The 144,179-nt window shown below is 40.7% G+C and overlaps 5 protein-coding genes and 1 long non-coding RNA gene across 13 annotated transcripts in view; 3 read left to right on the top strand and 3 right to left on the bottom strand.

Annotated features, from left to right (window-relative positions):
- Positions 1-41,524, bottom strand: part of myo1ea (myosin IEa) — a 68,108-nt gene extending 26,584 nt beyond the window's left edge. Inside the window, exons 1-12 of one of the 2 annotated variants that reach the window (XM_033625550.2) lie at positions 41,205-41,524; positions 21,509-21,652; positions 20,386-20,475; positions 18,390-18,484; positions 12,914-13,001; positions 10,040-10,129; positions 7,355-7,486; positions 6,900-7,034; positions 6,489-6,621; positions 673-869; positions 477-557; positions 1-66 (exon numbers count right to left, since the gene is read on the bottom strand). The exon at positions 1-66 is cut by the window's left edge and continues 21 nt beyond it. In XM_033625550.2, the coding sequence (XP_033481441.1) occupies positions 1-66; positions 477-557; positions 673-869; positions 6,489-6,621; positions 6,900-7,034; positions 7,355-7,486; positions 10,040-10,129; positions 12,914-13,001; positions 18,390-18,484; positions 20,386-20,475; positions 21,509-21,652; positions 41,205-41,207 (1,254 nt within the window). In that variant the 5' untranslated portion in view covers positions 41,208-41,524. The remainder of the gene's footprint in view (positions 67-476; positions 558-672; positions 870-6,488; positions 6,622-6,899; positions 7,035-7,354; positions 7,487-10,039; positions 10,130-12,913; positions 13,002-18,389; positions 18,485-20,385; positions 20,476-21,508; positions 21,653-41,204) is intronic. The other variant, XM_033625559.2, reaches the window with a different exon arrangement.
- Positions 41,525-46,300: 4,776 nt separating this feature from the next.
- On the top strand, positions 46,301-67,235 carry mtmr10 (myotubularin related protein 10). 2 transcript variants are annotated; one of them, XM_033626481.2, is made up of 16 exons: positions 46,301-46,836; positions 48,572-48,632; positions 50,489-50,625; positions 51,386-51,458; positions 52,723-52,865; positions 57,437-57,530; positions 58,136-58,283; positions 59,032-59,119; positions 59,349-59,437; positions 59,731-59,861; positions 60,034-60,103; positions 60,633-60,703; positions 60,983-61,155; positions 61,252-61,422; positions 61,858-62,040; positions 64,068-67,235. In XM_033626481.2, the coding sequence occupies exons 1-16, from the start codon at positions 46,780-46,782 to the stop codon at positions 64,677-64,679; spliced, it is 2,301 nt and encodes a 766-aa protein (XP_033482372.1). In that variant the 5' UTR covers positions 46,301-46,779; the 3' UTR covers positions 64,680-67,235. The 2 variants fall into 2 exon arrangements, with proteins under 2 accessions (XP_033482372.1, XP_033482366.1); XM_033626475.2 differs by having other exon boundaries at positions 64,065-67,235.
- Positions 67,236-70,218: 2,983 nt separating this feature from the next.
- On the bottom strand, positions 70,219-73,225 carry LOC144467317 (uncharacterized). Its single transcript, XR_013493586.1, has 2 exons — positions 73,050-73,225; positions 70,219-71,940 (listed from the first exon to the last, which is right to left on the bottom strand). It is a non-coding gene; the product is annotated as an uncharacterized LOC144467317 (long non-coding RNA).
- Positions 73,226-74,204: 979 nt separating this feature from the next.
- Positions 74,205-82,607, top strand: atxn1l (ataxin 1-like). Its single transcript, XM_033632626.2, has 3 exons — positions 74,205-74,328; positions 77,079-78,265; positions 81,106-82,607. Exons 2-3 carry the CDS (start codon positions 77,201-77,203, stop codon positions 82,552-82,554), a joined length of 2,514 nt encoding a protein of 837 aa, XP_033488517.2. The 5' UTR covers positions 74,205-74,328; positions 77,079-77,200; the 3' UTR covers positions 82,555-82,607.
- An 11,535-nt stretch (positions 82,608-94,142) lies between these two features.
- On the bottom strand, positions 94,143-118,307 carry znf821 (zinc finger protein 821). Of its 6 annotated transcripts, none has more exons than XM_033628434.2 (6): positions 118,166-118,307; positions 107,512-107,643; positions 107,250-107,368; positions 98,548-98,643; positions 97,283-97,449; positions 94,143-95,234 (listed from the first exon to the last, which is right to left on the bottom strand). In XM_033628434.2, the coding sequence occupies exons 1-6, from the start codon at positions 118,167-118,169 to the stop codon at positions 94,283-94,285; spliced, it is 1,470 nt and encodes a 489-aa protein (XP_033484325.1). In that variant the 5' UTR covers positions 118,170-118,307; the 3' UTR covers positions 94,143-94,282. The 6 variants fall into 6 exon arrangements, with proteins under 6 accessions (XP_033484325.1, XP_033484300.1, XP_033484307.1 ...); XM_033628409.2 differs by lacking the exon at positions 118,166-118,307 and adding an exon at positions 114,508-114,680; XM_033628416.2 differs by lacking the exon at positions 118,166-118,307 and adding an exon at positions 114,508-114,680 and having other exon boundaries at positions 98,548-98,640.
- Positions 118,308-118,326: 19 nt separating this feature from the next.
- On the top strand, positions 118,327-139,680 carry ap1g1 (adaptor related protein complex 1 subunit gamma 1). The gene is made up of 23 exons (XM_078175720.1): positions 118,327-118,463; positions 124,945-125,148; positions 125,258-125,382; positions 125,726-125,867; positions 126,035-126,131; positions 128,017-128,093; positions 129,718-129,813; positions 130,807-130,887; positions 130,975-131,073; positions 131,157-131,212; positions 131,315-131,428; positions 132,716-132,856; positions 133,307-133,361; positions 133,593-133,715; positions 133,862-133,951; positions 134,981-135,105; positions 135,240-135,344; positions 135,489-135,630; positions 136,402-136,525; positions 136,732-136,836; positions 136,981-137,141; positions 138,446-138,544; positions 139,242-139,680. The coding sequence occupies exons 2-23, from the start codon at positions 124,948-124,950 to the stop codon at positions 139,341-139,343; spliced, it is 2,460 nt and encodes an 819-aa protein (XP_078031846.1). The 5' UTR covers positions 118,327-118,463; positions 124,945-124,947; the 3' UTR covers positions 139,344-139,680.
- Positions 139,681-144,179: the final 4,499 nt, after the last annotated feature.

Here is a 144,179-nt window from a genome sequence, read left to right as displayed (position 1 = left end):
CTCGATGAATATCTGCTGCAGTTTCTCATTCACAAAGTTGATGCAGAACTGTTCGAATCCATTTTTCTGATGAAGAGACGACGTGGTTAATGAACTTAAATTAAATTAACTGAGTGAGCTGAGTGTGAGTACAGATATCCTCTAATTACCTGTACTTGATATTGGGAATCTAGAGCTGTTGCAAACCAAAATCAAACAAAAACACTTCCATTTAGTTTGTCCGATCCTATCAACAAGTCCTGGACTTCTCATTAAGCAAACTGAACAAACAAGTAATCAGATTAGAAAAGCATGTTGAGGTCTGCTGTCTCAATCAGGAGATAGAACTTAATCCACATACTTTATAACTTCTTATCCATTGTGTTTAATCTGTTTAAATGCTCAAAGTTAATACATGTTAATCTAATTTATGTGTCGCTGCAAAGTAAATTTCCAGCAGCCATGTGTCAGCCTGAGAAAAGACCATAAACACTTACTTGGAAAATTTCAAATCCATAAATGTCCAAAACTCCGATGTTTAACTCCTGATGATCTTTCACCATGGCTTTGTTGATGGACTGAAATCAAAGGATTGTGTTACACAAAATAAAGCGTCATGACAAATTATCACAGATTTGTTACTTATGACAATTTAATACTGAACTCCAAAACTGTATGAACGTGCAATCATACCTCGACCAGGAAGTCAAACACTCGTGAATGCAGGGCTTTGGAGAGGGCGTCTCGTGTGTAACACGCCTGCTCCACATTCAGCGTTACATCGATGGACTCCAACGCACTTCCCCACTTGCTGTCCATCTTCCGGCTCGTCAGTTTCTCCTTCAGACGGTTCTGGTCAATTCCGAGCAGAAATGCTGGAAAGGCAAGAACTGTGAAGAGACAGAAGAGAAAGGTGAGGAGAGTCTGTATTTAAGAATCTGTATTTGTCTTTTTTTTCAGGCTGCACGGATAAGAAAAATGTTAAAAAGTGGAATAACTGCATGTTACAGGACAGAATCGTCATTATATTTCTGAATTAAAGGAACAATGTGTAAGATTTAGGGGGAGTTACTGCCACCTAGTGGTGAGAAATGTAGATTGCAAACAGCTGAAACTTCTCCCGATTAGAATTCACTTAGTGTTCATTGTTCAGGCAGAGGAAGATCAGCTCTGCACTGAATGGAAAAACGCGGTAACACGAAAATGCAAATGGTGCCATAATGGAGCTATTTAGTTCGTCCATTCTGGGCTACTGTAGAAACATAGTGGTGCAACATGATAATCTCTGAAGATGAGGAGCCACTCCCTATGTAGATGTAAAAATCTCAGTCTAAAGTACCAAAAACACAACAATTCTTATTTGCAGGTGATTATACACTTAAGAATCGGTTACTATATATAGCTGTAATAATATAATAATCACCCACAATCATTTATGTTGAAGAACCAGTTTTGCTATTTCAACATGTCTAAAGGTACATTATAATGTTGCTGTTCACTTATGAGAAACTGAGAAATAAAGCAGCATTTCAGTGGTGGGTCCTGCTCTAAAACAGCAAGGACATATTTCTCTGAAAACCAGTTTGCAAAACAACGTGCAGGGTTTCATTCATATGAAAGGCAGCCTTATGTAATGTTTGCATAGCAGAGAGAATCACTGCACAAACCAGTGCTCCCGTATACCTTCTGCACTGCATGCACTCTTATCAATCTGTGATAAAGTCTGAAAATCAGAAAAGCTTCTACTGATAGTCACCGTGCACACATTTGTGGTGTAAAGCCACAAATTGAGGCAATTCTGTGGCTAAACCGCTGACATGTAACATCCTCTGGAGAAAGTTCAGGGCAGAGGAGGTTTGAATTATAGCTGAATGCAAAATAGAAGAATAGCATTGGGCTAACCCTTATAAAAAAAAAAAAAAAAAAAGAGCGTTGAGAACACCACAGATCATTTGTCCCGACCTGGCGTTGATATTCTCCCCTGAGAGCCCCTCCCTGCCTTATTACAGTGACTCACTTCCCCAAAAAGGAAATGGCTCTCAGGCCTGCAGACTCACTGCGTCTGGGAATGCATTAGACCACTGCAGTAGCTCCCCTTATGGGACATAAGGGTGTGACTGACCATACGCCTGCTTATATCAGGAGGGAAAAGTCATTCTTTGTGTTAGGCAGGAAAGTATGGATTATATACAAAGGCGCTTACAAAGGCTGTGTACTGTATGTGGATTTTGGAAACAATGCTCGTATAAGCAGAAGTTCCCCTGCAGGAAATTTGTTAGTCAAAGTAGTAGTGGATGATGAAAGGAACAGTGGGAGTGTGTCACATCCCATAAGAGGTGACACATACAACGATGCTGTCACTTAATACTTCATTTCTACAGTATTGACTTGGCCTCACTCAGAAGGTGGTGTTGCAAAGAGCTAAAAGAAACCTTTCACAGCTTGTTAAGAGTTTAATCTGCAGCGAGTTGTAAAATGATCCTGTCATATTTTCTGAGCTTGGGTGCCCCACATGTTTCTAAAGGAGTAGTTCAACATTTTGGGAAATTATTTGCTTTCTTGCCAAAAGTTAGATGAGAAGCTTGATACCAGTCTCATAGGCATTAAATATACATCTAACAGCCAGCAGCTGGTTAGCGTAGCTTAGCATAAAGACTGGATACACCCACCTTGCTCTGTCCAAAGGTAAAGAAATCCACCTACCAGCACCTCTAAACGCTCATTAATTAATACATTACATCTTGTGAGTCTGAGGCCATGATTCTCTACCGGACAACAGGGGACTGCTCCTTCTGGGTTGAGGGAGAGTTACTGTCCCAAGTGAAGGAGTTCAAACTTGTGGTCTTCTTCACAAGTTAGGGTAAAATGGAGCATGAGATGGGCATGCTGTTTGGCACAGCGTCTGCAGTTATGCATCAGACTGTTGTTGATTTACTGGTCCATCTACTCTCTAACCCTCATCTATGGTTGTAAGCTTTGGGTAGTGACTGAAAGAATAAGATCGCGAATACAAGCGGCTGAAATGAGTTTCTTCCACAGGGTGGCTGGGCTCAGCCTTATAGAGATAGGGTGAGAAGCACGGACATCAAGAGAGAGCTTGGAGTTAGGGTTGCAGAGATATAACCAGTTTTGAGGCATACCGTGAAATAAAAATTGACGGTTATCATGCTGTGTACATTTCCTTATCTACGTTAAATCACCCCTTTCTTTGGGGGGAGACTTTTTACACATACTTCCACAAACAAAATGGTTTTAAGTTTCACTTACAGTAATAAAACCTTTGTTGAACCATCAGTAACTCTTCCGTTTTCATTCCCTTAAAAGGTTCATTCCAACTGGTTCTAATATAAATTCTGTAATACCGTGATGGTTATCGTACCTTGACAGTCTCATACCGTTGCAACCCTACTCGGAGTAGAGCTGCTGCTCCTTTGCGTCCAAAGGAGCCAGTTGAGATGGTTTGGGCATCTGATCAGGATGCCTCCTGGGCACCTTCTGTTAGAGGTTTTCAGGCCCCAGCGGCCTGGGGCAGACCCAGATCACACTGTGGGGTTGATATATCTCAACTGGCCTGGAAACTCCTCCAGGAGGAGCTGGAAAGCATAGCTGGGAGAGAAACATCTTGAAAACCTTGCTCAGCCTGCTGCCCCTGTGACCTGGCATCGAATAAGCGGATGAAAATGAAGGGATAGATCTTGCTTGTTTAATCTGTACAAAAACCAAAGAGTAAAAACTTTTTTGGGGGGGTTGTGTGTGAGCCTATTTTGCAACTGGCACAATGACCTCTTTGTGCGGCAGCCTTTATGTTAAGCTACAGGTTAGCATAACACCAAAGGTATGTGTTGAAAGGTGCATGTTAAATGATGCAGCCATAAAAAATGTAATCTTGGATTTGTACATTTTACTCAATCTACAACTTTGAGGAGGCCCTGTACTAGCAGATACAGAGTCTATATGCTGTGTTGTGATGTAAGCGGTCAAGTGAAGTCTCAAAACCTTCTTGCTGACAATGCATACCGCCAAAAAATAGCTCTCCTTTTGGAAAGCACAAGATCCTAAGATTGTCATTTTTTACAACAGCTCGTCACCGTCAAGATCAAGTTACTTTTTAACTAAACAAATTCCCAGCCAGCCAAAATAATGTCCAAATTATTTGCACAAGTAGTCTTAACATTTCTTTCAACAACAGATGACGCACTGACTCTTGTTGCTGAGTCCAAGTCGATGTGGACTTGGCTGGTGAAGTTTCATATGTGCAGCACACTGCAGTTAAAGCGCACAGTGAGTGGGGCTGGAGGAAACAGGAAAGGCAGAGATTATGGAGTGCTGCTGTTACGTCTGCACAAAACAGACCAAGGCTTTGTACACTGGCAACTGCACTCTCATCTGCATCATACAGACACAGCATGAGGAGGAAGGAGAAAGCAAAAGAAAAAAGAAAAGCACAGAAGAATAAAATGAAGCAGGACAAGGCAAAAGGGAAGGAGGACAGAAGGAGAAGTGTTTTTCCAAGTAATTTTAGTCTCAGGCAAAATATGTCCAGACCTTCAATAATAGCGTTTTATTCTCTGGTAATCTAGCATGGCCTGGATTACTCCAGACAGTTGGCTGCAGCCCTGCATTAACACAATAAAACTTTAGGGAGTGAAAGTGGTGAGAGAGAAATATTCCACAAAACCAAGCAGAGAAGGGCAGCTCAGGACACTGCGGAGAGGCGAGACATTCAGAGAGGCAAGAACGCAATGAGGAGAAGAAATTTACCACAAGCCAGTCTCAACCTGAACATCAGCACCATTGTCTTAAGCCTCAGACATAACCAGAGAACTGTCTTCTTAGCCACACTAGATGTGACTTGTAAATGGCAATGTTGGTCTACCTCTTTTGTCTAGACTGAAGTATTTACAACTATTACATAGATTGCCATGATTCTTTTACATTCATGCTCCCCTGAGGATGAATCCCTCTGGCTGTGATCCCCTGCCTTAGCCTAGTTTTCCTCTCGTCACCAGCATGTCAATATTTTTATTTTCTAGATAACTAGCTTTTGGATGGATTAGCACAAAATTTGGTACAGACATTCATGATCCACAGAGGATGAATTACACAAACTGATGATTCCCTGACTTTTCATTTAGCAACATTTGTAGGTCAGTGTTAACATTTGTCTAAATACTTTTGTTAATCGGCAGATACGTACAAAACTAATGACATTCCCATCAGCTTCACCTGTAGTTTGTGGTTAGTACTAATAAGAGTTAGAGACACACGGTAAACATTACACCTACATGTTAGCATGCAGACGTTAGCATTTAGTTCAAAGCACTACGGAGCCTCACAGAGCCACTAGCATGACTTTAGACTCTAAGTCTTGTACACAATACAGCGGCGGCTATAACCCATAATTTATTATCTATATTTTCAACTGTACTGTTTCAACTGCAAAACTGTACAATATGCATTGCTGACTTGAAGTCCTCTAAATTATTTGTGCAATAATAATTCAACTGTGAGATATTTCAGCACTTTTTTATTTATGTATTCTTGCATTTATATCTAGCACACTTGTAGTATGATGCACATATTTGTCCATATTTTTTATTTTTCTTCAACAACATAACTCTTTTTTCTTATGTTTTTATATTACTACGTATATATTGTGTTTTATACTGTGGCATAATGCATATTTTTCTTCCCTACTACTCATTTTCATTTCTATTTTCGTATAATCTGTCCATACCTTTAAACCGTATAACTGTGACATGTAACATGTCCCAAGTCCCCCCCTGGGGATCAATACAGTATTTCTGATTTCTGATACATGTTAGCCAGCTAGTGTTAGTTTTTATCTTAATGCACACCTGTGCCCAAGTACAGCTTCATCTTGCAGTCGTTACCATGGCTGTAAATTCAATTTTTACACCTTATATTCCTTAAAAATTGCTACCCATCTTAAACTTGTATAAGCTGTTTCTCTCAATGTCTGATCAGGCTGAGCAGCTACATGCAGGCCAGATCACTGCTTTGGGGTTGGTGAAACATTGGAGGAGCAATGAACATTAAACAGAAATTGAGGTTTCTACCATTTTTTCCCAATTAAAGAGTTTTTTGGGGGAGTTTTTCCATACCTGCTGTGAGGGTCCAAGGACAGAGGGATGTTGTATGCTGTAAAGTCCTCTGAGGCAAATTGTGATTTGTGATATTGGGCTTTATAAATAAAACTGAACTGAATTGAACAGCTCTTTTATCTGTGCACACACGCACCACTAACTGATCTTCTGTTTGTGCATTTGCAAGAGGAAATAACTATGTACTGCCAAACAAATTAAACTGTGCAAGGATTAAACTAGAAGATCTATTTTTATCCCTCCCTCCCATGTAAATGTTAAACAGCAGACTAAAAATATCCTGAGTTTATTTTTATGTAAGATTTAACGTGCGCTTTAGTTGTTGCCACTTGTGTTAGAGTGAACCACATCAAGTACAAAAGGTTCTGGTGTGAGCCTACTTACACTCTTCACTCTCCACAGCAGCGTAGTTGCCTGCTTCCTTGAAGCTGATATTTCCCAGGTGCAGGACTCCAGCCACGATCTGAAGCACCATGGAGCGGTCCTCCGGTGAGATGCCAATCACATCCATGGCATGCTGGGGAGAGCACAAGGAAGAAGAAGATGCTAAATCAGGGCTGCAGTGTGGGTTACTCTCTCCTGTGGTACCTAGCTCATGTCCTCTAATTACTCCTGTTGCGGTCTCACTTGTAAACAAAAACAGGAGGAGATGGTTGGAAAAGAAAACAAAAGAGGAGTGGTAAGGAGAGGAAGGAATGTAGAGAGGAGGCTGTGAGCCGTATGAACGCTGGTATGAGCTTCACAGACAGAGGGTGTTAAATTATTGCCCGTTAAACAGGAGGGATCTGACCGTACCATCGTCTCCTGGAAGTCGCTCTTGTCGTTGATGTCGTCAACTTTGTAGGAACCGGACTGGTTGAGGTAAGAGTAGTAATCCAGGCTTGTGATTCCCAGGCTGTTCTTCTGCTCTCCACTGGCTCCTTCTATTAACTGTAGAGCAGAAAATAATACTGTATTGTAGCTGTAACAGACATGTTTTTGCCTGTAGTCTGTGTGTGGTGTCATTTTTTTTAATTCATTTTCAGGCTTGTAATTATAAACTGTGCTCCACTTTGCAAAGAAAACTGCACCCTGGTTAGGCTTAAGTGTCTCTTCCAGGGACCTCGAGCCATCCACAGTGAAAACAGATTGATGCTCTTCCTGCAGCCAAATGGCACGTCTAACCCAGTGTGTCCTGAAATTCCCTCACAGACCCTCTTCAAGAGCCATATGTGTCCCGTTAACTCCTCAACTCGAGAAATAAACCTCACCTGATAGAATATATGGAAACTCCTCTCTCCAGGATTCCTCATGACGACACGTGACTTCTCCAGAAGGAAGTTGGAGATTTTCCCTCCGTCTGGTTCTCCACCGGAGCTGAACTGGATCTCAAAGTATTTCCCCTGATGGATCAAAGCAGGGTTTCTTTTTCAATATTAGAGTGGGCTGCAATAGAGCTAAAAAAGAGCTATAAGATCTGGAATACTGGCATCTGGCTGTTCTATGGTTGCTAGTGGAGTGTGTGTGTGCATATATAAAACTCTGATCCTGCTTTTTGTCTTCCCCTCTTCTTCAGACAAGCCTGTAACATAATATCTGTTCCAGACACAGAAGTGAACAGAGACACTATTTATTCAAAGACAGTACCTCAAAAGTAGTGATCTCAGGCCATTAGTGCCAAACCAACCTCGTTTCTCCAAAACTGCCTCTAAAAATATCCTGACTCCTGAGACAATACTGCTTTGTGTGCTAACCTGAACACTTAACCAATAAACGTTTTCTAAAATGTGCTTCATTTAGAGCCCTTGTTGACTGAGTTCCTTTGTAAGCAGAGGAGGATGTGCCTCAGTGGTTCTGCATGTATGTCTGCATGTGCAATACATCCCTACAGCACAGCTCTGGTTAACCAGGACACCCATGAGGTCTGCTTTCTCATACCGTAAAACAGGAAAGCTGCAAATCTTTGTTTTCAAAGGTTTCAGCTTGGATCCAAAAGGTGCGCCACAAAAAAGTTGAGACCTCAAATTATTCTGGAGTAAGTAGTACCTACTGCATGTATTTATCTCTGAGCAACACAATTTAGGATTTGCAACGTGAGTGGGTTTTTCTAATTTTGTCTGTGTTTCCTGGAGTCGTACGAGAGACTGTCCTTGAAAGGAGATTTAAAAATTCACTTTTTAATACACTACAGGAGCTTTCAATTTTGCCGTATACTCTCTAAGAAATAAAGGTTCCAAAAGGGTTCCTCCTGAAGGGATCTACCAAGAGCCATTTGCTTTGGAAGAACCCTTTTTTAAAGGAAGGGAACTTCAAGTACTCTTAGTGAGACAAGAGCTCCCATTAAGAACCCTTTTTCATCCAAAAGAAACCATTTTTGTAGTTCTTCAATGATTGTTGAAAGCATGGGTGTTAAAAGATCCTCACCCTCAAATATGCAAATGTTTATTCATATTTCAGACAGTATTATTAAATGTACTCTGCAACTCCTAATCCTATAAGAGTTGAGATCTACTTTGCCATTGAAATAGTAAAAGCTGTACTGAAAATATTTTCACAAAATCTCTGTCCCTAAAGATGTGACTGTGAACCATGAGTGTTTTGGGTTGCACTGGACCAAATCAGCCTCACAAGAGAGCCTTACAATGCCCATGGCTGCTGAACAAGGGTCCCATGGCCCCATGCTAACCTGTTAAACTATAATCATGATTAGTTTCTGGCTCAAACCAACAAAATATTTTCATTGCTGATTAATCTGCGATTTACTTTTGTGTAGGGTTGCAAAGGTATGAGATTTTCATGGTAAAATCACTGTCTCAGAAAATACCGCGATTTCATGGTATCACTACAATATCCATTAAAGTTATATTAAGACAAAATGACAAATAAAGTAATAAAAAGAGAAGGGCTATTTTTGGTTGAACAAATGTTTTCTAACTACAATTGAAACTTGAAACCATTTTTTAATGGAAGTATGTGTAAAAAGTAAAATAAGGTTGAGATTGACTGCTGCAACTGCACTTTTTTTTTATATGGAAGTTTGTGTAAAAAAGTCCCCCTTTGGAAAATAACTACAATTAAGTTGAGATTCTTTGTCTAGCTGCATTTTTTCAATATTGTAGATAAGCGAAAGTACATGATATGATAACTGCCAATTTTCATATCACAGTATACCTTGAAACCAATATACCACTGCAACCCTATTTTCATGATTATCCAATTAATAGTTTAGTCTACAAAATGTCAAAAAATTTGTGAAAAATGCAATCACAAGTTGCAGCAGCTCAAAATGACATATTCAAATTGCCTCTATTGTCCAACCAACAGTCCAAAAACCAAGGACCTCCTCATTTACTATCATAACTGACAAAGAAAGGCTATAAATCTTCACATTTAAGGAGCTGACGATTAATTCTGATTAACTGATTAATCATTGCAGATCTAGACTAGCTAAATCTAGAAGGGTTCTCGGTGGAAAGCCCTGGGTGGCTTCTAGATGAAACTCATGGAGTACAAAAGGATTCATGGTAGAACCTCATGGTAGAAATATTGTAGGTAGAAGGGTTTTTGGTTGAACCTCCTGGGTGGATCCTTGTCAGCACCCTTAAGAGGTGGAAAGATTCTGGATTTAATCCCCAGAGATGGTTCTGGATGAAGCTATTTCACCATATAAAGGTTCACTATTGAGTGTCTTACAGAAAGTTTGAGGTTAAATCTTTCACTGATGGATCTAGATATAACAATTAATGTTAGGTTATAGCTAGCGCCCTCTGGAAGGGTTTATAAAAGGTTCTACCAGGGACTAAAAAGGTTCTCTTATGGGGACAAGTTGAAAAACCCTACATGGATCTAGTTATCACCTTTATTTCTGAGAGTGTAGGTTTACAGTCCTAGAAATGGACTGATGTTAGGAACCTTAATTCACAAAAAGTGGAAAAACTCAGAAATGAAATCCTTACGAATCTGCTGGAGTTGTTGTTCCTCACAGTCTTGGCGTTGCCGAAGGCCTCTAGCAGCGGGTTGGACTGCAGGATGATGTCTTTGACATGCTGCGAGGAGACAGATGCAATGAGCTGTTAGCTACGTCACAGACAGACCGTACGGCAGGTAGGATACCACACACTTAACACCCTTGCTGACCGGTTGGTGCGTACGTCTCTGGAACTTTCCATTCGAGTACGAGCACGCACACACACACACACACACACACACACACACACACACACATACACACACACACACACACACGAACAGTCTGGAGGACATTATCTTTCCCGTGAGCCATCTGCATGTCAGAAACACATGAGTTTTAAATCAGTACAGCAGACAGAGCTACTCCCTCTTCCATTATTGTACACAGAAGTTGAATGGAAGTTATATCTTGGAATCTTTTTGCATTTCTAAATTTAGTCCCGTACGAAAGGAAAAATAAACACTGCCCTTCATGATCGAGGCTATTTATAGAGAACCATACAGTTATTACTTCGCGACTTTATCATATTTTAGGCAGAGGAGGTTCTTCCCGCGCTAATATGACTCAGTTTTGACTTGATTTGTTTATGGAGCTTTAAAACCCAATAAATCAAAAGGGACAAGAGCTTGAAGTGAGAACACATTTCCAACATGGTCTCAAGATGTTAAAATAAATATTCTATATCCATAACTCTTCTTATTAATTATGTATGAATACTGATAGATGTGATTGTGAAGATGACAATGCTCAGACAGACGAACAGTTATGTTACTGACAGGGAGCTTTTATCTCTGCCAAACTATTCTCACACACATGTGAGCACACACTGTAAACACATTGCATAAGAATGCATGTGCTGTACTGAGCAAACCGCACAATGTGTTCAAAGCTGAAGGGAGCCATGTGAAAGGGAAGCGATGCTGAACAGGAGCTGGAAGAGGTGGAGACAACGTGCAAAGTGTGAGTCTGTATGGGTGTGTGTGGGTGTGTGTCCACTGTAACGGCCACATTTGTCTGAACAAACAATACGAAGAGTTATTTTGATAACTAGCTTTAGATGTGTGCATGTATATTGTGACCTGCTGTGAACACCCATAACAATAATAACGCTACATAACTACAACACACAGGATTTAGTCAGACGACGAGCTCCACTGTTAAATTTGAGGCCTGAAGATGATTGTTAACGTTGCCTGGGTGGAAGCAGCTCTGGGTGGATTAAATATAAAAATCCCACTGCCATCATGGTGAAGGCATTTCCTCATCAAACTTTAGATCTTTATCGAGCTTAGGAACTGGACATCTGCTGGTTTGGGGGACTGCCAGATGGCTGAAGGGGTCTGGGTGAATAAGAGGCTGCTGATGGGCTGATAATGGGGTATAAGGACGAGGATGATAAGAGAAGGATTTGGGTCTGAGGAGAGGAATAAGTGCAGGAATGAAGCAGCAACAGGTTGTTTGGTTTCATACAAGGTTTTCAGATCTTTTACTTAAGTAAAATAGAAATACTAAAGTGCATAAATACTCTGTTATATGTGAAAATCCCTGCATTCAAAATGTTAGTTTAGTATACGTACAAAAGTACTAGTATCAAAATATACTTAAAGTCCCAAAAGTAAAAGTACTCATTGTACAAAATGATCCCTTTCAGAATAATATATATCAGTGGTTCCCAACTGTTCCAGGGGTCCAGATTTCTCCTTAGTAATTAGCTCAAGGTCCACACAGTTTATTTCATCGAGCATCATGCTTGTGTTTGGCCATGTCCTCAAGCTAGTTTGCTGTCTCTATCAAATAGCTGTCCCTTAGCCACTCTATAGCAGGAAACGGCACTTCAAAATAAAAACTCTGTGCCGGAAATTCACTGTACTTAAACATAAAATTTGTTTTTTACAAGTGAGCCACTTGTAGTCCATTCAGAATTGACCCGCGACCCACCAGTTGGGAACCACTGCTATATATTATATTACTGGATTATAGTTACAAATACATTCATGTGTGCATTACTTTAATGTTGAAGCAGGCAAAGGTGGAGCTAATTTGAATTACTTCACATACTGCTGGAGAGATTACCTTATATTAAATCATTGTCTATTGTTGATTTATTTTTTGGTATAAATAATGTGAATCTGTAAAGTAACTTAAGCTGTCAAGTTAATGCAGTGTAGTAAAAAGTACATTTCCCCCTGAAATGTAGTGGAGTAGAGGTGTAAAATAGAGTACAAGTACCTCAAAACTATACTTAAGTAGGCTACAGTGCAAAAGTAAACGTACTTAGTTACTTTTTAGTTATTTTTTTAATGATTTTATGAGCAGGACAGGTAAAATACAATCTTAGAAATGGTCATGATATTAATGTAGATACCCATTGATTTAAAAATGTTAATCAATTTTATTGCCACTCAATTTGATAGTGATAGTACCATAATGACGGAAAAAGTATCCGTACACTCCAGCTTTCTTCAACTCAAGAACTGTCATAAATGTTTGTGACTATGAATAATCACTGCGCCTGTGTGTGTGGATGCTTTCCCAACATTTTACATCCAGTTTCAGCTCCAACACGTCCAACAAGCCTTCACTTTGTGAGCAGTGATCTTCATATGTTTTCATTTTCAACTTGTATCACACCCATGGGATCTTCAGACTAAATCTTAATGAGACTTTAAGACTTAAGGATTTGCACTTTTATTTAAAATCCAGACCATAAAATCATGCAGTAAAAAAGACCATCATAAAAATGAGTTATTGCCATGTCATCCTTCCATCTATGCAGCTCAGCATCTCAAAAATCCCAAACGCCTCATGCATCCATGACATTATCATCCTTAAAAAAAAAAAGAGAAGAAGCTCTGCTCACCTGTACTTTGGGTCCGCCCCCTGACACTCTGGAGATGTAGCTCATGATATATTTGGCTGCCACAGTCTTCCCTGCTCCACTCTCTCCACTGAAAAACAGATACATATTTAAGCACGTATTTTTGTATACATGCAACCTGAACTTCTGAGTCAAATTTAAAACCACTTAATACAATAACTAATGGCATGTGACACCTGACTTTGTGCTCAGATGACGTGATTCATGCATACCTGGGTGGTTGTTTGGTATTTTCACCGCTGGGTATGGAGAACCAGTGAGTTATGTGCTTTGAGTGACAGTGCCTACATGTTTATGGTGCCATTATTTTCAGTCTATTTTCAGTTTAGGCAGCACGCTTGTTGTTACTCTTAAAGAAACTTGAAAAAATCTTCTAAGAAATATATTGAAAATCTTTGAAGTGGTACAAGACGAAGACATTTCAACATGCGGATGGCAATAGAACCTGTGTTTCTCAATAGACCTTCATTTTTTTCAAGGTGTAACCTTTCACTTGAGAACAGCATCTGCTAATAGCAGTAGCTGTGTGCTCAAATGGAAGTGTGGGTTAATAACTGTGAAACTAGTGAATTAGTTATGAGCAAGACCTCACTTTAAGATAGGGAACATAACCAGAGTTATAAAGACTTTATTTAGAGTTATTTTGACATCATTCACACTTGGAGTTTTGTGTTTTGTTACATAAGAATAGACTGTATTTATGACGTGCTATTAAAAGAGAATAACTTGTGGTATTACCACCGTGTAAGGCCAATACTGAGCTATGCACATGAGGATCATAATTAATGTACAACAACTTTTCTTACTGACCATCAGCAAGCAGTAATTAGGAGTTTTTTGAGGGAAAACCTTACAGACCAAGACATTAATAAGTGCTTCATAATGACTAATAAACAGGCTACCAATATGCTACTAGTATGCACGCTAATACGCAACTCGTTAATAGTGAATATGTGTATGTAATGTAATATCACTCTGCAGTTACAACTCTAAAAATCTAGTCAGCATTGCGGTTTCTGTTAAGTTTAGCAGATTCAAAACACACCAAAAACACACATCAGACATGGCTTATTAGTGACAATTTCAATTACAAGCACACCAATCGGCTTCACTATAACTCACAGGATTCACGGACAAAACACTTGTCTTTTGCTGGACACATTTTCTCCACAAATACCACATGCTAACGTTATTAGCACAAGCCTATGGCATTTTACATTGTATAAAGTAGCCTAGCGGCTAGCAGAGATTTCCTCTACTCATATGAAGCCAGGGACAACAGCAACATTTAACAAAGGTACTGTTACAAATTTCGGCTCACAAGGTTCACCACCAAAACAACACGTTTTCCAAACAAATACAACATGACAGTGTTATTAGCACAAGCCTATGGCATTTTACATTGTATAAATTAGCCTAGCGGCGAGCAGAGATTTCCTCTACCCATATGAAGCCAGGATAAATCACACACAAGACTTTAAATGCTATTTTGGGGGGCTTTATTGTCTTCTCAATTTATTGTTTCTTATCTGTGAAATCAAAGTTAAAAAAAAAAGCTGGGGCGTCGGTGGCTTAGTGGTAGAGCAGGCGCCCCATGTACAAGGCTGTTGCCGCAGCGGCCCGGGTTCGACTCCAGCCTGTGGCCCTTTGCTGCATGTCACCCCCCCTCTCTCCCCCCCTTTCACACTTGTCTGTCCTATCAATTAAAGGCTAAAATGCCCAAAAACATTTCTTAAAAAAAAAAAAAAAAAAAAAGCTTTGTTTCCACTGACGGAAATGGTTTTCAGCTTAGAAACCTAGACAGGAGGTCTGCATCACCTTGATGTGTAGTTACATTTCTGGAGAGTTGCACATCAGGCTATGGCACACGTTACTCAGAAGTATGAATCCTGTTTTAAGAGTAACTTCCATTTACCAGTTTGCAGGTTTATGTGTGGGTTGGTGTGCATGTCTGCATTTTTGCAACCAAGTAGTGATGACCTACAATGCATCAGTTATACTGAACCTGCTGAATAAACAGGTGACCCCCCGTCTCCTGCTTTCATGTGTACACACTCCGTTGACAGTGCAAACCAAAATGTGTTTTTTGCAACTAGAGGCAAATTTTAGCCCCGTGGCTAAATGTGTGTTAGGCCGCAGCACATCTGGCCAGATGAATGTTGCAGCAACAGGAACATTAATTCTGTTTTGTCACATTCACAGATTTTTCCCTCATTTCTGCCCCCCAGCCCCCCCTCACTGTACACTTGTCTATTTTCCTCCTTGCCTTTCACTTTGCCAGTGTCATACTTATTTTGACACATGTGGTTTGGCAGTGGATGACAGTGGAGTCTGTTTTATTTCTTTCTGTGCCTTAAAGTAGAGTCAGGTTGGTAATGCCTCTGTGAGAAACACAGCTGCAGACTGTTAGAGGCTGCCAGAGGAAGTCATGGGAGCCACTCTATTACACAGCAGTCTCTATATGGTTGTTACCCTCCCCCTATATACCTCCCTGTTCCTTCCAAATCCTTTAGCATTGTCTTGGGGACCTCACTGTGCACTTACTGCTCAAGTAAGAACAAGAAACTGATATGCTGGGGTTTTCTTTTCATGTCAGAGAAACCTCCAGAGCTCCATCTGACAGCATTGTTTCTCCCCATCAAAGTTATTCTCTGAAAAGTTATTTTCAACACAAACTGCGGCAGGAGTGGAGTCCCAGTCTGAGCCCCCAGTATGGGCGGGTCTCATTGTTGTGGCGCTGAAATGCTGAGAGCATTGTTAACTTCCGCAGAGATTATTAACCAAACAAGGGCATAAGTTAAACAATGCAACACAGAGACAGAGGTTTAACCATTAACTTTCATAAATAATTTCTGACATCAGCTATGACAAGGATGCACATTTACCACTGAGGGTTTTAAATCTAACATGACACACTGCACTCCCACTGAACCAGTTAAATGTACAGTATGTTCAAGTAGATTCCTTGAATTTCTTCTGTGATAATACAAGAGCATTGTTTTCCTAGAGTTGTAAAAACATCACCCTCTTTTTGTGTTCAAGCTGCAGGAGGCCGCATTCATCAGCCCCAATTTAACAATCCAAAATAGGAGGAAGGAGTTGAGACACTGGACATCTTTTTCAATTTCAAAATGATGAAGAAAATTTGATATGAGAAACACACAACTGTTCAAATGTGTTCTTGATAACTGACTTCCTTTAATGCTATAATTGTGGTTGGATTATTAAAGCAATTTTTATTAAAGCAGATTTTATCAGTCCCTCCAGGATGCTGCGGGCTGTCTTTGGGATTGTTGCGACCCAGCTTTTCTAAAGAAGACTTTTTTGCAATGAAATTGCTGAAGCAAAAGAAAAAAAAGTTGCATTATTATATTTTATAACTCACTGACGGGATACTTTGCTGATTTTCAACCATGTCTGTGTCACAGCAATGGAAACTGAGCAAAAATCCATCATCATGCAAATTGTGGCCTTTGCACTGTTTATCTCCACACACTCCTCACACCACAGTGACACACAAAGTATCCCTTTTAAAAACTGAAGGCAACTTGAACTGATGAGAATAAAACCACATTGTTTTAGAAACCTTACCGAACCATTCACACCATTACTTTCAGTGACTTTCACTATAACGGTGACCGCAGTGTAAAACAGTCTAACCCTGCTTTCATGCAGAAAATCAGGGAACTGCCTTGCACAGTCTTTAAAGGTAATTTTTGTTGGTAAATGTTGGACGTTTATGTCTTCATGTCTGCATCTTCACAACATGAGACAAGAGTTTGTTTGGTGCCTTGAAAGAAATTCCAAAAGTTGTCTGGAGGCACAGAAATGTGCGTCAAACCAGCAACAGTAAGATGTCTGACTGCCCTTACAACACTGTCTGCACTGTTAAGCAGGCCACTTCAAAGCAGCATGATTGATCGACCATTTATAGCCTAAAATAATTAATCTGCTGCCTTGGGTTCCTTGAAGAGGAAGGAGGAAAACACTAGAGTGGTGTATGACCTCATGCGCAACAGCTGTGGGGAACACTACATCGGTGAATCAGCAAGGACTCTGGACAAAACACTGCAAGTAGACAACGCCAGCTGTGAACACCAAAACAAGCCACAGCATCAACCGAGGTAGAATCAAAGCCATTGACACAGAGACTTGTGAATGGTCATTTAAAAAAAGGTTATAATCCTGGTAATAATCCAGCTGACCAAAACTAAACCAGAGGTGTTGTTTAGGTGACATGTTGACTGAAACACTGAAATTTAAGCCTGTTTAGAGGTATAGAAAATCATGGCTCTCTGTTGAAGCTACTGAGAGTTTGATGGAGAGGGCCAAACTGATAACACCAACCTGCTCCAGTTCACCCCCGTCATATCTGATCCAGATGCTGAGGGATCAGTCACATGCTGCAGTAAGCAGATGGCAGGTAGATAAACATTAATCGGGGAAAAGTTGCAGTTTTCCAACAAGAGTAGTCAAAATTGCTCCACCACCTCATCCTGAATTCCCCTCACGGTTAATTCACACATTTCCTTAGTAAATGTGGGAAAGCGCTAACGCAGGCCGATGCTGACCACACACTGCCTGGCCAGCAGTTCACACAGCAGCCTTTGTTTGCTGAGACCTGGTTCATCATAAAACCACTTCCACGCTTTTGTTTGCTGATTTAGTCGATCACAAAATCCACCTCAGTGCCTTTATGTGGGAAACTGAACTAGCAACTGCTGGCTGTCCAAACAACGGCTGAAAGTGCTGAAGCAGGGGTCATTCATCATGAGGTAAGCACTATAGCAACCGCGCTGCTCAGGTGACTGGGCCAATGGGATAAAGCCGCAATCATGACACCACACTTTTCTCTCCGCAGCTGTGTAGCTCCAAAACATTCACAGACAAATTCAAACAGGCTGTGAAAGTACCTTAAAAGTCCCTAAATCCAGGGGAAACGCGACTCCGGGTCAAGGACCACGCAGGTGTTCTTCCTGTTTAGTTTTCTTTTTTTCTTTAAACCAGGAAGTTCTTTAAAAATAGACGCAATATCTGCTGCTTTGTTTCCATCTTACATCCTGCACTGAGGCTAGATCCAGTCGTTAACTCTGCATTGTTTTCACATTTGGATATTGACGCATTTTCTCCCTTTATTTGCATTTCACTGAGACCACGAGTGATATGATGGAAAAACACCAAACACGTCATCCTCAGTCAATCAGCTGTACCCAGTGATGTGGTGGAACCTGTTCTGTTCCGTTCCCCTCCCAGACATTATCTCGAGCTGCAGAGGCTGTCATAACACCTCACAGATCACATTGTACAGATTACTATCTCCAGGCCTCGTGTCACTCTCTCTCTCATCCTGGCGATGAGGTAACAAAATGAGCACACAGTCAGTTTTGGTTTGTCACGTGCCATTAGTTCAGGGTGTGTAAAGAAGGTGGAGAATGATATGTGAATATAGTTTCCTTACCTGATGATGACACACTGGTTCTCATTGTCAATCATCATGTTTCTGTACATGTTATCTGCCAGAGCGTAGATGTGAGGAGGGTTCTCATACTGAGCCTGAGAGTTGACAAGAGAATTTAATTAAAATCAGTGGTCAAACAGCATTTGGAAAACTTTGTAGAGGTTGTTCATCCAGAACCAAAGCCAGGAACACTTTCAAGGATACATACTATATATTTTTCATATTGTTAACGAATCCAACAAAAAGACCAAAACCAACAAGTCAAAGTAGTTTATGTAGTCAAAGTCTAATGCATCTTATTAGTCTTTATTATTGTTGTCAAAAAATATAAAATAATTCACTTAGCCACACTGTTATACATATTTTGGCATTATGATGAACATGGACACTGTACTTTATTTTCACAAAATCCAACATACAGAATCCTGCTGCCTTAAATACTCACTAGAGCACAAAATATGTATCAATCCACTGCTCATAATAGTCCTCAACAAATTCACTACTTACTCCTGCTAAAAACTACAGTGCCCAGTGTCTTAGGAAATTACCTAACACAGACAGGTAGAGAAGTTGGGATGTATTCAGAGATGTATTAATATATGGTCAGTTTTGGTCTTTTTGTTGGATTTATTGATAATCAAAAAAGAATAACGTATATATGAATCCCACTTTGGCCATGACGACTTATTTCTAAGTCTGTGAAAAGTCCGAACTGATTTGTACAAAACAGGACAGGTTATGAATGCCAAATCTGTTACCCGCCAACTGAGTGTCCAAGTCTGTATCTTTCTGATTGTTTTAAAAAATTCTAAACAAATCTTAAAGTCTGGGTAAAGCAAAAATAAATGTGTGTTCTGAGTTTGTCACACCAAAGAAAAATATGTTATTGGCCCCCAGCCAAGTTTGAATGACTGACGAAAAAATCGTGAAGGCGCTGAGCCAAAGAGCGAGCCACTGCGGAGCAAGAGACTCCTGTTAGCAGGACTGACCTAGTAGCACAAACAGTGGTTAGTAAATCACACACTCCCAGAGTCAAAAAAGGATTGCCACCACTCGGTGATGACCCCTTGATCAGCAGCTAACAGCACCTAACATTAGCACAGAGCACACACCCACGGCAGTGGGCAGTAACTGCTGGCAGGCCAGGAAGCTGATTCAGGTTCAAAGACTTAAGTGACAGTTTTTTTTTTGCTTATGTATATATGATTGTTGCATTTAACAGAGTTGTTGATTTGTGGGTTTATTAGACTGAAAGAGCTAAGAGAGCTTGTGGACTGAAACGACACTGATGTGCTTTAACATTAGCAGTATCTTAGGTTTTATATAGTGGGGGAGGGGATGTTAAGGATGGCTCCAGCGCATCATCAAGCCATGATATCAGGCCCGCCAAAAAGTCATGGACACGGAAATGGTGAAAAACAGTTTAACAGTGTGACTCCACATTTCAGTACTACACAGTTTTCAGTGTTTTCACATCTTCAACAAGTACTTCCCAACAAGTATAATGTGTTCATAAAGATTTTGCTTTACCCATACTTTAACTTTCCCCTGTAGTCTGAGCTGATAACAACCTGAACCCTGTGCACCTAACTACGATCTGCCAAACAGTTAAATCTGGCATGTGTGATGCTGAGTGTTTCCACAGTCAGTTAGGATATTAGGAGTCTTTCAGTGTGGCTTAAGGAGACAAGCCCACTCTCGGCAGGCAGGCCAAGAGAGGAGGCAGACTCGAACAGGCTGTTCTGTGAAGGTACTGCCAAGCCTTCTCAATGCTTGAGTCAAGTTTCTGACAGCAACATCTGTGCCAGCCCGCTGGAAACTTCGCACTGCAGCTAACCCAGTTCATTTCAACTCCTTTGTCCTTCAGACTGTTGCCATCTCAAACCCCCAGACACATCAGTACTTTTACAGCATGAAGTCAGTTTTCCGGTCTGAATCTTTCAGACAACAGAAGCCATTTAAAATGTGTTCGTAGGTCACGTAGTATTCTACTTACTGCGCCCTGATACATCTCAACTTCTTTTTCCCCAAAGTAAGGCATCTGCTTGAAAGGGTTGACGGAGATGAGCACAGGACCAATATATGTCTGACAGGGTTATATGTTAAAGATCATACAGGGAAGAAATCAGCAAAAAACAAACACCAAATTAAAATCACCTCTTATTTGAAGTGCAAAAGTTGTGTATAAAATCTAAAATGTCCCCCTTTAACATTTGTATTACATTACATACATTGCAAGGAAAGAACTGACTAAGCTGCCATGACGTCAAGAGAGTGCAACAGTGCAGCAGTGGAGTATTTGGTGATCAGGCCTGAGGCAAAAGAAGTATCCAGTGCTTACGAATGACAGAGAATAGATCGGCCATGTAATACTGTGAGGTTTTATGCCCTGAAGCCAAAATGCTGCTCGAGGCAAATAAAGCTGTTATTGTGGGTGGCCTACAGTGACCCACAGGCTTGGCAAGGAGACCTCACAGTTAGGGCTATTTATTGACCCAAATCAAAGGCCTGACTCAGAGATGTCGAAACTAAAAGTGCCAGCCTTTACTAAACTTCATAATCCTGAGCACTGCCAGAGCGTGGACCAAGTTTATGTAATAAGCTGCAAAGCGTTGCTCGTGAAAGGGCTTATTCATCCATTCATCAACTCATTTCACGTCATGAGCAGCTTATATGTGTGCGTGGCCACAGCTGCACTTTAGAAACCTAAACCTAGCATTTGTGCGATGCACTGAATGAAAATGACTGCTCACCATTTTTAAATCACCACCACAATCAGGAATTACGGATGCTCAAAAAAGATAGCAGCAATGCTCTGATTCAAAAGTAGATTTCAGCCATATTTTGTTCACATTTTGCACTACAGTGAGATAAAAGATTTTGGTGAAGGAGCAGGAAGGAGTTGGAGATTTGGGTGGAGGTACGCAACAGAGAGGCCCTCTGCCCCCTGCACCCGGCAGAGTCTCCGGGGGAAGGCGTTACCTCCCAGCACTGACCTATTACTCACTGCTACAATAACACTGTGAATGACCATTCAGCTATTCTGGGAAAAGCAGGGATGAGACGGTGCTCAGCTATTTCTCGCCGGGATGTGAACTGCGATGGTGAGCAAAGGATACAAAGATGTAGTCATCCATGTATCTCTTCTTGAGGTTGTCCACGATGGCGTCCTCATTGATCTTGCTGAGCAGCACCATGTCGTCCACTCCGCTGAGTTTGACATTGTGGCTCTGCCAGTGGTACCGGTAGTGCCCCCGGCTCCCCTGCAACAAAACACACACACAATGTACATTGTTAGTTCGCTCAGAAAGACACAATGAGATGGCATGGACTAATCGAGAGTCTGACATCAAGGTGACACAGACGCACTGCTGCATGAATGGACTGAGGCTCTACAGCACACTGAGGCTGAGGTAGTGTGGTTTTATCACACAAATGAAAGCTGAGGGAAAAATGGTTATTATCACAGCAACAAAAAGTCAAGTGTGCACATTTTCTGATCCTGACAGCACGATGAGCTGTGTTTACTTGGAAATAGTACAAGGTCAGATTCCCAGAAGTGCTTTGTGTTATTTGTCCAAGTGTTAAAGATGCACTGACCCAACTTTTATCCACATCCTAACGATCTGGTTTCTCCCTACATTCCTGTTTTTGTTTTAGCTGAGTGAGTCTCCGGAGAACTGAGGTCATTCATCATGCGCTATGAGTCAGTGCTGTCTGGCTACTGTGGACGAGGGTCACAATGTGCTGCGAGGAGTGAGTCTCTTTCTCCTGGACGGAGAACCACTCAAACCCGCAGAGAGCATCCAGAACATTAGTCAACACACAAGTTAACTCTTGACTTCCTCCCTTTTTAGTGAGGAAGTGTGGGGAGAGGAAGGAGCAGAGTGGCAATCTAAACAATAACGTCTTAAAAAAAGGACTTAAAAAAACAGGATTTTGTCAGCCACACTTCAACAGCAAGATACTGTACTGTGTGTAGCAGAGGTGTATGGATAATATACTCTTTTAATAACAAATATGTATCTGTATTTTTAGCCATGCAAGAAAAATGGCTCTTTGGATGGCAACATCAGTCTGTCAGCCAGCCACCACTTTGGTCCAGGCTGAAATAGGCTACCTCAGCTAGGGATGTCAGTTTCGGTCAATTTTGCTTTTGATAGCCTGTCAAACATTAACCTTTAACTTAAAAAAAAAACACACAAAATGACATTAAATACAAGAGGCCTATCCTTTAAGTCTGTGCTCAACTGACTCAGTGAGAGCTTTGGCACTGCATTTCAGCGTGTTGTTGTGTACATTTCTTGCCATTTAATTCATTTTTTGTTGGCTTTGCTGAAAGACAGCCAGTTAGCCACGTTAATATACCGAAAAGTAGATCCAACAACCAATTCTCCTTTCTCCACTGATTAGCTAATGTTAGCCTTGGTCACGCTGTACTGTGCATCTCCAGGGTTGCAAATTTGAGAATTCTAGGATAGTGAAGGAATACTCCACCCTACACTCCCTATGATTGGCTAGTACTTGTTGCCTTTATTGGTTGGATTGGTAAGGTTTAGGCAAGAGGGGTGTCAGGGTAAGCCAATCAGAGGCAGAGTAAGGCAGAGTAAAGCAGGCCATCGCTATCCTAGGATTCACAAATTTGTACCTGAGTCAGGTGGGAGGAAGCCAGTAACCCCGCTCATTCTGTTCAATTACCACTGGTTGCTGTGGAAATGTGGTTGCAACCCTCCTGTCTTTCTCCAGGTACCTGCGGCAAGTAAGCACCTTCATTTTAGGCAACTCTAGCATTGTTAATTATGGTAGCACCCCTAATCATGCTGACGCTGCTAATTGTGCTAACAAAGCTAAAAGTGAGAACATAGTTAACAATGCTAGGGTGGTTTTACTGCTCAAAATTGAGCTGCTAACTCACTGTGGCGAGCTGAGGGGAGACCAGAAGATGGGCACAATGTCTCCACAGCAACGGTGTCAGGTCAGGATGGCATTACTAGCAGTAATCACTGCATGAGCAGTGCCGCTACCTAACCCCCACCTGACCTAGTTGGCGCAGTAAACTGAGGAGTAGCAGAACTGACCTATAGACCAACATGCATGGCCTAACTGGTCAAAAACATCCTTAGCGATTAGCTGATTAAACGTTAATTGTTGACATCCCTAATCTCAACAAATACTGGATGCCATGAAATTGTGTATACCTTCATGGTGCCCAGAGGATATATCCGACTGACTATGGTGATCCCCTGATTTTTCCTCTGGCGCCACCGTGAGGTTGATATTTTTTGGCTTTTAGTAAAATGATCCAGGACGGATCTTAAATGGACTTTGTGGTTAGATTTCTTTTTTTAAACTGCTGTTTCCAATGTCAAGAATACGCTTACAACCTCAACTGTATTCTGCTTCCTTCTTTATGTTTATGTTTAAATAGGTTGTTGGGTCTTAATGATTTCAATATTATATAGCATATAGCCTAAAATACGCAAAATACATACAACAGTCTGAACTTCCACTGATTAACAATCTACAAATAGCAACTGTGTGTAAAACAACAGTAAACATGGTGAGTCAGTCTCACAGATATTAAGCAGATGAATCAAAGGCAGCAAAGAGCAAAACCCCGATCCACAAAGTAACACCACAGCTCAAAATAAACCAGTGGAAAGTCATTGTGGATTTAGTAATTAACTCTTAATTACTTAGTAGAGGAGGAGGGCCAGCGAGCTTTTAATATCCTCCAGGGTGACTTTATTCTTTACAACAGCAAAATTAAAACCACTTTACAGACTCGGTCATAGCATGGGAGATGGCGAGGAATGTTAACAGCTTTTTACCCAGTTCAGCGAGTATTTCCCCCCTCAGGAGGGAAGCAGCAAATTGTTGCTTGATTAATTCTCCAGATCACACCCATTAACATGTTTTATGGCTTTTTAGGTGCGGCAGAGGGAGATGCTGACTTCCTTCCTTCCTTAGCAAGGATGACAGGCTGATGTCATTCTCAGAGACACAAACACCTCCTGACAATGAGTGGGAGGAGAGGGGGAACATTTGATAGGAGGTTGGAGAAGCAAACTCATGTTGTGATGAATCTGTTGAGGTTGAATTTAGATTCAGAGAAGGCAAAACTCTTAAAGGGACCTAGTGTGCTCATTTTCAGGTTCATACTTGTATTTTGAGTTTCTACTAGCACACCTTTACACCCTTAATGTTTAAAAAAACATTTTATTTTCATCATAGAGTCTGTGCTGGAACACCTGTGCTCCATTTTAGTGCCTGTCTCTTGAAGCCCATCTCCTGATGAAGCCTTGTCTGCTCTGATTGGTCAGTGTTTTCAGGTCACCCGTGTCTCTGCATTTCACCACCATCATTAGAACTAGGGGAATAACTGTCATGCAGTATAGCAGCATTTGCTTCTGTGAAAAATCACCAGTAGACACTTCTAAACCAAAATCTTTACAACCAGATATGTTCCAATAGGTATAAGATCCAAAATCTGGGAGCAATAAATAACATCGACAACCAAGTTTACGTGTTTCCCTGACATTAGCATGTAGCTACATGTAGCAGTGTAGACTACGTAAAGAAATCTATGACGAGCTTACGTCAGCTTCTCTCAAAAGTTGAAAAAAATGTTGGAAACAGAGTATTCACGATGGTCTGAAGCTCACAGGGTTTTACTTATGTTTACTTTATTGTTTCAAACTCTGTCCATGTTTAATGCGAACATCTGACATAACACTGTGTAAGACAGAAAATAAGGAAAGCTTTAAAAAAAAGGTAAAAAGGGAGAAACCTTAAGATAAGCCACAAAGAAGAAAATCCCTCTTTTAGGATGAACAGACATCCAATAGGTTTCAATTATACAGAGTAGACAGAAGTAGAGGTATTATAGTTACAATATAGGGACACAAAATGACAGTATTACACAAGTTAAGTACATCCCATATAAGGCAAAAGTTAAGGCAAAACAGAGTTTCAGGCTAAATGTAAAGTATTTGGACTGAAGAATGTGGATGTGGACGTTGAGTCTGTGTTTACTGTTCTTTGTATCACTCATGAACTTAAATGCTCTTCACATTGAGGCAATTACTAGCTACCCCTCTGCTGACACCTACTTATTAAAAGTAGTACTTTGACAGACGAAACCCTTTTCTATAAAAGCAGACGTTAAGAGAGAGTGCTGGCCTGACCACAGAGTGAAAACAATTGAACATGCTATATTTAACCTCTCTCTGCTATGTCTGGAATGAAAGTGTGCAGATTCAAGAAGGGAGAGGTAATAAGCTGGAGATGTAGGAGGTGAACGTCAAATATTCTTAAGGTTGTTTCATCTGTTTTGACTCAGGCCTTGTTTAATGAGGCAAGAAGACTAAGAAAATATTCTTACTTACAGCAGTGAACTAAGGGAGTAGCTGCACAGGCAAGGAGGGCTGCTCTCATACGCACAAAGACGTCTGGGAGGTGCCTGAAACAACCACTGTCCTTTGCTGCTGGCTGCCGAGCAGCACCGAGCAGCCAGGGGTTGAGGGTCGATATACTCAAGTGATTGTAATAGGGGTGGAGGGTCACTTCCCCTACAAAGATTTCTGTTCTGCGCCAGGTTTTGAATCAGTTACTATTCATGAAAATGCTCCTTTGTATTACCATCAAATGTACTTTTATGAATCTGGCAAATACTGAAGATATTACACTTTTCCTAAATGTTTTACTGAGTCCCGGATTTCTTGTAATTTGGCCAACACTGTAATTAAACACTGAGTTAGTGGCTGCTCACTAACTCTTACATTAAACCTACAGTAACACTGTAATGTTACTGAAGTATGCAGACATTGTATAAGCATACAATACATCTCTACTAATGCCTGCAAGGGGAACATGGACATATTTGTTTAGGCAGTACTACACTACACCAGACACATACTGTACATGAAGCACAGCAGTTAAAGTTTAGTATGCAGTTCTGAGGAAAGATAGGTGATTGCTGAGTCTAATTCCCAGGTCATCAAATAACTACGATCTTCAGTTGGTAACCAGATCCAATCACCAACCCAGAGCAATGGCATTTGACAATGTCTTTGTAAATAATGGATGTAGTCAGCGGCTGAGGTACCTGGCCTGGAAACAGTGGTGACTGGCTCACTTTCTAATGTTATTCCCACCTTGCTACCTACAGGAGACAACTGGCCTCTCCTTCCCACACTGTAACAGCGTGACTGTCTTTCCATCTCCACCATCGGCGACATTGAACACAGGAACAGCACCAGCTAAACCACACCAGACAGAGCGAGCTAGCATTAACATTAAGTTAGCGTTAGTATGCCAGTTTAGTTGGCATTTCACATAGACGGTGTAAATAATGGACGTAGTCAGCAGCTGAGGTATTGGCAGGCCGACTGCTGTACCTGGTCTGGACACAGTGCTACCTACAAGAGACAACTGTAACAGCTCCCCTGTCTTTCTAGCTTCACCGTCAGCAACACTTAAACTCATGAATGGTCATGAATAGTCCTCAGCTCTGCCTTGAACATAGTAAAGTCTAGCATTACATTAGTGTTAGTATGACCAGTTTAATGTTACCATTGTATAATGTTAGTTACTAAAACATGGTGGACCTTAATTTTCCAACAACACAGAAACAACCTTTTGTTCAAAAGTAATGTAATATCACCCTAAATTCTTCATTACATGCTGGTTTAATAACTGTGGAGAGCATACACTCCTGTTGGCATCGCTAACACAGCACAAGTACAGGCGAGAACTCAGAGATTCCCTCACAAAGAAGAAGTGCCAAAGCAGACCAAGTATGCATGTTACTGGTTACAAACAGAGCCAAAGTCCATTCATTTAAAACCAGTAATCCTCCAAACAAATCACAACACACAACACAATTAGATGTAGTTTATAGGTTTTATGACAAGAAATCCCATTGTCTCAGATTGTGTTACTGGAGCCCTGTGGTGGAGCTGGATAAGTGTACACACACACACACACACACACACACACACACACACACACACACACACACAAGGGACATCTGGCACAACTATGGTGGCCATAACAACACATCACCATGGAGCCACAGACTTCCTCCTAAGCACGACAACATACACACCAAGCATCTGACATCACTGATATTATGTTGTGTTTAGAGGCAGCTTTGATCAGATCAGATCAGTTGATCAGAATATATGATATATTCACGGATACTGTAACAACTGTTATTAATGGAAATGTAAGACAAGTTTAAACGTGATTAGTTTTCCCTTCGACAAATCAAACTATAGGACCAGACCTTTTCCCAGAAGTTAAATACAAAGGAATTTCAATACCAGTCCTGATCCATAAGCCCAGGGTTTCCCTTCATGCAAATACCATTACCATATATGGCGAGTACTGAGCAGCTCTGGCGCGGGGGTACAGGAAATGGCTGGGTTTGATTCAGTATCATAAGCGGCACTTTTCCCCTCATTTCTCCCTTCTGTGCCGTCCTCCTTTTCCACACCAGCATCTGACACACAGTCCACCATGTGTTAAGGACTACATTTCTGCTCTGCCCTCTGAGGCAAATCTGGAGGGAAGCCATGAGAACAAATTCCTCTACTCTAAAATAAGAAGCAACTATAGTCGTTAATCACTCCGCACCGTAGTCTGGAGAAATCTTCCACAAAAACTTCCACAAAAGCAAATAACTGAGGAAAATAAAGCTCACAACATGTGGTGAAGGTAAAATGAATACTTGTCGAAATTTTGTACAGTACAACGAGTCTCCTGGTTGTCATCATCAAATTAGAAAAGACATTTTTAATGAAGCAAACTGCAGGACATGCTGAAGCCTCTGAAGCTAAATCTGGCTTAAGAATCTTCTTAGTGCTACAAAGCATACACTGAACACAACTACAGGAAAATGCCCAAAGCATTTGAGTGGATGCGACTTGGACTTTGGCCTGGAGCGGACTGCTTTAGGAGAGACCCCATGTCTGATAAGCCCTTATGTATTAGATTAGCAGTGCCACCATGTACCAGCATACCTGACCTGATTTCTAAAGTCAACACTGCCTTCAAATGTCCAATGTTCCAAAAATGCTCCACTCTTACAGATGATTTTCAAAGATTATACAGTAGCTTTGACAATACACACATACAGTGCATGTTTTTACAGTTGTGTTGACTGTGGAAAAAAATAATAATCTATTGTCGAGAAAGTGATGGCCAAAGAAAAGATGAGGCTCTCTTTCAGATGGCTGTGGATGTAGGGCAATGATTACCTGGCCCACAGCGGAGATTCAGTTTGACAGCTATATCCAAATTATTATCAGTAACACCAACAACTGTGTTATGAAAAAGCTGCTGTCGAAAGAGCTCAGGACAAAGACCCCAGTAATCTAATTGTGTAAACATGTGCCACAAATTAAAGCACAAATTAAGGGTAATTCCAGTCATGGCGGATGAGTCCAAAGAGTTTCCAAAAGACTCTCAGTCCCATAAATTCATTTTGTTTTTTGTTTTGTTTTGGTAACCTTAAGGAATTTTATAAATGCTCTAATTTATACCCACATTTTGTAATTTTCGTAATGGGCTTTGCAGAGTGTGGAGCATTTTTAGCATTAACAGCCAAATCTGTGGTCCAAATGTGAAACACAAAAGAGTCGCCTCTGTAATCATAGTAAAAACACTGCTCTTTAAAGGAGCAGTGTGTGAGGTTGAGGGAGATTTAGTGGCATCTAGTAGTGGGGACTGCAGATTGCAACCATGTGAAACTTTTCCCAATTAGAATTTCCTTTAGTGTTCATTGTTTAGGAGGTTTTTACTGGGAGCAGAATTATCCACATTGTTCTCTTCGTCTCCAAATCAAACGGACCAGGTGATAAAAACCAGTAAAAATGCTGAATAAAGCAGTTTTACGTTACAAATCAGTGTTTTTCTGATGCTGTTTGGCATGTTGGAGATGGGTCATTGACCTAGCACCTGCTAATATGAGCTCACCTTTTTTCCCCTGATACCTCAAGATCGAGACATTCAGATGGTTTTAACTGGGAGCCAAATTATCCATAGAGGTCTCTAACTCTCAAAACAAATGGAACTGGTGATTTAAATTGGTAAAACACTGAATAAAGCAGTTTCATGTTAAAAAATAAGTGTTTTTCAAGATGCTACTCGTCGCAAAGAGGCTTCCAACTATGTTGGGCAATGTAAAAATGTGAGTGGCCCTATTCAGAGCCATATTTATTACATTATATTCCATTTCTGCCAATATATCCAACTAAATCCTCCACACTGGACCTTTAAGTGGAGAAGTGAATGTATGGGAAATGCTGTGATGGGGAATTTGTCTGATCATTTTGACTTTTGGAGACATTTTGCCTGTATTTGATAGGACAGATATAGTGTGAAAAGGGCAGAGAGAGGGGAGAAGATATGCAGCAAAGGACACAGCCAATGGGGCACCCCTGATTTACAGCTTTGTCATGCTTTATCTTGCTCAGCTCAGCTTTTCACATCACAAAACAGTTCTTCCTCAATGCATGTTGGAGAGCACCATGTGGCGTGACCTCTAACAAATCTGCACATGATATACTGACAGAAAAATATTTAGTCTTGATGCAGCAAGCAGGCAGAACACTTCAGCACCATACCAGAGATTTTGTGTGTTTTAGCTCATTTACTGTAAGTCATGTATTCTTTACACTACTGACAACCATTTTCCAAAGTATACAATAAGGTTGTTTTATTGATTTCCAACCCTCAAGGCAGTCACTGCCTGCAGTTCATGTCAGTTCAGTATGGAAATCCACACACAGCTTGTGACAGATAATCCATCATAGTGAAAACGGAGTCCGATTTATTTTGTTTGACAAATTTTTGACATAATTGTCACACGGTATGTTCTGTAGCTGTGAGCAGCAACTGTGTGGAAAACCTATCCTCACTGACAGATTAAAATATTTCTGGGAAATCTCCAACCTGAGGACAACCAAGTTCACATTTCATGATGTTCACTTATTTTTCGTCTACTTGGCTTTACTTTTCCAACAAATGTAAATCAGGGTAAAAACCCTGTGAATGCTTTTTGAAGTTTACTCCCTACTTATCAGATTTCTGAGCTTCCTTGAATGCACCAACAAGGACTAATTTTCAAAACAGTCCCTGCTGGCAACCTTGGCATCGCACGCCCACATGGTGTTATCTGTTATAACAAAAAAAGGCACCCAAATGTCTGCTTTGATAGATTACCAATCTCAAGAAACTCTAAAATCTCTGTAAGTTCATTGTGATCTAAAAAAAATATAGTATGCTTCAGAAAATGGTGTCCTAAAAAGAACTGTGTATAAATAATTCGAGGTAAACTGTTTGCAACACACAAAAACACTGGTCAAACAGTTAAGATGTGATGTTTTTGTCTAGTGCTACAACAGGACACTATTACAAACTAACAAAGAGGCTATAATATCAACTGAGACTGTCCACTCCTGAACTGTGCCAAAAGAGGTCAGGGAGCAGCTCCAACACATTCACGCCAGTAATGTGTGGGTTGATTTTGATTGATTTTTTCCCCCTACTCCTCGTTGGAATCCAAAACATATCTGGTTTGATCTAAACTAAACAGAGCTTAAGGAGGTATTACTCTCTAAACAACATTTCCACCTGGTCTCTGTTGCTTGCGTTTGCACTTTGTCCAAGATCACTCACCGCGTGGAATCGGACCAGATGCAGATAAAACTGCTGACTGAGATGGCTGGCCTTTCCAGCGAAGAGGGAGAAGATAAACAATGATGAGAGGCAGAGTAGTAGAAGAGAGAGAGAGCGAGAGAGAAAGTGTGTGTCTGTGTGCCTCTGTGTGTGTGTGTGTGTGTGTGGTGTCAGAGGAGCAATGACCAACAGTGTGAGGCAGTCTGATCCGGTCTGAACTTTCTGAGGGATGGGATGCTCATTAAGGTCAAACACACACACACACACACACACACACACAGTAGGATCCTCCTGTAAAATGATGCTGAAAACTCCAGATGAGGCTGGAACTTGATTAAAGAGTAAATCCAAACTGAATTACACAGAGCAGCAAAACGTTTCTGCACAACTCTCTCTAAACTGTAAGTGCTGATAAATTTACACTGAAGTAAGGGTGTAAAAAAATATCACTACACTTAAGTATCAGGATATTATGTTTTCTGATATTGTATCAATTCTCAAAAGATTTGGGGCAGTGGTTCATTTTGTGATAGATAGCAGTGTTGCAATCCAACGATAGACAGATAGATAGACAGATAGACAGACAGACAGATAGATAGACAGATAGACAGACAGACAGATAGATAGATGAAAATCCACATGTTCTGCTACTGCAACCGACATGCAGTTACAGTTGGCTCGGCACCACACTGAGGAAGAAGAAAGAAAGCAACCTGTTGCTTCACCTGCCAACAGACTGTGGAAAACATCTCTAAGGTCTGTTCTGAATATGTGGAGAAATGTATAGCCTGCAGCCTTAAATATGAAACTCTTAACATACATGCTCCCTCTTTTTGAACATCTTACTGTATTACATATTACTCTTGTCAGGGTCAGTCAAAGCGAAGCACAACCCAAGATACAACCCAAGACTTAGCAGACTTTGGGGAAGGATTATTGTGTCATATAAAGCAGCTCTGACCTGGTAGTTATTGTCACGTACTGACAGGGATCTCCAATAAATAAAAAGGTTTGAAGCCAAAGCCCCTGTAAATGGAGCCTTTACAGGAAATGTGAAATATGAGTGATTTTGAGTCTTAACTTTTTGTCTGTAAGTGACAGCTGCGCACTCAGTAGATGATTATGGGGAGCAGAAACCATCTTTGCACTTCATAACTTGCACAGCGACAGTGGTCACTTGTAATTGGGACAGCGGTATAAAAAATGCAGACCAACAAGCCTCACTCTCTGTTTCCATGTCTAGATTTCTCACGCTGTTATGGATCTGAGCTGCTCGAGGTCACACACAAGGGAAGAATGAGAAGAAATATATTATTCTGCTAGGATTTGGTAACATGAGCACTGGCTGGCTGTAACGATGTTATAATGCTGTGCCTGCGGGGCAGGGCTGAGCCTCGTCCCTCCCAGAGAAAGAGGACATAACGATCAAGTGTAAACAGATACTGGACGACGTTTAACACATCTCAGACTGAGCTACACAAAGTTTCTGCTTTACAGTGGCAGCACTTTTCTTTATCCGAGTAAAGTAAAACTTTGAAAACTTGATTTTAAACATCTCGGCCTCTTAAATGGATGTCAACAGCAACAAGGCTGCTAATAAAACACAGTATCAAAGACAGTGTGGTTTAGGGTGGAATTCAGCTGTAATCCTAGACAAGAGACATGTCACAAAGCACTGTATTTTCTTTTTAAAGCAGTCTCAGTAGTGGTTGAATGTAAACAAACCATCTGCAGTGGAAACTCATTCATAGCCATGCCATGTGCCACAACGGGGCTGCAGTCTCAAGTTTCAATCAACGAGATCCAAACCAGCATCTTCCCAAGTAGCGACTGAATGCATGCAAATACACGTCACACACAAACTGCAGACGCTGTCAGTTTGAAACCGAGGAGGGAGGAGAAGCCTGACGGAGTGAAACATCGGTTTGGTAAAATGCCACCAAAAATGCCAGGGCTTTTCATGTTTCCTACAACTCATTAATCATTTTTAATGCATCCATCACTTCTTCAAAGGTAAAAAGAAATCAGATCTGTGACTATTAAATTGAGCAGAAAAGACAGAATCTGGGATTCAGAGAAGAACTCTTTTTTAAGGTTGTTAGCAATTCACCAAAAATGGCTTTGATGCTGTCAATAGCCCAGCTTTTTATGCTTTTGATGACATAATAATGCCTCCAGCCTTTCATAATGTACCAAGGACAGATAGGCCCTCTAGTATCAGCACTAAGAAGTCACAGTGGTTGCTCACTTTATTAAACAGCTGCATGAGAAAAGCAGATTACCAAAGTCTACAAAAGGTCTCAAAGAGAGCTTCCTGCTTGCTGTCGTTTTTTTCTGTAAATCTATTATCTCTGGATATTATTATAAAAGATACACTTGAAACAGACCTCCAAGAATATCTCTGAAAAATACACCAAATTATAGGAATTCTTTCGCTGTGTGCCAGAACTCTTTGGGTTTTTAGTACAGCCCTGAAAGGCTGACAGTGGTCAAAGGTGCCTTGTGTTACTGTGAGAAAGGTCACCTAAGGTCAGACAATACCATCCCTGTGCTTTAACCTAGGAGTAAGACTGCATTTTCCCAACAATACGTGGTTTCAGTAAACAATTCTTGTTCTCCAGAGAGTTTTTAGTTTGTCCAAAAACTATTAAATGCATCACAACACTAACTAAAAAAGCTTTGGAGTGCATATTTATAAATGTGACATCAGTGCATTAGTGCTTTCTACTGCAGGTTCATTGGGTGAAGGGGTGTGGTGCACACATATGACAAATGGGAGTTTAATGACGCTGACTTTTTCAATTCCACCAAAGGGAATACAGTCATAATGTAGAGAAAAGAATGACTCAGCTGTTTTAATGCATGCACAGAAAATCACTACACTGCCTCCCGGTATGCATTGAAAGGAGCGCCAGAAAGCACTGGTTGATGATGCATACTGTAATTCTCCTAATTAAAGAGCACTGCTGTAAGTGTTACACAAAAATACACAATGCACTTACAGATGTGTTCATCCTGAGAAGAGGGCAAGGAATGTCTTTAAATAAATTACAGGTGGTGACTTAAAAGAAGAAGTGCATCAAAGTTTGCCTTCAGTTTGAGCTCAGTAATTTATCTATTTTTATCTAACCTTTATTCAACCAGAAAAAACTCTTTTGCAAGAGTGTCCTGGCCCTGACAAGCAGCAACCTAAGTTACAGACAGAAAACATACAACAAAAATACTGATTAAAAAAGCCCTAAAACAAGCAATATAAAACATAAAATAAGATTACTACAAAGAAAAGCCAAAAAGTATGTTAATATATACTAGAAATTAACCATAAAAACACAAAAGAAGGCAACTACACATGATTACAAAGACAGCTATAACACATCGTTACATTAGCATACAGAAGATTGTGTGGAAAAATCCTGCAACAGTGCTTTGAAACGGCTGAGAGGAACCAATGAGTGCAACTTTACGTCCTTCTGCAAAAGATTCCACACATAAGGAGCTGAATACGCAAATGCTTGCTTGCCTAACTCTGTACGTACCCTCGGTACAGACAATAAAAACATGTTTTGTGAACGCTTATCTGTCTTTAATGAACAATAACAAACTTTCTGAGAGCAGGAATGGAAAAGCTGGATTCCACTCAGAAGTAAATGGTGATAAGAAAAGTGTGGAAGGACATCCATGACACAAGAGTTCATTAGTCACAACAGCAATTGAAAATGAGTGACAGACACAGACATATGGTGCAAAATAGGAATATTAGCTGCTAACATACATTTACTGTTATTAGAGACATTATTTCTCATTGTGACATTTTCTAAAATAAACCAATTTAAGTCCAGCTAAACCATTTATTACAAATCTTAAAGCCCTTGCTCATTGCTCTTGATGCGCTCAGGTCTGCCTTGTCCACCTGGTCCTTGACTGCTTCCTTCTTACCTACAGATCTACATCCTACAAAAAAATATGGGCAGTTACTGTCTGCGCTTCCAAGACTAACTGTCCCATACGTCCATACTTAGCTGGAGGAAAAGGGTGTTAAAGTTTGCTGCCCCCTCGGCATGGAATCAGCTGCAAAGTTATCTAAATCTTTGGGAGCTGAACTCATTGGATTAATTTGTTCACTGTTTTCATTTTAAATTGTTACATGTTTGTTTTATGCCTGCAACCATGCTACCTGTGCTGCTGCCTGTCTTGGCCAAGACACCCTGGAATAAAAGATTTTTAACGTCAACGAGTCTTTTACTACTAGTTATTGTGACCCTAGCTGCTGTAAGTAACCAGAGTATTATATTAAGCTGGCCTACTGCAGTATAGTATGTATAGCACTCTGTAAAACCCATGTATATGGATGAAAATAACCTCGAGTTGAGGAGGATACTATTCTGACACTCCCGTCACTGCATGATTCCTCTGTGAGAAATGCACTGACTCAGCCCTGCCATGGGGCATGTGCCAGAAAAAAGACAACTAATTCAAACCAGCTAATTTTGACTTTGTTTCCAGTCAGTTGCTTCATGTCTTTCTAGAAAAACACAACAGCTGACAAGCCTTTAAAAAACTTTGACTCAGTTCTTGTTCTGTCTGCCATGTTTTTTTCCCACATGGTCTGGTGCTGAAAATACACATGTAGGCCTACCACTTTTGTGGATATCACTGCAGGATGTTCATTTGAACCCCTTCCAACAGCCCTTGGATAAAAAAAGGTCCCTTTTGAGTCAGAACAGTGTGTCTATGAGGAAGTAAGGTTACAAGAATAGCTATCTACAGGCCAAACTGACTACATCTGACAACATAAAGACAAATAAGGTTTCCACTGGACAGATAAAGAGGGCTGCCACTGACTCAGAGGCCGTACACTGGCTGGCATGTGACGATGGGAACCTATCAAGCAGATAACTGCAGCACGGCTGCAGAAGTCTGACCTTGTTCCCAGTCCCCAATGAGGGAAGTCATACATGCAAATAGGCGGCTATGACAGGACACTACTCGGTTCATGATCTAAGAACAAGGAAAACAAACTAAACAAGCAATACAGGGCGTTACATGGAGCAGCACTTACAGGATTATGTTGACACAGACAAGAGCATTTATAACAAAGTTAATTTATTCTTTACTTTATTACTTCTTTAAGGAAAAAGAGAAGTGGTCTGTTGAGGCACCGAGTTGGAAATAATGATCTAATAACAGCTGAGAAAGACAATTTGGTTTAACCCTACAGCACTTTCAGCACAGATGCTAAGATGCAAAAGATAATTCATCAACTCTTATCAAACAATTCCACCTGCTGGAATGCAGACTTCATTCAGACTAGGATGATGGGCATGTTCACCTGCTCAACAGTGAGTATACACAAACCCAGAACAGCTGCTGATACAGTTGTGCCTAATGAAACCCATAATTTCAATTTAAAGATGAACAAATTAAAAACAGAACAGAATTAAACCCCTGCGTTAGAGGTTTATGTGAGGCTGGACTTAGGCACAGTGGTACACTGAGCTCAGCATGCCAGCATGCTAACATGCTTTCTATAACTATCTTGCAAATTTTGTGATGGTCCATCGAATAGTTGTTAAGACAACCACAAATGTCAACTTGTCAGGGGATCAGCAGTCATGAGAATTCACCCTTTGGTCACCATGAATACCACATTTGGAGCAACTAGCGCTCGGTATTGTTTAAAAAAGATATGATACCATTACAAACACCAGTGCCCTCAAAGTGATACTAATACCAATAGAGGTTTGATACCTTTTGTTCTACTTTATTCAATACCCATCATGTGAATGGAAACACTCAGTTGCATAAAATACCACCAGACACCACAGGCATGTAGTATGGATATACTATTTACTGTCTGGTGGCACCTGCCAATGAATACACTGGCTCAGCTTCACCACTACCACAGACTATATGGGTTATAGTTGCTGTGGTAGTGGGTGTATCACATGTCATATTGAATCGAAGAACGCTGTGGTGATCTGTTGCAAGCAAAACCATACAAATACTCTTTTTCCCAGAGCTGGATACAAAAAGAATCGAATGCAAGAGAAGAAGTTTGGATGCTTCTTGGTACGATGATATTTTGGTTGATACCATAACAGGTATCGAGCATCTATACCCAGTCCTAGGAGTCTCCAACCAACCCTGCCATTCATATAGCCATGCTGCTAGCATGGCTAAAAATCTGATTAGCGTTGTCACACTTCAGCTGATGTGAAGTCCAGTTAATTTTGACAAAATGCATCCCACAGCGACCTTTGCGAATGACCTTTGGTGAATTAGCTGAAGTAAATGCATCCTGTCCACGTTATTCACGATGAAAACATGAGACGGTTCCACAAGTCGTCCTTGCTGGTAGTCTTTTTAATAATAACATTGAGATATGCATACAAACAGAGCCACACTGTGCAGCTACTCTGTACTCTTGGCTATGTGGTAGCACACACACTGCTCAAGGGACACGGTAAACAAACTGAGTCACAACGAGAGTGGATGCTCCCCACCTCACCACTTCCAGGGATTAATATCATGTTTCACAGTTGACAAGAATACATGAGGCCGTTGTGTCACGTCTGGGCAACTTACTGATGAAACATGAATATGAAAATGCTTTCACTGTAAGTGATAACACCCACCAAGTATTTGGTTCCTGTGGAAATAATGCTTTGTCATCCTTTAAGTGTAACTCATTTTGAATAAAACAAAATGAAACAAAAAAAAACTTGACTTCTGACTCTGATATTTCATCTGGCATAGCTAACAGCTACTTTACAATAATAAACAAATAAGGAAGAAATGACTCCAGCTTTTGTTGTAAGTAATCCAGCTTCTTGCTTCATGTGTACAGAGGAACTGTTCAGGAGTATGTAGCTCTTTAATACTCAATTAAAGATTGTAAAATGTTCCACAGTAGAAGGAAAGATACATGACTCCATGCCTGAGTTATTTTATGTAAAATATGTTGGCCATTTAGGAGGATGAGGTGAGTGATGGAGTAAATCATTGTTAGAGTGTGGCATTCATCTCTACAGTATAAGACTTTAAAGGTTTTTGATGTTGCTTTATATATTTTTCATCACTGGATGTGCTCATGTGCAACATAATCTAAAGCAGGAAAAAACAGTCCCACATCTGCTCGCAATAAATTCAAAGATTAAATAATAACAGAAATGGAAATGTTGCATTTCCACTGAAAATGGAAAAAAAACAAGAGTTGCGAAGATATAAAACCCAGATAGGACTCGAGTGTAGACTCACACAAAATGAAAAGCTCACAAACTTGATGCTAGCTGACAACTTGAATTTACAATGTGCAATTTATATGCGCCTCTCATCCAGAATGATTTACAACAAGTGCAACAGTAGAACAAGTCAACACTCATGAGGTCCGTCATCACAAACAGCGGAGCATTGAAAACATAGCTGCAGCTCTGTAACAAAGGCGTATGGAACTGATCGAGAAGAGTGTGAGTGTACTGAACCACAGCGACAAGCCTAACGAGTTCCCCAGGTCCGCAGAATGGATGTTCGTCCTGTTTTCGGAGAGAGGGCTTGAATTCCTGAGCAAATCTCTACAGCAGTGATTGGTCTGAAAGTGGAGCGCCAGCTTTGAAATGAAGGGAGATGGGGGTTACTCAGTACGCACCTCCCTGTTGGAGAAACTAATGCAAACCATCTGCTGTCATGCCGACTTGCTATTCAGCATCTGGCAGAGAAGGAACCAGTGAGCGATGCTGCTGTCTGCTACTCCAGACAGTTAGGATGACAATCTGACTGTTTTCTCTTTTCTACTCCCTACAAGAGCTGACACCCTCCTTAATCTCTGTAAAAATCTGTAAAGACAAAAACAAGAGAGGCTTTCATTTATTTTTGAACAACTCTTAAAAGCCAGTCTTGAAACTTTTTTTTAAGTTTAGATGTTAAAGGAACAGTTCACCCCAAAAGCAAAAGTACATTTATGTCCTCTTGACTATAGTGCTATTTATCAGTCTGTAGATTGTTTTGGTGTGAGTTGCTTAGTGTTAGAGATGTCTACCTTCTCTCTAATATAATGGAGCTAGATGGCACTCAGCCTGTAGTGCTCAAAGCACCAAAAAATACATTTGAAAAACTCAACAGCAGTATCTCCTTACAGAAATCACAACCCTGTTACTCAAGATAATCCACAGACCTTGTTGTAAACAGTTTCATGTAGGAACTACTTTCTTTTTACTGGACTACACCCATCATCCACACCACCATGCAGAAGGAAGTGAGCATCTATCATGGACGAGAGGATCATGCTTGTGACAGTATGAGATGTAAACATTAATGGGGTCCTCCTCTGCTTAGCTGTAACGTTAGCTCACTCAGTGGTGTTAAGTGAACTTCCTCCTTTGTGGGGATACAGTTGGCAGCTGTAGTTTGGTAGAAAGAAAGTAGTTCCTACATGAAACTGCTCACAACAAGGTCTGTGGATTGTCTTGAGTAACCAGGTCATGACTTCTAGACAGAGACATTGCTGTTGACTTTTTCTAATGTACTTTTTTGGTGCTTTGAGCACCACAAGCTGAGTGCCATCTAGTTCCATTATATTAGAAAGCAAGCGGACATCTTTATGGCCGATATCTCCAACACTCAGCAACTCACACCAACACAACCAAGACTGATAAATACCACTGCAGGTAAGATGAAAATATGTTTTTTTGATTTGGAGTGAACTGTCCCTTTAAGTTTTACCATTATATTCCTAACTCTGTCATAGCTGGAGAGTTTTTCAAATTAACTCACAAGATGAAAACAGCTCCTGTTCATTCTCTCTCTAAAAATTATGGCATACTTCCAACTTTAACAGAGTGTGTAAGAATGAAAGCATGAATGTAGCAGGAATATATATCACATCCTGACTCAAGTGAAATTGCTCTATCATGCTGGCTGCATATTATGTAACCTTGGTCCTTTGGGTTTGTCTCTGGGCAACCCGACCTACAGGTTCAATTCAACACTTAGGCCAGCAGAATGCTAACAGGTTTCAGTCCTACCTGTTTCAAGCAGACATTGTTTGTATGTGAACAAAGCAACAGGTTTGAGGCTGGCATGATCCCTGAGCACACTGTACAGGGACAAAAGGCTCATAACTTTAAGGATGTTCATTTATTCTGTTTATAATTTTAAAGGCTTTTATTTCTTCATATTCCTTAACTTCTATGCTGTGCTCTTGAGGGAAATTACATCACCTTCACATAAAGGTGACATCTCCAATAACAAAGAAGCAGCCGTGTCACCAAAGACACACACAAATGTGCTAAAAAGCTGCATCCCAGCTGTATTATTATGCTCAACAACCAAAGTGGGAATTCTGCTACAGAAGTCTGTGGCTTGAGGAATTGTTGCCAAAACACAACGACAAGGCCACACGACCTCCTCCTCCTCCATAACTTAGCTCTAGGCGTGTCTGCTGCAGGGATGGCATTCAGTAACCAGGAAAAACCTGTCTCCATGTAATGCACTCATGCACACACACACACACACACACACACACACACACACACACTCCACCTGACACATGCTGCCTGGCTGCCTCATCTTCCAAGACTAACCAGTTTTAAAGCAAGGGCTGCACCTGATGCATCTATGTGATGTCTTTATGTGACATTACATCTCTGTGGGTGTCACTCAGACAAGTCAGGGTCAGTGCTGTCCAATTACTTTAACTCCACACCTGTGATTGTGTGAGGGACTATCAGAATGAAGACTGGGAAGGATGAGAGAGTGAGACAGACTGATTATAGATTGATGATTAATATGGGCAGTATAATGCCAAAAAGTGGACCTGAAGTAATAGAAGAAGTACCAACTAATATCACCAAGAAGGCAGCTTTTATCACAATAACACAACAATGAAGTAATTTGTCATTAAAGTCACAGAAACTGGAGTTTTAAATTTAAATTAATTGAAAAAGTGTGAAGATAATAATAACAGAGCTGATACTATTAATATTTGGGAGTTATAAAATTTAAAATATATTGATTATACATGTGTTTCTTTACAGCTATAGACCATTAAGGAAGCATCAGTGCTAAATGTGTTAAATATTTGCCCTAATAATTAAACTGTGTCATAATATCTCAGCCAGTGTAAATACCACTCACCATCCTCTGCCTTCAACACAACACGCAGTCTTCCCTGTCGTATTCCCCGCGATCCAGTTTCTGTGCGAACCTCAGTTAAGTTCACACTGTTTAAAAAAACAAACACTTTTTAAAAACCTAAAAAACAGAGGAATAATCCAAGTTTCTAGAAGATACTCCCGATAAAGTCCAGAGAGCGTGGCTGCATGGATCCTCAGCGGTGTCCTCCGTCCATTGTGGAGACAGACCTGAGTCCTACACTGACAGCAGCAGAGTGGTGTTCAAACACACAGCTACAGGCTGATTTACAGGGAGAAGAAGTGCCCTGAGAAGTCGGCTCTAAAACATAACACAGGAAACGGAGCCAGAAGGTCCAATCAAAGGGCGCTGCACGCGGAATACACTTAAATATTCATTAGGTACTTGAGACAACAACTGGGCATGCGCAACTTTGGGACTTCCTAACAATAGGCTCAAATACAGTCCAAACTCTTTCACCTACAGCCTGTGCTGTCAGCTCCTGTACATCCTGAAGTGCATTACTGTAGTTACACTGTAAAAACCAAACAGTAAGACATTTCTTTTAATAGGTTTTTACTGTTTTACATGCCTTTCTCTCTTGTTTGTGCATAGCAACCATGCATTAGATTCTTTATACCAACATTTATCAAAACTTAATGCACATTTCTCTTTTTATGTTCTGTGAAATTCAACTTCAGTGTTACTACTACCTATTATTATTAATAATAATAATGATAATAATAATAATAATAATACATTGGATTTTCAGGTTACTCAAAGACGCTTAACAGAGAGCAACAACAGCAATCAAACAAGAAGATGGGGACAATGCAATTTAATACAGTTCCAATACCCTCCTGAGACCCTGCTTCCTCATAGAGGACATCATATTTTGGGTTTACATGACCTTATTCTACCTAACTTAAACCTTTTGTCCTCGATCGTGGACACTTCTTGTCCCATCTGGTGGTAGTGAGAGCACAATACACTAATCCATGTAAAAACAAGATGGCAGCCTTGTCCAAAAGCGGACAAGGTCCAAAACCTGATCACATTTTGTGGTTGAAACTTGTTTATTTATGATTAATAATTATTGTAGTTTAATATGGCAACAAATTTGACCAATTTTAGCAACAGTAACAAGATAAGATGCTGTTAATTAGGAAGTACTCGTTTGAAGACATTAGGGCTTTATTATTATCTCGTTTGAGGACATTAGGACTTAATTATCATTGGCAATGTTTAGTTTTTTATACTTATCAGGTCCTACTGATCCCAAATGCAAAATTAAAAAAAAAAGCATACCAAACAAAAGTTCTGGTCTCAGGAGGGCACAGGGAACAATACTGATGTGTTGCACAGAGGGTTTATAGCAATTGCTAATTTTCAACTCTTGTCCCTAGTTGGGTTTTTAAATGTAGACCTAATATGTTATTAAAAATATGCAGTCTTAAACATCATAAAACCACAATACATATACATATTTCTTATGTGTACTCTAATAATATTGTTGTTTTATGCTGCTAAAGTACATATTGTTGTTAAATTTTCACACTTACAGTCTCAACACAATGATGATATATATATATATATATATACATATTTTATTTTAATATTTCAATTCTTATATCTTGAGTACTAGTTTTACGAGTACTAGTTAATGTTATTTTAATGCACATGTCATTTCTACTTTATTTTATTTATTGCTTTATATTTACACACTTTTATTTCATACTCTTATTCTTACTTCCTTAAATTCTCTAATCTATACATCGGAGCAACTGTAACAAATCATGATTTCTCCTCAGGAATCAATGAAGTATTTCTGATTCTGATTCTGAATACACTGTAAACATGGAAGGCACAATTAAATGCATATACCACAAATCCACATACTGCAATACACATACATACACCACAATACATACATCACAACATATCCCACAATACATCTACTACAATAGACATGCCACTTTACACATACCACAATACATACACCACGATACATACATCACAACATATCCCACAATACATCTACTACAATAAACATGCCACTTTACACATACCACAATACATATACTTAAGTACACGCACCATAATACACCAATACACAAATAATTCCATGTTCTGTGCAGTATCACAGTTGATGTAAAAAGAACAGAGTTAGAGATATTTTCCTTTTTACATGTTGAATGGGGAAAAAAAATCACTACACACACACACACACACACACACACACACACACACACACACACACACAGGGGATCCCAGGGTCTCAGTAAACCTGATATATATCCATTTCACATCCTTTGATTTATAACAGTGTTTATCTTCTATCTGGCTTTAACTGATGTATTAATAAATGACTTTAAAAAGGTAATCCCCAAATTCTGTGCTGTAATTCATTACCACTCCCTCCTCAGACAAATAAAAATGCAACTCAAAGCCTTTCTCAAAGGAAACCTCTTTTGAAGTGCATGGGTGGCACTGGTATCCACTTCTCACAACCAGTCTCCAGCCAGACTGAGGCTCGCCTAGAAATGATGATGAGCGGTGAGGCGACTCTGGGTGTAACCTGTCTAACAGGCTGCCTCTGTGTGCAGTACACACAGTAGTGTGTGTGTGTGTGTGTGCGCGCGTGTGTGTGTGTGTGTGTGTGTGTGTGTGTGTGTGTGTGTGTGTGTGTGTGCTGTAATCATATGTAAGTCTCATTTTAAATCTACCTTTTTATCTAAGATAAATATTTAAAATAATGTGAATCTGGGGACTCACTTGTATTAAATATTACAGCACAGTATTAGTCATATGGATCTGAATAAAAACAGTGTTTCCACTTGTAATGACAGACAGTAACAGATGTGGCAAGTAATTTGAGCAAACAAAGACAGCTGTTATGATGTATGAATAACAGATAAATAAGTTATGATTCATAGAGATTTGGTGATGCTGCTTGTGCAGTATTTTGTCACCACCAAGTGGACATTGCAGGATACAACTCCAGCATACAAAGATCATTTTAAATGTAAACTTTATCTTAGGAAGTATCTTTAACATTTGTTTTTGAGTAAAATGCATTTCAAATTGAGCTGATATGCATCAGCAGTCGATTTGAATTGCAAAAGCTGGCTTTGAGTGTGGCTGAACGGACAGAAGCAGTGTGTGTGAGGCAGTAGTGACGATCCCAGTAATTTTCTAGTCTGTTGCACCTGTGCAATGCTAACTTCATATCCTTTGAGAACTGTCTGCAGCAGACATTTTGACTTGTCATAGGAGGAAAAGCACAGGTGTTACTGATAACATTACCAATGGCTCTGTTGCATTCAAGTGTTCCACTGATAGTGACAGTGAGCCAGCATGCACAATACAGGGAATCTGAAATAAAGGAAACTAAATTGAATTCAGCCATCATTCCCTTAATTACTGTATGTCCTTTTTCTACGAGTCAGAATGTCTCCAATGAAAAACGCTTGTCCTATTACCCATCTGTCCTCCAATCACTCTCCTCTGTTTATCACCTGTCCCTGCCTGCACACCTGTTCCTCATTACATCATCAAGGCCCAGTATAAATGCCAGCCACTTTCTCCTGTGCCAGACCATCAAATTGTGGGAGCCTGCCATTAAACCTGACAGACAATTAAGACTATTTTACATCTGCCTGCCACTGTCTCCTGAGACTTCTCTGTGTGTGTTACCTTGCTGTGGTGCTAAATACAGCATAAGGGGGAGAAAAAATAAATGCAGGAAAGTTGGTAGCTATAATCAGTTTCCTATACAGTATGTTTGAGGTCTTGCATTTTACTTGGTAAGTTTAATTTGACATGAGAGTTTGCACTATGTGAGAATAAACTTGATACTGACTGAATACAGTGGGACATACACTTCTACACTTTGTCAGTATACAGCCAAAATGCTCTATGAATCTGTAGTGCCACCTAGTGCATAGAATAGACAACTAAAGTAAATGTATTCCTGCTGGAAGTTCAACCTAAAACATCCTGTTTTGAATTAGGAGCTGATATTTTTTTGCCTAAGCATCAGCATAAAGTGAACACAGTTCTTATAATTTTGTTTGTCCCCTTATCCATAACTCACTACACATAATTTATGAGTCATAATTACAGTTCATGCATCTGCCATGCATTGCATATGTATAGGTTATTTTGTTTACATTTTTCTGAAACTCATTCATGGTTATTCTGTTACATTGTTTCACTGATTTATTTATCTAAAATGTACTGATATAATTAATATGTTATTAAAGTGTTTCTTTTGCAATATTTCCTTATTTCTTATGTTTGTTTTATCCTAAGGTATTCTGTTTTTTGTATATATTATTATTTGTTAGTTAGCAAGGCACAAACGAATTTCAGTCGAAATTGTACTTTGTATGTTTGTGTATGTGACAAATAAACATGACTTGATTTGTTTTAAAATATGTGTTAGGTTTGAAGTTGGATTTAAATTTGGCATTTTGAAAAACAAATTTCCGTAAACTAATAATCAGAAGTAGCCTACTAACGTTATTAGAAATTGATAGATAGGTAGATATGCGTACACACAGCCTATAGTTTTCATAATATAAGTGTTGTTGTTTTTTCTTAAACTTTTCTTCATGTTACCTTCGATTGAAAATGCTCTGTTGGCCCTGCGCCTGCGTGTAGCCATGTTATCAAATGTAGTTTTATCTGGTCAGTGTGTCAAATTAAATAATTATAATGTTATGAAAGGGGTTTTGTTGTTCCCACAGTTTGTTTTGAAAAATAAAGTTTCTGTAAAAAACAAATAAAAAAACTGACCGACGGTGGCCGACCCGTCTCACGCCCATAGCCTCTAATTCTGTCATCTCATGGGAGTTGTAGTCCATGGGTGGCGTACTTGATGAATGCTAACAAGATAATCGCTGTTTTATATTTCAAATGACAAGATTATCAACATTTATCATAACGTACAGTATTATAAATCACTTTGGGTTAAAATATGTGCACATAACACCGGTGCCCTGCTTTAGTTTTTCAGAAAGTTTGATGAAAAAAAGTCTTGGTACAAAAATATAGCCCAGCAGCGGAGCCCGGAAGTAGGGCTGGACCTCGGCTCTTTATAAACATGGCCGTTAAGTCCTTAACAGCATCAGGTACTGCGTTTGGCTGAATTAGTTAGACATTCAGGAAGTCACGGGGGTTAACTAACACAGTAACAGGTGGAAAGAAAATGTAGACACTCAACGGGCGCCTCTTACTTATTTTAGTTGTTTTATCTCTGCGCGAGGACGACATTTAAAAACTTCATGTAGTACTTTATGCTAGCTAGCTCACCAAGCTAACGCCGACGTCTCAGTGTTAACTTCTGTCAACTTTTTCAACCAGCTAGCTTAATCTGCTACTTGACCGCTCATCGACATGGAGGAGTGCCGTCGCTCGACCAGGTCTCGATGAATATTTCACACACGGACGTGTCGGAGTTTCTCAGCTAAGGGCTGTCCTGAACTTTATTGAAGGCTCCTTTTGGGTTGTTTTTTTCCACTGGCAACAGCCAAGCGCCCGTTTAGGAACATCGCTGAGAGGGCGGACATAAACAATGTTTTCTGTCAAACCCATGAAACCAACCTTCAAGTGTTATCTTCCTCCTGTGCAGGTATGTATTTGCTTGTGACTGATAACAGCAACGTAAACTTTTCACCTCGGATGGTCGCATACAGTGTCAAATAATGAATTAATTTAGATTGAAGTTGCCGTGACTGTGGTGTGGCGGAAAGAAAATTAAAATTTGACGTGTGGTCTAGATTAGAAGAACATATGTCCCATAATGAGGTCAGTCTGTGTGCTGTGGGTAGCAACCATCAAACACTAAAAAGAAGCTTTAATATTTAAGAGTTCGTGCAGAAACTTTTTAACCAGCTTGCCTCTGCTTGGCGTCTTCAAAGTTAATGTCGTGAAATCTCACTTGCTAGAAACAGCAAGACTTTTCTCCAAACTCCTCTTTAATTTGGAGAATTGAAACCTGTGTGTTGGATCTGATACTGTTTTGAAAAAGGTGCACAATTCTAATTTGGCACCCAGTGTGTAGGTATGGGCTCATACTTGCCTTGTATTGCCTACAGCTATATGCACTTCTCCAAAATAGCAAGTCACAGTTTGCTTACAGCGGCTGGTGCAACAATCTACACGTAATCAGTGTTTTTGCAGGCAAGGTCAAGACTAGTGTTGGGTAGTGTTTGGTATTCAGATAACATTTTTGCTATTGCCATTTTGTTTTTAAGAAATAATGCATCAGTGACTGTATTTTAGTTCATCATCGTATTGTCACAGGCATGCTCTGATCCTGGTTACCACTTCAAAATTGTAATCTTTGACCAAAAATCATTGTAATTACCTCAATTTGTATCCAAATGAATACTTGCAAGCTATGATTAAATACACAGGAAACACTGTAGTGATTGCACATTTATGATGCACCTAATCTGGATCCAGTTGTAATGAATGCCTTTTACACTTTCTGAGGAGGGGTGTATATTATGTTGGGAAGTTGCAGTGCTTTGCTCATTTAACAAAATATGCTCAGACCATTTCAAGTTCATGTTTCATGTCTTTGTTTCTGGGTATTTTTTGTTTTGACTGTGTACTCCTGCACACTGGATTTTAAATAAGGCAATAAGTTTAAGGTCAATGTGCTAACTTTACGTTTTAACTTATGGATATTTACAGCTAGAGCTGATAAACTGTATTTAAACATGACTTCAAGTGTGGAAAAAAAAAAGCCACGATTCCTTCACTTCCACCCCAAACACTTCTCGCTCAGCACTTTAACCTCATAGTCATTCATTCACTGGAAATCACTGTGCTGGAGTAGAGCCAGCGATGAAAAACTCATGACTGTGTCATACAGCGACAGCCCTTAAGTGTTTGCACTTATAGGCTGTCACTGTATATGCAAGTATGAGCAGTATCTGGGGATACAGTATTAATAGCATTAGTTGACAGCTGTGTATCTGTAGTTCCTTCTCCTTCTATAAACAGCTTGCACCAGGCTTAGCGTTGCTCACTGCATTTTGTAACAGTTTATGCAACATTAATTCAACAAAACAAATCATAACAGCTGTCAGGATGTTCAGCGTGGCCCTATGGTGACAAAGAATATGGCGTGATGGGAACCTGGATTCCCAATCACAAGCCTATTCTTTATTTTTAAATCAGTTTTAGACTTAGGAGTAATTTACATTTCATGCTTTGTTTTCAACACAAGGACACATTTGATTGGTAAATTCCAACTCTTCTCCACCTTATGACACATTATTGCCATTATTTATTTGTTAACCATCTGATAAGCCAGTGTCAAACTAACTTTTATATTGCTTATGCTTTTTCTCTAGACTGATGTGAAGAAAACTATTGAACCACCTATTAAAAAGTTGGAGCCTAAGTTACTTCAAGGTAAGTTTACTTTCTGTCTTATCCTATCCCTTATTATGTTCAGTGTTTGACATCACTTTTAGGGACATAACTCAGACACTCCCTACTAAAAGTATTAGGAGATTTGACAGTAAAATAAGAGAAGAGTGCAAATATATAAAGTGCAATTGTCTCTCAAGCATCAATATATTTGTTGATCAGCACCACCATAATTTGAACTGTTAAAAGTGCAGGCACTATATAATGCTTTTGTTCAGTTGTTTTACTTTTGCTTTTTTCTCATGATGCAAGTGCATCCTCTCACAAGGATTTAGAAACATCACCGTGCCAATGATATTTGCACAAGCAGCAGTTTAGTGCCCTTTGCGGCACAGTTCCTCTCTGTGCCTGTGGTGTCTCAACCTTTCAGTTGTAAAAAGTCACCTTTTTACATGAGACAACTGCTGTAAAACACTATCATGAAAGTGGATTTTAAATATGGACTCATTAATTATCTCAAGCTGTGTCAATCAACTCATACTTTCCCTTTGTGGCACTTACATTGAAAGTGTTGCTACTTAACTAATTGGAGCAGCAAGAAAGCCTTCATTTCAATGATTTATTCTGGTGCAGGTCTAGGCAGTTGTTTTGGGAGCCTCATGGGAGTGGCTCGACACACCCTTTTGAATTGTGACGTTGTGTGTTCTTTGACATACTGTAAATGTACAGTTAGGTCCTCTATAAAGGTAAGATAGCTCTTATATAAGTTGTTTGTCAGTTATACATCTTTTAAGGTTTCCTTAGGGCCACTGGAAAAACATCTTCATACGCAAACCTGCTATACTTAAGTGCTGTGTATTTTAAAGTGAGCTCAACATGAACATTTTAATGGAGTTTCTACTAAATGGCTGGTAAAACAAACTTTCCATCCATTCCCAGGCAGCATTTACCACTTAAGGGTTGTCAGTCGTTTCGCATCCTGATTTTGTAGCCCAACAGACGAACAAGTTTCATGACCAGCCGACTTGTTTTGAACTGACTGTGCATCTGCTCCATACTGCTCTCAGGCAGCCCTTTGATGTTACTCTGTCTGTAGGACTCCACCCTGCTGCCCCAGCCTTCATCTTTTAAAAAATCCCTGGGGCAACTTTTACAGCAACATTAATTGTTTTCGGTCATGTTAAGAGATAAGGGTCATGTTACTCGTAAAATATACATAAGCATGCAGTGTCAGTCTAAAGCTCAATCTATGTAGCATATAGCCTAGCAGAACTGATACGGGGTTACTGCCCTACTTCTCATCACAGCAACTTTATACAGGGAATTTTGGCTTATTTATTTATTTATATTATTTTTTTGCCTAACAGAAACTGAGTAAAGTCGCACCGGCTTTTTAAAATGAATTTGCATTTGGTTTTTGCAACACAGCCTTTCACATCCGTGCTACTATTAGAGAAAAGCATTAGAGATGAGATATGTATGAGTGACCTCAGCTTCCTGCTTGGTTGCATAGCTGTTGATTTCTAGAGAAAATAATGTTATATGTTATACAGTGTCTGCTGTGCTTTTTGATAGTCAAAAAATTTATCACTGAAGTTGTCACAGGCTTGAAATCCTTTGCTTTGAGTAGCTGAAGTTTGAGCTGGTTTTGATATTAATATAAGCATGTATTAGTAGTAAAAGTTTGAGTTAATTTCTTCTAGTATTTATTTCTGTACTTGTCAGGTTGTCATTATTCCTTTTCAACAGTATCTGTAACAGATTGACTCTAAAATAACGTCAGAAAGTCAAAGCCAAACCAATTAATTAATCTTCATCTTAATCTTCACTTTATGTATGAACTACTAGACTGCAGGTTTAACACATCTTATTTTTGTCTCTTGTTTGTTTGTCCCCAGGGGAGATTGTAGTTAATGAGGTGAACTTTGTGAGGAAATGCATCAGTGCTGAAAGCAGCCAGGATGACCTTTGGGGAAAGTTGATATGCACCAACTTTAAGGTCTCCTTCATCCCTCAAGATGCTCCCTCTAAACAGGTATTTGAGTAGTCCGACTTTAAAGAAGTCAAACTGTGCTGTTACAATGTTTAGTTATTCTTAGAAGAGGTAGATAAAAGACACAGTGTAAGGCTGTCTGTTTGACGTTCTGTCTTCATGATACCATAGTTGTTAAAACCACATTTTTAACTTCCTCATACAATGCCTAAAAGTGTCTAAGTTTTATTGGGCTTGAAATAAACGATGATCTACCATGGCTGCAGTTTTAGTTTTATATTTGTAATGCAGGATGATCACTGCTTCACCCAGCTGCAACTTTGCTAAGGTGCCGGAAGCATCAGATCACTGCACACTGGTCAATGTGGTGTTTCACTTTATAGTGAGCGAAAGCCCCCCCCCTCAAAATAAGAAACATTTCACAGATCTACAGTAAGTGTGCCGAAATCTCTTGTATCTGCTTTGTTTTGGTGCCATCAGCACACTGCAGAGAAGCTTAAATGCTTGTATTTCCACAACCATGTTTGTATGTGCAGTGCAGCTGGCTAGGAGGAAGGAAAACTTGTGTACTTTCCTGCACTACATTGTCAGAGATATCGCACAAGAAGTGAGAGAACAGACGTCATTTCCAGCTATGTGGCAGATTGTTGCCATAATAACAAAATGGAACTTGATCATGACTCAGTCTGAGGCCATCCACTGGATGTACTCAGGGGTATATAAGAGGATAATATTTCAGTGTTATGGGTAATGTCTACAAGATGTCACACATACCTTTTTTGTTGTTTTTCCCTTACCACAGAGGTCCCAGTTGTCCCACCTCCTGCTTGGAGAACACGACATTCCCCTCACCTGTCTGGAGCAAGTAGTGACAGGTACGTCTGGTGTAACATGGCATCTGTGGGAAACCTTAACTTTTTTTTTTTTTTAAATAAATTCCTCAGGTTTTCTTTTCATTGGTGGCAGAATTTCACCTACTGACTTCCTCATGTGGAATTCTTGTTACCAGAACCAAAATGTTTATCACATACTTTATAATTTTGTCTTATCAGTAGCCAGAATATCTCAAACTATTAAATTCCTAATGGTATTAAATAAATAAAAGCAAGCTAATGTTAAAGTGCGTTTAGCAGACGCTTAATCTCTCACTCAATCAACTGTTTCAGAACAAACACTTAGCATCCTAACCTAGTCATTTTACAAGAGTGATGTCCAATCACAATTAAAGTTTGATAGGCGCCTCATTAATCTTTGACAGACTGGTTGACTCATCCCATTTGTTGCTTTTTCCTGGTCAGCAATCTGGTAACAAGTGAGGTCACAGCTAAGGCAGTGTTTAGTGGCAGTGCAGCCTGGCTGGGATTAGCCTTGTGTATGTATCTCATTGCTGTCGATTGCTGACACTGCAAGGGCAAATGCCCGGAGCAAGGTTTGTTGTGCTACAGTGATGAAGCATGGGACTTTGTTTTATCCAGCTTGTTTTTGACCTGTCTGATCTGGGCTACTGAAGACAACACTATCATTATGGGATTTGCACAAGCACAGGAGCATGAGGAATGAGATAAGGCCCGAGCACTGGGTAATATAAAACAATCAAATATCAGTGTGTTTTGTATAATTTGGGCAAGACTGCTAGTGCTTGAACACAGTATGTAATCCTCATCTGAAATGATTTTTAGCCTTATACTGATACTAAATTGGTGAAACTAATCTTGGGTGTCCATCTTGAAACCGTGGTGTTTGTAAAGATCCTCTGTGCTGCTGGGGGGGAAGATGTGTGAGAAGCTTCCATGTTTTAGAATATGAAACTTCTTTGCAGCAACATCCATTTTTGGAGCATTGTGAGCTGCCATGGCTACATGAGTCTGAACAGACATTGTTGTATAACTGCAATTTGGCTGTTTAGCCAAGGCATACAACCGCAAGGCAGTGATTCTAGTTTTGTTATTAAATGCTAAGTTCTTGTTTCTGTGATCTATCTGATATTAACTTCCACAATTATCAAACACATTGTGAAATTCTGAAAATTACACAAAGTCCAGAGGGGATGCTTTCAAATTCTTCTTCTTCTTACATCACAAAGCATTGGCTTCTGACTTTGAGGAAGTTCCAATAATATTTTGTGTTTGTTCCTCCCAGTAAATGATACGAAGGGGAAGAAGAAAGTATTGGGGTCAAACCAGAAGCTGAAATTCAACCCGACAGAGCTCATCCTCTATTGCAAAGACTTGCGCATCATAAGGTTCTGCTTTGATGAGGCTGGACCTGAGAGCGCCAAAAAGGTAAGTGATGCTGAGTTTTGTTCTACATCAGATCCAGTCGTTTGATGGTGGCCTTTTTAAGAAACGCTTTTAAAAATATCAGATCAAAGTTTGTCATATTCACATCAACTTAAGGTCCAGGTGGGTCATGAGCTGACTAAATGGATGTAGTAAAATGAATATATGAAATGACAAAAAAATATCCTGACTGCAATTTAAAGCCCCTTCTTTTTCTCATTTGTGACTGTGGTGCCCTCAATGGTTGCATCAAAAAATGCATGATGCTGCCACACTTGTCCAATGTATGCAACCCAGGGACACCTGCCCGTCCTCATTCCCAGGTCATCAAATACTGAAGATTTGCCACGCCTTTTTTCATGTGATACCGATGCCAAATGCACCCCTCAGCATCTTTATGAGATGCGCTGGGCTTTCAGCTAACTCCAGTGTAAACCCAATCATGGCAATATTTATTTATTTAAAAGGAACCATCTACAGTTAAAAACATAAACGATACCATATGATGCACTGCACCGAATTATAGCTGAGCATCTGCAGTCCCTCGGCGGGTCAAAACAAAGACACAGCCCTTTAACATAAAAAAAATTATATACAAAATTTGATGCTTAGAGCAAATGATGAAGTATAAAGAGCAAGAAAGTCCATGAAGGGTGGAAGGGAGTGGTGGTGGGTGGGTCAAACAAACTAAGGATAGACCGATACATCGGCCGGCCAATATATCGGGCCGATATTTGAGTTTTTTACTTGTATCGGCATCGGCCGATACGCGCGTGGGTTTGCGGATTTATTTTTCCCTGGCACTTTTTTTCATTTGAAAGTATGTGGTAAAGTTGAACAAAGCTGTTGAATCCTACTGTGTACAGTAGTTGTTGTTTTATTTATGCTTCAGCTTAAATATTTGTTGATTTTATAAAGACATTACTGGAAGATTTAAGAGCACTGAACTCTTTTTTTATATTTGAATGTATAATAATAATAATAATAATGATATTCTACCTGTTCTACCTCAACTTTCCATCTTGTTTTAGTATTTTTTTACTGTTCAATAAATGTTTCTTATTTTAAACTTGAGACCTGTAATATTTGTTATCATTGTGTCATTTTTTTTATGTAAATTGAGGGAGCAAAAGCAGTATCGGCCCCAAATATCGGCTCAAGAAAATCGGCAGTCCATAATCGGTCATCGGCTTAAGGTGATGGAAAAAAATCGGTATCGGCATCGGCCCTAAAAAATCCATATAGGTCTATCCCTAAAACAAACACAGGACTTTCACCTATGAGACCACAGTTCCTGTCCCGTGTGATACCAAAAGTCAACATTCTTTTAACGTAACGTTACATGCAGGCATCACATCATTATGTCATTCACGTAACTTATTATTGTCACATTATCTAACAGTAACCCTGTAACAAATGTACTTATTTTAGCCAAAAATAATAATCTTTCCTAAAGCTGACCAAAGGGTTTTGGTGCCTAGACCTAACTGTAACTGATTCAGTATGATAATCATGTGTTACAGCATTCTTTAACCTAATGCTGTGGTATAATAATCTAACCACTGTCAGCTGTGTGACTGAGTATGTGACTGTGATTCGGTCAACCTAATGGTGTAGCATGATCATTTAATCATCATCAGCTGTGCAATAAACAGATTAGTGTACCTGTGTCTCAGTATGAAGTAGGGCTATCACTAATGATTATTTTCTTTGTCGACTAATCTGTCGATTATTTCTTCGATTAGTCGACTAATCATTTCATCAAAAAATGTGTTAAAATGTTGAAAAATGTCGGTTTGTCTCGCCCAAACCCCAAAATCACGTCATCTAATGTCTTGTTTCACACTCACGCCAAAGGGTTTTAGTTCACTGTCACGGGAGAGTGTGTAAAGCTGCCAATATCTGAACGTAAGAAGCTGCAGTAAGAGTATTTTGGGGTACTTTTATAGTACTTTTCTATGAAAAATGACTCAAACCGATTAGTCGACTACTAAAATAGTCACTGATTATTTTAATAGTCGATTAGTCATCGATTAGTCGACTAATCGTGGCAGCCCTAGTATGAAGAAGTTGATCTTGAAGAAGGCCCAAAGGCCGAGGCGTCCTCAAAATAAATGAAATGTATACGGAGCCACTTGTTTTCTACAATCAAGTCTATTGCCAGCGATCAGCACCTCATTATAATTAATCGTGTGTGTTACTTTTATATTTTAAACAACATGCATCACCCAAAGGACAGCTGTGCGTCAAACATAGACGCTAAAGGGTGCCTGTGTGTAGCAATGAGACAGAGGGGGCGTGGGTATTTGCTGACCTTGGAATGAATGGGCTGAATGTAAATAATCAGCTAATTTTTGTGCGAAGAAAACTACAACAGTTTGAAAGAATCACATAAGATTCTACACACCGTGGCTTTCATTCTTAACGCCATACCTCCAAATGACTAATTGCTAAGTATTCATTCATTCCTCTTTTCTCAGTTTCTCCTGCCCGTTTCACTGCTAGCTGTTGCTGACCAAACTTTTCCTTTCCTGACTGTGTGAGCTCACTACATACACACACTCAGTTTCGGTGCTATGACCACTTCCTCAGTGACAAGGACATTTATATCATACAAACTTTGATGTGCCACTCTCTCACCCTCCATCTGAATAGAAACGACTAGCCTCTCAAAAGGCGTTTTTATCGTGGCCATTAGCCAAACGATGAATAAGAGACATTGAGAACAATGCTCATTCAAGGCGAAGGAATGATCCTGATTGTAGAAACAACTGGCAGCGTGACTCTGACTCATCTCCTGCGCAGAGAGATTAGATGGACAGATGTTTCATTCTTCAGATTAGAGCTCAGTTGAGGGACCTGTAAATCAGTGATATTTGTATTGTAGCCATAGATTTAAAAGATGATGTATTTTCAACTAACAAATCAGATTTCTCAATATTGGTATATATTTATATAATGTCTTGATTGTTTGGGGTTGACTAGAGGTGTTTTCAGAAGATAGTTGTACAGGGAAATTAAAGGAAATCACATGTAGAGGCTTTCACTGTAATCCTAGAATAATTAAATAAGCAGATAAAGTGGGGCCACCAACTGTAATGTTATCTTAAGGGCCAGAAAAACAAGCACTTCCTTGGTACATTACTCAGCTGTGTAGCAGTGAGTTGTTGTGGTAACGAGCAGCTATTCAGGTTTGGCTGAATTTACCAAGACTTTCAAATCCTCTCTAGGGGAAAAAAAACAAACCAGGAAGTTGACACCTTGGACAGAACCAGTCATTGCTAGATGGTGACTTTAGATATGCTAAACTTTCATGAGGCAGCTTAAAATATTTTTGCCTCGCTGTTTTATGGTGCAAGAATGCTACGGTTACAGTCTGGTTAGGTTTAGGCACAAAAAGCACTATGTTAGGGTTAGGGAAAGATAATAGTTTGGGTTTAAATGGTCACTGGTAACATGGAATATTAATTCCCACGGGAGTTTACATGACTCTGGGGTTAGCATCCAGACACGACTGACAGAACCTGCCAGGCTCTGGGAACATGTGATTGCTTGATAGGTGTACTTAACCAGCTCAAAATGCAGCCAAGAGTAACAAAACAAACATTCAGCACTGTCACGCTCTGTAAGCACAGATGTTGCATTAAATACACTGTGGTATCTGGAGTTGTAGAAGTCCTGGAAATAAATATGTATTTGGGAATTATATGCACGAAGGTCTTTAGGAGCTCTTGGCTCCCTGCTGTCCTACTACAGGAGTCAGGCAGCTGTATATCTCTTTACAGTGTGCCATTGAAATGTACATGAATGTGAATGTGCATGTCTGATCTTTCAAGTCATCTGGGAGCAATTTTTGTGTAGGTTTTGGAGCTCCACAGCACATACCTGCAGCACATTTGGCCAACAACATTAGTCCAGTATGGCACTGTACTGTACAGGTTTATAACCAGTGATACAAGTCTCCATTTAATTTATTTAAAATGCAGTATTCACCTTATTTAATGTACCCTGCTGCATAGAAACAGAATATGGTAGGATGATATGTAAAGAGCAGAAATAGAAATGAGTCTGCCCTCCCTCACTCCTTGTGAGTTTATTTATGGACACCATGTACGTAATTACAGTGTGAACCTAAAACGGGCTCAGTTCTTTTTTCTTTTTTTCTCTTTGTGACATATGGAATTAACCCAACCTATAATAGCTTATTTTGCCATAGGAAATTACAGAGTTGGGAGCAGCCTTGTCTACACACACACTTTTTCTGTGTCCTCTCATGTTATTCACAGCTTTACTACTGAATGGACTGCTTTGTGTGACTCCAGTGGAGCCACAGGGAGATTCAGTGCTGTAAACCCAGAGCACTGGAGGCTGTCAGTTAAACATTTGCTTTCCCAGGTTTCACTTGTTCTCGTGTTTGTACGGTCAAAGAATATGTGTGAACCTGGGTTTGGAGGCTGAATGGTTGTGATGAAACCTAATCTGCCTTGATTTTATTTAATTAATTCCTCCATTGAGCTGTCCTTCTGTTATATTGTACTGTATGTCCCATTAAAGCACTTTTCTTTTTGTTTAAGGTTTGCCTTGCTATTGCCCACTATTCCCACCCAGCTGATCTTCAACTGCTGTTTGGCTTTGAGTATCAAGGGCGGCGATACCATGAATCTAAAGGTACGCTTACAGCACGGCATATTTCTTCTATTGCTTTGTAAAGACACAGCATGGTGTTTGAAACTCTTTTCTTCCCTGTTAATCCACGTTTAAAGGTAAACTATGCAGGGATTGTCGGTTGCTGTTTGTAAACGGTATAGCCAGAAAAAGTGAAAGCCAACCTCAGATTTACTCCTGTTCCTCTTGATTTTTTCTTTGCTGTGTCCACAATTTCCACAACTTCCTCTTGGATGTGTGCTGCTTACGGTCAGTTCTGTTTTATACAGGTTTGAAAGTATTTTAGAAGTCTATTAATAAATTATGTGGTATCAGATCAGTGCTTAGACTAGCATACTTGCTGGTACTCAATCTAACATGTTAGGCAGTGTCAGAGGCATTTCTGATTCTGGTATCGGTATTGAAACAACTCTACTTTGTGTCACCTCCTGCTTTACCTGTGCAAACATCCTGAACACAGCAAAATAGCATAATACAGGCAGAGACTCTGCAGATAAATACACCTCCATACACTACTAGTGGGTCATAAGTGATGACTGAGAGGGATTATTGCTTATTTCTTTGCATGATGCTCCAGAAATAATCTCAAAGTGTGTCTGTATTTCCAGCGGAGCGAGTCAATGGTTCCACCCCTCGAGGAGGATTGTGGCCCCCCATATTTGACCGTCCATCGGACTGGGATCGGGAGATCAAGAGAACAGGGGCATCGGAGTGGAGGGTGTGCTCCATCAATGAGAGTTATGCCATCTCGCAAAGGTATTCAGCTCACGTTGTCTGTTGTTGGCAATTTATGATGGGCGTCATAGGCAGAGCATGTTTGTAGTTCCTTCAGTTGGTCTTAGTTGTTACAAACACTCTAAATTTCACCCTTTACTCATACCTGATATGTTTTGGCAAGACAGTGTATTTACACTGTTAGCCTTTTTTCCTTGCTTCACGAGGAAACATTTCTGTGAATGTCTGTGTAACATGCGAGTCTGTTTTGGACAATACGTGCTATTCATCTGAGTTCAGTGGTGACATCATGGTTGGTTTCAAAGCAAGGATTGTACAGTGTTTTATGTGGAATTTGAGAGAAGACTGAAAATTGCATAATAGTAGCTTGCACCACACTGTACACCTTACATGGGGCTAAAACAATACTTACTGTACACTCTGACTCAGTTTTCCCTCAATCACAAAAAACTCCCTGCTAAAGATGCTCACCAGCTTAGATATTAAAACAAGTCTTGTGCTAAGATGTAATTTACAGTACATCAACCAAGGCTTTTTGTACCATTAATACAGTATTATGGTATGTCAGCATAAAGCAACAAACTTTATTCATATGAGAAAGAGAAGCGTTGGTAAGAGATACAGTGTTCAATAAATGTAAATATTCTGCTTTAAGATGTCAGTTTCTGACATCTAGAAGTTGTGGGTTTTCTTAGATTCTTCTGTTGTTGATTTTGTCTTGTGTTTCATTCCTGTGTAACACCAGTCTTTCCCCAACTCTTCTTTTTAGTCTTCCAGAGTATATTGTGGTCCCAGTTTCTCTGGCAGATCAGGATCTAAAGCAGTATTCCATATACTTCACTGATCAGCGCATCCCCGTGAGTATCCTGATATCTCCATTAACTGTCTGCTGGTTGTCAGACCTTGCTCAGGAATACCTCATACCTTTCAGTTATGTATTATTAGGCTTATAATGTTATTTTAGTGGCACATTCAAGGATCACCAATGGACCAAATAATTTTCTGTCAATTCGAGAACCATCCAGTTTAATTGATCACAGCATCATTTTTATTTGCCCACTGATTTATCTTCATTGCTCCTTGTAGATCTGGTGCTGGAATCACCCAAATGGAAGTGCTCTTGTCCGCATGGCCAGCATAAATGATCCAGTGCAGCAGAAGAAGATCGAGCAGAGGTACACCAAACTCCTCTGCTTCACTCACATTGAAAACATGTATTAAATATGTTGTTTCTGCTTATTCTTTTACACTGGAACTCAGTAGCAGCCAAATGATGTTCAGCAGCAGCAGTGAAATGAGAAGTGTTGATATTATGGTCTAAACATTTCTTTTTCTCACTTTTTTTGGTAATGCAGCTAATTTTCCCAGTGTTCTGTTTATAAAAAGCCGATGTATTGCTGAGATGATGCTACAGCTGTGTTAAGACCTGTCTAACCCAGTCATCAATGTCTTTCTTATGTCGTGGTAGGGTCTTCACTGCCATCACAAAAAGCCACCCACAGCGCAGTGAAGTAGTCCGGTCAGATCTCGACAAGTATGTCCCTAACATCCAGGACATCCAGACTGCGTTTGTTAAAGTCAGGCAGATCTGCGTCATAGGTGAGCCTCATTGCCTCTTTCAAAAGTTACAGTAGAGAACCACTGTTAGTGTTCACTGAGTGTGAAATATATCCCGATACATGTTTCTTTCAAGTGGACATTAAAGGATTTCTTGACATGCTTGTGTGGTTTTATAGGTGTACAAGTGTTTGACTGTTCTGATTGTGTGCAGATCCTTTTGAGGAGTCAGAAGAGAGGTGGCTCACATCTATTGAAAACTCTCGGTGGCTGGAGTACGTCAGGTATGTAAACACCCTGACACTGCATGATAGCTCTTCATAATCTTTATAAACATCGTAGTCTATAAAGAGCCAAAATGAAAATGTCTTACTAGCGTTCACAACGTTTGTGTTCCCCTCACAGTTTCATCTGGAACATAACATACTTGGATAAACATTTTGTATTGCTTTTAGCAGGGTTATTGCATTTATACATTATATATAAGTTAATGTGTAATTTGTGGAATACTTTTGTATTTGAAGTACATTTTTTACACTTATTTCTATACTGTTGTTCTGTGAATGTACACTCATGAGACGAGTTACAGCGTTACAGCATGCATTACTCAGCCTTGAAATCAATGGGATGGTGATGGCACTGTCGTCTGGGCCATTAGTCACAAGCACAGCGACTTGAAAATTATATTTATATTTTTTATTTTTATTCATATCTTGCCAAGACACTGACATTTTTCTGCAGTACGCAGTATAAAGTTGTGAGTGCTAAGCTGGTCACTTAAAATTAAATCATTTATGTTCTGTTTGACTGAAGGGCTTTCCTGAAACACTCAGCTGAGATTGTGTACCACCTGGATGGGAAGAATGTTTCAGTCGTTCTCCAAGGTAAAACTCTCACTTTTTAAGTTGTCGTCATCAGTCATCAGTCCATGTTATTACGAGGTCAAGCTGAACAGTTTCAAGCCAGGAAGCGGCAGAGCAACAGCATTGAACTGCATGGTGCATAGTGAACTTTTAATTGTTTTAATCCATCAAACATGTTGCACACCTGCTAGAGTACAAATTAGAATCATTACCATATTATCCCAGTGCCATTGAAAGTGCTTTCCGTGCAAACACCTTGTTCATGCTTTTGGTTTCCCTCTTTTTTCCCTACCTGTACAGAGGAGGAAGACAGAGACCTGACCTGCGTAGTGTCCTCCTTGGTGCAGCTCATGTTGGATCCTCATTATCGCAGCCTCATTGGCTTTCAGAGTTTGGTGCAGAAGGAGTGGGTGGTGGCTGGCCATCGCTTCTTGGACAGATGCAACCACTTAAAAAAGAATGACAAAGAGGAGGTATTTGTCTGACAGTAAATAACCCCCTCACAGATCTAAAAGAAATGCCAAAGCACTTATGCTTCTTGTTTGTTTTTCTCTGTTCTCTCGATCAAGTCTCCACTGTTCATGCTGTTCCTGGACTGCGTGTGGCAGATGATGAACCAGTACCCGGCAGCGTTCGAGTTCACAGAGGCCTATCTGACTGTACTGAGTGATAGCATGTGGATCCCACTCTTCAGTACTTTCCTCTTCAACTCTCCCAAACAGCGTACTCAGCACTTGATGGTGAGAGATGCACACATGCGATTGTAAGATTGTATGATTTAAGTTAAATATGAAAAATAAGATCTATCAGAATGTGTCCATATGTCTGTAAAAATCCATATGTCTGTGGTCCAAGAAGAATAAAGCATGTGTTATAATTGCAGATGATAGCATGTGACAAAGCAACATGTTTTTGTGGTATCATCTCATGTCAGAGACTATAATTTCCTTCTGTGTGTGTCAGATTATTGACAGGAAAGAGTGCAACGTATAATGCACTCAGAGAAGAAAACATTTAGCTTGTGGTTGGAAAAGTAACCACTGGATTTGACAAAAGCAAATTATGGCAGTCGTGTTTTCTCGGTTTATTTGCATGGAGAGTCATCCTAAGTCTTACTGTACACAATGACAAAAAAAACCTTCTAGAGTATAAATAACCTTGTGTTTACTCTCCAGGACTTTGCCAAGAATAAAGCCATCCCTCAAGGAGAGGACCAGGTTGTGTATTTCCCTCCTGTTTGGGACTGGTCGCAGCAGTACTCCACCAAAGACCAAACCTTGTTTAACAACCCCATGTACGTAGGCAAAGGAGCGGCCTGCGTTCAGAATGGAGAAGTGAAAACCTTCAGACGCACGAAGGTACACAACACTCTGAGCTTTACAAGTTTATAGGAGCAGTTGCAGCAGCACATTGTTTTATGTGTATGCTCTCTTCTTTTACTACCTTGGATACATAACAAACACATAATTCAGGATAGACTTTTAATCTTAGGTAGATGGTTTTCAGCCATGTTGAATGAAAGCCGTAGAGTCTGCAGTCCTTCCTGTTCACATGTAGCCAGTTTTTAGTGTGCAAAGACTTCATCATCCACACATCCACACCCAAACACATCAGTTGACCAGAGGGCTGTATCAGGAAGCGAGATTAGTAGGTTACTGAGGTATTTTGAGTTTAAAGCCAGAGTTTCCTGTCTTACGAAGGTGGCTCTCTCTTAACCTAGCTAGATTGCTATGGTAACCTATGCTTCACAGCTAACCTGGTCAGGACCAGTTTAAGCTCTGAGTCAAGGCCTGAAATCGACAAAAAGCACCTTTCACAGCTCCTTTTAGTAAATTACTGTGAATATATGAGCGATACAGATTGTCAGCTGAGGGAATGTGTTATAAATGCACTTCATCCAACTTCTTGACCCGTAACGTTACGTAAATACCACTGAACGAAGCAGTGCAATTACAGAAGTGCTTACTGTGTGTATAGTGTTGCCTTTTTTTTTTTTTTTTTTTCCTTCACACAGGAACTTACAGTATATCAGTGTTGCAGAAAATAGGTGGAAGAATATGGTTTTGCTGTATTCACAGGGTTGTTCTTCCTCTTACTGAACTACTGAATGTGTGTGTAGTGTTTTCTGGTTCATTTGTTCATTTTCTATAAAATATAAAATGCAGTACAATTCCATCAAATCATAACGTTACCACTTAAGGTTATGTTTATATGCTATTTCTGATTTGCTGAAGTCTGTTTTACAGAGCTGGTATATTACAGCTAACAGATCAGTCTGTTGGTATTTGTCACAGATAATATTCAATGAGTAAAATAAAATTCACTTTGGTTCGTCCAAAACTAAAGTGACTTACACGTATCCTTCATTATGGGACAGTGTCAGACCGAAATGTACAAAGTTCTGAAGTATAACATTAAATTTAAAGTTAAAGAGCTGCAGAATATACAGCAGTCACGTTAGAAATAAATAGGCTATTAAAACTTGTGAATTCGCACAGTTAGTAGTTTTCTGCCAGCATTCCTCTCTTGCCCTCACTGAGACAACACCGTGGCTTTTTACTGTAATACTTCTTTAAAATTTTCTTCAAAGGCAGAAGTAGGCAGCACACGATCACTCATTCTAACGTGTCAAATGACACCCTGAATACATCGTTTGACTTGTTGTATGTGAACATGCAGAAAGTCTGAAGTAGCTTGGGTTAACAGAGACAGTTGATAACCACCTTCGTGGTACCTGTTATCTCTGAGTGAGGCTTCAGGGTTTGTCGAGCCAGCTCAGACAAAGAGATCCTGGCTCTGTTGAAGTGGCCTCGTGGTAAAGCCCTCAGGTTTGTTTAGTGAATTTGTGCCTTTGTGTTATTTTTAGTTATCCCAGAGTGTAAATACAGCGCAGCTGTCTCTGTGCCTGTGATTTCTAATTAATTTAAGGTGCTCACCACACCACAGCCTTCTTATTCTCAAGGTCAGACTAGGATCAGTAATGATGTGTGGATAATTTCAAATTAGGTGACCTCAACTCTCTGCTCTCTTACAATTACCTCAAGTTGGTAGGTGTTAGTTTTTTTTATTTTGCTGAAATGCACACAATTTCTGAGTAAATGTTTGACATGAATCCATCCAGTCAGCAGTTTTGATTATTGCTGCTGAGATTTTCATGGGCAGCTTTTTTTGTGTGTCATCAGCAACTTTAAAAGATGCACAGAAGGTGAATTATTACACAGGAAAAAATAATCTTTTTTTTTTCTTAAGGTGTAGGTTTCAGGATCATGAGAATGTTATAATGCAGGTGGCGATGCACTAATTGGACCAGGAATAAGTGAGCTTGGTTTAGATAGGATTAAATTGTCCTCACTAAACATGATGAATCGTGTCCTTCCTCCAGCAGAAAACCTACAGTTCCACACTGCGAGGAACACCTGCTTCTCTGCGCAATGGACTGAAGGGTGGAGAGGATTCGTTGCCCCGACGGGGCTCTCTGGTGTCGGAGCTGAAGCCTTACTTGTCACCAGTAAAAGACGAGAGCCCGTCCGAGCGCTTCTTCAGGGACTGGTTCTCTCGGCCTGTTGATCAGCAGGGCCTCCTGATTCCCCTGCTCACGCCCTCACACATGGCTCTCTGGAAGCTCTACTTTCTACGCTGGGTTCCTGAGGCCTGCATTCCCAGAGGAGGCCCCATCACCGCCTACCACAAGCTCTCCCAACTGGTAGATGAAATTGAGATACTACAGCGCCAGCTAAGGCAATATAAGGGACCCACTCCAGGCAGCACGCCACTCCCCAGCCCAAGTGGGCCCCTCTCAGACCAAAGGAGGATGTATTTTAAGGCCAGTTCCCCATATGACCCCCCTACACCTCCAGACTTCCTTACCTCCTCCTTCCCTTTCACCCCAATGGGAAACCTGTGTCGCCGCAGCATCCATGGGACCCCCATTAGCAAATTTCTGAATGGGGCGAGGATCTGGCTCTCGACAGAGACTCTTGCTAATGATACTGTCTGAAGATGTGGGGCGCTCAGGCTCACTTTTCTGAGCTCAACACAGGTTTGTGTAACAATTAATCATCTTATTTTCTATTACCTCTTTCTTAAATACCAAGAAGGAAAATAAGAAATAGAAAAATTTAACTTTTGACTTCTGATTTAATAATTTATAAGCTAGAATTTGCACCGTTGTTGCTGCATCGAAAGCTGAGGTAGTTTGTAAACTGAGGTGTTCCCTATAGGACTGAACCATTATTGTCCATTACAGCTGAGGAATTCAGATAAACCAAAGCACATCCTCCTTATTGGCCAGTGAGTTGTTACTGTGAGGTCTCCTTTGACTGTGAAAGATCATCATACTTAATGCATTTTTATTATAGATGTATTTTTTGTCTACTTCATACTGTATGACCCACACAAAGAGTGCTTTTATATATTTTAATGTTGAGTTGAGAGCTTCCTCTCCAATATTCAATACACATTTTAAAGCTATAATTGGAATTTAAGTATGTGTGTAGCTGTGCTGTCAGTTAAGTTGTCCTTTTTGTTGAGTTCTCGTTGGTCGGTAAGTCTTCCCCACTGTAATGGAATAGAAAAATGTAATCCAAGTAGGAATGCTTGAAATAAGAAAATGCCCGTTTTTACTGCAGCAGCAATGATGCATTTCACTGAACACTGATTTCCAAGTACTCAATTTGTTTATACCTTCAGGAAAGTAATTGACAATAGAATATTTTACCTAGTTTTATTTCAGAAAGAGGAACAGAAAATAACACTGTTAACTAGTACTTTACTACGTGGTAAAATCAAAGAGGATCTGGCCTGGTTGAATGTAAAGGGCTTTTTTTTCTCCTTTTGCACAAATTAATGCTTTCCGCTCCAAGTGCCCATATTTTAATGGCTGTGTTGGAGTGTCACTGTAAGCAGCAAATAGTGTGATTTCAGGGTCTTTGTAGATTTACTCTAGTTTTGAAGCAGATAAAAGGGCCTTTATTTTTAGTATCATGAAGCAGGTGATACTGAGAAGGCAAAGTGGAGCTGTGAGGACTTCAACCTGTGGTAGATATTCCCTCTTCTCTTTCTGAAGGGGTTTTATTAAACTTTTATAGAAGCCTTCTGGTAAGGCACCGAGGAGATGCTATACATATTAACCATAGCTGAATGGGTAAATATTTGAAAGCAAAGGGACAGACAAGGGCTTTGACTCAAACCAGTCTCTAGTTTAGTGCGCAGTGAATTTCAGGCACTTAAGTTACTGATTCAGTGAACTGGACAGTGACGGGTGGATGACGAGTGACATGGTTTCAAAGCAGCATATGGGAAAAAGCCAGCAATAAATCATCTAAATAGCAAGTGTCATAAATATATCATGTGTGCAATTTTGACATTTCAGAATAAAATGACAATGAGGTTGGATGTCAACTATAACCACAGGCTATTTAAAGAAAAAGGCCTGGTGTTTGCACAAAGGGAAAGGTTAAACATACTGTATGAAGCTATAATATCACTTAGTTTTGTAGTAACATTTTTCCAGATAATGCTTCTCTGTGGAGAGAAATAATATAACAGAAAATAAGCAGTGATGGTGACGGTGAGGTTAGTGCATTAAGACGTTAACAAGTATTTATGGTGCAATCAGAATTTCCTGGCGAACCTCCAGTGCGCTGCAAAGACTTTGTCATTTGGACACCTTTTAAAAGTGTCTGTCTGGGAAGTTTACTACCTGCTGAATGAGAGAGTGGTTTGAGATACATCAGGGGAAATGGATCCAGTGCCATTTAAAACTGGTGAGAAACAAGCACTGTGTGATATCCTAATGTCTTAAAATAACAGTACAGCATTTAAATATCTTTGTAATTTTAAATTTAAGACCACTGGACGGACTCAGCACCTGTCCTTATACAGAGGAACATTGATACTTAGATGCTAGATTGACCCAGATTTCAATATTCGGATAAACTCGTGATTCTTTGGCAATAACTAGTTCAGGTGTTTTTTGATAATAGATGTGTATAGTGTGAGTGCACAACCTGCTCTCCCAAATGCTATTAATTGCACATTTTACTCAATATATAGGATAGTTTGTTTTAAGGTGGTTGTTGAATATAATTTTGGCAGATATTATAAATACTGTATATGCTTGAAATCTTCCAATTAATGTTTTTGATTAATGGTACTAAATACCTTTTATCCTTGATTTAGTCTTTATATTTTCTGGAGAGATATTTATATGATGTGTTCTTCCACTAATTCACAGTGCTGCACTCTGCTGTAATTGCATGATGACCATGCTGTCACTGTGGCACAGTCTGATATTGATGAGCAGCAGATGTATTTATTCAGTTATGCAAAATGTTCTCTACGAGGGATGCGAGTGCTACTGTACATCCCCTGTGCCTTTTTTGGGAAGATTGACCATTTTTGTAACTATATTCTAAATCTGACTTAACTTTAGTTTTCTGAAACTGTTGATTTATCAATTCTGTAAATCTAGTTAAATTCAGTGGTACTGCACTGAAGCTGTCGAGGCTCAACTGTGTACCAGTAACAATCATTACATTATTTTTCAAATGAATTTGTGTTCTGGTTTTTCTTTCACTTCAAAGCTACATACGATGTCTTTCCAACACCACTTAATCTTTATCAGTGGCTGGGTGACAATCCAGGGTGTGCCCCTTTCTTCCATGCCAACCTCCCTTGAACACATTCCGTCGGGGCGGCCTCTAGCTCAGCAAGTAGAGTGTCAGCCTCATGTAGGCTGAGGCCTTTGCAGTGGCCCAGGTTTGATTCCAGCCTGCAGCCCTTTGCTGCGTGTCATCCCCATTCTCTCTCCCCCTTTCCTGTCACTCTCTAGCTGCCCTGTAATACAGGCAATAAAGAGCCTCATCTTCACCCTGGAAAACAAGCAGGCTGCCTCCAAATCCCTACCACCAGCAGCATCCAACTCAGCTACCAATAACTTCATCTCTGAGGGGGCTTAGGTGACCAGGAGTCCACACCACTGGAGCGAGGCCAGCTGTGACTGGATGATGGTGGTTGACATTGGTTGACTACTTGATTTCCTCCGGTGATTGTTACCACCACCCTAGGCCCAAATTAGTGCACTGCTCACCTCCTCTTAAAAAAAAGGCTTTATTAGACCTGTCATTGCCCCAGAAATAAAAAGCAATCTTAGTCATTTTAACACCATTTTATGCCTCTAAAATAATAATAATAATGATTATAATGATATAATAGCACAATAACAATAATGCAAGTACACCCTTCAAACAGCAATAAACTTTTAATTTGATCAGAAATAGCAAAATGTTTTTGTTTTTTTTTTTTTGTTGTTTTTTTTCCAGTTCATTCAGCTTAGGTGAACATTTAGGCACTGTGTCAGACATGGTCAGGAAAACCCTGCTGTTATTCTGGCATGATGTTGACTTTGGTGCCATTTTTATGTAAACAAACACAGGTAGACAAAAGAGCAATATTGTACAATGGACATGGATGGGACATGACCCTGATCCTTTTTGCTTTTGCTGACCTCATTAAGTCCATAACGTAATTATTGTGACAGTTCTAGCTCTTATCATCCAGCTCACTGTACCCTGGGAGGACTCTGTGGATGAGGCTCATGAGCAAAAACATCTGCCGAGTTAGCTGCTGATGCATAACATCATGGCTGAAACACTGAAGTCCTCCGCGTGGAGGTGGGGTGCAGAAATTTTGTGGCAACATCTACAACCAGATAACTCAGAGACCTGGGAATCAGAGGCCAGAGCATGTGCTTAGCCATCAAAGCTGCGTTGGACATAGCAGAAAGAAGCAGCCGATGGCTTTGGATGAAGAGGTGAGGACACCAGAATTCCCTGCTGAGTCCTCCAGAGGCTTGGTGGACTCATCAGTATAATTACCAAGGAAGGAGGGTGCCCGTGTGAAACTCCTCTGTGTCAACCTTCCATCATCAGTCCCTTCACTGTTGTGTTCACCATCAGCAAGAAGAATCGTGTAAGCTCTTGCACAAAGGATGTTGACATCGTATCCTGTGTTTCTGTAATCTGCCAAGAGAAACACAGCTGTTTGTTCCCCAGTCCAGCTCACCTGCTGAATAACAGCAGACATAGTCACAAAGACGTTTGGTACTAAATGATGAGTATACTTAATGATGTATGAATCACTAAGAGTTTGTCCAAGCACTTTAGAGTTTTGACATTTTAGAAGTATTTCCTCCAAAAAATAAGGACAGTAAGAAAGTTTTTTAACCATTACAATACATCCTGATGTGAACAGCTGATGGGGATCGGGAGAAAATGGCAATAAGAAGAAATGATCCCCAAAGGCTGAATAATATGCATCATGCATAGGTAAGGTTTGTGGTTGATCTCAATGCCCAGCAAGCATTTTTGGTTTAAAAAATGTCTAATAGCCGTCTACATGAAGACCTGATGTCTAGGCTAAATCACGGCTGAATTTGGGCTGTCAGTGAAAATTTGGTAGACGTCTAACCATAGCCAAAGTGTAGACGTCATCAATTATACGGCTATGTAGAGACCATGTCCAAAAAATGGAGATAAACATATTTTAATTACTGTTGACTCTCCATACGTGATTGAATATCATACGGCACACCATCTGCAATGGCTAAAATTACATTTAATCAATTTCAAAATTAAATCGGCTAGATTTGAGTTACACGTAGCCTAGCTAGACTAAATCGGAGCTAAATATAGCCAATACATTTAACGACTATTGCTTGCTGGGTAGTAGTTAAACTGGGAGGTTGCCTCACATTTTAAGGGTCTTTGTGATTAATGTGAAATATTTTACAGTTTTTAGACTGCCTGAAATGAGTGAATGAAACAATCTCATGCTCTTTTTTTCACAGATTTATACTATCATACATATGCATGTATAAATTCTATTGAATGTCTGCACCTTCCAAGCCAACTAATTTTAAAACCTTTAAGTTCTGAGGACTTGAACCATGGGTGGGACACTTCTCCACATCATGGCAGTCTGCCTTAGTAAGCTTGTTGCACTCACTCAGCACTCACACTGCTGACTCAATGTAAAGTTAAAGTGTTGTGAAGATTTTCACATCTAGTGGAGTAGGTAAGATTTGAATACAGCGTTATAGATAACATGCAACAGCCACAGGGCCAACCACACTTCCTTGCTGAGATAAAGATTATCTTCCGTAGTCAGACTAGCTCTGAGAAGCCATATGTGTATATTTCAGATTGAAATAGTGGTGTTAATAGTGCATCTGATTTTGAGATGCACAGTTTTAAGGCTAATTTGGGGAATTTAAATGACCTCACTATAGGGGCACATGAACTCGAAGTTGTTTCGAGATGATGTTACAGACCTCAGTCTTAATTCAGTAACTGGTGTTCAGGAGTAGCTCTACTGCCTCATAAGTTACAGATCTTAATCAGAATCTACACAGACTATACATGAAAGTCTCACAGTAATACCAGGTTGTGCAGGTTTTTGTAAGATGTATTAAGTTATGAAATCTGACTAAAACTGGAAAACTGGAGCGATGTATGAAAGGAGATGGCAAATAAATATACAAGTGCATAGTGAAGTTTATCTTTTAAACTCTGTGTGAACAATATTTAGTTAGTTTGGAAGTGTTTTAGGTTTTTAACTATGTGCAAGATGAATTTGCACCACTCAAATACAGGCACAATCACATTTAAGACTTCAATTTAGCATATGTTGTACTCACATGGTGCTTATGATTGATCATACTACTACAGACAGGAAGTGACTCACAAAACCTAAAGTCAGCATAGAAATACTGTATAGAAATCGGGGTCCACATGGGCTCATAAGCAGCTTAATCCAGCCAAGGCTCTGTGTGACTGCAGTGATCTGTCATCATGTCTGTAGTCAGCTGTTTACTGCACCAAATTACTAAAGATTTCAATTAAATGGTCATAGACAAGCAGGATGCAAACATGAAATGCAAGGTGATAAAACATCCACAGTGGGTAAGAGTCTTAACAGAGCTTTTCCAAAAAATGTCCTGTTTTAGTTTTTAAGCAAATCTCTTCTCGCCCGCTCAGCATCCAACACATGGAGTTCCTCATCTGTATACTTCGGCTCAAACAGGTATGGCTCTGGATCTGTGTCCGCTCCAAGAAACTCTTCAAAATCACGTTCCAAGTCATCCATTGCAGCTACTATAATCCAGAGATATATCGCTAGGCTAAATAAACAACTGAGTTTTGTTTACAGGCTACGTCTGTGCCTGTGCCTGCTCACCGGTGTATCCCTCCATGGATCACAGCGCAGGACGTACTGACCCCAATGCTAACCGCTGAGACCCAGCCACTGGACGTACAGACACAAAAAAAGATATCGATCATGTTGTCTCAATATGAAAATGATAGAGATAGGGCATAACTCCCAAATCGTCGGAGTATTCTTTTAAGAACTCATTCCTGGGCCACTATGGGCTTTTTGCAAACCCCCTCCTACACCATCTCCCTAACCTGTTTCACTCCGTTTCTGCATTAACACTGAGACCCCGTTTATACAACAATGATTTCAACTGAAAACGGTAACGGTAAAGACTTAATCAGTGAGAGAAAGAGAAGCTAGAATTTAAAAAAAAAAAAAAGCAGGATTCATTGCTGGACGGACGACGTCACAGTGGCGTCATTCCATCCGCTTTCATCTTTTATGACATAAAATAAAATTAAATATATCCTTCTCTAGTCTGGTAAAAAAAATTGGAAACAATCGGTCGCCCATTAGCTCAGTGGGTCGAGCAGGCGTCCCATGTACAAAGGCAATGTCCTTCCTGCAGCAGCTGTGGGTCCAACTCCAGCCCGCTGCCCCCTGCTGCGTGCCACACCCTCACTCAATTAAAGGCGCAAAAACTTAAGAGGAAAAAAAGACACATTCATTTGATTGCAGTGCTATATAGACAAGAACTGTTAGAAAAGTCAAGCGGCTTAAACACATCATATTGAAAAGCCAAAAGTTGTTTAAGACACAGAGAAAAGAAATGCTACCAAATACATATGAAGAACATAAAATTGGATTAAGCTTTATTTTTCTCCATGGTTACGAAAAGTTAGGACAGTTCCTCTTTCTGCCACAGACATGGAAGTTTGTCTCAATACTTGCTGCTGTGTTTATCCCCTTCACTTTGATGAAGGGTGCTTCATTCAGCTGTGGAGGTGAGTAGGGTCTGGTTTTGGAAAGGCCCAATAGCAGTGCTCATCTCATGTTCTCTGGATCGTAGGAAGAAAAGACTTGATAAGCACTGCTGCTGCCATCTAGTGGGTGAAAACACAAAGAAACTTGGAAGATATTAAACTGTTTATTATGACAAATTGATTTTAATCCAATGTAGGTTTTATTAATATTAACAACCTAGACATTGTTTTTGCTCTTATTCTTATGCCAGAGAACATTTATAGAGTTTATGATTTACTTGTGTGTGTTTTATACTGGATGTCCAAAGGCTATTGTGACGTTGCGCTAGGCTTTTTCGTTGCTGGTCATGTTGACCGACAGGATCATAAAAATCCGGTCATAATCTATTTTTACCGGTCATTTTAATTTTCGTTTTTAAATGATAATGAAGATATTCAAAGACATTTAGTTTTCATTCGTTCGTTTTTAATAAATCCAACAAGCAAGTTATAAAGTGTGTATTAATAAGGACATGAACGAAAAGTTGAACAGACATCCACACACCCGTGCCATTAGGCTTCGCCCTGGACACACCGGACGGTACTAAAGCCCTTTTCACACAGCGCGCGCAAAGCGCAGACCTCCGCCGACGAACCCATTCATTGTGTATGTGCTACCGCGGCGCAAGAGCGCACCGCTCTGCCGCCGAGCTGAGCGGCGCGTGAGAGGGCGCGTGCCAGCCTACACTGGAATTCAAAATGTTTTAATTTCACCGCAACGCGCTGTGACGACACCTCGTCATCTCCTGAACGAGCCTGTACTCACCCAAATCCGGTCTTGCGCGCCTTGCTCTCCGCTTGCTCTGCGCCCTACCCCGCGGTGGGCGCCGCAAAAACCGCGCTCTGTGAGGCGTCATTAAGGGCCCATTTATGCACAACGTTAAATACGGATCCGGATACGGACGGAGCCTTCTGTCCGTGCTCCGCTTTCTTTTAGTCTGTATTTCTGCACCTTTCCATAAAGCCTAAGGCCCATTTAGGGCCCATTTATGTTCCCTTAACGTACGAAAATGTATACGTCCGTTTCAAACTATGTTACCGTCACTGCCCACATACTTCTATGCGCCCTTTATGTTGGCATGGATGTTAACCAATATATCCACCAGGAGGCAGCCCAGCGTCAAAAGTTTATGACAACAACAAACTCAAAAACAAACATGGCGACTGTGGAGGAGATATTGATAATGTACCTCTTGCATAAAAGACAAAAACAGAGGCAGCGTTGTAGGAGGCGGTGGTCGGTGAGGCCGTTAAATACATTGCGACTGGAGGACGGAGAGTTCTTTTCTCTAGTAGGCCTACTACCGATGAGAGAAACTGAATTGTTATTTCTTCTTCCTGTCTCACTAGAGCTACGTATCGAGTAGTGACAGCAACACTGCCCCCACAGTTCCCGGTGGTACTGCTCCGTTTGGCCCGTATCCATAAGCTTTATGGAAACGTGCAGAAATACGGACGAAATGAACGCGGAGCACGGACAGAAGGCTCCGTCCGTATCCGGATCCGTATTTAACAGTGAGCATAAAGGCCCATTTATGCTCTAGTGAGACAGGAAGAAGAAATAACAATTCAATTTCTCTCATCGGCAGTCTCTGAAACTCTGAAATTGTATCCGCCCATCTAAACACAAAGTCAGGGAGAAAGTCATCAGTCTTTAGTTAAGCAAAGCGTCTAAAGAATGACTTGTGAGTCTAGTTTATCATAGGAACATGAAAAAAAGTTTCAGTCACGCCAGGATTAGTGATTGCTTTAAAGTTTTCACTACTTGTGATGCACTCTCTGCGGCGGCTTTCCTCCTGACGATATATCTCCCCAACGATGGTAGCACCGAATCCCATTCTGTGCAGCAAAATGATTACATTTCCGTAGGCATACGTTGGCAAGCCCCGCAGCTACACCACCAGTCCTCCCCTGACCTCCGTCTCCCCTTGGCCCCTTGCTGCTCCGCCGCTTGGGAGGATGGTTAAAGGAAGGTTAAAGCTGTGCAGTTTGAAATCCCTTTAGTGCACATGTCTCCAGCTCCCCCCACTGTACAAAAATTTACGGTGTACATTTGATACATTTAAACGGAACTCCTTATTTTAAATTCAGTCTTATCTACATTTGCATTTTCTGTAATGTGAGTAAGAGCTATTCAGTGGTTTCTGTTACTTTCTGTCGGTAAAGCACGTGACCTATTAATGTTTACTGAAAAGGCGTTGAGAGTATTAACTTATATTTGTGTAATAATTAAATTTATGGTAAAAAGTAAATCGTCTTTAGCTGAGTTGCTCGTTAGTGTACGCGCAAATTGCGTGCTGGACATTAGTGCACGAAAAAACAGGAAATTGAATAAACTCAGTGACGTCATTGGTGAGCGCCTCTGCTGGCCTTCAAAATGGGCTCGACTCCTTAGCCTTGATTTCTTCAATTGTCCCTCCGCATATCAAGTTTTTATGAAGAAAAGCCTGTTCGCGATGACATTTGGAGGTACGTCCACGCAACGAGACAGAGCAGAGACATGTTTGATGAGCGCTGCCATGTTAGTTGTGAGCAGATGTGAGAGCAGCAGGACTGGACTCAGTTCATGCAGCTAGCTGTAGCTGTGTTAGCCGTGTGGCTAATTAGCCGGAACCTTTGGGCTGGTGCCCAGTGGGAAATTATAGTGATAAGAAAATTTTCTCAAGTAACATAATCTATCACGTGAAGTCACCATCTGCGTTTAGTGTTAGTGTACAAAGTGTCACGCTGTCTTTTGTCTGTGTTTACGGAGAAACGGTGACTCCAAGTTGCTAGCTAAGTTTAGCCAAGTCAGCCACTAAGCTAGCTAACGGTAAACACAGTAACTCTGAGGTGAAGTGCAGCGCTAACAGGAGGAAAACTCTGGTCTGTAATTAAATATACAAAGCAAAGGTTTCCTATTTAGTGCTGGTCATGGGGTGGTTTCAGGAAGCAGTTTTATCTGGTTACTGGTCAACTGTGATGACTCAAACCAGGAACCCACTCGAGTCTGAATCATGAACTGATGTAAGTAAAAAAAAAAGCTGCTTCAAGTTAAATTTATAATGAATAAGGAAACCTGCTTCTTACAACACAGTCCAAGAGCTTAACTCAAGATTAATCCACGTTTCTGTTTACCTCTGTTTAATCAGCTAGGACTTTAAACCTCCACCTTAACTCTCTGTAGTGGATAAACAGAAAAAGACTTGGTGGATTAGTCATAGCTAGAGCACCTTTTTTAAATTTTACAGTAGAATTAAATTAATGTAAGGCTGGCTATTATATGAATATAATAATGAAGTGCTTAACAATAAAAAACAGAACACATTTAAAAGCACAGAGAGAATGAAATGAACTGAGAGCCAAACACTAGGTGCATACTAAAAACAGGGTAACATTAATTATAAAACATAATATATGCTCAGGCAGGTCACGCCAAAGTCTAGGAGCTCTGACTGCAAATGCTCTATCACCTTTGTGAATAAATCTGGACTTGGGAACGTCAAGGAGTGACAAATCTGAGGATCTCAGTGTGTGAGAAGGGACATAGGGCAACAACAGATCAGATAACTAACTTGGAGTGAGGTCTCTCAGGGCTTTGTAAGTAATCAATAATACCTTAAAATCTGTTCTAAAAGCAACAGGTAGCCTGTGTAAGGACGCCAGGATCGGTGAAATGTGGTTGTTTCCTAGCCCAATTATATCCATATTCTAATATGAGACTAGATATTGTCTGTGATTTTGGATGTCGTAATTTTGGAGGGGAAGTGTTCTCTTTTCTACTGGGTTAAACAGCTGCATCACAGTAAAGTGATGTAATTTCTGAACATACCAGACTGTTCTTGCTGCTCTATTACTTGCCTTTAACCACTTAGTCATTATATCCGCGTAACCAGGATCATTATTTGAAGCTCTCATTGTGTAAATATTTTGTGGAAGCACCAGTTGGCAACCCTATTATATTGTTGCAATATTAATATTGAGGTATTTGGGGGCGTCGGTGGCTTAGTGGATAGAGCAGGCGCCCCATATACAAGGCTGTTGCCGCAGCGGCCCGGGTTCGACTCCAGCCTGTGGCCCTTTGCTGCATGTCACTCCCTCTCTCTCTCCCCCTTTCACACTTGTCTGTCCTATCCTTTAAAAGGCTAAAAATGCCCCAAAGAAATATTTAAAAAAAAATATTGAGGTATTTGGTTAAAAATATCATGATATTTTTCTCCATATTGTCCAGCCGTAATGTAGTTACAGCAGTAGTCTGAAATTATTTTGTTAGGGTGCAGTATTTGTAGATCTACATGTGTGAGTTCAGCTAAACTAAAATGCAGTTGACTTGTACTTACTAATTTACCCTCTTGCATTGTGTGAGGAAAAGGAGACCTGAGCTTGTCACTATTGCAAATATTTGATCATTCACATGTTGGGGGCTTATAAAGCATGTGGGAAAGGCCCACGGTGTTTGAACATACAGTGGGTGAGTCATTGAAACTCGTGCTCTCTGAGTTCAAACTCACAAAATTTGATTTTAAATCCTCATCAAGATTCCAAAGTTATCAAATATATCTGATTTGGCTGTGCTTTGCTTTTGAATGCTGAATTTAGAGTAAATGATGCTCAAGACATCTAGAAAATTTCCATTTGGTGAAATAGTACAGCCAGAAAACATCCAAAATATTCAAATATGTTTTCATTATAACTGCTTTATGGAGTTCACAGCTTTATAGGCAGTTGTTCTGACATGGCGTGCACTAAGGTGCATGTAGTCTTTTCACACTCAGCAACATGTGTACATGTGAGCCATCATTTCAAACCATCAAACAGCCCAAAAGCAGAGCAGTAAAAAGGACTCACACTTATTCAACAGAATGAGTATCCATGGTGATGTATCTCGGCTTATATCTCGAGCAGGTGAACTTCGTGTTGAGCCACTGTAGTGGTTTATTTTTCAAATACGCTCTGTCAAAGAGACCAGTAACAACATGCTCTAACACTTACTGTCTCTGCACTTATATAGATGGCTGTGGCTGCACCAGTAATACTTTCCATCTGTGATTCAGCATAACCGAACACAATCTGTCAAAGACCATAAATATTTCTCTCACAAACCTGAAACTTTTCGTTTTCATCTAGTTTGACATTTATGTATATTAGTCATTTTGCACAGACGTCATTAGGCAGTATGCAACCTGGGGAAAGATTCAAAATGTGCCTATAGATCTTTTGTTGTTTGTTCTTTGTTTCAGGTGAACTGGCAGACGAAGTCAGCCAGGTGATTTCAGAACTGGTTCCTGTGCGGGCTGACTTGCTTGCAAGATTCCGTTCCTGTGCAGTACAGTAAAGCTACTCGCTTGGTCAGAGGATTGCAATGAAACCTGCTCAGGAACGCAACCAGGAGTGCCTGCCTCCTAAGAAGAGGGACCTCCTAGTTAGTAACAGCAGTGGAGCTGGAGGGACAGGAGGAGTTGGGGCTGCAGGAGGAGGTGGTGGCAACAGTGGAGGTGGCAATAGTGCTGGTAGTGGTATTGGAGAAGATGAAGTGGTTTCCATCCAGAACTCCGCAGCCAACAGTGACACTCAGGGAGGGACCCCATCTGGAGAGTGGCTGCGGACTCAGCCAGGGCTTCATTATGGAGTGGATAATTCTGATGGCATACCAGCAGTGCCAGTTGACCAGTACAGTATGCTCTATAAAGTGGCTCTTCCATCTGTTACCTACTCGCCTACCAGTCTTCACCCAGTGTTAGGCCACCTCTCGTCAGGCTACACTGTACACTCTCCTCTCCTGCAGCATCCAGGCCTTCCCTATCCTCCTCTTGGTTATGCCCAGATCCCTCATTCCTCTCTCCAGTTTGTTAGTTCTCCTTATGCAGCTGTACCTTACGCTCTGCCCCCTGGCTTTGTCCCGGGATCATTAATTTCTCCCTCAGGCACCATTCCTCAGCCCCATGCTGTGTCCCACCTTGTTCCCTATCCATCTGTCATACAGGAAGGTGTTGTTTCTCCACCTCCCCAGGCCCAGGTAGCTGCTCATACCTTTGCCAAAGTTGCGGCATCAAGCGGTGTCCCGCTGATGCTGCCTTCAGAGCAAGCTGCCCAGCAGCACCTTGGTACTGTAGGAGTCCTGCCCGCAGCAGAGCTCAGCTCTCGAGGGTTGCCAGTCTTCTATCACCCTCAGGGCGCCAGGGCTGCCACTGCCACCAGAGACCCTCACAGTGCCCAGCAGGAAAATGAACCAGAGATGAATGGAGGCGATAAAGAGCAGGGAGCCAGGGAGGTTGTGCTCGACTACACTGCCAGAAATGCAAGTCTGCTGCAGGTAGCATCCAACTCTGCGGTCCAGGAGTACAGCCAAGACAGAGGCCCGATGAACCGAAGGCTGGAAGAGAGGAGCTCACCTGGCCAGCGCAGCACTCCAGACAGTGACCTGGAGGTAAGACACACTGATGGCCTCATAATGTGACTCCTGTTAATCTTTATTACCATAGTCCCAACGTTTAGCAGTAAACAAGTGATAGAAGCATGTAAATATAAATCCCTTTTACAAGGTAAGGGCTTCAGAATAACCTGATTAATACTTGATTAAATCTGTTAGATTTTCAAATGCATTATAAAGGAGTAATAAAAGTTCTTGATGGAAAAACTAGATTAATTGTTCATTTATACCCTTAATTTAATTTGTTAAAAGCTGTTCAAGTCTGCACATGTGAATGAAAATATCCCTCATAAGGAGAAAAACTGTCAAGTGATACAAAGAATATCATAATCGTTAATCGTGGCATGGACCAGCATGATCCAAAGGCAACATTTTTTAAACAATCATCATGTTGATTTAGGAATAATAGAATATCTTTATAACCTTGATATAGACAGAAACATGTCAGCATGATGAACAATAACACTAAAATGAACTACTATCATACACTTTTTTCAAATGTAGTGTGGTGTTATTATAATCTGATCAATGAATCATTTCATAGAGATATAAGTAGCTTACATTATTATAAAATATGAGTATGTCTGCATCTCAACTGTACACCAGGGTTGGAAATTAGCACCAGCCATCAGCCAAATGCTGGTAAAATATGCAAGTGTCTGCTTCACTCACCAGCCAAAAAAAGCCATGGTAATCTATTGAATGGCTGGTAGATTTCTGAATCCAGCCAGCAACAGTGGCAGGCGGACAAAAAGTTAATTCCCAACCCTGCTGTACACCCTCTTACCTCATGTAAGACTCAATTGCAGGTGTTAATTTTAAACTCAACTTCCTTCCTTCCTTTATTGTGTGCTGCGGGTCCGCAGGTAATTGAGCAATCACTCACAGCCACAATTGCCACTTTGTACCAGAGCTATGTTATTTGTGGTTGCTTGGAGATGCTCAGCGAAGCCCTCACTACCTCTTTTGTGATGGTCTGCAGAGGAAGGAAGAATGTTGGTTCCAATAAGTAGAAAAGTTTCAGGCCTTGTAAAAGTGCTGTATGTAACTCTGGAGAAAGATATATTATTGTTGAGACTTAGTCCCAGGTCATCAAACATAGACGCAGTCTCTTTCCCAGGTAGTAAAATTCCGACACTTTGGGTTGGCAGGTTGGTCCGACTACCAACTTAAGCTAGTGATGGGCAAAAATGAACGAATGAATCTTTTTAAATTACTTAAATGTCCATTATGTACCAGGTCTGCCTGTCGAATGTCAGAGTGTTCATGAATCCCCGACTTTTCCCACTCACTATTTCTGTAGGGTACTGCTCATGCTGCCTGCTATGGTGAGTGAATTAGATGCGATTGCCTGGCAGCTACACACATTGATAGAGAGCGAATGAACCATTCTCTCTCGGTGGGACGTATTCTGCTTGCCCTGGAAGAAAGACAGATGATGCAGTCAAATCATATTACTGTAACATATGTTGGGCCACATGGCCTACCTGCATACAAGCATTGGCTCATTACTTAGAAAATGCAATACATATAACATACATAGCTTAGCAAAAGTTAGATGTTTTACTGTACACCTCAAAAACGCTGTTTTGTAACATTATATTCCATAAATAGCATTAGAGCTGTCAGCTTGCCACTTAAACAGTCCGCTACGATGGCATGTTGTCTCTTGAAAAATAATGACTGTAGTTGGAGGACGACACGAACAAACCAAGAGCCTAATGTTCGACACCGCCTGCGTTTTGTTCTTGTTTTTTCCCTGCTGTAGACACTGGTACAATCCTGGGCTGTGAACCATTGTAGTTCACTGCAGTGCAAGCCATTCTAGTTCAACAGGCCGACTTAGATTGGAGGATTTTAAAAAGTGTATACAGTTGCAAAAGCCTTCTTTATAGAAATAGCAAACAACAAACTATAAACTGTAATAACAACCCAAAAAAAACAGAAGTGTAGGCCAGTAATAATTAAGTAAATAAAAGCAAGGCTAATGGTGTATTCACGTGCTCCTCAGATAGTTGTTCCTCTGACTTCAGAGTGCTAATGAAGTTTAAGTTGTTATGTGAAAACAACATGGACGCTACAAAGAAGATATGTTAATGTTGTATTTTATTGCTCAGAGCGTTTAAACATGTTGATAACGAAGAGCAAAGGAAACCGATCAGGGGAGCCATGAAATATGATCATTTTTCACATGACCACATGAATGTAGCACAAGACTGCTGAGGTAGCTGGGTCTGCTACTTGGCCCTCAAAGAACAACAGGTCGTTGGTCAGTGACATTCCTGTAACAAAACTCAAAAGGTTCAAAATGTCAGATACATTTACATTTATCAATTCGAAGGAACCAAAACTGTAAGAAAAATCTGTCCACCCATCACTACCTAAAGTGTCGGAATTTGTCAGCCAGAGAATGAGATTCAAAAATCAACTGTCTTTCTCCAGAGTTACACACAGCAACTTAATGGCTAAATGGTAACTTATTTGAATCAACCAAAAGTGGAGAAATGCTATAAAGGCCATTATGAATAGCTGCAGACTATGGTTTACATATGGGCGCCTCCTTTTAAGTCACAAAAACATTTCTGTTGTCCTCCTGTCTGGTGGTTAAGTTGATGAGAAGAACGATGTTGAGTCATGCATCATTAGAAATGGTGTGTTGGAGGGAGTGACTGATGAGATGCTTAAATGTATTTACTGACCCACATGAATATTTCATACTCACATGTTGTAATTTAAGTTGGGTGGATTGTTGAAAGTTGTGTCACAAGCTGTTTTTGAATTACGCATGTGTGTTTAAAAGTTACCTAAACAACACTTTATTCCTTTAATACTTCCAGGTGCAGCAGGTGGTTGGTCGTTTGGCTTCTTCTGGCCAAGGTGGAGTGCGGAAAGAGGTCTCCTTTGCTCCCTTGAACCTCTCTCAGGGTGCCCAGAGAGCCAGAGATGTCCACGGAGAGAGCACAGGCGTGGTTTCAGGCCGGACTACGTACACAACCCAGACTGCGTGTTACACTGATCCCAGAGTGGCCAGTCTCCAGCAGCAAACGGGACAACCAGGACATGCTGTCATGCTTGCCAACGGGCAACCAGTTCTCATTCCCTTGGAGTATCACTTGCAGCATCAGGCCCAGCCGCCGCAGCAACACTACCCAGGACAGGCTAATGATGCCTCAGCCAGCCATGCCTCTACCACCATGGCCTCTCCTAACCCAAGCTTTAAAGCCTCTGATTCTTCAGCCAGAGTGTGCCTCCTTGAAAGGGCGGAGCCGACCACAGCGCAGCAGCAGCTCCCCCAGCAGCCTCTTGTCCAGCCTACAGCAGATGCGACTCAGGCCTTAGCTTCAAGCCTCGCTCCTGCCTCGGCTCCCTGCAACCCATCACACTTCATGAAGGGAGCCATCATCCAGCTGGCTACTGGGGAACTGAAGCGTGTCGAGGACCTGCAGACTCAGGACTTTGTGCGCAGCGCCGAGGTGAGTGGGGGTCTTAAGATTGACTCCAGCATGGTGGTGGACATCCGTGCCAGCCAGCAGAGACCGGGTCTTGTGTCGCTTCACTTTACTGTGGGGGAGCAGCAGAGCAAAGTGACCATCGACGTGCCTCCGGAGCACCCCTTTTTTGTGTTCGGGCAGGGCTGGTCGTCCTGCAGCCCCGAGCGCACAGCCCAGCTCTACGGCTTGGCCTGCCATCATCTGCAAGCGGGAGACGTGTGTGTGTCCATCACCCTGCAGCAGCAGCTTCAGCCGCAGCAGCAGAAACAACCACAGCACCATCCTTCACAACAGCAACAACAGCAGCAGAACCTGTCCAGGACTTTGAGCAAAACCAACGCCACATCAGGACCCGGTCACCAGCTCATGGGGCCTCCTGCCCCTCAGCAGTCACGACCTCCTTCTCATTTCAGGCTTGACCGCATCCACAGAGAAAGACAGAGGGATGGGGAGAAAGATGCAGCTGACAAGGAGGAAGCCACACATTTTGGAGTTGTTGGGCACTCTGAGTCACCCATTAGACCAAGTAGGACCTTAGCAGAGCATCCAAGGAGCCAGAGCAGTTACCACTTGCACACAGAGGGCTCTGCTTTCACAGGGGCAGGGATGGGAGCAATGCAGGCTGCGCTAGGTGCATCTCAGAGGCGCTGGTCCTCACCTGGCCTCCAAAGACACAGTATGAAGGGAGACGAAGGGCCACGCCCTCATATAAGCACCTCCAGCCACACGAGGCCCTCTTTCATCCCCCAGGAGGTCAAACTGTCCATTGAGGGGCGCTCTAATGCAGGGAAGTAGCATCACATTTGGTAGCAACTATTAAAAGAGACTGCCACGAGTAAGAATGAGTCTGACAAGGAGAGAAAGAGGGAAAAAAAAGAGTGCGAATGTAGCCTCAGAATGTTTGAGATTTTGCACACCTGAAAATATACAAAAATACAAGATCTTTGTCTATCTGGTGAGAAGTTCCGGTTTGGTTCAGTTGTCACTCAGCCAAAGGATACGAGCCTGTGGTTTCCCGGCCAGCTGAGGTCTGACAGGGACATTACAAGCTGAGTAGAAAGTATGTAGCGGATGAAAATGCCTACCATAGTCCTTGCACACTGCATTACTCTTCCTCCCTCCCTCCTCTGTCGCCACTCCTGCATACCCATGCTTGGAGGTTACCATCGCATTTAGAACACTCTTGCTTCCTTTTTGACCAAACCGTCTCTTCGGGAGACCAAGGACTACGAAGAATGTGTTTGTAGCGCAGTGAAGCTACCAACTCTGCAGGTTTTGATGTATTTAAAAGATCACAGCCAGTGATCTTTTATCTCCTTCATTCCTAAGATCCTGTTTCCTTCAAAAGCATTTACCCAAAAAAAGAAAAAAAAAAAAGTTGCTGACACAAGCAGCTCCTGCGGTGATGTTGGCACTGTTGACGCTAACTGTCAGTGTATGTTACATTATGCTTCTCCGGCAGGGGACTGAAACCTCTGCTGTCAGCTGAGATACTCTCTCCCCTCTCCTTCCTTTTCAGGAAGCCGGTCTGCAAAGAATGGGATCCTCTCTCAGGCCAAGTGTGGCGAGTCCCACTTGTCTTACAATCGAAATAGTGATAAATCAATCAGTGTGTCTGTTCAGCAATCAGTTTCCATTTAAAAAAAAAAAAACATCTGCCCATGCCCTCTGGTTTGGGCTCTAACGTGTGAGTGTGTTTGCATAAATGCCGCAGATTGGAATAATGCTTTGTTCTCTGTGATAACTAGAGATGTGTTGCATTCCAGTATCATCAGTGAGAATATCCATCACTTAGTGTTTAACTCTTTCTCCTTAGAGAAATCACTTCCCATCCTGAGCAACACCTTCCCTCCTCTTCGCTATACCTCAAAGCTTTCCCGACCAGACTGGTGACTTTTAATGCAATTTTAAAAGCCGTAATTAACGGAGGAGGCACTGGCTGGTCATCACCAAAGCCACTTATGGGAATGAGACATTACCCTGTCACATCACTGGCTGCAGGGCCACTTTAAACCCCACGAAGAGCGGAAAGGCCTTGCAGTTCGCCTTGTAGAGAGAAACCCTGCGTGCGAGTGAGTCAGTGACGAGGTTTTTCTTTTGTCCTAGTTATTTTTTGCTCGGTTCCCAAATTAAAGCAATAGTTCTTTTTACAGCACGTGGCTTTACTGCTGTCCCCCAGGAATCTCTCGCCGCGGGCTGTTTTATGTCTCTGTACATCTGAGGTGTGAGATCTGACCCTCTTTTAACCCTGACCTTTACAGGCGATGCACTATGTTGGTGTTTATTTTCATTGATTCTTCAGTATTTCTACACAAGCAATGCATGACAAATGTCTCAAGAAATCGTTGTAGATGAAACCGCTTCTGTTTGATTCTCCATCTCACTGATGATATTTTATCTTTTACTCAAGTGCATCTCCAAGGAAGGCTTGACTCTAATTAAGTTGTGATCATTATTGAGTTATCTTCTGTTCTGTCTTTTGTTTTAACCCACCCGGTCCTTCGCTTTTGTTACTAGGGTATGGATCTTATGATTGTCTTGTGTTGCACATGTCACTCATTGATTTCACACTGACCTTGTTTATAGGAATCACAGTACAGTAGGTGTTTTTTTAATGAAGGGAAAATGTTTGAAGTATTGTTGTTGGTGTTTTGTGGTGAGAGAGAGAGAAAAAACTGACTTGCATTTTTAACTCTGTTTACAAATTTAGCCAAGATGAATGCTGCAGTTTCCTCCTTCGGACAGATTTTTATCCTTGTCACTGAAAAAACAAAAAAATATCCAAAAGGATGAAATTGAAATTAAGTGCAATTAGACCACACATAAAATCATTCAGAGGTTTATAATCAGACGGCATTCCTCAAGCAGACATTCCCATTGAAACGTGTAAATCCCACTTCTTTTATTTCTGTCATAGAGCTTTGGACTTAAACATTTGATCACTTTTAAGTATTTCTTTCATTACCTGTTATATCATCGTTCATTAGATGTGCTCAGACAGGAGGATCAGTTTGTTACATGTTTTTGTGTCTGACTGTTGGTGCAGCCACAGACACCGCTGTGTGTCCTCTTAGATCTCTTAATGTCTCATGGTTCACTCAGTGTATAGCCTGACCCTCCGTCAGCTGGTGGAGGGAGACAGAGTGACCTGAGCTGGGCATAGTACACTTTCATTCTCTGGTCATTACAAGCAGCTTTAAAGGAAAGGTTCACATTTTTTCAAGTTTGTCTCAGACCTCCTCTAGAGAAATCAAGCTTCAACCTTGTTAACATGTCCATGTGGTGCTTTTATATGCTACAAGACATATCATGAGTGAAATAAGCAGTCGACACCATGGCAGAGCTTGTACCCCTTGGACCTGCAGTGTAGCATTAGGCCCGTTTCCACTGAAGAAGTTCCTGGTACTATTTGCGGGGCAGGAACTACTACAGGAACGTCCTCTCACTCAGCCCTCTCAACCGCCGTGTCTCCACTGAGAGAGCGGAGTAGGAGGAAGGTTCCTGTAAAGTTACCGGGCTCTGGATGTGATGTAATCATTGCGCGACCATTTTGACCGGGGCGACGTAGTGGCGTAGGGACGCTGTTCGCTGTTAGCCGATAGCGGTGTCTGTAATAACTCACTAAACTCACAAAGTGGTCCATGAAAAAAATATTTTTTTCCAGCGGATGTCTTAGTTACAACATGATTGAGCTAACTGGAGTAGTTTCATGTCATTTCCGACAACGGGAGGCTTTTAACAGATGATGTCCTGATGTTAGCTTTGCTGCTGCTGTTAGCTGTCCCTGTCAGCTGCAGCCACTGATGCTTTCTAGACATCGTGATTTCCCAAAACTGAATAAATACCACACATAGCAACACAAAACTGCTTTGCTAGCTCAATCATGTTGTAACTAAGATATCCGCCGGAAAAAATATGTTTTTCATGGACTGGTTATTGAGTTTGTTTACATGGCGGTGGAAGCTATGAACAAGCTAACCCTCGTCTGCGGGTGATGCTATGATGGGTGAAACTCACGGGAAACTGCTTTGATTGGTCAAATTAGCAAAAAGGTTGAAGTGATTGGAGAAAGGTCGTGCAGAATTCATGGCGATCTGTTGAATTTGCATTAATTGTTGCGATCGCAGCATCATAAAAGGGCCTCTTAATGACCAGTATGTACATGAGGAATGATTACACTGACTAATAACTGTTTCAATGTACATACAAAGTTGGATTGTTTCAAGATGGACTTGGAAAAATGTGAACCTGTCCTTTAAAACGCTTTGTAATTGGAGATTCAAGATCTCCAAGAACACATCTTACCATCTGAAGCTCACCACATGGAGTCTTTCTCATGCTGTAAGCAATATACATAATATACCTGAAAACATTTCATGTAGTCTTGGCATTTTCTATGCAGTTTACTCAGTATTGTACCCTTCATTGTCTTAAGTACAGCTCTCTGAAGCAGTAGGGCAGGTTGGGCTGATGCAGTCATTTTGCGCTGATGTCTGGTTGTAGGATTTTTGCTTTAAATGACTTTTTTATAGGAATACAAACCAGTATTTTGCTTTTCTACTTTCTATTTTTTTGCTTGGTGGTCTCCATCTTCCTCTGTATAGCACACTGCTGACCCACAGATCAGTAAACTTTTGTTGTCTTCTCACAATGCCACACAGTCGGAGCCAAATCACTTGAGAAGAGTGTCTCATATTTCCACGTGTTTGTCCAGCATTATTTCGGCTCCATCGCCAAGCCACTTCGACATTGTATTTTAGGTCAAGATGCATTTGATGGGATTTAAACGGTGCAAGCAGTGACACTTGTGACTTTACCTCCTGTTGATTCTCACAGCAAGACCATCCTGTGCTACCACGAGCCTTTTTTGTTTTTTTGCCCTCTGCTCTGAGCAGTGTGTGCCATGTCAAGCAGGAAAGCTCCACTTCTACAAAGATGTCCGACGAATCTTATTCACATCACTGATAGTCTGTTGCTGTAACTAATTGCACTAAATGCCCTCCTTTTACAGTGTTTTGAACTTAAAACTGTTGGTAAATTGAAGAGTTTCAAAATGTAAAGCACACAAAATCATGGAGAAATTGCAGGTTGTGTGTTTCTGTAGATAGGTGTATTTCTTTTGTATAGATAGCTTTGATGATGCTTGTCGATAATGCCTTAAAATCTGCTTTGTACAATGTGTGAAATTTGAAATAATGGAATAATGCTTCTGGTCGACTTGGTGTTCCCCTTTTCAGGCTGAACAAGAGCAAATCAGAAATGTCAAGCTTTGAAACTCTTGTCACGCTTATGAGCAGAAATTCATATTCTCAAAGGGTGACGGTGAATTCTTTTTGGGCCCCAGACGGTTCAGCTATGAAATCTGCAACTTTGTGTTTGTGTGGTGCTTTGTTTTTAGTTGGTTTTTTTTTCATTATCTATTCCGTTACGTTTTTAATACACTCTTTACGCCCATACTTATCTTTTAATTCCTTTTTTTTCCCCAATGTGTGGAGGTGAAGTGAATGGAATCTCTTCTTTGCACTTTTTACAAGACGATGCCAAGAGTGTCCGCAGCGGAGGGCGATCCATTAATTCCACACGCACACATCCGTTGTTTTTATTGTTGTTGCACAAGATGAGTTGTTTTTTTATCCTTAGACTTAATGGGTTGTGTTTGGCGTCTTGTGCTTTGTCCCAGTCTCTGGACGACAGTTTTGAGTAAATGGAGACAGACAGACAGACAGACAAGCTGCATTAATCCGATAGCTTTCCATTGGTGGTAATGTGATGGTTGATGTTTTGTGACGTTGGCAGTGGGGATTCTTTTACTCCCCGTGTGAACTATTTCCTGTCGTTTGATCCCGTATTGAACTACAAAGGTGAAATTAGGACGATTTCGGTGTCAATGTCCAGTTAAATCAGGAGAAACGAGAACGGTTAAAAGTTTTAAAGGAGTCTGTGTATTTTCAGATTTGACATTGTACTTTTATGGCACAAGGTGACACTGCTTTTTATGTGATGTGCAACTATCGAAAAACGAAACAAAAAAAATAGCTTTTTTTTTTTTTTTTTTTAAACATGCCTAAATCTGCAAAATATATGCAATGATGTAAATGTAACATTCAATCCTCAAGTATAATCCAGGTTGTATGAACTTTGTATAGTGAGTTTTAATATTGTATGGCCGTACCAATATGTATTGATCTTTATCAGAAGCCTTAGAGTTGTCGACCGAAAGTGCTCCCTTAGAATACCCTACACCTACCTGACTTTAACAAAGCATTAATATCTCTATTTTGTTGCATTTTTATTTGTACCGTTTTTGAATAAAATAGATTTGTACTGTATATTTGTACCTCTCTGTGAACTACTTAGGGCGGTTTTTGTTTTTTTGTTTTGCTGTTTTAATTCTATGTACTTTAAGGACACAAAGATATTGTATTTTTATTGTTACAGCTAACTTGGAGACATTGCATTTATCATGTTTGTTAAGTAAACACAATATAATATATATATATATATATATATACAAATATAAATATAAACTATTATCCAACCTGTGTGCTGTGTGTCTTTGGTCGTATTTATGCACTTACTTCACTGTGTTAGTGGTGAAAGAAGTATTGAGATCTTTTACTAAAGTGAATGTAGCAGAGTAAAAGTACATCTTTTTAAGTTAAGAGTTCTGCATACATTATTTTACTTGAGTAGAAACTACAAAGTATAAGCAATGCAACACTGATGCGTTACTATAAAAGACTAACATTAATGCTCTAGCTGGTTATGAGCAGAGCTACTTAAACTACTTTATATACTTTTGGGTATTTTCTTATTTAATGCTGCTTCTTAACAAATTACAGTTGGTATATGCCATGGTATAAATTGCTAGAAGGCAATAATAACCATAATGATTTAGGACTTATAAGCAACTGAAGTGATAATGACATTTAACCACTACTAAAATGTAAATACTTCTGAGAATAAAGAGACCGTCTGTATGAATTTATGTAGTTTTAATTTCAATTGTTTCGTTTTTCCAGGTCATTTGAAGTCATGGGATTTTTTAGGTTTTGCTATTTTAGACAGTGAAACTAAAATACAATCTTAAAATTTAAGTCAAGTTAAAAAAAGAAGGATCTTAAATTGAGATAAAACAGAATTTGAGCCACATTATGGAGCCCCAAAAGTCCTGGAAGCTGATACTTTTGTACACACAGGATCACCCGTGGGAACAGGATGTTTTTGTGGCTTTTTGCCTTTATTTGATAGAACAGCTATGAAGTGAAGGGGTTAGAGAGAGCAAAGGGGGATGAAATGTAAGGGCCATGGGTTGGAAATGAGCCCACGGTCACTGCAGCAAGGACACAGTATTGCACTTGTGCACATGCGGTGCCTGCTCTACCAGGTGAGCTAGTGGGTGCCCCACATTTTCTTTTCTTATGCACGCAAGTTATCTTCTGGAAATAGTTATTAACTTGTGCATGCAAGGTCCCACAAGATAATTTATCTCATCTTGTGTGCCCGAGATATAAATATATTGCTTTTCAGGACTTTGGGGCTCTGTATAACTTGAATATACTGAAAAAATATTGGAGACTAACCTGTGAACCTTGGGTTTTTAAAATCATACCACTTTAAATGACCTCAAAATGTCAAACAGCGAAATTCAAGTCACATAAATTCAGATTTATGGTTTTCAAAATGAAATATTTAGATGCTCTATATTAAGTGGTATTTAAATGTGAACAATACCTTAAGTATTTGGTAGTGACTTCATTTCATAATTAGGTAATCAGTCGCTTATATGTTTAAAATTTGTATGACTATTATTTGGTTCTGTGAAAACAATATGTCTGTATTGATTTTCTAAGTATAAACAATAACAAAATTGAAGTACTCCAGTACAAGTACAGAGGATAACACACCACACTGCCTCTGCAAGACCTCCAGCAAACACAAATGCTGTATTATACTTTTCATTAATTAATATTTTACGTTAAAGGTCCCATATTATGCTCATTTTCAGATTCATACTTGTGTTCTGGGTTTCTACTAGAACATATTTCAAGCTTTAATGTTAGAAAAACACATTCGTTTTTTCATACTGTCTGCCTGAATATACCTGTATTTACCCTCTGTCTGAGACACTCTGTTTTAGCCTCTAAGCTCCTCCACTTTCCACTTTCTGTCTTTATAGGCTGTTTAACTGGAATTGCATTTAGGCAACAGCTTGGGTCCATGTTTACTTTATGTCAGCTGATGTTATTTGCATACACTGCAAAACATTTCAACAGGAAATACTTATATTTCAGGTTTGAAACAGTCCATATTGTATAGTTGTGTTAAGACTTCACGGTAGTCATGACAAATTGTTTAAAGACAGACTTTGAATGCAGACAGAGCATTTCTCTGTGGACTGAGTGTTTTGATACTTATTTATATAGCACCTATACCTGCTTCATATTAAAAAAGACAACAAAATCTTAATTTTTACAATATGGAACCTATAAGAATATACCCACAGAGACATCTCACTGTTACAGAAATATGTGTTACACTGAATCCATCCATCCATCATCATTTATATGAAGCCAGGTCACGGGGGCAGCAGGCCAAGCAAAGCATCCCAGACATCCCTCTCCCCAGCAACACTTTCCAGCTCCTCCTGGGGGACCCCAAGGCTCTACTCCGAGCTCCCTTTGGATGTTCAAGCTCCTTACCCTATCTCTAAGGCTGAGCCAAGCCACCCAATTGAGGAAACTCATTCTGGCTGCTTGTATGCGCCATCTATTTTTTTCGGTCACTACCCAGAGCTCATGACCATAGGTGTAGGTTGGGACGTTGATGGACCAGTAGATCCAAAGCTTTGCCTTCCTGCTCCGCTGCCTCTTCACCACGATGGTCCAGCGTAGCCCCCGCATCACTGCAGAAGCTGCACCAAACCGCCGATCCATCTCACGTTCGATTCTACCCTCACTTGTGAACAAGACCCTGAGATACTTGAACTCACACTGTATCCAATAAAAACAAATGTGTTCTTGTGTGTGTAAAACAAAGGAGGAGGGAAGTGACACTGGACACAACCATTATAGTAAAGTCAATGTTTATTTCCACATTCTTTACCAGGTTTCATTGTAGTCTGTACATCTGTTAATCCAGTAACAGAGGATGGCATCCCCAAAGTGCCATCCAGTCAGAATGCATTGATATCGCAGCAAGCATGAATGTTCTCATTAGCAGTTTAGCTCATTCATTTGGCCTTGTTCAGAAAGATTTGTTTTGTAAACATGGACATTGAGAGGAAATCCTGATAGAATTAATACAGAAAGGCCAACGTTTCTTTAACAACATGTTTCTTTTGATTAAACTGTAGAAAACAGGCAGGCATAAACTAACAGTAGAACACAAGCTCATATTGAACCATTCTAGGACAAGTGCAGTTTCACGACATGCAGTGATTACCTAATCCATACTGAGAGTGCTGCTTGTGAAAGACCGGCAACACTCCAGAGTTCAGAGTACTTCCTTTGCAATAGTATGTCAGATCACAGACGCCGCAGTTTTCTGTCGCATTGGTCCACTGCAGGACAAAGGGGATCACAGCAATTTCAAAGAGCAACCTCTGAGAATACTCAGTATTCATAGTCTGAGAGAAGAGAGAAATAAATGACACCTGAAGCCTCTGTCGAGAACACCGATCTGCCCTTGGTACAGTATGTCATGGATAGGATGGCAGTGAGACCCTGTTGCTTTCATGTGCTGAACTAGGAAGAGAAAACACACCTCCGAAGACAAAGCGTCTCTAGAAAAGTCACACAACTGCCCAAAACTGTTGCGATCGCATTACATGATAGATCTATAAATGATTCTTATGGACCAGGGTGTTGTCTCCAGGCTCTGAGCCCTCTCACTGAGTTAAATTGCCTGAGAAGCTAAACTCTTTACATTGAAGTCCTTTTAAATTAAAATCGCATTCTGCATAGTTTCAGTGGAAAGTGAATTAATTTCCCTTGGAATAAATAACACATCTGTTGCATAGAGGTTTGATGCACTCCTAGAAAAGCCTTTGAGGATGAAACACAAAAATAATAATCCCTTTTTTTTCCTTTGTTAAATTTGCTGCAACAAACAGCCAGGTAGATCGACTCTCGTCTAGGAGTGACTCAAACAGAACCAGTACTTGTCCTCATCTCTGATATTCCGCGAAGAGTATTCCAGAGACTGCTTACTGACACTGTAAATGTTTGCATCTGGAGAAGTGAAGTCAAGAAAAATCGGAGGTAACCTTGCAGGCAGGAAATTAAACAAGGGATATCCAGACATGGCCTCTAATTTGAACATTAAAACAACTTTATACCACTGACGGTAACAAAATAACCCAAAAACATTTTCACAAGAAAAATATATTCACATCATATTGCATAAATATGTGCTGGAATGAGGTTAATGAATATAGATTGATAAAATCTCTCTCCCAGTATGGGCTGTATGTGTCATGAAATTAGACCCAGTGCTCAGTAACGGATGGGGATTAAAAAACAATAACAACATGAGTTTAAAATGAGTTCCTCTGTCATATGAATCAATAAATACTGTTCATCATTTCTGCTGACAGAAGATAAAAACCAACCCCAATTTAAGTGGTACAGGTCACATATACTGAAGGTACTGCAGCTTTACAAAGCATGTGAATGCTACACAAATTGCATGCAGAGGATGCATCATCTGTGTACAATCCTCTAAATAATAATAATAATAATAATAATAATAATGATAATAACCCACTGTCATGTTGTAATTTACTCATCATGAGGAAAACAAATGTGTCTTTGCGGGCAGAATTCAAGTAACGTATCATATCAGGAACTGTTTCATTGTGACCACTTAGTGGAACATTTTAGCACAATATTCCTTAACGTGAAGAGCCCAAAATATATAAGAGGTAACTAATGTATTGTACAGTACAAGAACAGCAGCACAGACTGAAATCTTTCCGAGCCAAAGAAAAGCTCTGTAACAGAAAGTAAAAAAAAAGAAATGACATTGGCAAAATATTCGGAGTGTAATGATGTAGGGAAAAGAAAACAAACATTGGCAAAGACAATGTTAAGGAGGCGAATGCATCAAGTCGTACAATTCAAGAGGTGAGGGGGGAATGTTGATCAACACTGTGTTCAATAGGACAAAACATTCATGGAGTTCATCTGTTAAAGGTCCAGTGTGTGGGATTCAGGGGCATCTATTGGCATTCATTCCTGTTCTGTAACCGCTTATCCTGTTGGGGGTCGCGGGGTGCTGGAGCCTATCCTAGCTTACATTGAGCAAGAGGCAGGGTACACCATGGACAAGTCGCCAGACTATCACAGGGCTGACAAATAGAGACAGACAACCATTCACACCTACGGGCAATTTAGAGTCACCAATTATCCTGCATGTCTTTGGACTGTGGGAGGAAGCTGGAGTACTCAAAGAAAACCCACGCTGACACGGGGAGAACATGCAAGTTCCGCACAGAAGGACTCCCCCACCCTGGGTTCGAACCAGGAACCCTCTTGCTGTGAGGCGACAATGCTAACCACTACCGCCACCATCTCTACCTGACCTGAAAATAAGAATCATGTGTTTTCGTCACTTCAGAATGACTTGTTTATATCTACATATGGAGCAGGTCCTCTTCCAAGGTCCTGTTGTACTACAATAGCCCAGAACAGACAATTCGGCCATTCACATCTTTGCATCAACCACTGTAGTTCTCCTACACACTCCCAAACCCTACACACTGGACCTTTAAGAAACATTCTCATCAAACCTGGGAAATACATGTGGTTGCTCCTGTGAATCTTTGTGTCCTATTGAAGGGCCTCAGCCATTAATGCAAACACAAACTGTGGAAAACAACCCGCATCCTCTGTAGTAGTGTACAGTACATGTAGAGCTTTGGAAGCTTGGAGTTGGAACGCAGTAAGCCACGAGACAGAGGGCGCGACCATGGCGCCAGCTGAGGTAGTAGAGTTTGACTGAATATGATCTTCCCAGGGACCCACGGTGGCAGCTTGAAGAGAGAGGTGTAGCTACCGGTAAACCCGAGTCACTGGGCTGGCGGAGTGGACCAGAAGGGAGGGGGGGCTGTGGCTACAAAGTCCCCACTCCTGTCACTGAAGGTCCATGTGCAAAAAGATATTTTTTTTTCCGAAAAGGAAGTATAACTGCTCCTACTAGAATGAACCGTTAAATCTGCTAGCCCACTGACGAACAGATAAAATCTCTTTACAACATGCTTTTATGTCATCATCCATACAATATGAAACATTCTCAACCCTGTTCCCAAGGTTTTCTAGACTGTAATAAATTAGAAATTGGAGTAGTTTTTGCTGTATTTAACAAAGCAGTTTGTCTGTCAAGCTGTTCGACACAGAAGGAGCTGGAAGCAAACCAGCTAGGAATGGTTCTCTGTGACCATGGCAGTCTGATGGCGGAGTGCAGAGGTTAATGGTGCTGCTAGATGCCAGTTATCCCCCCCTCCCCCAGTGGCCTGGTCCCATTAGGGCAGCTTCATGAACAGACCGTTGTCAATGGAAGGGACAGGCATAGGGCAGGGGAACTGAAAGAGACTCATGTCTGCTGTGAGGGCAGCCATGGCAGCAGGATCATGCTCTATCTGTGTCCTCAGAGCAGGGTCGATCTTCTCCAGCCGCCGCTTGATCCTCTTCGCCTCCCTCTCGCGGATCAGCCTGGCTTGCCTCTTCTCTGGCGTCTCGTTTGCCCTCTTCATACGCATGGCCTCCCTGTCTCTCTGCAGCCTGCGCGCCCGCTGCTCCTCTGATTCTTGCATCCTCTGCATGCGCTTGGCCTCACGGTCCCGCAGCCTCCTCAGCTCCCTTTCCTCGTCCGTCTCACACGCCCGCTTGTTCTTCTTTGCCGTGCGCTCGCGCTCAAGACGCTGCATGCGGGCCTCCAAGGGTTCGTTCTTCCTACGCAGAGCCCATTTTCGCATCGGCGACTGGGCCTCCACTAGCTGCTGATAGGCCACGCAGCTGTTGCACACCAGCAGCACTCCGGCAGGATACACCGGCATAGGGCCCAGGATGTCAGGGATGGGAGGAAAGCCTGAGGAAGAGGAGTTAAGAGCATCAGGGATAGATGCCAGTGAAGGCCCTTCAGAGAGGAGACTGTCAGGCAGTGAAGGAAAGGAGGGCCCTTGGTCAGAGCCTGCGCATGGTCCTGGGCCGTGGCATGGTCTGGGGCCTTGACACTGGCTGGGGATATGGCCTGGTCCCTGGCAGGTACGACTGGCTTGACAAAGGCTGGGGTTGGGGTCAGGTGGTTGACAGGGGCGAGGGCCCTGACATGAACTGGGACTGGGGCCTGGTCCGTGACAGGAGCAAGTGCCGTGGTCCGGGCTGGTCATGGGGCTGCTGGAGAGGGACATGGAACAGTTGTCTCTCCCATCGACATCCATCCTGGTTGTGTCGAGGACATCTTTAAGCTTCTCCCTAAGAAAAGACACAGTATTAAATAGCTGATCAGAGTAAAACATCCCCTAAGAGCCCTGATACAACATTTTCTGCTTTCTTAATGTGACCTCCTGATCACCAAATCCTTTAGTGTAGGTGTCTTCCTTCACTGGCCTGAGTAAGAAGGAGCTGCACGTCGTGTCTCATCACTAAACTGCTTCAAAAGTTAAAACATCAACTTGTTGTATGACAGCTAGTATTGTTTGAAATCTTCAGCTTGTACAAAAATGACAGTGAAGGGTACAACACAGACATTCTGGGTGGCAGTTAACACTTTCAGTCGTATTTTTGATAGCCACTAACTAACAGCTTGTAACCACAACCTGCCCCGTGTTGTTACATATTTTGGGACAACAGTTAATTCTAGTTTCATCTATCAAGCTGCTATGATTGACATGCTAAACTATTCAGTCCAGTGGAGGACAAGATGAGTCATTTCATCTTATTGTCTGGATCCCACCCACTCCACTGAGTTGACGGAGTGTAACGGGTTGTCAAATTTGTTTGATATGAAGCAATTTATGTTACTCATTTCCCCAGTTATTTGTTTCAGAGATGACCAAGGATCTGTGTCACATGACATGTGGTTAACCGTTAGCAGCCCAAGAGGAGGTGACTGTTTGTAGATAACACTATGGGAACCAAAAATGTGGCAGATGCTTTAAAAGTTAATCTATTCAGATATAATGAGGTTTTCACGCACAGCTAATCTGTAGCTTTTGTACATCTGCGCTCAGTTTCTACGTACTTTATGGTGTTTTACTCACAGTAACACCTGATTCTACCAACTACAACAGCTCATGATTTTTTTTTTCTTTTCGCTGCTTTTACATTACGGCTTCTCACTATGTTCCTCCTTTTACTACGTCTCCTGACCTTGCGAGTGCTGTTTAAATCTGAAATGTAACGCTAGTTGCTTAGCAACACGCTAGTTTATTTCCATTAAATCTGTCATTGCAGTACTAATTTTATTCATTCCTCATGTTTTGCATCCTGCCTTATCTCACACTTGGGAGAACCACAGCTCCATTGTGTTCCAGTGTGCTGTGACAAAGACATATTTTCATTTTTTGCACCCTATTTGATGGGTTTGACCGCCTGGTTGGATGTACAGTCAACCGAAATATTTGTCTTTTGAAAGATTGCGTCCTGCAATTTCTGATTAATTTTTAATTCGTTCACTACACACCTGCCAGACACATTTTTTGATGTTCTATGAGGATATAAACTGCAACATTAAAACCTGTTTCTCCTGCTGAATCAGTGATGTCTGCTGCCTTTGTTGTACGCTGATAAAAGGATCTGCTGCAGGTTGCTGAACCCTTAGATCTTGTTTGAAATATTTAAAAATTAATAAAAACAGTGGGGATATGATCAGGAACAAAACAGAAAAACCCATATGAGGTAAACACCGTATTTTAGGCTATTTATTATGATTTATTATTTATTTGTCTTTTATCTACGTGACAACTGTGGAAGCAGCTGACTTCATTATAACTTAAAAGGTGCAGTGTGAAGGACTTAGGGTGATCTTTGGCATAAATGTAATGTTATGTTCATTATTAAGTTTTTACTAATGTATAATCACATGAAACTAAGGATCTTTTGTGTTTTTGTTACCTTAAAATGAGTCCTTCATATCTACATATGGAGAGGGCCATGTGGCACCCCCATGTTTCTACAGAATGGACAAGCCAAACACTGGCTCAAGAAAAGGCCTTTCACATTTGTAAGTTACCTCAATGCCACCATAGGCTCTACAACCTGCTTGGAAAGGGAGGGGTGAGCAAAGGGGTACTCAGCTGGTTGCAATCTGCATCCTCACCACTAGATGCCACTAAATCCTACACAGTGCCTCTTTAAAGCAGGGTCTTAATTATTGATAATGTTATTAATTTGAAAAAAGGGCCAAAATAAAATATCTGTAACACTACATCTAAAGTATCTGCATAGTTCTGTCTTTAAATAAATAAAAGCAATAGGCATCAAAGACCTGAGAGGAGAGATACAGTGGAGATGAGCCGAACCTGTTAAAGTTGTTGGTGTCTGTGAAGCGTGCACCACAGACAGCGCAGTTGGAGAGGCGGTCCTCAGAGTGGATGAGAAGATGCCGTCCAAGTGAGCCAGGCGAACTCAGGGCTCGCCCACACACTGGGCACACATAGCTCTTGCTATTGCTCATCATAGTCGTGTGCTGTTAAAGACAGATTAAAAAAAAAAAAAAAAAAAAAAAAGAACAAGATGAAAGAAAGAAAGTGGGCAAAAAGACACATTCGAGAGCACACCACAGACATTAATGAACTCATTCAGCATATTTAAAACTCCTTAAACTAAGCAATTATTTGAAAGTCAGATACTGAAAAACTATTATCATTATTAATATCAAATCAAATTCAAAGACAATAAAAAAAATTAGTTTTCTTTTTGAAAAGCAGGTGGCATACACAACATTATTTGCTATTAAGTGCTCTAAATTTAGTACTAATGCCATACAACAGTGTATTGGGGAAAAAAAACGCCTATGAGTTAAAATGAATTGACAGGACATTTCATATTTTACAAATAATTTGGGAAGCATTCAAATGTGCTCCTCAGTGCCAAGAACAAGTCTTGCAATTTCATAGCACTGTAACAGTGGCAGCTGTGGTTTATGCCACTGTCCATACATTCCACACCGGTTAACAAGGCAGACACTGTTGTAATTCCTCAACATTACAGTGACAGAATGCACACTCATCTTTCAGTATCTATAAGTGCAAGAACCAAAAACGGCCTGACATTTGCAAAAAAAATATGAACAGCGTTGATTGTGTGAATTCTGCAAATGCTGAGGTAAGGTATAAATCAGCTACTGAATGTTAACTGAGATCTCACGGCCATTGGTAAACACAGACAATGAGAGTGGAAGGTGTGTATTGCTGTAAAATGACAGATAAAGAGCCTGGAAGAAGAGGTGAACCTGCAGCTGCAGCATTTTTAAGAGCATAAGAGATAATTTACCATCAGCAAATACATAATAATCTCCAATATATGTGGCACTGAATTCAGTTTTTTAAGATGCAAGACTCCTGTGCAGTTAAATGACATAGTAAGCACTAGGTCACACAACTCAAAACCTTCTCCCTCAACCTGCATTTCACTGAAGTGCTGATGCTTAAAGCTACTTAGGGGAATTAAAAGGCGGTGACCTTCGTCTAGCTTATTAGAAACAGACTGCAATAAAGGATCCAAAGCAGCTTTGTTTTCATGGTTCTGCACTGGATTAGGACAGGCGAGACAATGTTGCTCTCACCTGGTAGACATGGGAGATGAGCTTCTCAGGGCTGCTGAAATCCAGCGTGCAGAGAGGACAAACAAAGTTGTTGCCGTCTGCCCCTTCCTCGCTCTCCTGAGGGAAACGAAGCAGCATTAAAACACACATTTCAGGAGCAAAACCTACATCACAATTCTGTATCCTGTCAAGAGTAATCAAACTACCAAACTGAAACCAGATACTTCACATGATAGGTGCTTTGAGAATAATACTAGACAGCTTTTTCATGTCTTGCTGAGCCCACTGAAGTCACTACTCACTTCACGTTTCCAGCTGGAGCATTTCTGCAAGTGGTATGTTGTGATGTGTTGAGTGTGAATGAGCAAAATTCTCACAAGCGCCAGTGACTCACAAACAGTGACATGATGCTGTGTGCTGTCACAGATGTGACTCACACACAAGCTGAAATACAGAACACTTTCAAGCAGAAGGTCCTGGCACAGAACATATTGGCTGATACCAGGGGTGTTCTGCAAAAGTCCCTTAAACTGAAGTACTTGCTGTTGTTTCTAAGTGCGTAGGGGTGTATTTTAGTTTACAAAAGTGACAAGTTGTCACACCCCACAGAAGTGCTCAATCATTTTATGACACTGTATGAGATTTTTGCTGCTGAACAAAAACACCTCTTTTATCTACCAATTTCACTCATTTGACGAAAATCTCACGATAGTAAAATGGATTTTTAACAAGTTAACCAAATAAATATTTATACCTGGACGGACAAAAATGACAGCCATATAAATGTTGAATGTATCTCCGCACTAAACCAAGTTTGTGCTTCACAGTTTGATGAAAAGGAAACAATGACTGTGAAAATGTCAGATATAAGAGATATCAGTACTTCCTGTTTCTGTGACCCCACAGTCAAGTTATCTGCTATTTCTCTTACGTGCAATACATTAGCTGTGAATCAACAGTTAGCAGTGCTGTCAAAAAAAAAAAAAAAAAAAAAAAAAAAAAGGATTTACAGATACATGTCTTTAATATGTGAAACTGTTTCAATACTCATTTCACACACACACACACGTCGCTGCATCATCAGATTTTTTTGGGCAAGGCAAGGCAAGGCAAGTTTATTTGTATAGCACAATTCAACACAAGGTAATTCAAAGTGCTTTACAGAGACATTAAAAGCAACAAGACAATTTAAAACAATAAAAAGTCGATTAAAAAGGGAAATAGAAATTGAGAATGATAGTGATAATAATAAAATACAGTAACATAAAATAAAAACAGGCTCAATACATTGAACAGTCAGGATAAGAAAAGAAGTAGAATAATAAAAGGCATAAATCAGCAGTGTGTAGTTAAAAAGTACGGGCAGTAGAATACAGCAGGTAAGAATTTAATCTAAGAGTACGCTTCAGTAAACAATAATGTTTTTAGCCCTAATTTAAAGGAGCTGACAGTTTGAGCAGACCTCAGATCTACAGGAAGTTTGTTCCACAGGTGAGGAGCATAATAACTGAATGCTGCCTCACCTTGCTTGGTTCTTGTTCTTGGAACACACAACAAACCTGTTCCAGATGATCTAAGGGGTCGGGATCCTTTGTAGGGAACCAGTAGAGCAAGCGTGTATTTTGGTCCGAGACCATTTAGGGCTTTGTAGACCAGCAGTAAGATTTTAAAATCTATTCTTTGACTCACAGGAAGCCAGTGTAGCGATTTAATGACCAGTGTAATATGGTCCAGTTTCCTGGTGTTTGTAAGGACTCTGGCGGCAGCGTTCTGAATCAGCTGCGGCTGTCTGATTGATTTTTTGTTAAGTCCTGTAAATAAGCCATTGCAATAACCCAACCTACTAAAAATGAATGCATGAATAAGTTTTTCCATGTCTTGTTTAGACAGAAACCCCTTAATTCTAGCTATATTTTTCAGGTGGTAATAGGCAGATTTAGTAATAAACTTTAAATGGCTGTTGAAGTTCAGGTCTGAGTCAATAATAACACCAAGATTTCTGGCTTGATTTGTAGCTGTCAATGACATAGAGCCAAGGTGGGTGCTGATCTTTGCCCTTTCATTTCTAGGGCCAAAAATTAATACCTCTGTCTTTTCTGGATTTAGCTGGAGAAAGTTTTGGCACATCCAGTCACTGATTTGATGAATACAGTTACTCAATGAGAGTAAGGGACTGTAGTCGTGTGATGACACTGAGATAGAGAGTTGTGTGTCGTCGGCATACGTATGATAGGAGATGTTGTGATGTTCCATAATCTGGGCTAGGGGTAGCATATAGATGTTGAATAGAAGTGGTCCGAGAATGGACCCTTAAGGAACCCCACATGTGATCGTAGTTCGCTCAGATTCATGGTTACCAATTGACACAAAAAAGTCCCTATCTTGTAAGTAAGATTTGAACCATTGTAGCACAGTGCCGGTGAGTCCCACCCACTTTTCCAATCTGCTAAGTAGTATATTATGATCAACTGTATCAAATGCAGCACTGAGATCTAGTAATACCAGGACAGAGGATTTGCATGCATCATTATTCTGATGAATATCATTTAAGACTTTGATAAGTACAGTCTCAGTGCTGTGATGTGGCCGAAATCCAGACTGAAATGTGTTAAAAAGATTGTTTTGCATCATAAAAGTATGGATTTGCTGGAAGACAATCCTTTCAATGATTTTCGCCAAAGATGGCAGATTTGATATTGGCCTATAGTTACTAATTGTTGTGGCGTCCAGATTTGATTTTCTTAGGAGAAGTTTTATTACTGCAGTTTTCAAGGCCTGGGGAAACTGGCCTGCTTTAAGAGAAGTATTTATTATCTGCAGTACATCTGGAGCTATGCAGTTAAAAATGGTTTTAAAAAAGTTTGAAGGCAGAATATCAAGGCAGCATGTTGTGGGCTTTAATTTTGAAACCGTTTCTGTTAGAGTTGTGTAATCTAGGAGGCTAAAATGTCCTAGATTAACCGGAGGACAGGAAGGCACAAGTGTTATCATTCCTGAGCTGGAGCTGCACACTGCCTGTCTTATCTGTAATATTTTGTTTGTGAAGAAGGCTGCAAAGTCATTACATGACTTGTTAGACAGTAGTTCAGGAGGGAGTGATGCTGGGGGGTTGGTCAGTCTGTCCACTACAGAAAAAAGTGTGCGGGCATTATTACTGTTTCTACTGATAATCTCTGAAAAATATGATTGCCTTGCATTCTTCAGTTCCTGGTTATAGTTGTGAAGACTCTCTTTATAAATGTCGTAATATACCTGGAGTTTGTTTTTTCGCCACCTGCGTTCAGCTTGTCTACATACTCTTTTGTATTCTTTAACCAGTGTGGCGTTTCTCCAGGGTGCCTTTTTCCTACCTGACATAACTTTGGTCTTAATCGGGGCAATAGAATCAATAACAGTCATAACATTGGAACTAAAACTGTTTACAAGGTCATCAACTAGAGCTGAGGGCAGGGTTTGTGATGGTGTAAAACTCTGGGTGAATAATGCACAGGTGTTATCATTTATATAACGCTTTCTGATCACCTCTGCTTCACTTTTCATGGGATAAGCAAGGGTGGTCATTTTGAATGAAACACAGTAATGGTCAGATAAAGCGACATCGTTCACCACAACCTCAGAGATATTAAGACCTTTGGAAATAATTAGATCTAATATGTGTCCTCTGTTATGTGTTGGTTCTGTGACATGCTGAGAAAGCCCAAAGTTATCCAGAATATTTAACAGTTCCTTAGCACACCCATCTGTAAGATTATCAACATGAATGTTAAAATCTCCCACTAAAACAACACAGTCAAAATCCATGCACACAATAGACAGCAATTTGGCAAACTCATCAAAAAACCTTGCATCATATTTGGGGGGTCTGTAGATGGTCACTAAAATTGCTCGACAGGGGGATTTTAACTGAGTGGCAACATATTCAAAGGAGTCAAATTAACCATAAAACATTTGCTTACACTGGAAGCTGTCCTTGAACAGAGTGGCAACTCCGCCTCCTCTCTTATGTATTCTTGCTTCACTAAAGAAACTAAAATTTGGAGGGGCTGTCTCAATTAAAACTGCTGCACTATTTTCCTGACCTAGCCAAGTTTCAGTTAAAAACATAAAATCAAGTTTGTGCTTGTTAATAAAATCATTGATTAAGAAGGATTTGCCAGCCAGAGACCTGATATTTAGAAATGCTAGTTGTGAAACGTCTGTGTTTGACATGAGATACATATCAGATTTGATGGGTTGACTGTCCTTGATTTTCTGCAGTTGTTTTTATTTTCGCCATGCCGCCGGCTGAGTGAAATTGCCGGCATAAGGGGGAAAGTGGCATGGTGACTGTCCTATCTCTTCTTTCCTTGACATTCTTGCTGGGACAGAGACAATCTCTGCAGGTTTCTTGTAATGTGGAGGACAGAGTCACAGACCTTGACGTCATCATCATGGGAGGCGGTTGTTGTTTTTGGAGCAGTAACTGTCTGTCTGTCTGCTCCCTGTGTGCTGACCTTCCTGCTTATCAGTGCATATATGTTCTGATAAGATGACTCGATGGTGTGACGTATGTTGCAGCCAAGATGTTTGGAGCCAAGGTTGTTTGGGTGAATCCCGTCTGACATGAAGCGGCTTTTTATGTTTCAAAAAACATTAAAATTGTCAATAAATCCAACCTGTTGCTCGAGGCAGGTTGATGACAGCCAGGTGCTTTAGCCGAGGAGTCTGCTGAAGGACTTGCAACCTCTGCCGAGTGTTGGGATAGGTCCAGAGATGAAAAACACTCCTGAGTGAAGATTTTTAAGTGTTTCCAATAAAAACAAAAAGTCTTTCTTTAGGGTCTCAGACACAGATTTATTCGAGAGGATGTCAAATGAGCCAGCATGAATAACAATCTTCTTAATATGTGGCCGTGTAGACATAATGTCTGGTAGCATAGCTGCCACCTCTCTGACTGATGGGTTATTCATAGTTAGATTTTCAGTCCTGGCCATTTCCACCTGCCTCGTTATAAAATCCCCAATCAGAATAGTGTCTATCCTCTTAGCTTTGTTTTTGGCAGAATGCTCTCTGGCTCTTGGCCTGGCACTGGCTTGTGACCCGTTAACTTTGTTATTGCTCAGTTTCATAGTCTCACCTTTATGAGTTAAGCGACTCTGTTTCCTCTGTTGCCGCTCTGTTTCCGTGGTGTGTGCGAGGGGGGACACAGAGCTGTCCGCGCGGGGAGGCTGCCAGCTGTTAGCCGGGAGGGGAGCTGCCGGCAGAGGATGACTCCCAGACTGGGGAGACGTGGGACGGGCTGCATCATCCTTGAGCTCATCGGAGTCCGGCACTTCGACCCGCGATGACAGAGGCTCAAATCTGTTGGAAAGGCTGAGGTGGGATGAGAGACCGACGCCGAGTGAGGTCCTTTTTTTGCTCCGTAACACCACCTCCGACCATTGCGGCTTACGACGGGGTGTTGAACTGCTGGGCTGCGGAAGAGAGGAGGTAGGATCCCAGGCTACTTTGTCCTGAAGAGCAGCTTTTAACGAGGCGATCTGTAGAGACTGCTCGTGAGCCACGTCCAGGGTGTTTGTCAGCAGCTCAGATTGGGACTTGAGTTCCGCTGACAGCCTTCGGATGTCTTCCTTGAGGTTGGCAATGATCCTGTTTTTCTTAACGAGTTGCTGGTTTTCATCGGGAGGGCTGGATGTAGCCATTAGCTTAGCAAACCAAGCTAAGTTGCTACAGGTTGCTTCACAAGTCGGTTCCACTCAGGCTTGCACTGTGCCTCAGCCCTGCTCACACAGTACTAAAGTTGTGAAAAAGTGGTGAAAATATGGCAGTAGTCCTATGTATCTCTCGCAAATTAAGGTCCCAATGCTTTATAAGTATCCAGGATCTACTTTCTGTAGCTTTTAGCAGGAAAAAACAAGTATATCCACAAAATAATGTAAGCAAAGTGGAGCGCAAGCAGCAGAGCGTCCGCACTGTAAGAAAGCCGGAAGCAGAGGGGGGCTTTTTTGCCTTTAATGGACAGGACAGAGTGAAGATTGTGAAGTGGGAAGAAAGAGAGAGAGAGAGAGAGAGAGAGAGAGAGAGAGAGAGTGGGGGGACGACATGCAGCAAAGGGTAGCAAGCCGGAGTCGAGCTTGCGACTGCTGCAGCGAGGCATCGCCGCCTCTATACATGGGCACTATCCACTAAGCTACCGACGCCCCTTATGTATATCTTTTAAGAAAAATTCTAAATTTTATGCTCTCAACGGCAAAAGGGTATTGAATACTGATATTCTGCATGACAGCCCATTAGTATCATGACAACACTAATACTATACAATAGACCTGTAAAGCATACAGATGCCTCCGGTCATCTGGGACACATTTACTCAGCTTTCTCAGGATCAAAACCAAGCTAGGTGGAGCAACTTTGAGTTGACATGCCTCCCACCAGTGGAACAAGCTTCCTGAATACCTGAGGTCAGCTAAAACTCTTAAATTATTTCCATCAGGGTTTGAAATATTGTTGTTCACTGCGTCTTTCCAATAAGGTAGATACATAACTTCTTATTAATCTGTCTTTATTTCTTTTTCTTCCTTTATTGTCATTTATATGCCATTTTAATTTTGTCTTTACCCTGTAAAGCACTTTGAATTGTGTAGTGTCTAACTTGGTGCTATACAAATAAACTAGCCATGCCATACAGTAACTTAGACTGAGCCTGTTAAAACTCAGCAAATACTAAGTGGCATAGCTTCCAGAGACTTGACATCTACAGTACAGGCCAAAAGTTTGGACACACCTTCTCATTCAATGCGTTTTCTTTATTTTCATGACTATTTACATTGTAGATTCTCACTGAAGGCATCAAAACTATGAATGAACACATGCGGAGTTATGTACTTAACAAAAAAAGGTGAAATAACTGAAAACATGTTTTATATTCTAGTTTCTTCAAAATAGCCACCCTTTGCTCTGATTACTGCTTTGCACACTCTTGGCATTCTCTCGATGAGCTTCAAGAGGTAGTCACCTGAAATGGTTTCCACTTCACAGGTGTGCCTTATCAGGGTTAATTAGTGGAATTTCTTGCTTTATCAATGGGGTTGGGACCATCAGTTGTGTTGTGCAGAAGTCAGGTTAATACACAGCCGACAGCCCTGTTGGACAACTGTTAAAATTCATATTATGGCAAGAACCAATCAGCTAACTAAAGAAAAACGAGTGGCCATCATTACTTTAAGAAATGAAGGTCAGTCAGTCTGGAAAATTTTAAAAACTTTAAATGTGCCCCTAAGTGGAGTCGCAAAAACCATCAAGCGCTACAACGAAACTGGCACACATGAGGACCGACCCAGGAAAGGAAGACCAAGAGTCACCTCTGCTTCTGAGGATAAGTTCATCCGAGTCACCAGCCTCAGAAATCGCAAGTTAACAGCAGCTCAGATCAGAGACCAGATGAATGCCACACAGAGTTCTAGCAGCAGACCCATCTCTAGAACAACTGTTAAGAGGAGACTGCGCCAATCAGGCCTTCATGGTCAAATAGCTGCTAGGAAACCACTGCTAAGGAGAGGCAACAAGCAGAAGAGATTTGTTTGGGCCAAGAAACACAAGGAATGGACATTAGACCAGTGGAAATCTGTGCTTTGGTCTGATGAGTCCAAATTTGAGATCTTTGGTTCCAACCGCCGTGTCTTTGTGAGACGCAGAAAAGGTGAACGGATGGATTCCACATGCCTGGTTCCCACTGTGAAGCATGGAGGAGGAGGTGTGATGTGTGGGGGTGTTTTGCTGGTGACACTGTTGGGGATTTATTCAAAACTGAAGGCACACTGAACCAGCATGGCTACCACAGCATCCTGCAGCGACATGCCATCCCATCCGGTTTGCGTTTAGTTGGACGATCATTTATTTTTCAACAGGACAATGACCCCAAACACACCTCCAGGCTGTGTAAGGGCTATTTGACCAAGAAGGAGAGTGATGGAGTGCTGCGGCAGATGACCTGGCCTCCACAGTCACCGGACCTGAACCCAATCGAGATGGTTTGGGGTGAGCTGGACCGCAGAGTGAAGGCAAAGGGGCCAACAAGTGCTAAACACCTCTGGGAACTCCTTCAAGACTGTTGGAAAACCATTTCAGGTGACTACCTCTTGAAGCTCATCGAGAGAATGCCAAGAGTGTGCAAAGCAGTAATCAGAGCAAAGGGTGGCTATTTTGAAGAAACTAGAATATAAAACATGTTTTCAGTTATTTCACCTTTTTTTGTTAAGTACATAACTCCGCATGTGTTCATTCATAGTTTTGATGCCTTCAGTGAGAATCTACAATGTAAATAGTCATGAAAATAAAGAAAACGCATTGAATGAGAAGGTGTGTCCAAACTTTTGGCCTGTACTGTATATCCAAATGAATATTAACATCAACTGTTGCCTGTTTGACGCCCAACTGGTGGATGAGAGTTGGCCTCCAGTTATTAAGTTTATCATTCTCACAGCCCACACAAGTCTTGCAACATGTGATGTATTACATATCCCAAAATGAAACTGGGCACCTACACAGTGACACAGGGCAGATCCATGTCAATAATTTATCTCTGTGGAGTCTTGTTTGTATGTTCCTGCCAAATTACCAACTTCACAATACAGAGTCTTGATATGGAACATACAGACAGCGTTCAAACTAATACGAGATGAGGCAAAATATTGTGAAAGAAATAAAAAACATCACTATGAGCAATCAGTGGCATTATCTCTCACCTCTTTGACTCCCGCTCCTTGTAGGCGGCACTGCGTTCTCTTGGTGGTCATGTGGTCGTCAGCGGAGGTGTTGGAGGACGAGTCTTCACCGTGGTTGTCGAGGTCACTATCACTGTCTTCTATGGAGGCAAACACAGCCCTATCAATACAGACAGACAACAGAACACAGAGCAGGGCTTACTCTCACTAACACCCCTCAGTCCGAGGACGTCCCACAGAGTCTTTCCAGTCCTCCCCCCTGGCCCCTCCCTCCATCCTGTACCTGAGATGCTATCCTGCTCTTGTACTTCCTGGGAGTTGTTGCTGCAGCATTCACTGTCTTCGGTGAATTCGTCCCTGCCATCCATGTTAATAGTGTGCTGAAGTCCTGTGATGCCTGAAGTGTGGAATGGCCCTGGAGATAGAAAGACAGCGTAGCAGTCGGTAAGACAAGTGTTTACAGTGAGCCGAATAAAGAGCTCTGTCTGGAGTCGGCTAGTAATACGACAATATACACCGATCAGCCAAAACATTAAAAGCACTGACTGGTGAAGTGAATAACATTGATCATTTTGTGACAGTGCAATGCTCTTCTGAGGAAACTTGTGCTGGCATTCATGTGGATGCCACTCGACACGCCTCACCCACCCAAACGACAAGACAGACCAAGAAAACCTTCGGTGACAGAGCCTTCTCCAGAACAGCACCCCGACTATAGAACTCCCTCCCCCAACCTGTTCGCCACTCTCCCTCACTTCCCATATTCAAATCCCGCCTGAAAACCTACCTCTTCTCCCAAGCCTTCGACCTCCCCTACCCCTAACCACCTCCACCCCACTGACTGTTCCTATACCGCCTGTGTTACATCCCATCATTTCTTTTGTTCGCTATGTTGTCTTCTGCTTGTTCCCCCGTCTGTCACTACCCCTTTTGTGTTACTATGTAAGCGTCTTTGGGTCTTTGAAAAGCGCTATACAAATTTAATGTATTATTATTATTATTATTATTATTGAGTACACCCCCTACTGGCAACTGCACTCCCTGATGGCAGTGCCCCCCAAGCCAGGACAATGCACCATGCCACACCATAACAAGTGCTTAGGAATGGCTCGGCAGACGTGACTAAGCTCAAGGCGTCAACCTAGCCTCCAAATTCCCCAGATCCCAATTTGATTGAACATCCGTTGGGTATGCTGGTACCTTACCTCACAACCCACAGGACTCAAAGGATCCGTCAACAACGCCTTGGTGCCAGACAACACAGGACACCCCCAGAGGCCCCATCATAGATCGGACTTGGCTCTGACCTGTCAAGGCCTGGAAAAATGACCTCCGGGGCACCGGTTTGTCCCACAGATGCTCGATCCGATTGAGATGTGGGGAATTTGAACACTAGGTCAATGCCTTGAGCTCTTTGTCACGTTGCTTGGGCCAATCCTGAGCAGTTTTTGTGGTGTGGCATGGTGCATTGCCTTGCTAGGGGGCTACTGCACTCAGGGGTACTGTTGCAATGAGCGGGGGTACTTGGTCTACAACAATATTTAGGTGGGTGGAGTGCGCAAAGGGGTATCCACATGAATGCCAGGACCAAAGGTTTCCCAGCAGATCATTTCATTACTGCATTGTAATGAAATGATCGATGTTATTCACTTCACCTGCCAGTGGTTTTAATGTTTTGGCTGATTGGTGTACAATATAAATTTGCCTACCAATCACAGACTTTGTCATACTGTAGTATTTATCCTTCAACATCTCTTTCACATTTATTTGTGTATTCATCAATGCGATAAAGTAACTTAAAATGTCAGGTATTTAATTTTCCAGAAACAGACACTCTTGTTTTATCCATTATTAATCCAACTGATTTTCCAGAAAATGTATTAAGTGACAATATACATGTGATGATGATAAAGTAGACGTAGATGGTGCAAAACCTCCCTCTCATTATTTAAAATGAGCCCTCATATTGGTGGTTGATACGACTAAAAATGAATAAATCAATAACAAAATGCCTGCCAGTCAAGTTTGCAAATGAAACCGGTGCAACAGGCTGGAGAACTGGAAAAAAATCAATGATTTTTTATGTTTGCCGACCACATGAAAGCAACACCAAGCCTATCTATAAAGTTTCACAATTAAGGAGACTGCATACCCTGTACTATACAGGGAGAACATACATGTGTCAACAGACAACAGACGCCACTATGACTGTGCACCATGGTGGCAGGACCTCCTCTTGGGAAATTGACATCATAAATAACGTGCTTTTTAAATTTTGATTCATAATATTCTATATAGAGCTAAGCACGAACATGACTTAGTTCAGTTTAAATACAGAGGCCTCCCTTTCACCCATAAATTGTACCGAACATATGAGTGGTTTATCTCCATAGAAACAGCATCTAGTCTCATCATAGTTCACCACAAGAAGGTATGAATTTTTCAACACTGGTGCATTCGCCTATAGCCTGGAGTTAAGGTTTTGTCTACATTAATATACATGAAATGTGTCCCGGCCTCTAATGTCTGAACATTCGGCCTTTTAATTAGCACATGCATGATTAGCACAATGTTGATGAGATCAGCACAGTTCAACAAAACATCCCACATAATGAATTAATAACATGATTTTAGTTTTTTTATGGAGACTTTTTGGCTCCACTCATGATGTGGACCACATCAACTTCTTCGCCGGCTTTCCTGTGAAGCATCCGACGCTGAAACATAATGAATGCTAAGCCGTAGAGGCAAGCTCACCGACATATACATGCACACACATTAACTTCATTTGCATCCCAACCCCCACTTTTTCACACACACATATACACTCGCAGATACATGCTAGCTCTGTTCGACAGCCATGCTGCAGTCCCACAGGGGAAGCAGCCTGCACTCTTTTCCTCTAGCTAACTGCCTTGCTACTCAGTGTGTTTCTCCCTCTCCCTCTCTCTCTCAGTACCACCCACACACTGAACAGCCTGGCTCGCCCTCTGTCCTCCCTGCTTGTATGTAGCTCTGACTACTTCCATATCTATACCATCAGCTCTGAGGGGGAGGATGAAGCTTCATACCATGACAGCCCATATGTGGCTTAACTCCTTGTGATGCCACTCTTTGTTTTACAGCTCTGCCGGTTGCGGGATTCTGCAGAATCACTTCGCTTGCCTTATTAGCGCACTTGACCCTGTATTTAACTGCCAACTCTGCTTCACTGGGAAATTTGTTGAGAGCTCCTCCGGCATTCACATGCGAGAACATCCCACTTCAGGTCGCTAAAATTAATGATAGCTTAAAATCCAATTTTCTTCCCTTATGTGCACTCTCTCCATTAACGCAGATCAGAGATGGGAGAGAGATCCTGACTTCAGTTACTTGAGAGTGACAGAAGTAATTACAGCCCTCGTCACAATCCTGAGGTATTGCGCACATGCACGCACTCTCTCTCTTTCCCTGAGTGTCTGATGAAAACAGAGGTATAATCTTGAGGAGGTTTATCATTCTACTATTTGGCTGCTGGCAAGAAGTTAGTATGTGAATGCAGTTTGGGCACTTTTCCCATAGAAATCAAAGCATTCATTAGCACTGGTAGAGTGGGTCGGAGTATTGAACTATGAACTACTACAACAAGCTGGCTTCACGGCACATAGCCAATGATTGATGTGTGAGAGATACCCATCCCCCCACTGCGAGGGCTCTGTCTGTACATCTGTCTCTCCTCGCTCCCTTCCCTCCCTCCCTCCCTCCCTCCCTCAGTCTCTGCCACTGTGATGTTATCTCTGAGTCTGTGTGTCTGTAGGCAGGAGGTGACGCAGTGTCTGACTGAATCCAGACAAAGAGACAAACTCATCAGCCAACAGACACACAGAAGAGGGAGAGAGGAGGGGAGGAGGGGGGGGCAGTGGTGGTGGTGATGTTGGGGGGGTGGAGGGGTAGCGCGCAAAACAAAACAGACAAAAGATAGAAGGCCAAAACTCTACTCAAACACCAAGCAATGGGGGTCCTGTTGAATTCAAAGCCCCCTCCTTCTCCTTTTCAGCTGCCGTCCCCTCCAAAAACACACAACACCGTCTGATTCTGCAAGAAGTGCTGGGGCCTCTGTCTCACATCCACACACACACGTTAAGGAGAACGAGGATGGTGGGCCGCACGTCCGATCAATTCTCACTCTGATTAACTGGTGCCCTAATACTACAGAGAAGACGGTGAAGTGACAGACCATTTTTCTCTTTGAGGAAGACTTTCTCTGGTTAGTTTGGCACCTGAAATTAACCTCAATCACCCTCCTTGATTGTTTCCACGGAAAAGTAATATTTACATTCTTATTTTGGGGCTTTTGATGCGGCCACAAGACTGCACTGTCACCATGAAAGCACACGGCAATCACAGATAATCAAAACACATTTGTGCTGAGCTAATTTGGGAGAACATTTGGGAGGCAACGTCTTATTTTTAGCTCTTTCAAAGCAAAGTTCAGATACATGACAGAAACAGATGTATGAAAAACTGTACTTTTCATGTTAGATGCAAATCCAATTAACAAAAAATGTGGCTTGTGTACTTCTCACACATACTGTGTGTATCTGAAAAGTTCTGAAAAAGCCTGGACAGTCCTTACAAAGTTGTTTTTTTCATGGTAAAACATGTCCCCATACTTTCAAACATACTGATGTGTGTTTACTGTCAACCTGAAGGAGACATTAACTTTTCTCTGTAAAGCATGGACCACCTTCAGTTCTAATTAAGTTTTATATAATGCTGTTTTTCTCGCTGTTGTTGCACATCAAACTCAAGGAGGAACACAAATAGCTAGACAGACAGCACTGTTGTATTATTGTCTGGAATTCCCTGTGTGTGTGTGTGTGTGTGTGTGTGTGTGTGTGTGTGTGTCAGCCCGCCTGCCTGTCAGACTGTCTCCCTGCCTGTCTGGTCTGTCAGTCTGTCTATCTGGTCTGACCCTCTCAGGGGGGACAGCTCTGTGCATGCAATTCATACCTCACAAGAAAAGGCAGGTAAAACAATCAAGGCAAAGCAGAGCAAAGCCAATGTACAAAAACACAGAGCCTGAACTCACACGCCGGTGACGCAGCGGGACATATAGCTTGTCAAGTCTAAAAAATGTTTTGCAATCGTCACAGCATGGAGTGTACTAATGTATGCCAACATCACATTGTATCGGGCCCTCCTGAGGGTGTTCAGCTCCCACCCTGGACTCTCCTAGAAGTGTTACAGAGCAGCAAATGAGCTCATTAGCTCACAGGGATTATTGCAGTCAAGGGAGCAAGATGCATTTCAACAGCAGTTTAAACAAACTATGTTTAGAATGGGCTGCAGCATACATAACTTCAGCAGATTACGCTGGGCAATCCCCTTCTGTGAACTGACGCGAGCTCTTTGAGAGGTTAGCGTGCTGTCCACCAAAAATAAGATCTGGGGGGGAAGAAGGCCAAAACGCTAACAGTTTATTCACATCAGGTGTCTCCCAAGTATTCCTTAATTTCAATTAATTCATTTTTGTCTGTTGTATGCCAGTATTTTTTTAGAATATGAAATCAAAACAGGGTGCCACAGTTCATAATAGTGTCGTGCCACTGATGATATGCAGGAGAGCCCTGAACGCAAACAAGGATGCTTGAAGATGATGTTAACATGATGTGCCGGATTAGATTTTCATGTGATTTTTGAGTGATCTCAAAAAAAAATCCCACTACCGTGCAAGGTGAGCACAATGTGCCACTCAGAAAACACTCAATATGAAAAAATGTGCAGAAATATGGCTTCTTATAGCAAGAAATACTGTGGATATCTCCTTTAAAAGGGAGAAAAGAGACGACAGAAACAGCAATCCCAAAAACTACTGTCAACCTTAAGTACAGAGCAACTGCACATATTTTGACAAGATAAGGCTTTACTTTGTTTTGCCGATTATGTGTCCTGATGTGCAAATAATGACTATTTTCATTATTAACTAATCTGCAGATTATTTTTCTTGATGGACAGAAAATAACGTGTACAGAACCAAAGGTGATGAAACATAACTACTTATTTTTTCTGATTATTTATGACAAAGAAAAGCATTTAACCAGGGAGTGTTTGGCCCTTTTTCTTAAAAAATGACTAACACAATTAGATGATTATCCTGCCTATTTCTTTGCTGTCAGTCCACTAATAGATTGATTGATTAATTAATTGTTTTAACACTGCTGCTCTGTATTGCTTTCTTGTCATCTTGTACTAGAATCGAGATGTCAGAGCAAACTGAATTGACACCATGCAGTGTGTAAAAGAAGCGCTTGTCTCCTCCGATCACTGTTTAACTATCAGCGTATGCTGGTTGTGAAGAGACTCAAGGTCTGACACTGAGACATGTTTTTGCTAAATTGATCTGCCGAAATGACACCTTAAAACAAAACACAGAAGCCAGAAACGTGGTTAACCACAAGCCCTGACGTACAGGAAGATACTACCATGGAACTTCTTGCAAATCAGTCTGCTTGAAAAACACACAAACAGTGGTATAAATTCCAAGTCCCCAACATGTGGCTGAAAGTTTGCACACATTATCAAATTCAAAGGAAAGGCATTTACATAGCTATGTCACAAAACTGTGCACTACTTCTGCATGAGATCAAGGCGATGAGCGCCTCTACGCATTATCAATATACCGATCTGTCTGAGTTTGTCAAAATAGTGACAACTATTTACCAGAGATGTGCTCACTTGAATATTATTTATTCAGCTACTTGTAATTTTCTTTTTTTAATATTGCATAAGCCTAGAGTTTGTTTTAGGCGATACGTGTTGCTTTCCACCTCAGTTCCTATTGTTTGCATGCATATGTAGCTATGTCCGTACAATTACTCAAGGGGCTATTGTGGAATAAAGAAAGCAAAAAAATCATTGATCAGTCAATAAAGCCTTCAGCTGGACTCTCACATACAGTACAAACCAAAATAAAAGTGAGATATCAAGAAAACTTTCACTCCTTTTATCAAAACTCAACCCATAAACATATCTCCAATATTTATTTGCCAGCTGCTCACACAACACACTCTGCATACAATAGAGTATGTGATGGCATGTCATGAGGTACCCTGTCTATGGTGTAACGCATCTACATGGATCTATTACAAGCTACAGCGGACATCAAGGAAGGCAATGAAACGCTGTCGCTACAGAAACAATATTTTTTTGTCAAACAGCCAAAGTAAACACGGACAACAGACGTGACATGGATATATAACGCGTGAAATAGCATTAAAGCAATACCTGGAATACCTACAGTCAACTTTGAAGGGGTTGGTCTGTTTTCGCCTGGACATATTACTGCCCACTCCCGGCAAAAAAAAACTGGAATCTCCTCCACAGATACCCTGAGACCAGTCCAGGTGTTTTCCGCACTATGGACAGATGATGAGCCAAATAATAATAATAATACAAAAAATGTGATCAGATCCACTCGATCAGCAGAGCCGGGATCATTCACGGTGGTAAAAAGATAAAAAACGGATACATCAAGAGTCACATCATTACAGCCGTTACAAAAAAAAAATCCCCTCCAGTCTCCGGTCGATCAGGGGGGTTAAAATGATGTCCAAGCCCGAGCACAGAGACACCGAGCGGCCCCGAGCTGCTCCGATCCCGAGCCGCTGGCACCCGTGCGCTCACTGCAGCGATGCACGAGCTCAGCTGATCTCTAACGTAGAGGCAGTGAAGCTACGCCGAACAGGATTGTGGGATATGCAGGGACGATGGGGAGTTCATGCTAAAGATACTATGGTGCGTTCAGGTAGTGTGGGAGAAGCAACGACTGTGTAGAAAAACCTCACAAAATGTACATATATATTAAGATTTATTTTTTTTATTTTTAAGAAATAAGATAAATCTTAAAGTGGTCGAAATATATATGCTAAATATATCTGAGTGTTGGCTTTTGCCCGGGTCCACCCTTTAAATCTGTCTATATCAGGCAAACTTTGCTTTATAATGTAAAATATTAATGGGAGAAACAACATATTTTAGTGTCTAAAATATTCAGAATTAATGCCATTTAAAGTACTCTATTTTTAACATTTCTGTGTATTTGTAAACCTATTAAATATTTAGTGGAAGTAACTATAAATAGGTGGTGCCCTACATTGTGAAACTACTATTTTCAAGGTCACAAATAAACCTTCATACTTAAATTTTATAAGTCATAAAAGCGCTAAAACCTAAAATTAAATCAGCTTATGAGCTTGCATGTCAACAGATTCATCTCCAAAACACCCAAGCACAAAATACAACAGCAAGCTGTAGCCTGTCATAGATTCAAAAATGAATATTTAATCATTTAAGGAGTAGGTTAAATTAGAAGAAATTAATTAGTATATGTTCCTTACCACATGATTTTATGTTGCACAACTTCTCTAGAATAAATTAAAGCCTGACCAATATACCAACAATTTATCTGAAAACAATATTTCAGCCAATATTTGTTTCACCAATGCACAACATTAATGTTTTAGATTATGATCCCTGAATTAGGTTATTTATTGAGTGTGACCAAGTTATGAGCAGAACATTTTACACTTCAAGAAAAGTGTCAGTGCTCTCTGGTGGACAAACCAAGCAATGGCGACACTGTTTCTAAATGACCACAAACATATCTTTGCCATTTCTGTGCTGCAATTTTTTGTCACTTATTGGCCCAAACTTATACACACACTGATATACTGTAACCTATATGTGATAAATCAATATCAGCAGATAATGAGGGTTCTAGTGTGAATATATATGATTCTCGGTGGATATTATCTGGCATGTGTCTTACTGAATTGATTTTTAGGGGTTGTTAAGTCAAATCACAAAGAATGTGCCTGCAGATCCAATGAAAACTGTTGAAAGCACAGATTAAAAAAGAAAGAGAAAAAAAAAAAGATTAAAGAAGAAAGCACAACATTGTTTCTGGAAAGTCACATTGCTGTCGAACATTTCAAGTGCTCAAAGCAAGACAAATCTAATTCCTCTTATCTCCAAAAAAATATTGTTTTGGCAGAGATCTCAGAGGCAAGTGAGGCAAAACTTGGCCACACTGAATCAAAACCACCAGCCTAGCACTGAGGATAATTAAAAATATGTGTTTTGTAATTTGGGTGAAACAATCCTTAAATTCGATGATCCAGATTTGACACAGCAAAGTTATTTGAGTAACTTTGTATTCCTGCTGTGTGATACAGGCCTCTAGAGTAGATGAATGCTGATAGGAGTGTTTGTTCAACCAGACGATAAGCCTCTGGGGCTGGCAGCTCAAAAATATGAAGAAGTGACTTGATGGGTGTGCACTTGTATAAACACTGATATAATGATGATTCATAGGCGCTTAAACGTCTACAGTAAGACTGACAAAAGTGCTTTGTGCAATTCAAAAAAATATCTTGAGGCAAAACAAAATTTAGCGTTTTCCAAAAGGAAAGGCCACATTAAATTAATGCACTGTACATGAAAAGTAGCATCACATTAAACGCTTACAACATCATGCGATATGTTTTTCTCTTAATTTTTCTGCCATGGTTCAAAGAGTTTGGACATTTTTGATCATTATATGTACCTATTTGTTTTGTAGCCTTGTGATGAACTAACCCTCTCAGGGTGTCTATCTTCCTCCTGCTGTATGCTTGAATAACCTCCTGCCTCCCTTCATCATTACCAGGAATACGTAATACCAATATAAGAATACATTTCTTAAATTGAGGTCCCAAATGTAAGCTTCTGAATATTTACTTGAAAACTAAGATTAATGATATCTAATATCTTTCACTACAAACCATACGTCTCAAAATGTCCTTTAATCCTTATTTAAAAGCAATACTTTCTGCAGTAAATAAATACCCTTGTTACAAGAGAGGCTCCTTCTGTTTTAAGAATTCTAAAGCATTAGTTTCTGTCTTAAAACATATGAAAAAAGGCAGATCAAAGAACTAGAAATGTCACTGATGATAATGACAAAGCAAGTTAATGTTAGACTATAGCACTAAATATGTCCAAGATGATTTTAGTGTTTCCATATGACATGAAAACAAGTGGAAATGTGTAATAAGGTCATTTCCACCTCTGAATTCCCATCCAGTAGATTCCCTGTTTACTCAGATGGTCATTTTAACACACTGAGGCTGCGAACACATGAACCACAAGCTCAATCACAGTCTTTGCATCATAATTACATCACTGCAATTAGTCATAGGCTCATAAAAATGACCTTCTTTGTGACACCATCATCCTTTTTTGACCAGTGCTTTTGGTAACACCCATGTAATTATTGCTGTTGTTACTTTAATATTAATCACAGCTGACTGGTGTGTTATTTCCATCTGACTTTATGTTTGATCACAATGATTTTGAAAACCACCCCAACTTGACTATATTTCCGTCTAAGGCCTGAGACATAATCTGACGCCGTCCTTTTATCTAATGTTTAATAAACTATTAATCAAGCCCAGCCTACAGAATAATTTCTTGGACAGCACAGCACCAACACTAGGTGGCGCTACAAGCCACTGAACTGCTAATGTCATAACATTTCATGTAGTCGTCATCACTGACTGCCACGAGTAAACGGACCGCAGCACGACATTGACGGGGTAAAAATGTATTCCTCCGCAGGGTTAAGAGAAAATATGCCATCTCAACAAAATAATCTCGTCGTGTCATGAAATTCGTCGCGTTTATCTAGCAGGTGACACATGACACACGTTAATGCTCAAACTAAAAGCCCCGGTGTAAACAATTATCTAGAGTCAATCAGCTTGTGAGATCAACGAGATAACGTTAACGTTAGTTAGCTAGCTGGCTAAAGATAACAAGCCGAACGTTAGCCCTTTATAGTCAATGCGAGGACGATGGACGAGAACAAGCTCACTAGCTAGACAGCGGCTATAAAGAAGACATAATTCATCTATTACCCATGGTGTCCAGTGAACACTGGCATATCAGGTGGGAGTCTCGGGCAGAGGCACAGACAGTGATGAAGTCCTCTATAACAAGCTAACGTTACTGTGCTGTGCGGTGATGTTAAACTTCAGCTCTGTGCAGGAGGCTGTCCGCGCTTCTTTCACGAACCTCTGGGATATGTCAGTGTAACCCTCCGCCTGCGGTAGATGTGCTGAGGCTGGAGTAGCCACCATTTTGCATGTCTAGTGTGTTCCTCCCTCCATTGCTAATAGATACGATTCCAGTTATTTTCTGGCGTCATTACGGCTAGTAAGTATATTCTAAGAATATTATGTCGGCAGAAATACATGAAAATGTCTTTACGTGTGATTAATCGTCAGTGGTTTGTTTGTATCTACGTTGACAACTCTCACCGTGGCGCTGCATAGGAAGTCGCAGCCCTCAGTGCACCGGGGTTGTGCCTGTCAGCAGCTAAGTTAGCTAGCATGGTTAGTATAGTCTCATAGCTGTAGCCTTGCTAACTACCTGCTGAGCTAGGGATGTAAAGCTCAATAGCCATTTAAGTGGTGTGGATGTCCACTGGGGTATATTAATCGTGACAACACGCAGTGCCAACTTTATGTTTGATATCTTTCAAGCTACCTAACTAGCGAGCTACTTTGAATTTGCCATTTAGTTCAGGCAGTATTCGGACTAGGTAACAGAGAAGCAAACGAGTGGTCAGGTAGCTAACGTTAGCAAACTCGCTAGCTTGATAATCCAAATGCTTCAAGAAGGCCTAAACTGCATCATGTCCTGATCAATCGGCGATCAGATTCAGGTGTCATGCCAAGCCTGTAATGGCCTATCGTTTCAGCTCGACATTATAGTCTACTGCTGTTCATGTACACCTCCATTTAACGATATAAAGTCAGCCAAGGTGAAGCTACTGCTGTGGTGTCAACCCAATATGCTGCCCTTTCACTGAAAATACTTGTAGATACTAGTGTTAGCTTGTTGTTAGCTTACTTTTGCTAGGTGTAAATTGCGTTAGCATTAACATTACGCATTTGACGTTTGCCTCAAAGCTTTGTAATGGTATCAGACTTTTCAAGCATTTGATAAATCGTAAACATCCTCTAACAAGTCAACGTTTCATTTACATATTCAGGAAGCTAACGACGGTTAGCTTAGCATGTTGAGGACGTGGACTCATTCTTGCTCTAGTTTTATAAGTTTGTTACTTGGTGTTGGCAACGACTTTAATTAAGTAGGTAACATTAGGGTACACGCCTTTCATTAATGCCTTTACATTAAATGAGGAAGACTAGTTTTTACAAAAACAATTTATGAGTTAACGTTAAGGAAGTCAGCTGTAAGTAGGAAGTGATCAAATGACGAACAGGTTGGGTGATTCCTGCACATTTTTGTCCCATCGCTTTTGTGGCATTTCAAAATACCTAATAGCTCTTGGGTAATAATCACTTTTTTTGACAGGGTGCCGTTGTCTAATATTAACCTATGCTGAAGAAAATATATCCAAGATTCAGCAGAATTCAAAGTTGCCCTTTGATGTTAAATAATTCAGTGTTATAGCACGAAGACTGCATAACATTATGCTTGGAACAAGACAGCTATGACCTTAATTAAAACCACTTAACCTTAAGCTCTGCCAACAGTGAATTTGTGACTAACTTTGGGGCAAAATTCTTACTTGAGCAGGTGCATGAAGAGTACCTTTATTTTACAGCAGGGTTAGCAGTTAATAATCACACAATACAATATTCTGATAGCGACCATGTTTACAGAAACGTCTACCATACACTGTAAATTGAATTAGCTCCTGGGTTTTTTGAAGATTATCAGAAACACTTAAGGGTCAATAGTTCAATGCTTTATTTGATCTGTTTCCACTTAAAATCTCTTTGACTTTGCATTTCAAAGTCGTCAGTTTGCTAGATAGCCAGTCATAGTATATACTAAGCATTGTCATTGTATTGGTAACACGTTTAACTAGCACAGTATCTGATTGTTAATCTCACAGATTTCGTATGTATTGTTTACTTCCTCACAGTAACAGCAGCTCCACAAAGTCTGTTAATGTTTGTTGTTTTGTGAGCTTTGCCTGCAGGTAGTTTGCAACCTAACAGTTTAAACTTAACTGTTTGCATAGGTTAACTAAGTCTACATTTTGAAAGCAACAACTAGGCTACGGCTTCGAAGTAGAGAAATGATGGCTGGGGCTGAGGGCATGAACTTTTCGGTTGCACACAGCTAGTTATTCATTTGAACTCCATGATGCTGCGTTAAGTTATTGGTGTGGGATATGTTGAGCAACTGCAAAGCCTCATACTGGTTCAGCCATTAATTCACATGAATAGTTAGTATTAAGCTCAGTGCTCACATACATTTAACAGTGTCTTTGACAGAGTGAGAATTTATATGTGGTAGTGGACCTTGGCAGAAGGAGGGCAGCACAACGAACTACTTACATTAATGTAAAAGGCAGACTCTTAGATCAATCATTCTTTACTTAAAAGACGAAATGATAAATTCATACATTTGAAAAACAATGAAGTTGGGTTCAACTCTATTTTGGTGTCCTACCCAAAACATTTTTGTTTGTGAAACAGCTAACATTTGACTGTGCATGAAGGAAGCAACATGTAAATGTAACACTTGTTCAAACTGACACAATACAGATTTGATTACTCTTGCATGTTTGCTCTTCCTTGTTGTGCATGTATGTAGAATGATCAATTATTTATTGCTCTGCGCCGCTGATTACTTAGTCGGTGATATAAGAAGGAATAGAGTGCTTTGATAGTTTTTCATCTCTAACATTTGAGTGCAAAGCTGAGCACAGAAAGAGAATAAACAGATTAAGTGCAGGTTACAACAGCTTGGCAAATTGAGCAGGGAAAATGCTTCTCCCCTGTGGTGGCTTTGTATATCTTGCATCTGTCTGATGATCTTTCTGTCTAGTTTAACGGTGCAACTCTTTCCCGACAAAGACGGTAGTTGTGGATATTGAGTCTGCGCTTTTACTTTCTAACAAAGTCCTCATGGGGTGCAATAATCTAAAGTAAAACCAAGTCAAACTGTGTTTTATCTCTTAATGCTTCTAGTACGAGACTTCAGGTTGACTGCTCCCTGTGGTACAAGGGAGGTGGGGCATGCTTTTTGCTTGTTGCTGGTTGTCAGGCTTTGAAAGCTAATCTGGGTTGGCTCTCCAACTCTCATGAGAGTAAAGCTTGTTATGAACATTTCACAGTACGTGCAAAGTACGCCCATATAGGAAAGATGTGTTAATGATATTGCTCAGTCTGACTTGGAGTCAAGATGAGCTGAACCATGCAGTGGAAATGAGGCATAAATGACCAATGGTGTCAGGTTGTAAATGGTTTAAATGGTTTAGAGGTCTTGGTGGTAATCACTCTTAGATACCTAGGTATGGTCCACCTGTAATGTCTTGTAGTAATTTTTTTTTCCTCCAACTTTTTGGCGCAGGGCGTGGACTTATACCTTTTGTCATTGTCACATTTGGGCCAGATATCCTCAGGTACACTGAGCTGTTTTGTGTGACAGAATCTGTATCAGCTCTAGTGGCTCGTCTGTTTGATCACCACCTTAATCTGTAATATGGCCGCACAGCAGAACAGTTCCCTTTTTGTCTTTGTTGTAAGATTGAGTAAAGCTGACCTTGGTGAGTGAACCTGAGGCTGTTGGTGCCCAAGTATTGAATAAGCTCAAGCTCTCTATCCTGTGGCCTTTCTAATCCACCTACCAACCCCTCCCTTTAAGTTTTGTCTTTTGAACTTTACACACTGTTCCACGTCCCTGAAATAGTAACAGCATGAAAAAATAATGGTAATTATGGATGATGAGACATATGATGTTTCTTAAACATAGAAGAATGTGCCATTGTACAGTCACTGCAAGAATGAGTTACTGTAATTAATTTAGCTCTCAGCAGAGACTGGATTTTTCTTCTTTAATGTGTACACATTTGATTATAAGCACAGCAAGAGAAGGGGAGTCATGATTTATGGAGCCCAACACTAGGTCCATTCAGCTCAGTCAATTTAAATGGTGTTAAGAAAGACAGTAGATCTCTGGCTTTATTAAAGTGTGGCCTTGCCTGGCCACCCTCCACATTTCTCTTTGATCACAGTGAATTCTCTACAAACCACCACCTTGCAACAAAGGATGCCCTCATTCCTTCCTTGTCTGGATCCTTATTTCTCTCAATAGACTGGCATAGTTTCAAAGAATTTCATTTGATCTTGGTAGTGATAATTAATGATAAGAAAAGGTATGGTGATTTTCCTCCTTTTCCATTCAGATAAAAAATATTGCAGCCTCCACAGTATACAGGTCTAAAAAGAGTCAGAGGCAGCCAAGTATTTCTAAGACAAATTTAAAGTTGATGTTAGGTTAATTTAAAGTTCATTCCTCACAGTCACCTTAATCTATAAATGCTGGAGTTAGTGTCATGTGGGAACAGGAGCTGGACTTGATTTTCTATGTAAGGCTCTCTGGCAATAAGCCAGCTCAGAACCTAGTAAGATTTCCATAAGTCTTATGGTTGGGCTCAAGGGAGAACAATAGCAGCCAAACTTCTGGATAAGATAAATGCTTACGACATGGCTTTATGTGTACCAGTTTCACAGAGCCACAACATGAAGCTGTCTTTGGTGTTGCGCTGCCATTGAAAATCATGGTGGAAAAATCAGCAGGCTAATGGAAAGCAACTGATCTCCCCTTTGAAAATGTTCCTCTGATGCTTAGCATGACAGCAATCCAACCGGAGAAATTACTCGCTCAACTACACAATAAATGTAGAAATACATTATAAAAGCAGCTTGTGTCAGGATTCACAACAATTTTTTTCTGTGGTTTAGGAATTATACATGGCAGAAAACAAACTATTTTGTTGTGTGACATGTTTTATGATTGCTTGAATCCTCGACTTTGGATGATAAAACTAGCGGTTTATAATGCAGTCTCACATTTTAAAAAGTACATTGTTTATGAAAAGTTGTGTAACAGTGCAACCCCATTCACCAGTCTTTGACATCACACAACTTTTAAGGGTAATTTAAGGGTATCTGCACTGTCCAAAGGCCTTTATGTTTCAGTCTACCAAAAGTCCACTTTAGTACTAGTTAGATGAAGAAAATGGATTTACTTGACAAGTAATTACCACCGCTTCTGTTGCTGTAGCAGCTTAATTACGTACTGCATGCTCCCAGATAAAAGGCTTCATGAGATGGGAGACAAATTGTACCTCTCTCTAAGAAGAGGGGGCACTATTAATAATGTTCCAGTTGGGTAAAGACTGAAATTGAGATGTTGAGAACCTGCAGGTCAACATTTATTTTCACAGGTAATGACAGCGCTGCAGAGGCTATACAATAAACCCAAAGAGGACCACAATAAAACTTCTTCGTGTCTGTCACTGGCAATTTCAAGATGTAGTTTTCTTTAGATAAACCACACATTTATAAAGTTCTGTCTCATTGTTATCCATGTGTTGCGTATCTGGCCTCCTAGTTTTCTTGAGATATTCATACTAGCTGTAGTTTGTTAAAAACTTGTAGGCTACTTAAGGAGCACTGATACACGCTTCGCACTGCTCTGTTTAAGAGTTTGTGTATGCTGTGTGGTGCAAGTTATTTTAGATATGGTGCCAAAAATGCATCAAGCAGCGGCAAAGTGCAGCTTGTCACAACAGGTGCATTGTTCTGCAGCCATGATGGGGGTTCATGTGTTTCAAATGGGAAGAAATTCTTTGTAACACAGGTCAACATGTCACAGCAGTCACTGAACTGTGTTTACTGATTTGCTGCAGGTGTTCTCTGGCCGAATTCACTGCTAAAAGTTGAACTATCCCCAACTTTTAGTTTGCGACAGAATCAAATGGCCGCAGCTTGGAGCAGCCACCACAGCTTTCCGTAGACATTGCATGTCAGCTGGCTGGAGTTGACACTTCACTGCCACGTGGTGTGTTTTTGGCGTTACTTTATAATCCAAGAGAATCATGATAGCTTTGACTCATGTGATCACATTGTCTAAGTTGCCTGGTTTGAGGAAGTAAGCGTAGAGACTGTTGGATGTTTTTATTTTTTTTATTTATTTTTTTTGGTAAATGGTTGTTTATTTGGTACTTATGAACCCAAGAGAATTTATTCTCACAACTTAGCATGTACTAAATATTTAAACCTCTTCCTGTGGCTTAAAGCTTGTTTGCTCTCAGAAGCTTCTCCGCAAAGGAATGGAATTTCACCTGCCACTCTCCTTTCGTGGCTGCTGCACTTATAATACTATTTAAAATATGTAGCTCTAAATAGAAAAGTCATCTTTTTGCCTCCTTATGCCAAGTATTCATCGTAGCATATCTGTGGTTTAGGAGTTGGTTTGTCTCCCAACATAAAACAAAGACGTGTTTAGTTTGAGTTAGTACATTTTACAGGCATAAGAAACCAGGTTATTTGGAAAAATTTAGTAAAGGCTGGAAACCAGAATATGTGTTTTCATGCACTGCAATGACTTTCCAATTGTAAAATTTACATGTAAGTGCAGTTGGTCAGCAATCAAATTTCTTCTATGCCCACTATGGTCATTTTGAACCAAGGCTGACATATTTTAGGTGTATAAGTGATGTAAGACGCTGCAGTGTGATGCACAATTATTATTTCTCAAATTTTCTTCAATCAAGATGCAGCTTTTCTGAATTCGATTTTGTCAAGTGTAGTTTCAACCCTAAAACAACGATCGAAAATCTGTTTCTTTTCTTAATGTTTTCCAGAGAATGCCAGCTCCGATCAGACTGCGGGAGCTGATCCGGACTATCCGGACAGCACGGACCCAGGCAGAGGAGCGTGAGATGATCCAGAAAGAGTGTGCTGCTATCCGCTCTTCCTTCAGAGAGGAAGACAATACATACCGTTGCAGAAATGTGGCGAAGCTCCTTTATATGCACATGTTGGGCTACCCGGCACACTTTGGGCAGGTAAGGAGAGGCAGAATTAATAGAAAAAGCTTTAAGGATTTCCAGTGAATTTATTTTCCCATAGCTTACACCCTTGGATAGTTTTGTGACATGATGACTTGTTTTCCAGCTGGAGTGTCTGAAGCTGATTGCATCCCAGAAGTTCACTGACAAACGAATAGGTTATTTGGGAGCCATGTTGCTGTTGGATGAGAGGCAGGACGTCCACCTACTAATGACAAATTGCATTAAGAAGTAAGTGGAAGCCAGATTCTCTGTGAATACGTTTGATATTTTTCCAGTTTATTTTCTGGCAATGCACAATAATTTGATCTTGGTGAAAGATGAAATTAATGACCTGTACTTTAATGTTTCTCTCTGGGCATCAATTAACCTCTAAAAACTCATCTCTGCTCATTAAAATTACATATTTAGAAGTAAATTCAATTAAAGAAAATCCCTTAATGCCTGAAATGGCCTAGATGTAACTCTACAAATTTGCCTCATTTAGGAACTTTTGGAACTTTCTTCCAAAAATGTTCTTGTATTTATCTGTCTGTGTTTCTATGGTTCATTCACCGCTCTTCTCCCAACACAGTGACTTGAATCACAGCACACAATACGTCCAGGGTCTGGCCTTGTGCACTTTGGGCTGCATGGGTTCCTCAGAAATGTGTCGTGACTTGGCTGGAGAGGTGGAGAAGCTGCTCAAAACATCCAACTCGTACTTGAGGAAAAAAGTAAGCCTCATTACTGTCATGTGTATAAGAATACTTGACAGGTTATAAGTCTGAGTTTGACTGCTCTTGAATGCATCGTCACTAACAGTTACACTCAGAAGTGAGATATTGTGTTAAAGGTTGGGCTGTTTCCTCAGAGTGTCTTTTGTCTAAATATTTGTTGACAGGCAGCGTTGTGTGCAGTTCATGTCATCAGGAAGGTTCCAGAACTTATGGAAATGTTCCTTCCAGCCACAAAAAACCTGCTGGGCGAGAAAAACCATGGTAAGTGTAAACGGTTTGTCAGGGTGCAGTTGCTGGCTCGCAGGGAAGTGTGCCTGTCCTGCACAAATGCAGGCTCCGTCCTATTTCCTGCCACTCACAGTGCTTTGCTCAGAACAGCTGGGCAGCTCATGTCCTTTTTTGTGGTGTCCTTTGCAGAGGAGAGTGGAATTAATGAGTCTGTCATAAACTCTGGGGCTTCTGTGTACCCCACTTAGGGGAGATACAGTATGTCATGAGAAGATTTTTTTTTGTAACGTTTCTGAAATAAGTTAACCTTCTTTGACATTGCATGGCAATGCTGTATGATTGATTCAGATAAGATAATTTATAGAATTTTTTTTTCTTGCTGTTTTATAGCTCATTATCATTGTCTGTGCTGCAATGCACACAATTGAATAATGTATACAGTATATGGAAGGTGGTGTGACATGGCTTCAAGCATTGGCAGGAATTGCTAACACAAATTTGCAGAAACAAACTAATGACCAAAAATCTAAATACTATATAATGCTATCACTATAATACAAACACCCAACGTGCGTGAATTGTCTCACATGCAAAAACAATTTACGAAATTGATTACTCAAAGTGTTAAGTCCAAAACCCCTCTACAAACTTTAAACATTTTGTTAGAATATGACATATTTATGACTGTGCTGTGTGGCTCACCACCCACCACCACTGCTTTTCACTGCTGTCACTCATATAATACGTTTTCAACCTTGTAACATTCAGATTAGGTCACTAGGAAATGATTAGCCTGTGTGATAATCTTACAGATTTATGATGCTGTCACCTGACGTTCCCTGCAGTTAATCTTATGTATGATAGTACATCATATTTTTGACACCTGACTTTGGTGTCTGTGCGACTGGTCAGCTTCGATATTGATGCACCCAAAACAGGAGCAAAGCCTGCATATTGGTACATGTTTTGGAATCTGTGTAAATCACATTTATGGCAGCGTGGCAGATTACCTCGTCTGTCATTTGGCACACCCAGTACATAGATGTTGTGAAAGCCGAATGCTTTAATATCTTCACACATGAGCAAACGCAGGCGAGTGACTGTCGCCTGCTGAGGCGTTACTCGTGCTGAATATGGACAGCGCCGGGTATGACACACATGGAAATACAGCTCGCTAATAGATACTGCGAAATGTGATGTAATTGGTACATTTACATGATACGTTTTTTTACACTCCATCCCTGTCTCCCAACTCACTGCCAGTCGGGCAACATCTCTCTTGTTTCATGACCAACGTATCATACAATATCAGCTGGTTAGACATGGCAACAATCAGTGTCTCCTCCACACATATGTCTTTGCTGCTGGTTAAGACTGCGACTTCGCTGGTCACTCCAATAATCCAAAGATGCACATTTGCTTTGCCACCAGAAGCAAATGTTTTATTAGCCCCTTTGCTCGGTTGAATTGAGGTGAGCAGGAGTGAATATTTGCCAGTGTTAATTTCGTGTGACTGTACCATAACTCTGTGTTCAGACAGATAAAAGCACTGTTTGGCAATAACACAGCATGTTCATTCATTTCAGCGAGACTACTGCATGGTACAGCAGGATTGCCAACGTGTAGAGCGAAAGGAAAAAAGTTGCACAGGGTTATGTGGCAAAAAATTTGAACCTGGCAAAACACAACATCATCTGGCAATGTACTGCATTGACCAATCGAATGCATAAAAGGACACACTCACGGTGAAGGGTTTTGGCTATAGTAAGCGTTAAAATGTGTGTAATTGTTATTCAAACTAGCCTGCCTGAATTGTTGTTGTTTTTGTTTTGTTTTTTCACTAACAAATAACCGATATAGAGAACAAAACTGGACAAACTCTTGTCAAAATATTAATCTAAATTGTCTGTTCCCCCAGGTGTTCTCCATACATCAGTTGTCCTGCTCACTGAGATGTGTGAAAGAAGTCCTGACATGCTGGCCCACTTCAGAAAGGTACAAACACATTCTCTCAGCCAAAGGACATTAAAATAGTTAGTTACGCATTTGTCTTAAGCTCACGTCACATTTCATTCTCCTTTTGCGTACACATTTCCTTTTTGGTATAGCTAAGCTTAGACAGACGTGTAAAACTTTTGAGGCTTGGATTGCGCTACAGGTTTGCTCTACATTCAAAGTATGTCTCAATCTTTTATCTCCTACCACTGTCTTTTCCTCTTGTATTTCAACTGCTGCTGTACCTCTCCTTCTCTAGGTGTAAAACTGTGCCAGAAGCACCATCCCTCATGCTCATGATCTTAACATTATTTTAAGCTCTCTGAAAGTGAATGATTTCCAGTTTCCCCTCCCTAACATCTACCTCATATTTTTTCTGTCATTTGTCTTTGTTACAATTCCTGCATTGTGTTAGAATGAGAAGGTAAGAGTACATTCTGATCTCATAGCTGGTGCATGCTGTAATTAGTAATCACTCCTCACACTCACCTCAGACGTAACCTAATTTGTGTTGAGTAATGTCATGTTGTGTTTTAATTTCTAATTTTAATTTCCTTAACTTGTACAGTGATCATTACTATGTAAATGTTTTGAATATTACAAAAAAATCTTTTGGTCCATTTGTCAGATACATTTCTCACTATTGTTTTGAGTGTCATTTTTGCCTCATAGGCAACTCATTTGATCACTGTTTATTTAAAAGGGTCGGTGTGTTTTCACATAATTGCCACAGGTGTTGTCACCAGGAACAGATGATTTCCACTGTATATGTGTCACTGTTAGAGGGTAGCATATTTATGTCAACAACTGCCTTAGGTCCCCACTCTGGCATTTTGGGTTTCTTGTCTGTGGTAATACCCACAGCAGAGGAGAACATTTATATTCATTTAATCTCTGCGCATCCTGTGGTCTGAAACGTGTTCAGTCTGGTGTAACAGAAAGACAGGAAGCAGGCCGAAACAAACCCAAAAGTGAAAAATGTAGGCATCCTAACTCCAGACCTGTTTTATTTATATCCTGTATCTTTAAGCTTGTCACCTGTTCTGGGTGCAAAGAGATGAAAATCATGCATCATTTTCTAATTTAATGCTGGATAAGACAGCAAACTGTCTCCCAAAGTGTTGGAGTGCTACTTTGAGGTTACATTTTGATAACCTGTTTTAGAGGGCGAGGAGAGATGAAAATTACATAAATTAGAAAGTTAATTATTGTGACGAGATGTGTCCTATTTTTGTTGGCATCGAATTAAACTCTAGTTAAGTGTTCATCAATTTAATTAGCAGCATTCAGAAGGGACAGAAGTGTGAATGTACGTTTTGTTTCCTTTAAAGCCAAATGTTCTAACCTAATATTTTTATATGATTAAGGTTTTGATTTCACAAAAATTTGGCTGTTCAATTACCTAATTTTCAACCATGTTACTCTACCTCACTGAACAAAAATCCCAGCTCCTTTGCCTTTCATATCAGTTTGGCTGGCTGCTACTGTTAATGAGAAATTGGTAACTTTAAAAGTTAATGATGGACTGTCATATAAATGTTGAAGATAAGTAGAAAATGTGCGAGATCTAAACAAAATACTATGACACCTCTCCTTTTCTGCTCTGTCGTTGGTCTTTTCATAGCTGGTTCCACAGTTGGTGAGAATCCTGAAGAACCTAATCATGTCTGGATACTCTCCTGAACATGATGTGTCAGGCATAAGCGACCCTTTCCTGCAGGTGAGCAACTGTCTTTTTTAAAAGTGCCTTGTATTGTAAGCTATTGTAGCCTGACGCTTGTGCAGTAACATACCGGGGGCAACCGTGATCAGAACCTGTGATGTGGCAACATAATTGTGTTTCACTGGGACAGAAACATCAAAGGAAATGAAAGGACTATTTAAAGCTGTTGTGTTGCCGGAGCACAAAGGAAAGATGCCCCGCCATTTTTTTTCTCCAACATAATATAATATTCAGTGTTCACATATTCTGGTTGAAATTCATACATTTTTTAAGCGCTTGAAGATCCAATCATCACCAAAACTTCTATCATGTCAAAGAGCCAGTAAAAACAAATGGAAGGGTCAAAGTAGTCATATTGACATTTAAGGTGTGTTGATTGATACACAGCATTAACTCATGGGGCATGTAACTTGCAAGACAATATTCCACCTTAAAAACTGCCAGTAGCTGCAGGCAGTGGCCTGTGAGCGACACTGAATTAAATTATTTTTTTCCTCAGTCTGTTTAGTTAACAGGTAGGGATGAAAAAACATCAAAACATCCTTTCGTTTTGTAGTTATAGTTGATAAATGTGTGTAAACTTGTCAATGTAGGAACAGTGGTTACTTTCAACACGAGCCACAAATGAATCATGCACATTCACACTTCTCACATGGGTGTACTGCGGTACTTAAATAGCACAACACCTCTGCTTTTGTGTCAAAAAAGTGCTACAATGTCCTTATCCTGGTGTAGACACATTTCTGATGAGCAGAGAGTTAACAGTCAGAATTACAAATGATTAAAGTATTGAATGGCCCAACTATAGCTAAAGCAGTCGAAGTTGTGCCAGTGAAAAAAAGAAGAAGAAGAACCAAAATGATGTCAGATCAGCAGCAAGCAAGGAGTGGGGAAAGAGAACTTTACCACAGAATTTACCTGAGTGTCAATATACTACATCACATTTTTCAAGTGAACTGACAGGGACGGACTGTTTGCTTCTTTCCTCAGGTGCGGATATTGAGACTACTGCGAATTTTAGGCAAGAGTGACGACGACTCCAGTGAAGCAATGAATGACATTCTTGCACAGGTTGGAATTCAATACATTCACAGCTTTTGGCTAAAATCATCTCGGTGAGTGCTTTTTTTGACACATGCGTGGTATTTGTACTTACAGGTTGCAACGAACACAGAGACAAGTAAAAATGTAGGCAATGCAATCCTCTACGAGACTGTACTGACCATAATGGACATCAAGTCTGAAAGTGGACTGAGGGTGAGTCAGTGTGATGTAAATGAAAACATGGTATGAGCATTTTGATTTGTTTTTTTGTGCCTAAAATGCTTTTTATCTTACAGGTCTTGGCCATTAACATACTAGGTCGCTTCCTGCTTAACAATGACAAAAATATAAGGTAATTCTTTTGCTTATAGTTTTTGACCCTAAACGCATTGAGTCACCCAAAGTGCTTTTATTAATTCCTGATGACGTCTTTTATTTAAACCAACCATTCCAGATACGTGGCATTGACATCTCTACTAAAGACGGTACAGACAGACCACAACGCAGTGCAGAGGCATCGGAGCACCATTGTGGATTGTTTAAAAGACCTGGATGTGTCCATCAAGAGGTGATTCACAGTGCACACACTACTTAAAATAGAAACAGACAACTTCTCAACTTTCACCCTCTTGTGTTTCCAAGTAGTATACTTGTTGGCACCATTGTTGCAAAGACCAACAGTTGGCTTTCCATTTTCCTCTCAGCCTAGCAGCAACTACCAACAACACAGGACACACTAGTAGTGGGAATCTCCAGAGACCTCATGATTTGATCTGATTATAATTTAGAGGGTAACAATCAGAATATTAAATGATTATCAATGCATTGTGATGCATCAAAATTTTTGATTTCTTTTTCTTTTTGACTGTGCGACTACTTTAAACAAATGAAATTACTTGCATACAGTGTGGCTTTTGTCCAGGTCCCCTCTCATTTTAACCATATAGACAAAATGCTTCTATGCTGTAGCTTTTAAACTAGGAGGTGCTAGTGGGATTGTATCCATCTGCGGTTGCTCAGGCAAACCCATCGTGGGATATTTATGCCTGCATAGTGTCCAGGGTTTGCAAACCTTAAAAGCAGTCTCCAGTCTGCATTGGAATAGCAAAATCAGGGGGAGGCGGAGTGTGGTTATTGACATCTCTAGCAGGGGAGAGCAGCCTCTCTGTTGCACCTTGGCTCAGGAAAAGCTAAGATGAGTGGACTGGACGCAGGGTTTTTGAGGTCAAACAGACCGAGCATAGAGTTATATTCTTCACCACAGAGTTGGTTTAAGCTGTTAAATGCTGCTTTGAATGTTAGTCAGTCTCGTTAAAAGTTAAGTTTACTTAGGGCGTTGGTGCCTTAGTGGACAGAGCAGGCGCCCCATGTACAAGGCTGGTGCCGCAACGTCCCCGAGTTCGAGTCCAGCCTGTGGCCCTTTGTCGCATGTCACACACACTGCAAAGAACTTGCGCTGATACTCTTTGATAACTGGGAATGGTACCAATGGCTACTGGGGAAAACAAGTGCCATCCTGTTCCTGTTTTGGTTGCACAGTGGTTGATGCAGTTTCTTTGTGCTGTGCGTTGAGCCTTTATTCTCCCAGGAGATCGTACCTATTGACAGTCAGAATTGAACAGAGGAAGCAAGGCTTATAGGGAATAGGGGACAGGGAACATAGGGGATATAAGGAACCAATCTAACCCCTGATGATGTCATTATTCTGTAGCCATTACATTTTGCAATCACCATTTACTTCATAATGAGATGTTAAAGCAAAATGGTTGTCTATTTCTACTCTAAACTACAATTTTGTGTCTTACTATTTAGCCTCATTGTTTCTGAACTTTGTTTGCTTTTTGTTGTCGTGTAGACGTGCAATGGAACTGAGTTTTGCCCTGGTGAATGGCAACAACATCAGAGGCATGATGAAGGAGCTGCTCTATTTCCTGGACTCCTGTGACCCGGAATTCAAAGCAGACTGTGCGTCGGGAGTCTTCCTAGCTGCAGAGAAGTATGGCACTGACACGCAGACTACACCACACATTACACATGTGCTCAGCTGCTTCTAAATAATTTGATGCACATCCTGTGTGACCCAGTCATGTGTAAGGCTGTTAAAGAGAATTCCAGCTTTTTATTTTCCTTTCTTGGTACTTTGAGGGCAGAGATCCAGGTTGCTACAACCAGTTAGAAGTAACTATCTGCATGAATTCAATTTTATATAGATTAAATGACAGTTATGTTAGTGAAGAGGTGATACCACAATGGACAGGGTGTGGCTAACATCGAAATGCTGTATGATGAGAAAATGAGTGATCCATCGTCTGACAGACCATGCTGATACCATTTATTTTCTGACAGCATTAAAATCCTGGTTCTTTAAAGTCTAAATAACTTAACATGTTTATGATTCTTCTGCAGGCCTTTGCTGGGACTAATCAGTGTGTAATTTGTGTTACAGGTATGCCCCGTCGAAAAGATGGCACATAGACACCATTATGAGAGTCCTGACAACAGTACGTATATTACAAAAACAATCCATTGTCTCTAATGCCTTTGATTGTTGGTTGGAATTAATTCTCAGTGTGCATAATAATGCAAGTATTATCTTGAGTACCTCTAATGATCTAATCAAATCTGGTAATAAACCTTCTCAGCCAACGCTTCTTTAGTTTTACTGGAAACTTACAACTAAGTATTTGAGATTCATTTGCATTTCTCATCGACATCTCTGCTTACCCTCACAGGCAGGGAGCTACGTGCGAGACGACTCTGTTCCCAACCTCATCCAGCTCATCACCAACAGTGTGGAGATGCATGCCTACACAGTACAGAGACTCTACAAAGCACTGCTGGATGACATCTCACAGGTCAGAGCAGTTTTGGTGTGGGTCGTGATTAGATTTAGAACATCTTCATCATTGAAGAGTACGCTCACAGATTTGATTATGTAATGTTCTGTTTGTATTTCAGACTATCTTAAGAGTGCATCATTGTGTTTCTCTGTGTTCTGTAGCAACCTCTAGTGCAGGTGGCGTCCTGGTGCATAGGAGAGTACGGAGACCTGCTGGTATCCGGACAGTGTGAAGAGGAAGAGCCCATCCAGGTATCTCAGCCAAACACTGCACGCAGAGACAAAAACATACAAAGAAGTTATAATGGTTTTGCGCAACAGCCACAAGAGGGTGTGCTTACAGTGCAGCCGCCATTTGGGACTAAATGCTGCTCCAGTTAATATCAAAGTAGAAGCATAAAGCATCTGTTGTGTCTGTCATGAAATAAACACAAGCAATTTCCCTCAATTAACTGCTTTAATTATCAGAGTAGGAATCCAGGGCTGGCCTTTGATAAGTTTCCCAGAGATCCTGATAGGCAATTATTAACAAAAAGATGAAATATATTTCACATTTTCAAAATCCTTTTGCAAATTATAGGCCTGAGTGTAGACCTCTATTCAGGTAATGTTAAAAGTCAGAAATGGTCTCTTTGAGGTAATAACAGTCTTAGTCTATGTGAAATTATTTTTTCAGTTCAAAATACAGCTGTCAAATGTCCCATTATATTCTTTCTGTAACCCTTCTACTCAGTTTGGTCAATAACAGAATTGGTTGAGTTCACAGCACATTTACTGGGTGAAAGATGCACACAGACACAATGTTGTGTGTCTGTAATAAAATAATCCTCTCCAGCTCCGACTTCAAACCAGGAAACTGACTGAATTATATGTCAAATAGCCTATTAAAAGTTTGATTGAACAGTATGAATTCTGTTTGTTTTTTTCGCACCTATAACATTATAATACCATGAGAGCTCGATAATTTCAGGAAAAAAAAAAAACTTGAACATATTCATCTATAAAACATAATAATTTAGCATGGAAAGGGAGTGGAGAAAAACTTCACCTACTGATCCCAAAACAGATTAATCCCCCTTCCGTAAGTAGAAACGGCATATTTTATGACTCTGTTATTATCGCAAGTCCTTCGTTCAGTCTAAAATGGTGGCGACTCAGCTCTGAGGCTGTACACAGCTGTTTCATTTACGACCCAGTGGAGGGTCCCCTTTTATCACTGTTAGCTCTTTGCCTGAGAGAAACACCAGGTCATCAGTTTTCTTCTCTGCCTTTTGACTTCAGGTCACAGAGGACGAAGTTCTGGACGTGCTGGAAGGCCTCCTGGTGTCCAACCTGTCCACACCTGTGACCCGAGGTTATTCCCTCACTGCCATCATGAAGTTGTCTACTCGCTTCAGCAGTGTTAAGTGAGTAACAGCCTTTTACACACATCCTATACTCTAAAGCTTTGCAAACATTTGAGTGCAAAGATATAAAGTTCACTATTACCAATGCTACATTTTCCCTTTTCTAATCTGAAACATTTAAAACTCTGTTTTAGCCGAATCAAGAAGGTGGTTTCGATATATGGCAGTAGCATCGATGTGGAGCTTCAGCAGAGAGCTGTGGAGTACAATGCGCTTTTCAAGAAATACGACCACATGAGGTAAAACTGCATTAAACTCCACTAGAAATTAATGTCACATTATCACAACCACATTTTACCAGTTACTAGATGAGTAATATCCTCCATTGAGTTTGGTGCATCTTATTTCTCCCTCTTGATCGCTTACTTGTTCCCTGACTTTAGGCCAGCTCTCCTAGAGCGAATGCCCATTATGGAGAAAACCGCTACTAATGGCCCCACAGAGATTGTACAGACAAATGGGGAGACTGAGCCCTCTGTTGTGGAACCAAAACACCCACCACCTGTCACCCAGCCAGCCAACCAGGTGAGGGCAGTTTCTTTTTACCTTATTATGAAGAAATTAAAGACTTTGTTTGAGTCACTAGATAAATAGTAAACAGAATACACCATGAGCTTTATTAAATATTTCTTGATTTGTTTTTTTTGTTTTTGTTTTTGTGGTTGACGGTATGGTTGAGAAGAATATTGTTATTTAATGTGGAGTGTACATAGATATTGCAGGTCCAGACCTCAGAATCTGCCCGTTCCAATAAGTTGACTGATTTGTCTGGCGTCATGGCATGAGACGGGTTTCTCAGTGTAAAAAACTGAGCAATGAGGGCTGCAGGGGGGCCTCGATTAGCCACTCACTGCCACAGGCAGGACCAACACCGTTGTCAAGCAGTTGTCAAGCATTGACAAGCAGTGTGCTGGAACCTGTGCTGAGAATTAATGATAATGGCAAGTGCTACAGACAGGGTAGATGGTGCTATCCAGGCTTTTCAAAATCGACTTGTCTTCTAAATTTCGCCTGACATTGTTGTTTGTTTTTCTTGGCTCCACTCCCCCCTTAATACCCTGGCAAAACAGTTCTGCTGGCATGGCTATGCATCAGTGTGGACTTAAAACGTAGCTACATTCAGATGGATATGTGGTCTCTAGTTATTCGTTAGGGAAAATTAAGTCCCTAACCCCATGGAAATCAGTTAAAGCAGATGCAGTGTCAGACTGAAGATGGAAATGGAGTGTAACAAGTTGACAATTCTGTGTGGTATCAGGTATGTCTTCATGTTCCCATGTCATCTTTTTTACCCAGGCTAATGATTTATTAGACCTGCTGGGTGGTAATGATGTGCCAGTAATCCCGACCACGATGCCCACCAAGCCTGCCTCAGCTGGAGGAGAGCTGCTTGATCTGCTGGGTGACCTCTCGCTAAGTGGTAGGTTGCTCTCTTTAAAACTCTTTGTCACCCCTTTTAGAGCAAAGCAAGGACCTGGTATAAACGTGACCCCAGTGGGAATGTGATGTTGTCCGCCATGTGCCTGCTGCCGTTCAGCAGTAACGTAGTGCTGACTGTGTCTGGTTTTAATATAGAAAAAAAAAAGTAAACAGAAACCCTCCTGTGTTCCTATCCAATCCCTCCAGGCGGCCCAGCCCCTGCTCCTGCTCCCTCTGTACCCACTTCCCAACCCTCTTTCCTCCTGGATGGCCTCTCCTCACAGCCCCTGTTTAATGACATTGCAGCTGCAGGTGAGAGTCTGTTGCTCCCCTTGACCATTCCCTTGGCATTGTCCTCATGTATTAAAGCACTTGGTAATTATGTTTTTTCCCTTTCTTGGATTACCAAATTCTCTTACTCTATTGATGGTCTGCTCCTCTGATATCTCTGTATAGCTATTCCTCCCATGACGGCATATAACAAGAATGGTCTGAAAATAGACTTCACATTTGAGAGAGCTAATCCCAATCCAAACATCGCCGTCATCACCATCCATGCTTCCAACTCAACAGAGGCAGATATGACAGACTTTGTTTTTCAGGCTGCAGTACCAAAGGTAAGCACGCACAATCTGACATTAAATGGCTGAATTTCAAAATGTTTTGATAGATAATGGTGTTCATTACTGATCAGTTTTCTGCGTGGTGTACAATGCCCTGATTGCACTGATTTTGCACTGTAGATTACATAGCCACTAATGTATTGCCACCCATGTGTCTATAGCCTACATTGATGCACATTTTGGATCTTTAACCTGAAAGTACAGCTAACTTTTAAGGCAGTTGGTACTAGTGGAAATTAATCATTAATAGAGTTGCAATGTCTTTGGTGTGCTCATGTCTTCTGCCTACAGTAGCTTTAAAACTGTAGTTGGTAACTTTATTAAAATAACTTCTTGTCATATTGGCTGAACTGTCACTATATCCACACAGTACATGAGACAGATCCTGTTCCTCTGCCTCGTTATTGATTATATTGACCTTACCATAAGTGAACAAAAGCAACAAATCAACTATTTGTAAGCTAACAGCTGTCAATAATTCTGTTAACTGCGGTCAAACTGTTACACCAGGCAGCACTGATCAAAAATGAATCATGATTCTGTTACTGCATTGCCTATTTCTCACCTCAATGTTTTTGGAAACATTTTTTAGTGTACTGTTTAGCTGTAAAATGAGAGAGTGTGTGACCTGGCTGCCATGTTGGAAACAGTTAAGCTGAAACTGAGCACTGCCCATCAGCTGGAGCAAACATTCTCATTTTTACATCTTATATATTGTGCTGTTTTACAGAGGATTGTTGCTAACCCCATTTCTGCTTGGCCTTACGAGAGTAGCATACATATTTGTGGGCTAGAGTTTACATCAAATTATACTGGCCTTAACAGGACATGGAATTATAAAACTTTTTTAGCATTTTTTTAGTGACTAGCTTAAAATATCTAAATTAACATTCAGCAAGCTTTTAGCAGCCTTCAGTATTCACCAGGCAGCCCAAAGATACTGCTTGCCTCACTGCACTCCAAGTCCCACCATTAGCACTGGCGCCATCCTGTGTCTGTGTTCGACTAGACAGAAAGATAAGCCTTAGAAGTCTTTGTCGTGGAGATCTGGCAGCGATGATGGATCAGGCAACAAAACACAGTGACGTTTATTTGTCTGCATCCCTGATTCTACAATCACATTATCTTTTTGACAAATATAAAAAGTCAAACTGAGTCATTTGAACTGAAGATCCATCAGTTGTGGTCAGTGTCTGATCAGTGTGAGCATCCCTTACTCATGCTGCTGTGATGACCCCATTTCTCCATGGGTATCATCAAATTTTCATCCAACATTCTGTCCTCTATCTGTTTGTCAGACATTCCAGCTGCAGCTCCTCTCCCCTAGCAGTAATGTTGTCCCAGCACTCAACCAGGGAACTGTCACACAGGTCATCAGAGTCCTCAACCCACAGAAGGTGAGTTTGTCCTTCACAGATTGTTTGATTATATATCATTTTGTCCTTTGAGGCACTCTTGGCACACATTTAAAGGAGCAGTGTTTAAGATTTAGGTGGTGTCTAGTGTCGAGGATTTCAGATTTTAACCAGCTGAAAATTCTCCCAATTAGAATTCCTTCAGTGTTTATTTTTATGGAGGCTTGTACTGGGAGCCAAATTATCTGCATCGTTCTATTCATGGCCAAAACAAACGGGCCAGGTGATTTACACTGGTAAAAACACTGAATAAAGCAGTTTCACATTACAAATCAGTGTTTTTCTAATGCCGTTTGGCATGTCGGAGCCAGGTTGTTAGCCCAGCCCAGTTTAATCCGACACTGCTCATTGTGGATGGGCTTCTAACTATGGTGGCTGATGTGGAACATGAATGGCTCTGTCTGGAGCCAGTGTTTGGTTTGTCCAGTCTGGGCTACTGTAGAAACATGGCAGTGCAACATGATGATCTCCACAGGCGAAGCCCCGCTCCCTTTGTAGATATAAACGGCTCATTGTAAGTTAACAGGAACACAGTTCTTATTTTTAGGTGATTATACACTAAAGAAAACAATACATCCCCCTAAATCCTACACACTGGACCTTTTAAGACCTGTGCAGTCTCAAATGCCTTGCAAGAATGTCCTCGTTTATAAACATGATCATCCTCACAAAATTTCAGCAACAGCTACGAATGAGGATCAAGCTGACGTACACCCTCAAAGGCTCGCCTGTGCAAGACCTGGCTGAGGTTAATAACTTCCCCCCTCAGTCCTGGCAGTGATGAGCTGCTTCTGTTGCTCTTAAAAGCCCCCCACCAAGGGAACTATGAAAACGATTTTCCTTTCACCTCCCTCCTTTCTTCCAACGGATCCCCCTGTGACGTCACTGCAGTCCGCTGCCCTCGAGTTGCATGGGAAGCAGCAGAGCATCTAACACAGGAGAAAAATACCGATGTTACGAAGACCCTACTGACTATTGACATCACCAGAATAATTGGGAAAACATATCAATCAGTGAACTTTCTCTTTTTCTTTCTTAATTGGTTTCCATGATGTCTTTTGTGTAGTAGTTCTATTTACCACATGCACCCTCCGCCCAGCACCATTACCACCCACAAAAGCACATATGCACACCATTTACTGTGGCACACTTAACCTCTCATGTCACTGTAGAGAAAAAGTGTCACCCACTATGAGCACTGCAGTAACCATACTTTTATTTTAATTTGTAATTGAGCTAAAATGCAGTTGAAACACTTTGCTCCATTGATATTTATAATTGGCTTTGCATTTTTTTTTTTATATGAACCTGTAGTCCTGATGATGGCAGCAGAAAAAGCTTTGAAAGGTCTATATAGTGCAGTCGGAAACTTCCTGGATAACCCCTCTTTTTTGACTTTCCACATTTTAAGTGATATAACTTGTCAGAGAGTTGTATTCATTTTGAATTACATTAATTTGCTTAAAGCATGTTTGAGCATTAATAGGATCACAATCACACCTTGCCTCAAGCTCAGAGGGGGAATTTCTGGCTCTGGTAGTAGGCCTCTTTATCCTATGTTTCTACAGGAAGTAGTCTACATTTGGTTTGTCACAAAAAGAGCATGAACACATCCAACATGCCCAGTTTAATCACCTGTGGCTAGTTTCAGAGACTGTGCTCGGATTTCCCCACAAAGCTCTCCTAAAACCATCTCATCTGTAGCTTTAGTTTTAGACCTGTATAATAAATTCAATGGTTAATTGCTTTGCATAGTTTGAGGAGGTTCATTCATTAGGGTGGATACAATCCAGGCCTGAAATTTATCTGAAGACAAGCTGATTGCATTTGTGTTGGAGATGTGCGTTAAAACTTTTCCTGCATCTGTGTCCTCACAGTCTAGCTTGTAATTTAGATACGTTTCAGAATTGTTTAACCTGGTCGAACTTAGTCACCATGCACATACATGTAAATGAAGCTTGTTATGAATGTAGTTACATGCACTGAATGCTTTTTTTCCCCTCAAGTCTGCTTTCTCATGGCTGTCTTCTTTGATGGGGACGCTCATCTTATTGGCACTATTTTTGTGAAAGTATGTTTTATTTCTGCAGTAATTTGACTTAATTATTTATGCCTGATATCAAAGTGATGTGCCTTTCTGACTTGGCTAGATAAAAGCCCCTGAACTATTAAGTTCTGTATGAGCTTCGTTTGTAAGTCTGCTTGTGTGCTGATTGTGTTTTCAATCTGAGGGAAATGGTCTTTATGGATTTGAAATTGGTGTCACTTCATTTAATAAGTTTAACTTTTTCACTTCTATATCTCATAAGTCAATTATCGGTCACCCCACTAATACTGGCCTACCTGCATGCCCACAGCAATGTCTTTTTGTCTCTGCTTTGACAAAAACATAAATTATAGCTACATGATCTTGATTGTTTCTTTTCCTATTCCATTTGGCAGACTTTTCATTAAAAATGCCTGTTGGATGTTACTGATAATGAGTCCTAAAAACAACGCAAATCATAAAGATTATGGCAGCTAATTGATGTAAACTTTTCATAGGCTGGCATCAAGGTTTCAAGTGTTTTTAAACAGTATGTCGTACTGAAGTGAAATATCATTAAGATTTCCCCCCGTCAACAAACGTTGAAGTGTGAGTTTGGATCACGTGGTGAGGTACTGGGATGGGTCGTTCTGTGGTGACTGTTAGTATGATTTCTTGGCTCTCGTCTTCTCCAAATCAGAATTCTGACCATGCTGTCGAGGACAGTAACCTTAATACCTCACGATGATCTCTCTTTCTGTTAACTTTCAGTTGCAGTAGATTGACAGCTTTGTTTAGTTATGAATTGCAATCAAGGGGAGCATCTGCATGAGAGAAACTAATGGTAGTTTGTACATCTCATTACTTAACAAGCTTAGCAGCCCTGCGACGCTGTGTTGAGATCCTCAGATGTTCAATCAGGCTGTATACTTCTTTTCACTATGCTTCACTATCTTCTTACTTCTGTGACCAAATCAGAGAGACTATTAGCTTTGGAAATATTTTTGAGCTATGATATGTGTATATGGAGAAAATTATTTCAGTTTATCTTTTTTTCTGTTGTTGACAAATGCTATATTGGCTTTTTTCTGTACATATTGAGGGCTTTTACAATTTTGTCTCTTGTACTATCTTTCATCATTTTTTTAGATACCATTTTCTAAAAATTCCAATTATTCACAATGTATATTGTCTAAATGGATCTAGTCAACATCAGTCTATAATGACTTCCCTGTATCATCACTCGTTCATTGTAAAAGATATATGATCTGCTGCCTGTACATTGTATATAGTTGTAAAACAAACAAAAGCTGATCAAATTAAATAAAATCCACATGAAGACTTAAAAGATTAGCTAGGACGTATAATTGTATGCATATATGTACAAAAAAAGAACCTTAATAGGATGCAATTGAGCTGCATTTGATTTACTATTCTTCATACTTCATTCATGATCAGATGTGTCATCTTCTTTTACAAAGATGGTAGGCTACTTGTTTGGGTCCTTTGGATGTTGAAAAAGGTCTGGAGCTATCTTAACAGATGTTGTCTGAATGATGTACTGTACTACTGAGAAACCTAAGCACAGTGCTGCACAGCAGCAGAAGTGGCACCTTGCTTCATCTGCTTCCCCGCCCCTTGAACGCCTCATGTATCCATGCCCTCTTTCAGAGAGGAGCAGGTTTCTCGCCACCGATGTAACTCTTCCTTCTGGCCTCATATGTGGTTTAGTGTTCTGCACTCTTGACAATTTGATCTATTAAACTCCCTTCAACCTACAAATTGATTCGTGAAATGATGCCTTGTGTTCTCTGCGTGTTAGAGCTCATGGTTGCCTGGTAACCTTTTCCTTCCTAAAAGCATCATGTCTCAGCCAAGCAAGGCCACTAGTTGTGCCACATCAGCAGATTTTTTTTTTCAGCCTCACTGTGATTTATTTTTCCCAGTATGGTCAGTAGGTTAAGCTGGAATAGAGTTTTGTCTGGACAAGAGCTGATGGAAGATTTATGAAGTGGTTCCAGATATGTGTGTTGGAGCAGCAGTGTCCTTCCTTGGGTCTGAAGCATATGGCGCTTTCTTTTGGCTTCCTTTCTTTACTTTCGTCCCTTATTGCTGATGTTGTTTGCCTCTGCATGGCGCACCTTTCAGTGTCTCTTTGTAGTCACCGATACAAAAGGCAGGGCTGTAACACGTCATATCAAACTGATCCGAGCCCCCATGGTTTAGATTTCAACTTTGCATGGCAGTTAATCATGACAGGTAATGAGGGAGGAAGGCAATGCTTCGTTTTTATTTTGTGTGTGTGCGTGTGTTAGGACCTTTTTTGATTTTGTATTCATAGATTGCTGCTTTATTAGCCTCAAAACAAACCTGGGACAAGCCTGTGCTACAAGCTAATAGCCACAAGGGGGAGCTGTGCAAAACGGAAGGCTGACGGGATGGGAAAGGAAGTTTCATACATCTATTCCTGAATGTTTTTGTTGGTGTTGTTTGTATCGTCTTATTCAACCAGTATGTACCCTTGTTAATCACATCTGATCAGTTCTTTCAATGAATACCGTAAATTCATGCAGTTTTAAATGTACAAATGGAAATGAACCCAACATAAGTGCTTTGGACACTGTAACTTAAAAGGAAGAAAAGAAACGGAAGAAAATACCCATCAGCGTTTGAGGTGATATCAGTGTGTGAGTGTTTGTGAGTGTGTGTGTGTGTGTGTGTGTGTGTGTGTGTGAGAGAGAGTGAGACAGAGAGAGAGAGAAAATAATCATGCTTGAGAGAGCGTGATGGCGTGCGACATGTCTTTTATCTAGATAGGACATGATTTTTGGCTGCAATTTCAACTTTCAGCTTCTGAGCTGCATGTGAAAACCAGTGTAAATAATGTCATTTCTACTCTTGACCTGAGACTCTTTTTTGAAATGCAAGAAAAGTTCAAATTATAAAATCTGTCACACCACGTTCATGGGTCAGTACTAACATGTACAATAGGAAACTCTTCAGATAGTGCTCACAATACTGTTAATGTTTTTATGAGTGATGAAAGTGCACATCCGTCATTTGGATTAATTGGATAATTGATTTTTTTGTTTTGTTTTTTTATTTGTTTAGGGTGAATTCAGTGTGTAAAGGGCTTGGAAGAGCATCTGAATTTACCACCCATGTTCACTTTCCCTGTTGAATCAAAGAAAAAAGAAAAGAAAAAATGCATCCATTGTATTTTAAAAACAAAATCTGTTTGTAACCCCCCAGGCCTGTCCTGACTGTAAAACAATATGGTGTCTGATTTGTTGGGGGGAGGGTGGAGGCATGAGGTTCACTTTTTCCAGTCAAGTTTGACATGTTGAACTGAATCGCAGTTCCATGGCTTCAAGGTGAGTGTGAATGTCAGACTGAAAGTATGAAATGATGATTAAAGATGAGAAGTTGTAAACTATTAAATGGGATATTTTCAATTTATGCTGTGTATTCTTGTCTTTGGGTTGGAGAAAATGATCAAGCGAATAAAAAGTCAAATAAAAATCTAGCTGAACTATGGTAGTTTGTTTTCTTGGTTTGGGGGAGGGTTGTAACAGTCTGATCCATTGAAAA

Source organism: Epinephelus lanceolatus, chromosome 2, assembly GCF_041903045.1.
Source record: "Epinephelus lanceolatus isolate andai-2023 chromosome 2, ASM4190304v1, whole genome shotgun sequence".
NCBI lineage: Eukaryota > Metazoa > Chordata > Actinopteri > Perciformes > Serranidae > Epinephelus > Epinephelus lanceolatus.
Note: the sequence above shows the minus strand (reverse complement) of the source record. Positions and strands in the feature narration are given on the sequence as shown.

What these genes read in the sequence shown, in the direction of transcription:
- mtmr10 (XM_033626475.2), top strand. Translation starts at nt 46,780, where the DNA reads ATGTTTTCTGTCAAACCCATGAAACCAACCTTCAAGTGTTATCTTCCT. An exon ending in CAGAAGAAGATCGAGCAGAG is followed by an intron (nt 59,438 to 59,730) that starts GTACACCAAACT and finishes ATGTCGTGGTAG; the next exon opens with GGTCTTCACTGCCATCACAA. An exon ending in AAACCTTCAGACGCACGAAG is followed by an intron (nt 62,041 to 64,064) that starts GTACACAACACT and finishes TCCTTCCTCCAG; the next exon opens with CAGAAAACCTACAGTTCCAC.
- atxn1l (XM_033632626.2), top strand. Translation starts at nt 77,201, where the DNA reads ATGAAACCTGCTCAGGAACGCAACCAGGAGTGCCTGCCTCCTAAGAAG. An exon ending in CTCCAGACAGTGACCTGGAG is followed by an intron (nt 78,266 to 81,105) that starts GTAAGACACACT and finishes TAATACTTCCAG; the next exon opens with GTGCAGCAGGTGGTTGGTCG.
- znf821 (XM_033628409.2), bottom strand. Translation starts at nt 114,547, where the DNA reads ATGTCCAGGCGAAAACAGACCAACCCCTTCAAAGTTGACT. An exon ending in CAACCCCTTCAAAGTTGACT is followed by an intron (nt 107,644 to 114,507) that starts GTAGGTATTCCA and finishes TTCTATCTCCAG; the next exon opens with GGCCATTCCACACTTCAGGC. An exon ending in TCATCTCCCATGTCTACCAG is followed by an intron (nt 97,450 to 98,547) that starts GTGAGAGCAACA and finishes TGTCTTTAACAG; the next exon opens with CACACGACTATGATGAGCAA.
- ap1g1 (XM_078175720.1), top strand. Translation starts at nt 124,948, where the DNA reads ATGCCAGCTCCGATCAGACTGCGGGAGCTGATCCGGACTATCCGGACA. An exon ending in ACTCGCTTCAGCAGTGTTAA is followed by an intron (nt 135,106 to 135,239) that starts GTGAGTAACAGC and finishes ACTCTGTTTTAG; the next exon opens with CCGAATCAAGAAGGTGGTTT. An exon ending in GAGTCCTCAACCCACAGAAG is followed by an intron (nt 138,545 to 139,241) that starts GTGAGTTTGTCC and finishes ACAAAATTTCAG; the next exon opens with CAACAGCTACGAATGAGGAT.